Source organism: Marmota flaviventris, chromosome 10, assembly GCF_047511675.1.
Source record: "Marmota flaviventris isolate mMarFla1 chromosome 10, mMarFla1.hap1, whole genome shotgun sequence".
Taxonomy (NCBI): Eukaryota; Metazoa; Chordata; class Mammalia; order Rodentia; family Sciuridae; genus Marmota; species Marmota flaviventris.
In genome coordinates this window covers 75,837,141-75,981,319 of record NC_092507.1, presented here as the reverse complement: position 1 = coordinate 75,981,319, position 144,179 = coordinate 75,837,141, and the positions used below count along the sequence as shown (strand labels likewise).

The 144,179-nt window shown below is 38.2% G+C and overlaps 1 protein-coding gene across 2 annotated transcripts; it reads right to left on the bottom strand.

Annotated features, from left to right (window-relative positions):
* Positions 1 to 26,582: 26,582 nt before the first annotated feature.
* On the bottom strand, positions 26,583 to 93,019 carry Lrrc8b (leucine rich repeat containing 8 VRAC subunit B). 2 transcript variants are annotated; one of them, XM_027935246.3, is made up of 5 exons: positions 92,867 to 93,019; positions 48,903 to 48,957; positions 39,118 to 39,220; positions 34,203 to 36,367; positions 26,583 to 28,267 (listed from the first exon to the last, which is right to left on the bottom strand). In XM_027935246.3, exons 4-5 carry the CDS (start codon positions 36,339 to 36,341, stop codon positions 27,995 to 27,997), a joined length of 2,412 nt encoding a protein of 803 aa, XP_027791047.1. In that variant the 5' UTR covers positions 36,342 to 36,367; positions 39,118 to 39,220; positions 48,903 to 48,957; positions 92,867 to 93,019; the 3' UTR covers positions 26,583 to 27,994. The 2 variants fall into 2 exon arrangements, with proteins under 2 accessions (XP_027791047.1, XP_071474130.1); XM_071618029.1 differs by lacking the exon at positions 48,903 to 48,957.
* Positions 93,020 to 144,179: the final 51,160 nt, after the last annotated feature.

Genomic DNA, 144,179 nt, shown 5'->3' with positions numbered 1-144,179 from the left:
ATAGATATGTGATTGGACAAAAAAGGGTATGACATAATAAGAATCAACCAGGGAAAGGAAAGTCCAGCAAGGCCTGTACTTCAGGTTCTTCTTGGTCTCACTATGGGGCAAGACACTTTCTAGAATGGGAAGGGGGTTCTGATGTATAATAAAGTTGGTCAGAGAATTTCTTTATGGCCAACTCTTACAGAAAAAGGCAGGAGAATTTTAGGGTAATAATTTTAGGTTTTTATGGCTAGATTTTGGGAAAAGAAGTAATAGTTTCTAAGACTCAACCTGGGAAAAAAGAATGCTAGTCTTTATGGCTTTTTTGGGGGAAACTGAGCCGTGAGAGGCAGGTGGGCAGGAGAAGGTCAGAGACGAACTTTGCTTCTGAGGCTGCTTCTGTTCCTTCACTTTGGTATACTGTTTTCTGAGAGCTAGCATTACCTATCAGACAGCTGAACTTATCAAATTTAATAAATCTAAAAGAATGACTGCTTTTGTCTTCAAGAAAAACAAGAGTAGCTATCTGATAAGAAGGTAAGCTGATTAAGTAAATAGCTTGTTTCTGTGCTTTCCTAGCATGGGCGCTATTATCTCTTTGCAGTTGGGTCTATAAGCTAGTGGGATTTCAAAGATTCACAAATTTAAAGCTAAGGAAAGGTCCTGGCACTGAGACATTCAATATAGAAGGCATATATCCACTTCCTACTTACCTATTCTTTTTTTTAAGGATAGTTACACACTAGAATTAGAAACAGAGTACTTATGCCCAAGGGTATAGAGAAGGCCATGGGATGAGAAGGCTTGTGCTCATATCAGTTTGGAGAATTTTTTTTTTTAAAAACCTTTGTTTTATTTGTTTATTTTTATGTGGTGCTGAGGATTGAACCCAGGGCCTCACACGTGCTAGGTGAACACTTTACAAGTTTGGAGAAATTTTTGAACCCCAAATGGAGAGTCTTTGAAGGCTGGTGGTGAGTCGCTGGCAGAAATTATACTACACTCTTGTAGGGATGCCAGGTCTGGCTGATAGCAGGCTTAATGAATTGTAGTTCGCTTTCTTTTTCTTATGAAGAACTCTGCATTATTAATCTTTATGTTCTTAGTAGATATATAGTAACTGTACTTATTTCTATACTTGAATTTAGTCACTTTATGCATTAATGTTTCTAGGGCATAAGGGACCTAAGGATCAGGTCAAGGAAACTGTAAACTTTATTCTAAAGCAGTACTGCCACCAGAACTTTAATATGTAGCGGTATATATTCTAAGTTTTCTAGTATCAACATTTTGAAAAGTAAAAAGAAATGAAATTAATTTTAGTAGTATTTATTCAACCTAATGTCAAAATATTACTTTCATGTAATTAATATAAAAATATTAACATATTTTTCCTTTGATTGTTTTTTTTTTAAAAAATCAGGTTTTTATGGCAATAGAACATCTCTACTCAATAAGCCACATTTCAAAGTCTTACTAGCCACATGTGACTAGTGGTGGTCATATTGGATAGAACAATACTAAGGATAATAGAGGGTATTTTCATTTCATTTGAAAATTTATTTATTTGTTTACTTTTGAGAAATGGTGTATTTTTAGCCAGTCAAGCTCAGATGTTAATTGTCCCTTTGCTTTAAGCAGCAGGAAGTTACACAGTTGCTCTTCTAGTACATGGAGGAAACAGAGGGAGGATCTTAAATTTTCACTAAGCTCCACCTCCTCTCCTCAGGTAGAAACACCCACCCAGTGAAGAATACAAGGGCAAGATCCCTAACACCAACAGTATAAGTGTAGTCCCTTATCTATGAGGAATATGTTCCAAGACCCCCAGTGGTGCCTGAAACCAGATACTACCTTACCCTATATATATAATTTTTATCTGTACATATATGTCACATATGATAAAGTTTAATTTATAAATCAGACCCAGCGAGAGATTAACAAAATCTAAAAATAAAATAGAACGAATATAGCAATATACTATAATAAAAGTTATTTAAAATTTATGAATTATTTGTTTCTAGAATTTTCCATTTAATATTTTTGGGCTACAGTTGACCACTGTTAAGTAAAACTCTGGAAAATGATAATGCAGATAAGGGGTACCATGGTGTTGTACCCACAAACTTTTCTTGCATGGATAGTTATGCTAATGGATACATTTAAAAATGTTACCCCTCTCTGATTTTTATGTTAAAAATCTCCCCATGATGAAAAGGCATAAGAAAGGTGAATGAGACATAAATAACTTGGAACTGGTAACAGGAGGTCTTCTAGGAAATAGCACACAAAGAAAACAAAATCAAAGGGAAAACTAGAAGAATGTAGAGCTTTTAGTCATAAAATAAATTGAATTTTAATTTCATTTCAGTTTATTAAATGACTTTGTGTGTTTTGGGAAATCAGTCATGTCTTCTACCTTATGAAATTCCTCCCTGACCACAATCAACATTGTTCTAAGCACTTTAAAAATATTATTTAATCCTTATAACAGTCCTATACCTTTTATAATAAGAAGTTTGAATCTTAGCTCTGTCACTTGCCATTTAGGAAATTCTCTGAATTGGTTATTTTAATATGTAAAATGTAGATAAAACATGACTCATCTAATAAGATTACTGTGAAAATTAACTTGAGGTCATGGTGGCACTGTGGCATACAATAAACTCTCAATATACATTGCTACTCTTATTGGTGACAAATAGCTACTTTGTAAACCTTGAGATAACAGGTTACAAACACTATGGTAAGGAGGTCACAGGGTTAGGACCTCTGCTTCTGGTTCACATAGTGGCTTTTTCTTTAAAGAATCCATTCTGCTGGGTACAGTGGAACAAACCAGTTCTTGAGAGACTGAGGAAGGAGGATGGCAAGTTCAAGACCAGCCTGGACAATTTAATGAGGGCCTGTTTAAAAGGAAAAAAAAAATGAAAGTGCTGGGATGGTAGAGGATTCTGGGTTCAATCTCTAGTACTGCAAGAAAAAAAAAAAAATCACAGTTTCTTGTCCATGTACTAGAAAGTTTTGGAGCCTGTATTAACCTTCAAAGCATTAGGGAACTCTTATGTAAGAGTGCCTAAATCAAGAATTCACCCCAACCTCACTAACATTTTTAAAGCAATTGATTAATGAATAGGAGTACAGGCACATTATACAAAATTCAAGAGAATATAAAATCAGAGAAACTGTATAGTTTTGCCAGTGTTTTTGTACACCCATTAGAGGTATTGTGTGGATATTCAAGTTCTGTCTGTCTCTGTCTCTCACACACACATACTCACACACCCCTTCAAATACAATCTACATTGCTTAACAACAGGGTTACATTCTGAGATGCACAGTTAAGAGATCTCATTGTCTGAACATCACAGAATGTTCTCGCACAAGTTAAGATGACTGTGATGTTACCAGGCAGTCTAATCCCACAGGGCTGCCAAAGTTTATAATTTATTTTTGACAGAAACATTGTTATGTGGCACCTACCTGTACTCATTTAACAAATATACACAATATTCTGTTGTTTTTACTGAGATACCCCCCAAGCTCTAAGCACTTATAAAGAGTTCTAGTTTAAGAATATTGATTTTCCTGAGGGGCATCTTCTTATGGGCTCATGCTGGCTATTGACTTTGTTGGTGGTAAGTATATCTAAGACTCCAGGGAAGTCAATAATCAGGTACAGGGTCTGAAATGTGGGAAAGAAAAAGGATCAAGGAAAGGGAGGTAAAGCTTATGAGTACCTATTTGTGTCAGGTGTGACTCCAAAAAAAGTTTAAGTGTGCTATCTTAATTTTCTCAGCTAATTTGGAAAAGCTTTATTATTTTTCCTCATTTTGCAGAGGAGAAAACTGAGGTATAGAAAGATTATGTGACTTGCCTGGGGTAACAGTTGGAAAGTTGAGGAGGCAGAATTCAGATGTAAATCAGACTGAAATAAAAAAAAATCCCAAGCCTAGTGACTTATACCTGGGGAATGGACAAGAATATCAGATCCCAGGAGGGCAGACAGTGGCTGAATTCCCAGTTGCTTTGAATCCTTTAGGCTGGGAAGGGAAATTAAATCAGAAAAACTAACATTTATGGTATCCAAAACTACACCAAATAGGCTAGTCGACAGCCTTCTCTGTCTCTGCATCTCTTCAAACATGTCAACTCTTGATTAGGACACATTTTAAGTGGTCATAGATGCCATTTCTGAGACCAGCACACAGTGATGATGGCATTTGTTGGAAGGCAGATGTTCTGCACTGGGAAAGACCTTAGTCTATCCAGAGACCTCATTTCTGTGACTCAGTAAAAATCTATGATAATCACTTGGGTACTCACTAAGATTCTTGTAAATGAAAATTCCTAAATTAAAAAAAAAAGTGGATGTATTCTTCACTAATGGTGTTATTACTAACGGTCTTCAACAGTCCAAGCCTGTTAGGGCTTAAACAATAGGCACTTGTTTCTCACAAGTTCCAGAGGTGGACAAGTCCAAAATCAAGGTACAGCAATTCATTTCCTGGCTTGCAGATGGCTGGCTTCTCACTGTATCTTTACCTCAAACAGAGCAGGGAGGCATAGGTAAGCAAGCTGTTAGTAACTTCTTTCCCCCCCCCCACCCCTTATGATTCATCTAAGCTTAAACACTCCAAGGTCCCCTCCTACTACTATCACATCAGGGCATAAAGTTTCACATATGAATTTCTGGAAGATATACGCATTCAGTTTGTAACACTAACAATAGTAAAAATAATGCATTCAGACAGAGCTTAGGTGTTAGCAAAGCAAATTCACATCAATTACCTCATTTGAACCTCAGGGTTGTTATCTGTGAGCTAGTTATTTTTATTTTCCCTGTTTTACAGATGAGGAAGCTGAATTGAGAAGCATTTGGTGATTCTCCCATGGTCACATGATAAAGTGGCACTGGTGGCATGCAAATTTAGGTCCTCTAATTCCAAATCCTGTGTTCTTGCAGCTGCATTAGGAACAGGCCATCTGCCCCTCATATTATTAGCAGAAGCAACAAAGAAAGAGCAACTACTGATATTTATTTAGTACTGTGTTATATGTCCTTCCCTTTGAAAATATTATCTTTTGTGGTAGATACTAGTATTTTCTTTTCTATCCCAGAGTAAATCTGAAATTATTAGGGTTGAATAACTTTCCAAGATCACATAGCTGGCACACGATAGAATAAGTATTTGACCCAGGTCTGGCTGAATGTATGGATTATGTTCTCATTAAACTGCTCTGCTACAGTGGCGTTTAAAATGAAATGCTCTTTGAAACATGGTATGTAAGATGAAAATATTGGGCGTATTTATCAAGATTTTAGTTAGAAATGGATTTCTTGCCCTTTCAAAGCATTAGTGTCCTACAAAGTACTCTATTGAAAGTCCTATTTTTCCGGCACCACAGATGGAGGACAGATGTTTCTTTATACTCTAAAAGGTCCACTCTCTGTGGCTGACTAGAATGAGATTGTATCTTGTTCTGAATGTTTCAGAAAATGGGCATCAGGCAGATCATTTCGAATGAAAGCCAAATCAAAGGAGTGCACATATTCATGAAAAAACAAAAACCCCAACCAACAGGATGTTATTCAGTGGTATGAGCGAGAACTTTTCATTTCAGAGTTCATTTTGAACCCAGACATTTTCAGATGCATCCCGCCCTGGGACTCAGCCTGAAGACAGAGAATCACATTGGTGTCTGATTGAGAATTACGTGATGGGCGAGACAGGGTGGGGGTGCTGCAGGTTTGTGTCATGCACCGTTGAACTTTATTTTGGTGAGACTCAGAATTCCTTGGAACATGGACAGAAACTTCGCTGTGATTTAATTTGATTATTCAGATGAAGAAAAATGTTCAGTGAGTTCAGAAATGTTATATTGAATGTCTAAGTATATATTTTAAATACTCTTTGGAAAAAAGTATTCTTACCTCTAAGATGATTTTTCAGGTTTTTTTGTTTGTTTGTTTGTTTGTTTTTTGTATATGAAGAATCATGATTGCAACACTTGGAAGTTTTTCTGGGCAAATAGGTGCACTCTTCCTGCACTTGTGTTTTGATCCAACTTAATTCTGGGTTAGGAAGTCTATTTGTAATCTGCAGAGAATTGTAGCATCGTAGAGCCTATAAGTGATCTTAGGGTGACCTAATGCAAGTCTCCTCACTCTATTGAAGATAAACCTGAGGCCCAGTGAGGGTTAGTGACCTGTTGGATTCAAACTAACACAGCTGAAAGAGCATTCCCTGAAGGCCTAAAGGACCCTTGTTCAAAATGGTGTTTGCAGGTTTGATTGAGGTTTGATTGAGGTTTTGCATAGTATTTAAGGACACAAATTCTGAAATCAGATGTGGATTCTATCTCAGATTTCTTTGCTTATTAGACACGTGCCATTTCCTTTAGCAAATCACTTAATTTTCCCAAACCTCAGTTTCCTCAGCTGGAGAATGGGTAAAAGATTTTCTTCCTTTAGCCTCATTGTACCTACTACAACATAAAAGAGTGGACTCCAGTTATTCCTTCCTCATGCCATTTCCTTTAATGACTTCTCATTGTTTCCACCTTCTGTTCATAAAAGAATCTACTAGCATAAATCTACTTGCCCTTAGGTGTTATGGCTAACTCAGTGGCCAGGACACACCTTGCTAATGACAGGCTGTCCGGCTTTCACTCATTCTATACCTACAATATGTAGTACTACACTTGTTGAAGTGATAAAGTATGAATAAGATTTGGTTTCTGTTATCAGTTTAGTGAGGAAAAATTAATTAATACCCTTACTACCTTGTTGTAAGGGTTAGGAATAAAAGCAACTAACTCCTATTTGGGGAAAGGAAGGTGGTCAGAGGTGTTATAGATGACATGATGTCTCATCTTAGTGTTGGAAAATGAATTGAAGTTTGACACATATTTGGATAGGTGCTGGGAGCCATTAGCCAAGTAGGTATGACAATTTCCTTGCCAGCGTACCCCATGTTGCTGACATGTTGCAGCGACATTGAATGTAGGTGACCTTGCTCAAGGACCAAGGCAGATTAGGGTGTTCCCGGTTTTAAGATAATCCTGTTTAGGGCGTTCCCAGTTTAGGTTCCAGGTTTAAGGTTTAAGATTATTCCTCCCGGGAATAGGGCGTATCCTGTTGCCTGAGTTCCCCTTGAGTTCTCACGGGATTCAGACAATATATTTTGGGAGACAGAAGTCCAGTGGAGGTGGATTTGGGCAGAGAATGTGGATTTGGGCAGAGAACGTGGACTTCCCCAGAACGTGATTGTAGACGGCTGGTGTGAGTTCGGGAATAAAGAGTTGCTGTTTGAATCTACAAGCTGTGTGGTGGCTCGTGATTGTGTGCCCAGCCAGACTGCGGCATTTGGTGGCCCGTACGGGGAACTTCTGAAGTTTAGAGGTAAGTGAAATTGCTCGCCCCTGAGGAAGAGCGAAAGAATGGGTGACCAATTCAAAAAACAATGTGTTATTGTTTTGATTTATCTTGTTTTTGTTTCAAGCTGCCTATCCCTAGAAATTTCTCAGGCAAACTGGAAAAAATGGTTGACTAAAGGTTTAAAGTTTGTCGGCCCTGAAGAAGAGAAAATTGATACAATGATTTTTTATTCCGTTTTTGTTTCATTCAGTTTCGGCTTTGTTTTGTGCTATCTTATTGGGTTGCGTTATCTTTATAGTAGATTAGAAATTAGTAAAAAACAAACCGAAAAGATGTTAAGTAAATTGTTAGAGGTTCAGACCATGGAGAAAGACATTTTAGATCAAACAAAAGAAAAGGTCTCTCGAGCTAGTCAGACAGAGAAAAAAAATTTAAAGGAAAAGGGGTTGTTAGAAAAAAGGCCACAACAGGAGGCTGTTACTAACTCTGTTTTATCACAAGAGGGCGTAATTCAACCAACAGCCCCACCGATGGAGACAGCTAAGTGGCCCTCAAACCCCGTAGTTGATAAATGGGATCCTGAGACAGGACCTCAAAGATTAGCATGCCCTGTACTTGAACAGGCTGGAGGGCAGCGAATTCACCGTGCATTAGATTTTAAAACAGTAAAGCAGTTAAAGGAGGCTGTAACAACCTATGGCCCCCAAGCTCCCTTCACGGTAAGCATGGTCGAGTCCATTACTAACTTGGACATGACGCCAGCAGATTGGGCTAGCATGTGTAAATCTGTACTAAATGGAGGACAATATTTGTTATGGAAGGTTGCCAATGAGAAATTTTGCACGGAGACAGCTAGGCGAAATGCAGCAGCCGGTTACCCTCAAAGAAATCTAGATATGTTGTTAGAAAAAGGACCTTATGAGGGTCAACGGCAACAAATTAAATATGATCCTGCTATATATACACAAATTGCTGCAGACACAGTTAGGGCATGAAAGACTTTACAAGGACATGGAGATTTACAAGGTCAGCTATCTAAGGTAATACAGAGAGCTAATGAACCTTACGCTGACTTTGTAGATAGGCTAATTCAAACGGCTGCCAAAATTTTTGGGGATACAGAACAAGCAATGCCATTAATAAAACAACTGGCTTATGACCAAACAAATCGTTGCTGCAGAGAGGTTATTAGACCATGGAGACATGAAGATTTAAACACATATATTAAATTATGTAGAGATATTAATGAACAAGGGCAAGTCTTGGCAGCTGCAGTACAACAGACTTTAGATGCCAGGCCAAAAACATGCTATGATTGTGAACAAACAGGACATTTTAAAAGGAATTGCCCCATAGGAGGAGGGTTTAACAAAAATAGGTATCAAAGGAATAAAATACCGGGTATTTGCCCACGATGCCGTAGAGGGAGACATTGGGCTAATGAATGCCGTTCTCAAACCACCATAGAAGGTACTCCCTTATCAAAAAACGGACAAAGACCAGGTATTTATCCAAGATATCGTGGAGAAAGGCATCAGGCTCCATTGCCAAAAAACGGACAGGGGGGCCCAATGCTCCGGGGCCCACAACCACAAATATACGGGACAGTGGAGGATCCCAACAACACCATCAGGGTAGTGCCCAAGACACATTGTCCATTAAATCCCTCATCAGAAAAACCCGAGGGAGCGCAGGATTGGACATCTGCGCCTCTGCCAGAACAGTATTAACTCCAGAGATGGAAGTTCAAATCATTCCCACAGGAGTAAAAGAACCTCTTCCCCAAGGAACAGTAGGCTTATTACTGGGACGTAGTTCATCTACATTAAAAGGACTTATGATAAGTCCTGGGGTAATTGATCCCGATTATGTAGGTGAAATAAAAATTATAGCTAGTTCTCCAAGGGGTATATCAGTAATTTCACCTGGAGATAGAATAACACAGTTGTTAATAATACCCAGCCTACATAATAAATTTCCTAGTCATAGTGTAAAAAAGGTTCCAGGGGATTAGGCTCCACAGGTGTAAATTGGGCTATGTTGTCTTTAAATTTAGATTCTCGCCCAATGCTAAAACTAAATATTCAAAGTCATGAGTTTAATGGGCTACTAGACACAGGAGCTAACCTTAACATTATCTCTCGTCAAGAATGGCCAAAACATTGGCCATTACAACAAGCCACTCAAACGCTTCGAGGCCTAGGAGTGACGACTAATCCCCATAAAAGTTCTATGATATTAGATTGGAAGGATCCTAAAGGATGTGAAGGAACTATACAGCCATATGTATTGGATCATCTTCCTATAAATTTATGGGGACGAGATGTCCTAGATCAATTAGGTTTGACATTAACAAATAACATCAATCCTAATTCGCCCACTACTAGGGCTAGACAAGGCTTTAAAAAAAAAAAAGATTAGAAAAACAAGGACAAGGTATAACAACACCAGTTCAAATAGATCAAGAAACAAACAGACATGGGTTGAATTTTCAGAAAGGGCCACTGAGACAATCAAAATTACTTGAAAATCAAAAAGACCAGTGTGGGTTCCTCAGTGGCCCCTGACTAAAAAAAAGACACAAGTAGCCCATGATCTGGTCAAACAACAATTAACAAAAGGACATATACAACCTTCCATATCTCCCCATAATACTCCCATTTTTGTCATCAAAAAAAAATCTGGTAAATGGAGATTATTACAAGATTTAAGAGCCATTAATAATGAGATGGTTATTATGGGACCTGCTCAATCAGGGATTCCTCAATTGTCTGCTTTGCCAAAAACCTGGCATGTTTTAGCTATAGATATTAAAGATTGTTTTTTTTCAATTCCAATTCATCCCAAGGATAGTCCACGTTTTACATTTACTATCCCTGCATTAAATCATAAAGGTCCTGATCAGAGATATAAATGGAAAGTACTCCCTCAAGGGATGGCTAACAGTCCAACTATGTGTCAAATATATGTTAACAAAACAATCCAGCCACTTAAAAATCAAAATCCTAAACTACAAATATTTCACTATATGGATGATGTATTATTGGCACATAAAGATAAAAACATATTGCTGAAATGTTATGCCACACTTACAAACTTATTAAAAAATTATAATCTAGAGATAACAATAAATAAAGTACAATTAAATTTTCCAATTAATTATTTAGGAGTTCTATTATCCTCAACCATGGTCCGTCCACCAAAAATTCAAATACGAGTAGATCAACTCAAATCACTTAACGACTTTCAAAAGTTATTGGGAGACATAAATTGGATAAGGCCTTATCTAGGTATACCAACAGGAGAATTGGGACCTTTATTTGATATTCTAAAAGGTCCATCAGATCCAAATTCACCCCGCATGTTAACTCCTAAAGCAAGAAAGGCATTAAAAATTATTGAAACATATATGGAAAATATGCATTTGGATAGAATTGATATAAGTTTGCCTTTATTATTTATTGTACTACCAACAAAAAATATTCCTACAGGAGTATTTTGGCAAGACGGTCCATTATTGTGGATACATTTATCTTATTCTCCTAACACTATTCTTACTAGGTATCCTGAGGCTGTAGGACAATTAATACTCAAAGGAATAAAAGCAGCGAAGGGAGTGTTTGGAATTTCTCCCAATAAAATTATTACTCCATATACTATGGATCAAATTGATGAGTTAGCTAATGAGTTAAATACTTGGGCAATAATCATGTGTAAATCTAATGTTACATTTGATAATCATTTACCATCTAATCCTTTGTTGTCTTTTTGGTCTAAGCATCCTGTAGTTTTTCCTAAAATGACAAAAAAAACACCTATCATGAATGCTCCAAATATATTCACTAATGGGTCTAATAATGGTACAACAACAGTAGTTACCCCAGATCAAACTTTTACATTTTTAGTACCCAAACAATCAGCTCAAAAGGTAGAGCTTAATGCAGTTTTACAAGCTTTTTTGATGTTTAAAGATTCTGTATTTAATTTATTTTCTGATAGTCAGTATGTAGTTAATGCTATAGCATCTCTTGAAGATGCTGGTAGGATTTCCCCTTCTTCTACTGTTTTCTCTTTGTTTTCCACTATACAAAGTCTAATCTGGGACAAAAAAGATCCATTCTTTATAAGACATATTAGGGCACATACAGGATTGCCTGGAGCCCTTAGTTTAGGCAATGATTTAACAGATAAAACTACACATAACATACATATTTTCTCTACATTTGAAGAAGCTACAAATTTTCATAAAAGGTTTCATGTTAATACTAATACTTTACAAAAACGTTTTAAAATAACTAAGAAACAAGCCAGACATATAATAAAACAATGTCAAAATTGTGTGACATTTTTACCACAAGTTAATCTTGGAGTCAATCCTAGAGAACTGATACCTAACCATATTTGACAGATGGACGTCACACACTTGCCAAAATTTGGAAAATTAAAATATTTACACGTTACAGTCGATACTTCTTCTGGATTTTTGATGGACTCCCTTCATGCCGGAAAAAAAACTAAAGATGTTATAGCTCATTGCTTACAAAATTTTGCCACTGTGGGCGTTCCTAAACAGTTAAAAACCGATAATGGTCCTGGCTATACCTCTACCTCTTTTAAACAATTTTGCTCATCATTTGGTATTACTCATATAACAGAAATCCCATACAATCCACAGGGACAAGACATAGTTAAAAAAACTCATCAAACTATTAAAACATACTTATTAAAGCAAAAAGAGGAAATTGGAAAGGGGTATATATCCCCCAAAGATAAACTTAAAATAACGCTTTTTACTCTAAACTTTTTAAATTTGGATTCATCAGGACTTAGTGCTGCGGAAAGGCATATGTATCCAAAAAATGTACATAAGCCTAAAGTACTTTGGAAAGATATTCTAACAGGACAATGGAAAGGTCCTGACCCAGTGATTGTCTGGAGTCGGGGGTCTGTTTGTGTTTTTCCACAGGGAGAACAGCAGCCCATTTGGATTCCAGAAAGATTAACTAAAACAGTCTCTACAGATTAAAAAAAAGATGATTTGACTCAAATCCATAACAGCTGATATCCAGAACTCCAGCTTGGCCATTCTTACATCTGTGACAGTGATTAACCAGGATGCTTTTTTCAATAGCTATTTTATTATTGCATTTTTCCACATCATAAGGTTCTATTTTTATTTTTTGAGCTCATACAAACCTAGGTTAATGTTTTTCTGATCAGTTTTATTTTTTGACTGTGGAGTTTTTAAACATTGCAATGGAGATTTCACCTAGGTAAAGCTACAAGGCCTTTACTATTTTCTTATGTGTTGTACGTTTATGTACACTCTTGTGTTTTGTGTTGTATGTCTGTATGTGCGTATGTCCATATTTCTTATATGAGGAGCGCTCATGAAAAAATGGATCCGAATTATTATTATTTTTTTTATTCACGTGATTTAAATGATTTAATTTAAATTAGGTAAACAGCTGTTAAGGATTGTTTTTAAAGGTGGTTAACAGATCTGTTTGTTTACTAGTTTAAATTAGGTAAAAGGCTGTTAAAGATTGTTTTTAAAGTAGGTTAACAGATCTGTTTGTTTACTTTCACCTTTCCTTTTCATTATATTTAATAATTCTTTTCAGGATAATGTCTCTTTAGCATCATTGCCAAAATTCCTATCTCCATCCCAGTGCCGGTAAAAAACTCAACAAGTAATGCTCAATCAAAGAGTCAACTTACTTTGGGAGGAAACTTACTTTGGGAGGAAATGGACATATTGATAGATTCCTCCGCTTTGAACTGCTTGCAAAACTTGCCTGGACTATGTAACTATCATTTGGTACAGCGAATTGTGGTAATGCTGGCATATCTTTGCTGATGGTGTCACTAGTGATGCAATTTTTATTTCCTTGCCAGCGCACCCCATGTTAATTGTGGTAGTGCTGACATATCTTTGCTGATGGTGTCACCAGTGATGCAATTTTTTCCCAAGGAGCCGTCAATTGGCTTGGTGTCGTGGCATTTCTGTATCCTCCTCCCTTCTGCTAGTGATGGTCTAAAATTTGGGGGCCAATGGCTTATGCTAGACCGGTAGTCAGTGACGGGTATGATCCAATTACAGTGGTATCAACCTAAGACAGGAGGCTGACGCCTAAAGGTCAGTTTTCCGATGACGGGTAAGAACCATATGTTAAATTGGACAACCTACCAGGCACGGTCCATAAGCCACATTAACCTCACTCCCCCACTGGCACCAAGGCCAAATTTGGGGGCCAACAGAGGTGAGACAAAAAACCTCACCCCCCCACTGGTACATAGACCTATCCACAAGTATGACTGTATGCTGGACCGGTAGTCAGTGACGGGTATGATTCAATTACAGTGGTATCAACCTAAGACAGGAGGCTGACGCCTAAAGGTCAGTTTTCCGATGACGGGTAAGAACCATATGTTGAATTGGACAACCTACCAGGCACGGTCCTTAAGCCACATTGCTTGTTGTTTAATTAATCAGAAGGGGGGAGATGCTGGGAGCCATTAGCCAAGTAGGTATGACAATTTCCTTGCCAGCGTACCCCATGTTGCTGACATGTTGCAGCGACATTGAATGTAGGTGACCTTGCTCAAGGACCAAGGCAGATTAGGGTGTTCCCGGTTTTAAGATAATCCTGTTTAGGGCGTTCCCAGTTTAGGTTCCAGGTTTAAGGTTTAAGATTATTCCTCCCGGGAATAGGGCGTATCCTGCTGCCTGAGTTCCCCTTGAGTTCTCACGGGATTCAGACAATATATTTTGGGAGACAGAAGCCCAGTGGAGGTGGATTTGGGCAGAGAATGTGGATTTGGGCAGAGAACGTGGACTTCCCCAGAACGTGATTGTAGACGGCTGGTGTGAGTTCGGGAATAAAGAGTTGCTGTTTGAATCTACAAGCTGTGTGGTGGCTCGTGATTGTGTGCCCAGCCAGACTGCGGCAGATAGGGAAGGAAGGGACTTCTGGTAGAGGTGGCAGCCTGGGCCATGTCATGGACTTAGAAAGGCCAGTGGCATGGAGGGATGCCCTATAGCTCATGGTGGGCCTGTGGGAATGCATGTGGGAAGTCCAGTGCTGCCTGGAGCATTTGGATTCTTACCAGAAGAAAACCACTGGGGTCAGGTCACATTGCTACTTTGTGAAATCCCACAGGGCACAAAAGGGCAAGAACATTCACATTTCCAGGGAGTCACATGTAAATGGCTATACATTAGCCAAGATTTTATCTTCAAGGCACTGAGTCTCAGAGCCTCTTTCATACCAGGTGTCAGAATGAAATGTCAGTGGGGTTACATTTCTACCACTGACATCATTTCAATCTTGTCAGCTTGAATTTCTCTTTCTTTTTTTCACCTTTTTTCCTTTCTCTCTTCCTCTCTTCCAAGCTTCTACTGTCTATAGTTACAAGAGACAGGACATCACTCTTGGATCATTCTGCTGGCTGTGGTGAGAAGAGGCAGGGGTGCTCATGGTACAGGGTACCAAGAGGGCTCTGGCTGCCTTCCTTGTTTTTGGCCCATGAGTGGGTGCTGGGAGAGTGCTTGTTAACAATGGGGCACCCAACACACCCCCCGTTTGTACCCTGATTTGGCTACCTGCTGCTTCCAGGGAGATGTGGGTACCTCCCAGGACATAGCCTGTTCTTTGTAGCTGTTTACTGGTCTTCCTGCCTCTTCACTGTAGGAAAAAAGAGGGAGGAAAAAGAGGGCCCTTGTGTTCCTGATGGATCAGATTCTTCTTTTCTAGCTCACTACAGGTTTTTTTTTTTTTTTTTTTTCATTTGGAAGTGAATATCTCCTTCAAATATCAGCAAGTTGGGTGGTTGGGTATTTATGAAGAATCTTAAAGCTGGGTGTGAGACTTCAGGTGGACATGGATACTGTCTTCAGCATCGTCTAGTCAGGGAAACAGACATTAGAGAAACAGTAGTTACCTAAGTGATTAATACCTCAAAGCATAGTGCCAGTTGCCATGGTAACCTACTATAGAGGACCTAAGTAATCATAGACCTGGTTGGGAAAGTGCTGCACTGAAGATGCGAGTATTTATACTGAGAACAGGGTGAAAAGGAGTTAGCTAGACAAAGAGTGAGGAAGAGCCTCTAGGCAGAGAGAAATGCATTGCTCAGATGAAGGTGGGAACGGCTGCCTTTTAATGAGCTCCTACCATCTTTGGAGGAAAACTCATTAGAGTTAGCCTGAGGTGAGCATCACCACCTGCCCCCCAAGCATACATTACCTCATGGAGTATTGCCAAGAGCTCATAAGTTTTGTTTGTTCCCATTGCCCCTAAATGCCTTCAATACCTAACACAGCATTTGCTTGGTAGTCACTCAGTATTTGTAGAATAAAGTTTATATTTACAGAAAAGGACTCTGAGGCTCAAGGATATAAGGTAGCTTTTGCTGATGAAAATAGGACTCTGATATAGCTAGGAGATGAATGTTTTCCAGGCAGCCAGTTGACAGCCTGGCTGTATCCAAGGAAACTGTCTTGCCTCCTCTTCATTCAGGTACAGCAGAGTCTAGGCCCAGGCCTGGAGTAGTCCTGGGCTGGGCAGCAGCGCACAGAGGCAGTGCTTAGCACACAGCTCCAAGGCAGTGCACTGCACAGCTAACGAGCCTGATGGTACATATCCTGCCCTGAGACCTGAACCCTGCAAGGGCCACACCCAGAGTCCAGGCAGAAGCTGACACTTCCCAGTTTACCCAAGCCTGGAGGTATGTTTGTCCAGCTAGGAGCCCATTAGCTGACCTGACACTTGGCCCCAGAGCCCCATAGAAGAGAAACCCGAGAATTTCAAACTGCAGGCATCTGTTTGTCCAGGTCAGAGCCTGGGCAGGATGCCAATGCTACAGGGTCAGCCTCAGCTTTCAAGTATCAGGTTAAAGCCCAAGTGGGCAGAGCTCCTCACAGGTCACCTGATTACCTGTACAACCTTGGGACATTTCTCTTTACTGTGAACTGTAACTTGAGCATTGTACAGGCCCTACTGGGAGGGTTCTATCTGTTCTGCCCTAAATATCTTCTCTTCACTGTGTATTTGTCTTTCCTGATGAGGAGGCCCTATGGAACTGTCTTTAGGATAATTCCATCTTTCTTCACTTGCTATTATGCTTCAGGTTCTTTAGTGAAGAGTTTTGTTCCTGTGTCACAAAAGTGAATCATTTCAAAAGCTGAAAAAAGAAACGTATGACACACTCAAGCTCTTAAGAAAATTACTCAGTATTAACCCTGATCAACACTTCCCACTCACTCAGCGGGAGTTGGAAGGCACCCTAGGGAACATCTGAACCCACCTGCTCACTGGGCTCAGGACTGGGATCCTGGCATGCTAACGAAAAGGCAGATCACACAGGAAATGGCAGGATCACAGGGGCTGGTGCTGAAGCCCAGCCCATTTTTTCTCCTTCTATGAGACTGTCTCTAGAGTCTTGCCATGGACACTGACAGATTCCCTGAGTCACAGCTCACCCTGCAAAGTGTTTGACTTTTCTCCAGGTCCTTCTAGTCATTGGCTCAGTTGGGGCCTTCTCAGATTATCGGACACAACACCATTTGGCTCATTTCCAGCCTTGTAAGAAAATCCTCTGTGGACACTCTCCTGTAAGCTTAGAGAATTTACATTCGCCACCAAGAAGAAAAAAGAAAAAAAAAATAGAAAAGAAAAACTAAGAAGGGCCAATTTCTTTCATCTTCTAGGGAAAAAAAAAAAAAAAAAAAAGATGTGATTATACAAAGTCCCAGCAAAGTCGCTTCCCTCTATCAGCAAAGCTCAGTAGAGGGGCAAGGAGACCCGCTCAGCGCTGCAGAACCCCTGCAGCAGTGAGTCTTAGAGGCAAATGAGCCAGGTGACTTAAGGTGGCCTGACATGCCATGTGCCTGGAAGAGCCAGCGTTGTGAAGAACTGGGGAAAATGCCACATGAGCCAGTGCTACGAGCAATGAGGTATGAGGACATGGACTAGGCGTCCTCCCTGCTCAGCTATGCGGTCAGCCAGGAGGCAAAGTAGGGCCACTGCGACATCGCCGGAGGAACACAGCTTCTTATCTGGAACATGGCACAGATTCAAGAAGGACAGCATAACTTGTCCTTCCTCCTCATGCCCCATCAGGAGCAGCAGAATGAATTTAGCCCTGAACTGTGATAGGAATTCATTTCGCAAGTCAAAAATGTCTGCCAGCATTTTCCTATAATAAATCAAGGAGCTCAGGGAGTTAAACAGTAACTTCCATTCTCTAATAAAACCCACACTGTGAGGCTCAACAGCAACCCAAAACAAAATGACACAAAGTTATTAACAGCTCTTTTTAATAAAAAGAGTCTTTATCCAACATCACCCTCAGGGTCAGAAATCCTGCACAAAACTCCTTTCTTCTAATGAGAGCAAATGTGCTTGTAGATTTAGGTTAAAACATTAAAATAAAAGCTATGCATGTTCAAAATTAACCACAAAGTTTAAAAACAGTCATTTGGATGACATTAATTTATAGTAAAGTATGTATAAAATTGTGTGTGCGCGTGTGTGCGCAGGCGTTGATGGGTGTATCAATCCTTTCCCAGAATATGCAGAGTCCACCCATCATAAGGGAGAGAAAATTGGATGAGATGACAATATTTTAGGCTGTGCTTACAACTCTACCACTTGTTCAACATATGGCCTTGGCAGTATAGAAAAAGTGGAGATTTGGTGCTAGTCTCTAAGTCAAAATGTGGCTCTGTCATGGACTTGCTATATGAAATAATAAATAATCTAATATGCTTCTTTACCTTTGTGAGCCTATTTGTCATAGTAAAATGGAGCTTGTGCCTACTTAATATGCTTTAAGCTTTACTGACATTATTAAAACCTGTGGCAAATGCTTTGGCATTTCTCAATATGGTAAGTATTGAGGGTGTCTCTTTTTTTAAAAAAAAAATTTCTTTTTAGTTGTTGATGGACCTTTATTTTATTCACTTATTTATATACGGTGCTGAGAATTAAACCTAGTGCCTCACACATGCAAGGCAAGTGCTCTACCACTGAGCCCCAGCCCCAGCCCCAAAGGTGTCTCTTACAGAGCCTAGTTTGCTTATAGGTGAAATTAGAACAAGAGCCTAAAGTGTTTTGGGCCCAATAATGCACAACACTGATCGGGAAGGCGTCATAACTAAAATGAATACAGTTCGTGAGAGAATGCACTGGACCTGGCATTCTATAGAAGACTGGGCACTAGGCTTGACTCTTCTTAGGATTTGGTTAAAAGCATAGTCTTTGCTTTTCAGAGCCTGCCCAGCACAGTGAAAAAACACCCACAGATCTGGGTACTGTGTCCACCTCCCTTGGTTGTGATTTCCAACAAGCCTCTTCAACTTTCTCAGGGAATTATTATGGTTCTTTCCCGTTGGAAAGTTCTATGGTTCTAGAACTACATTAGAGGATGAGGAGGAAAATAAAAGGTATGTGAAGTGACCCTTCAGCTCAGAAGACAGAAATTTGGGTAGATTTGGAGCAGGAGGATGCAGTAGGCATAAAGAGAGCAGAAGAGACCATGGAGCTCTGAAAACCAGAGTTTTTTATTTTTTATTTTTTTATCTGTCCTAATTAGTTATACATGACAGCAGAATGCATTTCGATTCATTGTACACACATGGAGCCCAATTTTTAATTTCTCTGGTTGTGCACGATGTAGCATTGCATCATATGTGCAGTCATACATGTACCTAGGGTAATGATATTTATCTCATTCCACCATCTTTCCTGCCCCCCTCCTCCACCCCCTCCCTACCTCCCCTTTGCCCAGTCAAATTTCCTCCATTCTCCCCATGCTCCCCCCCCCTTATGGGTCAGCATCCACTTATCAGAGAGAACATTCGGCTTTTGTTTTTTGGGGGGATTTTCTTACTTCACTTAGCATGATATTCTCCAACTCCATCCATTTACCTGCAAATGCCATAACTTTATTATATTTTAATGCTGAGTAATAAATAGTCCCTTGTGTACATGTACCACAGTTTCTTTATCCATTCATCTGTTGAAGGGCATCTAGGTTGAAAACCAGAGTTTTTAAAACACCAAGGTGGGTATGAAAGGAGAAAATTCTGATGCTAAATAATCAGCTAAATCTATGTAGAAAAAGGCATGCAGATATGTAGGTTGAATATGACTCCTGCCTCTAATGAACAGTTTTGAGACCTTGGGATGGTTATAATTTGACTGTTGGATGGATTGATACATGGAAAGCCCTAGAGTATCTGGCATTATAATAGATGCTAAGTGAAGTTTCTTTTATCCTCCATTGTATTACTTCCTTCTACAGTGATGGTCTCTAAGCTTGAGGAATATGAGTTAAATGGTCAGATTTTTTTTTAAAAAATCATTCTTTCTTTCTCAATTTGGAACCATGAATGAGGTCCATAATGTGCTTTGTTCTGCCTTGATATCACAAGCAAATTTTCCTTAGGCTTCTTAATGTGAACTGAATCAAGTTTTCTTCACTTGGCTACTTTTTTAGGTTCTCCCTTTTTGCAGAGCATCTGCCTGAGCAAGGGTCAATTTAATCTGAAAAGGTTAGCTTGATTGACTTGGAAAAGTGACTGGTTACTGCTCTTTTCCCCCTTTCAAGGGATATGAGCACTTTATGCATTATAATAGGCCTAACAAGGCAAGGATGGAAGACACCCCTTTTTTTTCCCTTTGGGGAAAAACAACCAGGAGATGCCCTTCACTCAGGTGGCACTTGGTCCCCCCTAGTGGTGCAATTCAGAAACTCCAGGAGAGAAACCTTTCCACCTACTTTTCTTTCCCCACTCCTCTCTCTCTCGAACTTGTTCCTGCTCTATCTCTTTTAATTAGAGCTTGATAGTTAAACATTGTAGTTGGGTTCATCCGAGCAAACTCATACATGCATGGAAATTGATTTCAGTTCATGATCCCCCCTTTTCCCTCTGCTTTTTCTTTCCCTCTTTTCCTTCCAATCTTCCATTCCCTCTCCCATTCTCCTTCCTTTACAACTGATAGAAGAAAATTAGGCTCAACACTCCATCATGCAGGTGCTGCCTCCAACTTCCTTAAAAAGACCCCCAAAGCACAAGAAATAAAACCAAGAATCAATTAATGGGATGTCATCAAACTACAAAGCTTCTGCACAGCAAAGGAACCTGAAGAGAGAGCCTACAGAATGGGAGAAAACCTTGGCCAGCTATTCATCCAAGGAGGGATTAATATCCAAAATAAACAAAGAACCCCAAAACCTTAACATCAAACAATCCCCCCAAAACAAATAACACAATCAAAAAGGGAGCAAAAGAACTAAGTGGAAACTTCTCAAAAGAAGAAACACAATGGCCAACAAATATGTGAAAACTATTCAGCAATTCTAGCAAATCAAAACCACATTAAGGTTTTGTCTCACTTCAGTCAGAATAGCAATGATCAAGAATGTGAACAATAATGCATGCTGGTAAGGTTGTGGAGAAAAACGTACACTCTTACATTGTTGGTGGAACTGCAGACTAGTACAATCAAGAGTGGAAATTCATTAAAAACAACCAACCACCACCAACAACAATCTAGGAATGGAACAATTGTATGACCCACTATCCTACTCCTTGGCCTTTTCCCCAGAGATCTAAAATCAGCATACTACAGTGACACAGCCACATCAATGTTTATAGCAGCACAATTCACAATAGCTAAATTATGGAGTCAACACAGATGCCCATCAATAGATGAATGGATTAAGAAACACACACACACACACACACACTCACACTGGGATGGGGATTGGAGGGAGTGAATCTGGAAAGGGAGAGCATAGGGCCAGGAAAGAAAGGAGAAAGGTGCTGGGAGGGGAGAGGGGAGCCCAACAGTTGTCAGACCTGCTCATGAGGACTGGGAGAAGAGATTGTCAGTTGAGGATATTTGACAGAAATGCTGTCAGATGTGAGAACCCCCCCTATACCCCTGATCCCACCTGTCCTTCTGATCAATCACATTTAAACTCTACTCTTGCTAGAATTTTGTTTCTGAAGAAGGGAATAAGAAAATAGTTCATATAAAGGTCCATGATTTTTACTAATAGAAGTCCTGTTTTCTCTTTACCAAATATTGAATATTCACGTTTTTAAATGCAGTGTCAGATTCTTAACCACTCAGGGAACTCACACCTGGGCTGACCCTACTGCTTGGGGCTTTGTGTTTCTAACACTTAATTTTAAGTGCTGGGAATTGAATCCAGGACCCCATGTGTGCCAGGCAAACACTCTATCACTGAACCACATCCCCAGCCCTATATGCATCTGAGATGTCCTCCCTGAGATTGAGGGATAACAAATTCTCAAAATCTTATAGGGTAAAGGGGTTGTATTATTTTGTATGACAAAACTAAATGTAAGAGCAAGAGATTGGGATATTGTGGTTTAGCACCATATCAGGAAAGCCAGGTAGGGCTTCAAAACAACTATTCTAGAGTCAGACGTGCTTCATAATTCCACAGGTATTTTACCTATAGAGTTGAGGTCCTTATTCCAGAGGTAAGAAGGTTGGCTAAGATAATTGTACACATTGATAAAAAGCCCTTCCCCTCTGCCTGTGAGGGTTGTGGGGAAATGTCACTGTACTTGCCAAATAAGTAATGGATAGTCTGTGTAAGAGAGATTACTAGGAGGAAAACAATGTGGGACCTGCAGAGAGCTGGATAGAATGGGTTAAGAAGTGAACAGTGAGGAAATGGGGCTAGGCAGGTTCTTTGGTGTTAAAAAAAAAAAAAAAGCAGGAAAGTAGGAAGACTCTGTTGCTCTGCTGGGTAAAGCAAGCATGAATGTTATTTTCCCAAAAGAAGGAACCTGGAGCTGTATTTACTTCCTAGTGGGTGCTGCTGGGTATGCTTCTGATTGGTTTATACTCCTTTCAGCAGCAGAGGGAAGTAGAGAGTAAAAAATGATATGGGCCGAGAACAATAGGCAAGTGTAAAAAAAAAAAAAAAGCATAAAAAATTCAAGGTATTCATGGAAATACTTTTGGAAATCTCTGTAGCAGGCAGGCCACACTATAAAATCATTGGTGATTAAGGGGAAGACAGACTTCAAACTCGAGACGAGAGAAAGATGAGAAAACATTGGATGAAGAGAGATTTGTATTTTCCATGAAAAAAAATGGCTTTTTTTTCCTGGATCCATCTTTGGCATGTGGCCTCTTACGTAAATGTGAAGCTCAAGTTCAAGGGCTGACTTTGTACCTTTTCAATAAGATGCTTTTCTCTAGACCTCGGAGATGAGGGGGACTGAGAATACCAGGCTGGAACAGAAGAGAACAGAAGCAGAAATCAGAACAAAATCTGCAGCTCCAGAGGAAACCCTGCCTTCCATGGTGCCCATGCAGCCTCTCTTCCTTAGTCAAGCCCTTCGTCACATTTCTGAGGATCCATTTTGAAAGAAGGACCTGAAGGCTGAGGTACACAAAGCCACAATGATTGCTGTCTGTGGGGGACATCGTGCATCCTCAGGCTGTTGGTCCAGCTACTATTCCCAGGAAGCCTGCTGATGCCTTAAGACAGGCATCTGCATTTCCTCCATGTGCTTCCATTCCCATGGCATCAGAGGTGGGGGAACACCTTGCTTTAACTATTGCACTTTCAGGGAAAAATTAGTTAAGTTCCCTCATAATCTGGTTTGGTATATATGTTTTTCAGCAGATAAAAATTCTGGGTATCAGCTTCCTAATGTGGACCTGAATCTGTGTGTGCTCAAGTGAGATTGTTTGATCTCAAACATCAAACCATTATGTGCATATTTTATTCAATAATTCCATTGTCTGAGTTTTACTCAATCTTCTCAGAATTGCTTCTCTTGCAGTTATTTTATTTTTTCTTTATCTGGTTCATTATTCAGTGTTGAACTAACACTAATGACGGAACGAACACCAATAAGGGAGGGAGAGGTAAGTTGACTTCTGAGTATTTGTCCCTGAAAAATTCCACAGAAGAGCACTTGGAAACACGGAACCTGCATGAAGGAGGCAGACCCCATCCCTCTCCAGACCCCCAGTTAATTCACCCCCTTTTCAGGTGCTTGCTATTTTGTTGAATATTTTGAAAACTCACAAGTAAATCCAAAAATCTATCTTTCTGTACATAGTAGCAGTACTGTGCAGGGTAGCCTTGGATGAGATAGGGAATTCCTTTTTGAACCTGGGCACTGACAAGTGAATGCAGGTAAAAATGAGTACAGTCAGCTTCTTCCAGCATTTATTTTCATTTGCCATTTATTTTTTATTTACTATAAAAATTGAATATTTATTACACAAAAAGTACTTTAGAAACAGTAAAATTTACCAAAACCTACTGAATCAAGGGATTCAGTAGGAATTTAAACCTGAGGGCCAAAAAAGTTGAACAGAATCTTATATTTTCTAATAACTCATTACCAGAAGCAAAAACCAATTATATACACATCCAAATATGTGACAAAGATAAAATAACAAATGCTAGATTTTACTGTGAGCTAACAAAAGAAAATGTCTCTACTCAAGATTGGCCCATTATTTCACTAAGAACAAAACATTTGAGGAATTTAAAAAAACTGTCTTGAACAACGTTAACATTTAGGCTGATACACAAATACATCCATTCTAATTCTATAACCCTTTGTATTTTTAAAACTGCACCATCTCTGTTAGAGATAATGTATACCATGCAAAAAGCATTCATACTTGTTTTTCTCAGCAATAGGAATAATTGTTAAATGCAAAATTTAAATATGAAGTTTAATTGTAAGCCATCTCAACTCAGAACTTTGGCTTATGTAGTCTGTGTTAATGTCTTAGTGTTGATGAAATTGTTTATGTAAAAAAATGTTGAAAGTAACTGTAGTCCATTACCAATGGTACTTAGTAGATAGCTCCTGCTATTACAGAAGTGATGGACAAGAGACAGAAAGAGACCAATTAAATAGGATTGCAGGTTTTTTTCATTGCTTCAGCACTTCATATCCAGCTAAAGATAAGAAATAATTACCATTGAGGGCATTTTGTAACCATTATTTCATATATATGTCTTCAGAATACAAATCAGGATACAAAACACCTTGTCCTCTCTTTTCACTAGTCTTTCTCTTGTTTCCAGAAAGAAATAAACACAGATACTGAAGCAATGTACAGTAAATGAAAACAAAGTGGACCTACAGTTTTATTTTCATGCTTTTGGCAGGGCTGAAGGATTACGAGATTAGCTCTAAATACTGAAGGGAAGCAAAAAGAACTATCCAGGTATTATTATAGGCATGGGCTTTGCCCCCTTCCAATAAATACATGTTCAGGTGCCACTGAAAATCCTTTAGAACTAATATATTCTGTTACTATACAAGTACTGATCGAATTTAACAAGATGGGTGAGTGAAGAGGGAAAATAAAATACCTTTTATGAACAGGGTGTTGCTAAGAGAATATAAAAAGATGAACAGATAATTTTATTGAAATAATGCCAAATCCACAGAATTGTTCGATTATTTTAATGAACCCATCAATATTATGCAGTATTTTAATTAAATGTAGTATTTGAATCATGAAACACTTAAAGAACAGAAACAAAAATTTCTCCATCAAACAATATTATGCAAATAAACCAATGCAGCACACCTATTGGGACTCTTTCACAGCACTGAGATCCTGAGGATCTCATTTACCCTGTTTTAACATAAATAATAAGTGACAGTAAAATATGATGACACTCAAGGGGGAAATGTCAAGACTGAGAGTAAAAAATAAAAATATAGTACCTATGTGACACACAGATATACCCTGATATAGGTTAGGGGAAAGAACACTAAATCTTTGCAGGAATGATCAAAAAACACTTAATGGTTTTCTTTTAAATGTCATAAACTAATAGAACACTTAAGTTATGAATTTTAAAAAAATTGCTATCCTTCAATTAATCTACAATCTCTTGCAATTTTGGAAAAAATATTAAATATATCCAAAACCAATAAATTACAATTTGCACTCACGGAATATGTGTGTCTCTGTGTCTGTGTGTGCATGCAAATAAAATGAACCAATGCTATTTTTAGTACAAGTCATAAACGTTTTAAACTTAATTCTCTATACTTAGATTTTGGAAAATACACTCTTGGAAATCAAACCCAACTAAAGCCTCGTAATTATAATCTAGCAAACTTCATTTAAAAATTCTCTTAAGTGAATATCTATGCTTGCAAAATAAAGATCTGCTCCAACAATGTAGTAAAGGTGGTATCAACACCGTATTATTTCATAGGTCAAGCAGTGGTGTCATTGTTTACTGTGTCAGTACTGTGTTGTTTCAAAAAGCTACTTAAACATTGATGTATAAGATTTAAATAAAAAGACATTTGAAAGTTATGGCATCAAGAGCAACAGTTTGCACCAGTAACTATACCCTAGTATGTGGAAAGTAGCTTATGTATTCATTATTGGTCCTGGGAGCAATTTGCTTGAATTTATGTAAATGAGGAGGAAGATTTAACCAATGGCTTTTGCACTTGAATGGAATCAATGACTAATCATGCAGGAGTTCTAGTTTGTCAAGTGAATGGTAGCAAATCTGAATTTTATTTTGAAAATACTTCCTGTAAAAGAGGATAAGATTTTTTAAAATACAAATTATGGCTAATTGTGTGGCCCAAATCAGTACATATGACAATTCTATTGGTAAGCACTAAAATAACCATCAACTCACATTTTAAGAAATAAAAATAACAAAACCTTGCATATAGTCAGAATCTGTGAAGTCCTAGAAGAAAGTTTGATCATTATGCCTGGTTCCCTGAGAACTTCAGTGTTCTGGTTAAAGGCAAGTTTTGGTAAGAAGTATATTTTTACACTGTTCCTTCCCATTCAGAATAAGCAATAATGTATGAGGCAGCTTTTGGTGCTCAGGATTCTTTACAGCTAAAATTTCATTTAATGTGAATAATTCTTTTCTCTGAACTTCATTCAGTCCAGGCATGTGCGGCAGATGAGAGAAACTGTATTTACTGTACTTTAATATTTTAAAGACTCATTTTCATCTTTCTGGAACAATGCAAGGAAAACATATACTGCACACAATTTCATGTTTACAGTACCCTTTACCCATCATGTCTTCCAGTTTTTTTCTAGATGCAGTTAACAGATTACTTCAGAGTTGTATCCAAAATGAGGTGGCATCATAATGCTTAGACCCATTGGAGAAAAACATATTAAAAATGTACATTTCCCAAAAGTGAGTCAGTTGATTTTATTCATTTAACATGATGCACAATAATATAAGGCCAAACACAAAGCTCTTTATAAAAAGGAGCAAAATGTATTCCAGAAGAGTTAAAGACATGAGATGAATTTCAGTTAAATGGATCTTTGTGAGCTCGGAGAGCTCATCTTAGACACTGAATAGATGCTGAATGTTTTATTTTATAATCATATCTCGAGATCATGCAGATGGAGGAAAAAAAAAACATTTTGCTTTAACATTTACTAAATCCCTAACAAAGTATTTTGAAATCAATTTTAAAATCCAAATCTGTCCCTCTCCCCTCTATCACAGTTTTTGTAAATAACTAAGAATTGTACCCGTACAATTACACAGAGACTAGGGAAGAGAGAGGTAGTTGATGTGGCCATCCTCTCACAAGGAAACCCCCCGAATATTTTAGGGCACAAAACACAAGGCTTTTGTTATCCAAGAGTAATTAGTTGCAGAGTACAAAAACATTTTGGAGCAGAGTGCACAAAAACTTGAGAATCATAAACAGCCCAAACCAAGTATCATTAGTTCTTAAAGAAATGCTATGTTCTCTGTACCTTACAAAAATTATTCTCACAGATATGGAACCCGAGACCATACAATAGAAAATATTTATATATTTTATATAAAAAATTTTAACAAATAAAAAAAGGCTTTGATGATAGATAAGAAGAAATTTTCAAGAATTCATTAATTTTCAGGATGCCCTGAGGGTAACATGTCCTATGTACCCTGGCTCCCTGTTCTAGGCAAAGGCCAAAGATGGGCGTTTTCTCAGGGATCCTCATGGTTGATGAAAGAAACCAGACTAAGGAAGACTTAAGCAAGCTGGGAAAGGAAGTAACAATTAAGCCAAAAAGGAATTCTGCCAAGCATAATATACCCTGCCTAAAAAAAAAAAAACAAAAACAGTAGGAACACAAATCAAAGACAGTGGTGCATTTACATCAGGGAAATTTATATTGATGAGTTTTTATAGTTGTGGTGATAAATATCAAAACAGGAAGTCAGTTAAAACAGGTGTGCAAATAAAGAAATGGAGATGGGAGGAGGAGGAGGAAAGAAACCTATACTATCCTAAAGGGAAAAATTGCAAAGTAAAGATTCAGTAATTTCACACTCCTCAACCCATCCTCAATGGGTACTTCTTACATCTTAATAAGTTAAAGATCAATTATTCACAAAGTTCCAGTTCAGTGTTTATACTTTTTACCTGTTTAACTTAGGGCAAGATATTGAGTGGCTTTAATAAGATATTTCGTTAGGATGCATCACAATTATCACCCATGTTTCATCTTTATAACTTAGGAAAGTTTATTTCTCTTTTAAAGCCCTGGGGCATACGTTTAAAAATGCCTTTGCAGCACAGGTCTCTGATCAACATTTATCTAAGCAAGTCTGCAAACGTTCTGTCACAGGGAGAGGAAGAGTATTGAGCAAACTATCCTCGACGATCAGACAGCTCCGTTTCAGGGCCTGACACCCTTCCAGCTCTGGAGGCAGCATTTCCAGGTAATTACCAATGAGCTCCAGATGAGTGAGGTTCGACAGCTCACCCACATGAGGGGACAAATCCGTCAGGCTATTTCTCCCCAAGAATAAACACTGTAGCTTCTTACACTGAAACAGTCCATCTGGCAGTGTCTCGATCTGCAAAAGAACAAAAACAGCTGGTGAGATTGGGTTGGATGGTGTAGGATAGTACATTGACTTGCTAATGCCCTAGCTACCTTTCCTGGAAACATGTCTGCAGGCTTCTAAGACACACATATTAATGGCAATAAATATGAGGTAGCTGAAGGAGAGAAAGGAAAATTAGGGTAGGGGTATCCCATGGAGCCAGGACCCAAATGTGTAAGCCCCGCTGTGCATGGGTGGGCAGCTCATTGGGCTCTGACCATCCTCACAAGAGTCAAAGAAAACATACTTCCATCCTCATTGTGCCCAGGATTAAAAGATCATTATTCTTGAGTTCCAAATCAGAAATAAATTATTCTCAAGAGTCCTTGTAAAGATGAGCAACATCCTTGAAAACATCCTAAGGGCAGACACAAGGCTATTTCTTATACTTTTCTTTTTTCCTATCCACAGCCCTTTTTGAGATAGGGTCTTGCTAAATTGCCGAGGCTGGCTTCAAATTTGTGATTCTTCTGCCTCAGCCTCTTGAGTTGCTGGGATTACAAGTGTGTGCCACCATACCCAGTTCTCTTATACTACTTTTCTCAGTATAGATTGCAATTTGATTCTGTTTTTAAAAGAAGTCTATAGAAGTAGAGACAAAAACATATAAGATAGACATGTACACTTCAGTTCCTTCTACATACATACACCTCTGAATGTTTATCTTTCTTCCTGTTCTCTGGCATGGTTTCAGTTGAATAATTCATGTAACAGAGAGGCAATTTTAAATATGAAAAATAACCTGCAAACTAGGTCAACTCCTAGAGCTGCTCCACTTGACTGCTCCCCTCTATGGTGCATGGGTTGTGTGTGAGTTTCTAAGGGCACCACAGTGCATATATGAAGTAGGGTTCATTTTGGAGAGACCTCCAAATGAAGTTGAGCTCACATAGTCCCTTCAACTCATCACTCCACTGAGGGTGGGTTTGGGTCAGACTGCTAGACTATATACTTCACCTATAATATTCCACATATTAGCTGGGGACAAATGGCATCTATAAAACAGGGTAGGTTCCTGGGTACAGGAAGTGACTTTGCTAGATATAGGGGCTTCCTGCATCCTCTGATGGGCTAATGCATACTGACTGGGCCAGTTCTGTTGGCAGGCAAGCTTCTGGAGCCATCCAGAACTCTCTTCTTAACAGGATAAATACTTTTCAAATGAACTTAAAAATTAGTTACAGTGCACTAAAAAAGTGTTCATTATATTATATAATAAGCTCCCTTTCCTATATAACTAACATATATTCAGTGATGAATATCCTTAAAAGTAAATCACCATTCTTAAGACCAACATTCAACACAGATCATCACTGTAAACACCAAATAGTAGGTATAAGCAAAGGAGAGATATCTATACATTTATTCATTTCTTCTCAAGAGCAGATGCATACACACACACACACACACACACACACACACACACACATTTTAACATGGAGAGAGAGGAAACAGAAATGACAGAGACAGAAGAAATGCAGTTCTTTTTTAAAGCAACCCCTTCTGCTCAGAGACACTTGCAGCTCAGAAGCAGGGTCAAGAATGTACATGTGGAGGAAGATATTCAGGCCTGTGCTGTGTGTTCAGGGGTGAGGGTCCCTGTTGGTACTTAAGTGAAAACAGGGAAGTCTTGGCTCATTTGTATTCAGTAAATATGTGCCGAGTATCTCATATAAGTAAGTGCCAGGCTCCTGGCAAGGTGCAGGGGATGAACTTTTGAGCAAGACTGATGGCCTTCCAGAATATTCATCTAAGGCAGGCTGCCATGAACATCTCAACCTTGGCTCTACTGACATTTTGGGTAGGATGATTCTTGCTGTGGGGCTGTCCTATGCATTGTTACGTGTTTAGCAGCATTCCTGCTCTCTACTCCCCAGGTCCAAGAACCAACAATATCTCCAGAAAAATGTCCCCTGAGGGAGAATAGTACCCCCACCCCCAATTGAGAAGCATTGGTTTAATGGGAGAGAAAAACATTAAATGATTGCACAATTATTCTGCAATGGGTGGGATAAAAAAGAGTGCCCTGACCTGAGTTGTATCGGGGAATCCCAGGCCTTCCATTAACTTCAGATTGCCAGCAATTGCTTAATGGGACTGATTTCCTACTGGGTGATTACCCTGAAGCCATGCCCTCACTCTCTCTGTCTGCCTACCTGCTCTAACACATTCCCACCTAACTTCTTTCAAATTGCCGAATCTGTGATTTTAGTGGTCTTTTCATTGCTCACTAAAGGAGAAGGGCTTCACAAGGTAGGGGAGTGAGCCTTTGGGGCTAGAGGCTAGAAGGTCCCTCAACAGTATTACTGTAAATGAGTTGGGGGCTGTGGCTGGGGCACCCCCTCCCACTCCATGTCAGTGCCCAACTGAGGAGAAGGGCCTTAACTCACCAACTTGAATTCAACTTTCCTCAAGGAAGCTGGGGAGCTTCTTAAGAAACTCTCCTTCAACTCAGGAATTTTATACTGAAAAAAACCTGCTTACAAACTTTAAAAAAGAGTTTGCCTTGAAGGTTATATATTTTTGCCTACCATCAATAAATTTTATAAAAATGTTTCATATCATTAATTTATACCTAGTTCATTTAGTATGTTCCTTTCCTAGACTTTGACACATGAGCCAGAGAGAAGGAAGTAAGTATCCTACTGGTTTCCTCTCCAAAAAATGAGAAAAATTTATAGACCATTAGGGCGATGATAAACTTTATAAACAAAATGGTGTTTGAAAGCAAACTATAATATATAATATAAACATATATAAAATAAACTGAAAAAACTAGAAAAACTAATGGCTACAGCTCTGGCAACCAAATGTCTTCAGCAAAATGGACTGGGGACTCTGGTACAGATTATTCTCTTTCTCTATCTCCATTTGCCATTGATTATTAAACATTCCACTGTGTCCCAAAGACTGAGTGGGACTTTCCTTCAGAATCCTTCTCAAGGTTAGATTTTCTTTCTTCCTTTTTTGCGGGGGAAGGGGGGGTCAATGCCATATACTACCTCAGGACATGTTCTTGTTTTCTTCTATTCTTCTGTGGTGCTGGGAATTAAACCCAGGGCCTTGCACATGCTAGGCAGGTGCTCTACTACTGAGCCTCACCTCCCAGCCCAGCACATAGTAACAAAACCGATAAATTCAATCATTTCAAGAAACAAGGCTCAACATTTCCAGTTTTAAGTAGTGATGTCAAAACAACAAGAAGCACTGTCACACTGTACTATAGAGAATTTCTATGTGATTCCCTTTCTGGTTAGAGTTTTGAGTTCATAAAAGGTGCATAAATGTGGAAGTTGAAAGACCTGGGTGTAAAATGCAATGGTTTCGAAGATTGAGCACATCTAGTTAAATCCCTCTCCCCACCTTGTGTTTCTCCATCACTATTGATGCCACAATAACCTGGTACCTCTGTCACTGGGAGAGGGATGGATCCTGCCTCTTCCTCTCTCACCTCACACTACCACACACACACTGCTGTTGCCCATAAGGCATCTTTGAGGTAGATATACTTGAGACATAAGCTCAGGGAAACAAGAACTGGAACACGTGGGCTCAACACCAGCTCCATCCTGGAAGCTTCAGACCTCAGGTCAATCAGTCTGAGCCTGTTTCCGTGTTGGCAAAATAAGGGCAGTGGCCTAGAGTAGGGGTTGGCAAAGGTTTTCTTTAAAGGACCAGAAGAATAAATATCCTAGGCTTTGTGGACCTAAGAGGAAAACCTAAAGACATTATGTAGGTACTTATGTAACAAGAGAGAAGAAAAAATTATATGCATTTTTAATAAAATTCAAAATATAACAATTACGCATATATTTTTTTGTAATATAGGCCCAATAATGAAAAGAATTGGATTTATTTCTGGGCACTAAAATTTGAATTTCACATAATTTTCATGTGTCATGAAACATTGTTCTTTTTTGACAATGTAAAAACAGGCTATGTGCAGATTTGACACTCAGGCCATAGGCTTCCAATCTCCAGACTAGATCAACAGTGTTCCTTTAATATATGAATCTTTGTCTCGTTTTAAAATCTACATTCCTACTTCTAAATCATAACTGGTTAGGCCTTTCCATGGGGTTTTGCTTCTTGGTTGCCCTCTCCCAGCCCTTTCAAGCACACAATCAAAGCCTCCTTTGAAGGAACCAGTTCAGACTAACTAGCACTTTCAAGTGTCACCCTAGTGACTGTCAGATGAATCAAACATGAACTAGGCGGGCAGACTCCCAGGTACTCCCCATTCTGACCCACTCTGCTATATGCTCTTATCTCTTATTACTTCTGGGCATCCTACTGCAATCCCCTGTGCATGACCTCTATCTTTCTACACATAGCCCCCATCCAGCTTTTCAGGGTGTGTTTCATAGAACATTCCTCCCACAAGTTACTAGGAGAAAGGTGTCTTGCTCAAACACATTTGGCAGATGTTACACACCATCTCTCCCTCTTGGAGAAGCGTAATGTATTTCACATGTTAAAGGTACTGAGGAACACTGCAGCAAAAATATGATTAAGAAAGGAAACATTTAATTTTTTTTGTAATTTTGTTTTGTTGTTGTTTATGGTAACAACTATTACATCCTGTGGAGGAAACCCTGGCTTGCCTTGTCAATGAATACCTATCACCAGGGCCACCTGGGGGACTGCCCAACACTGTTCTGTGTCTAAAGAACTCCCTGAGACTTGGCAGAAATCAGAGCTTACTTCCCACTGGAGAAACCAACACCACCAGATTCTCGTGTCCCCAGCTCTCTTATAGCTAGTATGGGTGTTCAGAAACCGTGCCAATCAGGTGTTCAGACTTGAATCCTGAATTGGCTTCAAAGCCTTGTAACCTAAAGATCTCTCATTTATCTTAATGGACTCTCCCCTTTTACTTATAAGTTTCTGGTTCTAAAAAATCGGCATGAATTTTCTTCTCATTTCCCCATTTTGCTAACAACTACAGTTTTCAAAACCAACGTCTGATGATTATGATGTTCACTAGCCAACTCCATGCTCATAGCTATGTTTAGCAAAAAGAAAATGTGAATTACAAAAAGACTAGAAGATAATACATTTTGGGGTGGGTTAGAAGAAAATAGCAGTGCCCATTTTTCAAGTAGAGGAAGATCGGTTTCATCTTTTGGCAGGCCTGATTTATGTTCCCCTTCTCCCCATATGGACATTACCCTCACTCCCTTGCCCTTTAGAGTAGCAGGGATTTTTTCCTTCCTCCTTCACATTTTAACCTAGGAAACTACTCATTTATTTTGTTTTTTCTTGTTTCAGTGAAGTTACATTTTCCTTAACTTGGCTGTACTCTTGCAAATTATGGTTCATTTTTATACATGGATGCTGGAAAAAGCTTCCAAGAAGCCCCAGTATTGCATTATAGAGCCAGGCCTTTCATTTTGAATTGTCTTTCTAGATATTCATACAGATCTTGAGTCTTTTTTAACTGCCTTTCCAGAAGGATTTATGAATAATTCATAATCTTAGCATTTTTAAACAAAAAGTTACTTGGATGGCAGATTTGGAAGGCTGAAAATTAAACTTTCTGTGTGTGCAAGACAAAAAGTAAGCTCTACCACAATTAGTAAGTTTAAAACACTGTAACTATGATGTTTCTATAGAAAATGGAGAAAGAGAATAAAGAGAATTAACATTTGTCAAGCAACTATCATGTGCTAGAAACTGGGCCAATGTGTATATTTTATCATATAATCTGCATGACAAATCAAAACTTAATATAAGAAACTGATGTTCAGTGTTTTTGTAAATTGTCTAAGATCACATGGGCTGGGGCTCAAGCTCACAGAATGTTTAATATGTCATAAAGTCCATTTTCTTCTTCTATGTTACAAATTGCAAGCACAGCAGAGAGCCTCAAAAGACTGGCTGAATAAAGGATGGATTTACTTACATTGTTGTTGGTCACAGCAAAGTACTGCAAATTACTCAGATACTGGATTTCTTCTGGAATGAAGGTCAGGTGGTTATAGCTTAGATCCAAATAATATAGTTTGGTGCATAGAAAAAGCTGCAAGGGCAGATTCTCAATATTATTATGATCCAAAGAGAGCTGCTCTAGGTTAGATAATGCTCCGATCTGGGCAGGAATATAAGCAATGTTATTGTGCCACAGTTTTAAGCAGGAAAGATTCTGAAGATGCTGAAAGCTAATGATCTCTTCCACAGTTTTAAGGTTATTTTCCTTTAGGTCCAACTCATGCAAATTGTTCAGGCTAAAAATGGAGTGTGGAATGCGTTCCAGGTCACAGCTGATCAGTTCTAGGCTTTTCAAATTGACCATCTTTTTCAAGTTGTTCAGCACAACCAGTTTGCTTCCTTCATTGTCAAGGGACAGCTTCTGCAGCGAAGGCAGGAGGTCTGTGACCACCTGGGGGATCCGAGACAGGCTACTCTTCAAGTAGAGGGTCCTCAGATTTTTTAGGTCCTGAAAGCCCTCCAGCTGCATGGTACTCAACTGCTCTGGGAGAACACAGCCTGACAGGTAAAGTTCCTTGAGATTCTTCAGGTGAAATACCCAGCGTGGGATTTTCCCCATTTCAGTAAATTTCAGGCGGAGGATTTTTAAATTCTCCTCTAAAAAGGCCAGTGCAGGATGGTCTACCACCAGAGATGAATGGTATATATGAAGCTCCTTGAGGTTGACCAACTGCGAGACTGCAGAGGGCAGTTTGACCTCAGGGATAAGCTCTAGGCTGAGCACTTCCATTTCTGTTAACTCGAACACGTTGTCTGGAAGACCACTGAGCATAAAGAGATGCAGCTCTATCTTGTCCTGGGAGTTTTTCACAAGTTTACTTTTCAGTTTCTCAACCGTCCATTCGTTGTTAAGGTTGATCTGCTTCAGTTTGTTCTCACTGACCTCTGACAGGAATATGGAGAAGCGTTTGGAATAAAGTGGATCATACTGGTCAGCCAGATGGAGGATGAAGGCAAAGTCATTCTTGACGTCCGGGATATCACTGTAGTTGCTTTTTTCTCTTAACGCCTCAAAGGAATATTGCTTCAGGGAACTCCTCAGCATCCACCATAAGCTATAGGAGGAGGTGAGACCGTATAGTATTACCAAAATAACATAAAATGAAGCCAGGACTTTAAATATTTCTGCCAAGGAGTAGACACACTGGTAGCGCTTATATCCTGTAAAAGCCTGCACGTCGATTGAACAGTCAATTTCAAGAGTAATGTAGGTTAAAAAATATGGAACATAAGTTATGATAAGGACAAACAAAATGACTTTGACTATTATCTGCTTCAGATACACCCGGTAAATGATGTCCTTCTGCTCCACGTGCAGACGGAACCTTTTCACTTTCTCAAAGATGGCTTTTGCCTGTTCACCTTCCTTCTTGTCCAGGACACTGGAAGTTGGGCTTTCTATGCTGGCTGACTCCAACCCTGACTGTGGGTAAGGCAGGGACTGCTTGCTGGAGTCAACCTCAGCTGAACACCCTGAGGATGAAAGCAAAGTCTTGGACTTGGAGACTTTCAGGGGCCTCACTGACTGTTCAGCCACTGTTTCTGACAGGGCGCGGGTGGTCCATGGAGAATCGAAGCACTTGTGAAGGATGGCCACAAAATGCTCCAGCCTGGAACTGGTGCTGGGGTAGTGAAGCCAAAAGTTGCTGCAGGCTGCAAAGATAAGTGTGTGCAAGAGCACCAGGTAGGGGAAAAACTTCGCAAACCAATGGAGCTGTTTCTCGTAACAGACTGCATCGATGTAGGAGTACTGTTGTCGGTGGAGATCATTCTGGATTCGGAGGGGGAGCGGAAGCAGTGTCCCAGAATTAGAGGATGTGTTCACGCTGGCTTTCAGGAGGTCCCAAGGCACAGCGCAGTGATTGTCAAATTCCACTTTGCATGGGAGACAGCACAGGACCCTGCTCTGAGTGAGCTGGAGAGCTCCGGCCAGCACAGCCACCAACAGCATGATGAGGGTGATGTAATACCAGAAGACGTCCCACCATGGCTTTAAGATGTGATAAGATGACTGGGCGTCTGCTAAACATTTTAGCTCTGTTAGTGTAATCATGACTCTCCTTTGCACGAGTACAGAAACTGGTGAGGAAAAGAAAAGAAACACTACTGAAACAAATACTCACATGTACATTTCATTCTAATGCCTGTATGTACATTCCCTACCCAAGTAGATTTTTAGTTCAAGGCTGATCATGGGGCACATGAACCTTCTGGTTTCATTTGAAAACACAGGCCATACCAACCCTGCACTGTAAAGTCCCTGACATGGGGGCTCATTTGGTGATAGGTAGAGTGGATCTGTAAAGAAATTTGGGGGTAGTTCTTGGGGCAATTATTTAATTACCTCCCTGGTTTAAACTCCAGGTTGGGTTACTAAAATCCAGGAGCCATTTTTTTCTTGTTTTCTTTTTTTAAGTGATATGGAACAAATTTTCTTGTGCTACCAATTTCTAATGGTAACATTCCATGTTCTCTAGAAGGTCTAAGTAAGCTCCTTTCTGCATGGCACCTCATGTCTGGAACATCATTTATAACCTAAGTGTTGTTCTAAACACAAAAAGGAACTTTTTTTGTGTGTGTGCAAGGTTGGCTTTATAAGGGTTTCCCTCTTTGGCTTACAGGAATCTACCCATTTCTTCCCAAACTGTCACCGAATGTATCATCTCCTTTCTCAGCTCTTGCTTTACAATTTAAGTATATGAGTATTTAAAAACACCATATTTGGGCTGGTGATTTGGCTAGTGGTAGTGCACTTGACCAGCATGTGTGAGGCCCTGGGTTTGATACTCAGCACTGCCCCCACCCCACCCCGTCTCCCCAAAAGAAAGAAAGAAAAACTGAGTATTTAAAGTTGGGAAATAAGAATAATGATTGAAAAAGGAACAGGGAAGAAAAACCCTGTTAGAATACTCAATCCTCGGGATTCAATACATTTTCTACTTTATAGTCAGAACAGATTCAACTTCCTCGGCTTGATAATGTGGCATGTTTAATGTCGTAATGGCGCAGTGCTAACAGATAAGTGATTAAGGCACACTCTATTATTATTTTTGCCTTTAGAAAAACAAGACACATTTTATATCTGTACCTTGAAAAGGATTCAGACAGTTCTCCTGAGAATTTCTGTTTAGCCACATTTGTATAAATTGTTTAAACAATTGCTAATTAGTAAAATCCAGACCACCTATAAGTTGGTGCAGAATAAGATAAAAGGAAACATTTGGAGCTTATGAAGTGTCTGATAAGAAAAAGAAAAAAAGAGACCACGGTAGCACTGTTGCTGTTTGCTGGAGAGTCCAGCTCTAATTGTGCTCAGGGGCTGCTCTTGGCTTTCTTTTTTTTTTAATATTTACTTTTCAATTTTTGGTGGACACAACGTCTTTATTTATTTTTATGTGGTGCTGAGGATCGAACCCAGCGCCCCATGCATGCCAGGTGAGCATGCTATCGCTTGAGCCACATCCCCAGCCCTGCTCTTGGCTTTCTTGAGTCTGATGTTTCTTTCCCGGGCCTGAGTTTCTTGTTAGATAACCTGTTACCTGTAGCACCCTCAAAAGAAACCTTTCTTGCTCTCATGGGAGACTAGTTCCTGCCTTTCAAGGAATCCCATCACAAAGGCATGCTGTTAATAAGCATCTTCTCTTTTGCAGGTCTGAACATATTCCTGACCATCTGACTCTGAGCCCTATTCCTTCATGCTCTCTACCTTTTGCTAGAAATCCCATGATCCCTGATTTTAATTTCTGAACTGCAGTGCCACTTTCTGCCTATATTCTCTCTGGGCATTTATTGAATATATGTATTCCACTTCCTCCTAAGCCCTGTGACTTGATTATATAACTTCTCCAGAGCTTCCCTCCCTTACTCTAGGTTAGTGGGTCTGACTCTCAATTCCTCCCATTCTGCATTGCCCCCACTGTGGTTAACCATAATTGCATGTCAAGACAAGACAAAAACCAAAAACAAGAGGATTACATGAGATAAATATGTAGTTGTGGACTTAGACCCCAAAATACCATAAGCATGATGGGTGGGGAGAATAGTAGAAATATTGCTGGATGAAAGAACATGTTAAGAATATCTATGAATTTTAACTGACATGTATGCATAATTTCAGCTACTTGTATAATAGCTATCATGCTAAAACAGTGATTTATAGCCTTTGGCCACATTAATTTGTGAACCCAGATAAAAGGGTGACAGGTCTTTTGTGCCTGTCTGGTGAAATCACACCTGGAACTTAATGCTCAGTTATGGGCTGAAGACAGAAAAGGCAACAAAATCATCAGGAGTTGCCATCTAAAACCATTCTCGGCAGAGGGATACAGGGAATCAATGACATTCAGCTGAGATAAAGGATGACTAGGAAAGATGAGAACTTATCTTTTACATTTTTGTGCAATTACCTCATGAATAAAAGAAATAATGGATTTGTTTCAGATGCAAACTGGGTGGGTAGAAGATTTAGAGAGTTGCTTCAATTTGTTGGTAGAACATCAAATCTTTGAAACAGTTTAGCTCCCTTGTTACTAGCTGGGGCTAAATGAATAAAATGACCATCCCTCGGGGATGCTGTAAAGGAATTTCTTGCAATATATAAAGAGAATGAACCAGATAATCTCTAAGGGCTTTTCCAGCTCTGAGTTTATGGTGACATATTTGTCCTCTAAGGACCCTGAGAATTAAATTATTTTATGCAACTGAAACTGTGGAAGAATGAAACAAACAGTTCAAATAATGATAAAGGTATGTGGCAGACAACAGAGATTTACTCAACAAGGAATACCAGCCAACACTGACCAAAATAATTATTAAGTATTTATACTTACTAAAATGGAAAAAAATGAATCAAATAAATCAGCTATGCTTCAATCAGGGGGTCTACACCTTTTGAAGTTTCTTAGACACACCATCTCTGAGTTTGTCTTCATTCTATGAGAAAGCATAAGTATCTTGAAAGACATATATTCATTCAAATGATCAAAAACATTGCAGAAACTGTCTTTCCAGACCCTCTCCATCAGGAGACATGATATGGCCAATAAATTATCATAGGTTAGTTTACTTTCAACTCAGAGGCACATCCTGGCAAAGCTGTATATACCAGTCCCCACCCATACCCATCAGACCATGTTCATACCCTGAACTCCCTTTTCAATTACAGAGTAGTTTCTACAGAAATTTAGGTCCAACATGTTTTAAAATTCTGTATATATAACACTTAGCTATTCCCAAATAGTTTGCATATGTTAATTTCTCTCATACACAGTTGGTCTTATTTGCATTTCTCAGATGGCTTGTCAAACCATGTAATTTCTGCACTCTAATTTAAAACCACATTTCTATCCAAATATATATGCTCCAAAAATTTAGTCTACCAGTTTCATTAGAAAAAGTCACAAGGCAAGAAGACTTTCTCATACACAACTCAGAAATATGGCTAAAAATTCCCTGAATTTGTCATTACATATATTAGTATGTACATAGTTTTTTTTTTTTAAATTCGGTAGGTTAACAAAAGCCATTCTCTGCATATACTACAATCACTTGTGACTGATGAACTGCAGGAAAACTCTGAAATGCTATATTAAAAAAAATTGAGTCTGAAAAAATGTATTTTTAGTGTCCATGGAAACTCAAAAAAGTTGCTGGGAAGGTTTTATTTTCCCTTAAGATAATATATATATATATATCTTAAAATATATATATATATATTTTTTTAAATAAAATATTATGTATTTGAATTCTAGCAAAGAGTATTTGTCCCAAATTGTATGGGGTTAGAAAGCTCTATTAGAATATCAGACAACCTATCTGTGCACTAACTCAGCACTACCGGAAAATAAATTTACAACATAACAGCATTTAGAAGCAGACAGCAGGATAAAGAGTTATGGAGCACTAGGGTGGAGTTCAGAGGTAGAATGTGTGCTCAGCATACACGAGCCTTGGGCTCAATAGCCAGCACACACATATGCACACTCTGATTGTGACACACTTTACATACTCTTCCACAGCACTACATCTATAATTTCCAGAATGCTACTCCCTCATCATGATGCTCCTTACACAAGTTTTCCTTTAATATTACAAATACATTTCCTACTTTATAGGCAGTATGTTTATGAAAGAGAGATATCAACCTCCAACTAACAGTAACAATTTTAAATTATCATAATAAGAAACTACTATCAATCTACCATTGAACCACTCCTGAACATGTTTGCTATATTCATTCCATCTGAAAATGAATTGGAAAGGACTTTCCTATTTGCCTTTTTAAAAATTATGTACTTTTCCTGTAATCACCTAATTCAGATTTCCTTTGATGAGTTCCTTGTCAATAAGAGCAAATAAGAATTTATTGTTAGTGGAAAATACCTTGCTCAAAGCAACAAAACCATCAAGAAACAACTTCAATTGGAACTTAGGAACTCCAACCCTGAGCCTTGTCAATGCCATATCACAAGGTAATATCTCAGTAAATCCAATGAGCTGTGCTGAGGTCTGTTTCTCAAAAGCTGGAGAAAAAGTTATAGAGCTCTTCCCCCAACATCCACATTGTAACTGAGTTCTATTATAATCTTGAAAAACAAGGATGCAAATGTAGTTTACTGCAACATCTCAGTTTTATGGATACATACCATGTAACCTATTCTCTTAGCATAAATATTTTTCTACTAAATATTTTTACTGAATTATCTAAGACTTAATATTTAAATACATAGCAACTTGATTAAAGGATACATGAAAACTTTCAAGCATTCTTACCTATCAAATGCTGCTAATTTTTCTAATTGAAGTACTTAATTGGAATTAGAGCCATTATACCTTTTAATACAGTTTGCATGTGCCCTAAACATTTTCCAAACCATATTTTGGCAAAGAATGAGGATTCAATCCAAATGAAATCCCTATTTCTAATACACAAATGCACTAAATTAGTTCAAAGAAATTATGTTAAGAGTACCAGATTTTATGGTCTTAATCCCATTCCTTTAGCTTTTAAATCTCATTAAAAAATCATAAAAGCTTTTCAAAACACATGAATTCATCTGACAATCTCATCCCAAAGTCTCTAAGACTGGAACAACACCACTCAACTTAGGCATCTTTATTTCCCAGTAGACCTTATTTTACTTTGAAAGCATTTCCAAAATAACCAGTGAAAAAATAAACAAATGACGATCAGATGGTATTTAGAGTCATTGTATGCTGAGAACAACATGCTTTTTCAAAGATCTGTCCTTTGATCCCAGAAATCCGGGGTTCCCTACACTACTCTCACTGAAACTTGATTTAAAAAATACCTTACATTCTGTCAAAATGTTTATCAGTACTAACCTATATTTAACTATAATTTAAATTTGCCTCTTTTTATCTCCTTAGAAAATAATGTATCTGTACCTCTGAATTATTTGCCCCTCTTCTTTATACTAAAATAACCCATTTAACTACACTTCAGAAATCTGAAGCCCAGCATTTAGCATTTTGCCTGTATTTATGTGATCACTAGTAGCAAGGATACTTGATATATCTGTTCCCTTATGTCCCTTACCAGTTCCTTCAAATCTTGTCAGTACATAGACTTTCAGATAACAAACATCCTTTCCAAACTTGGTCATAGTTTAGAGACCTAGAAAGAAACTAAGAGATAGATTTATCTGGTAGAATGTTTCTTTAATATTAATGTCCATAAAAATTGCCGAGAGCTTATTAAAACAAAAAGTGAGCTTGCCATGGTGCCAAGGATCTCAGCTACTCAGGAGGCTGAGGCTGGAGGATAGGAAGTCCAAGGCCAGCCTTGGCAACTTAGCAAGACCCTATCTGGCAAACAAAACACATAAAGTGATAGGATCCTACCTTCAGAGTTTCTGGTTCATAAGGTAGTTCTAACAAATTCTAAATTGGATGCTACTGGTCCAGGGATCACCTTTTGAGAATCACAGTTTTGAGAGAGCAGTTTTCAACTTTGGCTTCACATTGGAACTGTCTGGGGGCACTTTTAAAAGAAACCTAATCACAAGCCCTATCCCCACAGAACAATCCAAGTGGTCTAGGTGAGGCAAAAATTTTCCTCAGGAGGAGAAAACTTGTAAAATAAATTGGCAATAAATTATCTGGGGAAAAAAAATGCATATCTTTTAAATCTTCTTGGCAATTACACTAGATGTCTACAATGCTCCATTCTCTCCCAACTATAGTTAGAGCTTCAGAGACTCGGGTATGTGAGGAGTAGAACAATGAGTCACTGGCAGGACAGACTGAAGGAGGAGGGACTAAAAAGTCTGAAAATCTGTTTCAATATGGGGTAAAGAAATAATATGTGTAAATTTTATAATATGCTTGAAAAGAAAGCAAAGAATGAAATAGTCACTGCTATATTTTGGATCTTAAAAATCTTCCAAAGGCCCTGTGTCAGAAGTTAAATCCCCCACCTTGGGAGGTGGTAGAACCTTTAAAAAGTGGCTCCTAGGGCTCAATGGTAGAGTGATTGCTGAGCATGTGTGAGGTACTGGGTTTGATCCTCAGCACCATATTAAAAAAATAAACAAGTCTCCACCTATAACTATGGGGGAAAAAAAAGTACACCTAGAGAAAGTAAGTCAGGTGAGTGGGTGCGGGGGAATGACCTTCAAGGGGATAATGGGATCCTGGACCCTTTGCTGTTTCTTGTGGAGAACCATCCATGGGCTGTGCATGAACTACATCAGTATCATAGCCTAGTGAATAGGAGAATCTGGTGTCTGGGAACTTCCAGTGGAAATTTCTTTTGGCCAGGACCACCCAAACACATGTGACCCTATTCAAGCTCTGCCCCAGGTCCCACACAGCACAGGACATAGGGTGTCCTGCTGCAGCCACACAGCCTCTCAGAGATGGGTGTGACCTGCCAAGATGCCAATCAACCTGTTGCTGCAAGACATCAAGAAGCAAGACTCCACCCATGAAGCCTTATCCCTGCCTTTGTTGTACCCCCTTTAAATAAATCAGGGGACCATTTTCTAATTGTCCAGCTTCAGCTCCTGTGTGGGCTGGGCCTATCAGATGCTCTCCTTTAAAACTATTTTTCTGACTCTGTCTTTCGTTCTCCACTAATTATTTGTGACTTATTTTCTCCCATGGTCCTTTTTCCATCCTACACAGGAAAAGACACCCTGGTGAGGCGCTGGCAGCCTCCCCATAGTTTCTCTCTTTCACTTCCTGGCCATGATACCATGAGCAGTTTCCTCTGCCACATGCTCTAGCCATGATGTACTTCCTTGCAATAAGGCCAACTGATCAAGGACTGAAACCTCCAAAACCGCAAACCAAAATACTCTTTTCTTCTTTTTTAATTGATTATCTCAGATGCTCTGTCACAGTAACAGGAAGCTCACTAAAATACTTATTATAAATTAAAATTCAATACCATGTAACAACACTGGACATCTGATGGAGGTCCAGAGTGGGAGTCAAATGAATTCCAATTTTGTTCCTATGCTAATATAATACCTTACAGTTTTGTAGCATGTGGTGCATAGTAAATACTTATACAATAAATATAATGTACAAAAATGCAAATTATATGAAAAATTTCAGATATTTATACATATTCTAAGATGATAAAGACTTTGAGCTGGCCCAAGTGGTGAAGGAGTGGCTAGAACTCAGTAGTATATAGATGGAAGGACTTTTGATTAACTGTTCAGCATATTCTGCAATTTAATGGCTTTAAAAAACATTAAGGTTTTATTTCTTGAGATTTTGTTGGGGATTCTTGTATTTCATGGTGTTGGCCAGCACAAAGATGGCTGGAAGGTCCAAAATGACCTCATTTGTTCATTATACTGCTGGCTCATAACTTCTTCATATGAGAGTCAGTGTGGTGCTTTGAGTGTCCTCAATGAACATGGTGGCTGGATTCTAAGACAGTGTGTTATAAGCACAAAAATTAAAGCTGTGGACTTTTTAGGGCATAGCATTTGAAGTTACACAGTGCTGTGTCCATGAAAATCTATTAGTCAAGGGAGATACAAGGCCAGCTCAGATTCAAAGGGATGGGATGCAGAGAACACCTCTCAGTAGTGAAATGACGAAGAATTTGCAGCTATGTTTAATACACTACTATCCATAAATAATTCCATAAATCTTCCATAAATAACTTACATCTCTTCTCCACAGAAAGCACAGTAGCCCTCTCCCCCAACATTCATATACCATCACATCAAATTCAGGCTTAAAGGCCAGGCTTGTGTCTTATAAATCAGGGCAGCATCCTTAAGATTTTTAGAAGCCGCTCCATGCAGCAGAGATATCTAGGAGGTTACCATATAGGGTTTTATAGCTGTGTCCTTGCTTTAATTTTCACCTTGAGACCAAGTTTTGCTGGTAATAGTACTCTGGATCTGATCTTTGGACCTGAGACCATTTCCTTCTTTGAGTATCTTTTGTTGAGTAGAGAAGGTTGCTAGGAATAAGAAACAGTTTTATTTCCATTTCTAGAAAATTCTGGATTGGAAATATTTCCTCTAAAGTCTGCTTACAATCTGGACAGTTTGTTCTTTAATGCATCTCTTTCTTGCAAAACTTTGATCATAGGTGGTTAAAAAATGAAGTTATTAGTTGGTGCTTTCAATATTCTGCTGACAAATCTCCTACCCTAGATCCACAAGGTTGTTAGGTTCATTTTCTATGTGATTTGTAGGTGATGGTTCAGCCTATTTTTCTGCCAATAAAACATAAGAGTGCTATTTTATATCCTCCAATAGCAATTTCCTCACTGACCTTTATACACCATTAATACTAGTTTTACTACCCTTCAGACCTTCACTGCTTCCTTTTCCCAAAGCCAATGCCAGATGTTTTGTTATGGTAGTACCTCACTTCTAGGTACCAATTTTTGGTTTTACTTATTTATTTTGTGTAACAAGCCATACCAAAACTTAGTGATTAAAATAATGATTCGCTGTATCTGATAATTCTGTAGGATGATGAGGCAGTCTCATTTCGCTTGGTATTCATTGGGATGCTGGGGTGGCTAGAAGGTCCAACATGCCTCTATGCCACACTGGTACCTGGGCTGCCTGCTTGTTGCGGGGCTCAACTTGTGCTATTGACTGGGCCCTTGGCAGTCTCCACATTGATTCTTTAGGCTTCCTCACAGCAAAGGGGAGGTTTTGAGAGGGAATGTTCTATGCATACAAATTCAGAATTTGCAAGTCTCTTAAGGCCCAGTCTTAGAAATTACTACACCCCCACTTCTGCCACATCCTGTTGATCCAAAAATATAACAGAGCCAGTAGAGAGTCAAAGGCAGGGAAACAGATGGGAGGAGTTGCTAAGTATTTGCAGTCACTTTTAATTCATCATAGGATGCCATAAACATTTAAGTAGCCAATGGTTCCTCAGTAAAGTAGTCTTTGAGGAAAATAATTTAATGAGTGAAAACCAAATCTCTGTCCATATGAGGAAGGATCATCAGATGAAGAAGAGTAAAAAAGGACAGAGAAGCAGAATTAGTGAGGTAAAGAAAAAGCAAATATTTCTGGGGCACATAAATCTAATTTCATGGAAAGAAACTGACATAGTCAAATTATAGAGGGAAGGCAAAAAATAGAAATGTGTCACTACTATTTAGCAATTTCCTACCCCAAACTGTAAAGTAGAATTGGGTCTGTGAAACAATCATACACAATATTCTAAAGAGTATGAAACTCTCTGAAGCCCCAGGAGAAAGTTATTGATAATAAACTGCAGAAAAAAATAAATAAAATAAATAAGTAAGTTACAGAATGAATTAAGACCATAGGAACAACTCTAGAAATCCTAGTGGAATCTGAGTTCTTCTGAACTTTAAGGAACACCATTTCACTTTTCTTGGTTTCTGGTGATAACAGAATACATCATATATCTAATTTAGGTGAAAATTTTCTTTTTAGGAAAAGACCTCAATATGTAACAGTTACATATTGAAATATTTATACCAGAACATAGCTTCCAGTAGCTGGATAATTCTTAGAAGGTATTGAGGCTGGGGTTGTGGCTCAGTGGTAGAGTGCTTGCCTAGCATGTGTGAGGCACAGGGTTCGAGATTCTCAGCACCACACATAAATAAGTAAAATAAAGGTCCATTGACAACTAAAATAAGTGAATATTCTTAGAATGTATAAAACAGAAGCCAACATCAAATCCTCCAACTTTCATGGTTTTTAAAAATACTTTCCGACACCCCACTCAAGTAAGCAGGCCATAATAAAGTAGGGCCAAACCTCTCTGCAGTCTCTGGGAAACCACACCATAGCATTCCATTTCTTCTCTTCAGACTTCCACAGGTGACCTACCTGTCCCAAGAGCAGAATTATATGTCCTATTTAATCCAGGAAGACCCCATTGAAAACAGGGTTCATTTTCTATAAATAAAGAAACAATTTCAGACGCATTTTAGTGGCTTCACTATAATCATGGGCTTAGAACTAAGGGTCCTAATTTGAAAAGATCTGGGAGCTTAGTGGCATACATTTTGGATACCTAATTAGTAATAGGTCTTCCCATAAAACAAATGTAAAATTGTAAATAGTTGGAGAAATTTTCATTAAACTATAAATTTAAATGAAAGACATATTTTAGCTTTTGTCAGATCTAATAATACTTAAAAACATAATGTTTATTAATTGCAGAGGCTAGATACCACGAAGGCATACGAAAAGAATATTGTCTCGAGTCATCTGTGGGCAGTGTGTGCACTGTGCTGCACATTGTAGCCTAACAGATAGGATAATCTGGTGTCTAGGAACTTCCAGTAGACATTTCCTTTGGTTGACTGCCCAGAGTCAGGGTGAATTTCTATTCCACTCTGCCATGTCCCACACAGCCTCTCTAAGATGGGTGTGACCTGCCAAGATGTCAATTAACCTGTTGACTGCAAGACATCAGGAAGCAAGACTCCACCCCTGAAACCTTACCCCTGTCTTTGATGTACTCCCTTAAATAAACTACAGGAGCCATTTTCTAGTTGTCTAGCTCCCATTCCTGTGTGGACTAGACTATCAGGGCTGTCTTTAAAACTATCCTTTCTGACTTTGTCTTTTGATCTTTTCTAATTATTCTAGACTTTAATTTCTTAGGAGGCTTATCCCTCTGAGCAGTCAAGAATACCCTGGTGAGGTGCTGGACACCCTGCGATAGAATATGAGGGCTTCTTTCTCCTTTCCCAGGATCATGATCCCACTGTAGAGAAGAAATGCATAGTTGAATGTTGTATACCACCTAATACTGTCATTTCAGTGCCCAAATGAGTGGGATGATGGGGTAAATCTAATAAATATTACATTTGGTTCTACTCAAATGCCCAGAGAATAGCTGGAACATCACTGAACGGCATCGTCAACCAAAAACAGAGGGAGATTTTAGTCTGTTCATGCAATAAATACTTAGAAAGCCTGTTATGTACCAGGAGTTCTAAGAGTTAGAAAAATAAAGCTGTGCAAGACAGAACAACTCTCTGCTCTTTTGGATTTCACTGTTGTGAGGGAAGAGACAATAACTAACACACAGCACAATACAGATCAGAAATGCCATAAAGACTAGAAAGCTGCTGTAGACCGGGGGTCTGGGAAGCCTCTTTAGAGGAACTACTGTAGATGGAGAATGAAACAAAGCCAATCACAGGACAAGTAGAAGAGGCTCATAGATGAGTAAAGATTAGAACAGAAGCCACTCTGGCTGGGATGTCAGGAGCCTGGGGAAAGGAAGAGAGTGATAGGTTTCAGCCTAGGGAAAGAGTCTGTATAACAAATCCAGGAGTGATGGAAGAGCCACAGAGGGTCGGTCAAATAGAGGGTCAAATAGAGGGATGGCAAGAGATGTTATCAGCTTTAAAAATTTTACAGTGAATTTGAAGAATCAGCATGGAAATATGGACATACCCAAAAATTCAAAGGATTTTTACCTTCATCTATAAAAAGAAGAGTGTTCAAAATGTAGTAGGTAACAGACCCACTATCCTCACCGCTGTTCACCTGGGCTATATGTCCAGAACTGGGGGGTGCTTTAAGACACATGCTGTAATCACAACACTGGAAAGCTGTGCTATTTAACACCATGCACACTCATCATTCATCTTGTCAAGGTCAAGAGCCCTGCCACAGAGCTAACTTAAGGTTAATCTTGCACAATTAGAAGAAGAGTTTCTGCAGGAAGCACATAAGATAGGGCTTGTTTATTTCTGATTTTGCCTACCCAAGGAAAGCACGGCCACTCTTTATTCACAGAAAAATGATGTGTTGATTCTACGCATTAAAAATGCTACCTCAGACAAAACTCAGGAGACAGGGACTTAATTCCTCAGACCTTTAATGTCAAGAAAGTGACAAATACACCCTCCCCCCTCCACACACACACACACACGTATACTTTCCTGCTTGCAAAACCCACAAAGGACAGGAAAATGACATTTTTATTAAAATACATTCTAATTTCAATTTTAGCTTCACTGGTTTAAAAACACTAAAATGATTTTACTCAAAACATCTGTAAGAATATCAATCTCTTTCTGTACTTAACTTGCCCCAAGCTACCAACCTAATTGTAATTATTTTTACCATGTGTTCACAATTCAGGATGTTAATCTTACCCTATGAATGCTGGTCAACCAGAAACTCTGCAATTAGTTTCAATTTGAGGAATTCCTAAAGAGAAATCATAAACATATTGTCATATTTTATGTATCAGAGGACTACAAGATAATTTATCCACTTATATGGTTCTAAAATTTCTAACATATATTATAATTTTATGAAACAAAGATGAAAAAGACAACTTCTTTAAAAAGTGAGGGGTGTTAAAGACATCACCTTCGGGTCCTCTCACAAAAGCTGTCAACTGATACCCAGGGAGAGAAATCACATCCCAAGTTACACATTTAATCTCAGCACAACAGTAATTCACAAAGCATCCAATTTTTAGTGGAGAATGAAATGAGTATTATTGCTGAGGCACCAGTCACTTTACTATAGAAAACTTCACTGAAAACATGTGTACTTCTTAGGATAGACAGGGGACATGGCAGAAAAAGACTGGGTGTCTACGACAGTTTTCTCCATCCAGCTTTGACGTTGATTTTGTTGTTTGCTTACCCACTATTTTTGCAGTTACACCATTGTTCAATCCAGTGGCACAACACTTAGGTCTGTGTTTGTCTCCTATTATATATTATGGGCTTTCCTGTTGTTTAAGTTTCTCTTAAACATCATTTTTGATAGAAGCGTGATAGTTTGTACATGGATATGTCATAGTTTACAAACTCTCTTCCCTACTGATCATAGATTCTCTTTCTAAAATTACTAACAATGCTGTCAACATCTCCATACTCTGTTCATGTGATTTCTTTTACACAGAATTCCAAAACAAGAGCACTGAGTCAAAGAGCATGAACCTTTTAAGCCTCAAATTACAACAACTTGTTTTCCCAAGAAAGTTATACCGATTATCTTTTTTGCAAACAATATATCACAGCATTCTCGATAGATTTGAGTTATCACTTAATACTCCTCACCAAAATACACACACACACACACACACACACACAAAAGAAAACAAACAAACAAACAAAAAACCTTTGCCAATTCCACACATGAAAAAAACGACCTTACTGTTGTTTTATTTTGCATTTCTTTGAGGTAGGCTGATCATTTTCCATCATGTTAATAAATGAGTGTCAGTCCTCTTTTCTGTTTAGATTTAAGCCCGAGGAATATTTTGCTGAGAAGATATAAATGTAGAACTTAAAGAAAGTGCTCATAATGATTACTTGTCATCTCAGGGGGAAGCCATGGCTGTCAAGCAAGAGGAACAACACAATGTGGCTCTGTTTCTTTATACAGGCAAAAAATGAAATCATTCAAACTAATTTTAGAAACTGTAGCAAAAGTTATCCTCTTTCTTCCTCCTCAGAAGAACACAAAAGTACCAAGCTGGAAGAATGAAATGTAAAAATACTAAATGGCAAAGCTTCTCAGAATAGAATAAATCATTCATATTAGGCAGGATAAAAGAGGACAAAGACTGTCACAGCAATTCTGACAGACCCAGCTGCTGAGACAGGCGGCTGCTTCAGTGGCTCTCCAGCATGCTATGCTAATGAGTGTTACCAAACTAGCTTACTCTACCCCCTCACAGAGGCATTTTCTCCCCAGGGGCAGGACACATGACATGTGCATTTTAACTTAAAAAGTCAATTCTAAGGTAACCTAAAAATGTGTTCTGGAAGATTTGCACATAAGAAGCATAACATTAAAAATTTCCTTCTTTTTTTAAAGAGCTCCTTTCCTGAATTCCCAATAAGGAAATCTCCTAAGTGACTAAGGATTAAGGATAGCAGGTGACAATCTGCTTTCTGATAGAAAAACAAAAGGGCCCAAGGTTTTCACTGTGAAAGCAAATGAGTTTAGATGTTCGTACTTCCTTCTGGTAAATAGAGATAGAGGAGGTGGACCAAACTTACACTGAGATAGAGCAAACAATTACTGGAATCTGAGACGGGTTTTCCATTTGTGTGTTTGTCTTACTGTGAGGTTACATAAAATCTTAGGAAAGATCTAGCAAGATGTCAAGAATCTTTTTCTTGTTGTTGTTCGTTTTGAGGTGCTGGGCATGGAAACCCAGGGCCTCCCACATGCTAGATAAGGGCTCTACCACTGAGCTACTACCAGACTGAAGTCAAATGACCAGTAATGGGTAAATGTGAGGTCCTACAACGTCACTTTGCAAGTCTGTTCTGCCTGGAGTCATAGCAATATCGTACTCATTCACTCTGCCTTGTGCTATCTATGTTTTAGGCTTTAAGTTACATAAAATTAAAGTCTCCCCTATCATCAATTTGAAAAATTTAAAACCAAGAACTTAAAAGAGGGACTTTCCACTTCATCATCTGTTCTATTCTGGAATTGCCTCTACAAGCCACTCTGACCATCACAGACTGAATTCATGGCTCCCCTTTCTCTGTTCCAGGGACACATTTACGAATATTTCTCCCACACTACTTTATGGTATTTGTTAAGCTATTGCCTCAAATCCTTGAGAGCTGGGGCAGTGTCTTTCTTATCTATATTCCAAGGATCTATCCCAGTGTGTCCAGTATCCAGTATCCCAGGGCTGGATTAAAAAGTACTAAAAGTGATTGGGGGGCAAGATAAGGAATCTGGCTATTTTCTTAGGGTCAGTTGAGATCCTGGGAACTGGTGTAAGGGGGAACTAGAGGGGGTTCTTTGGCTAGCCTCTTTCCATACAATGTGTGGCTTTTTCTCTTTTTAAAATATTGTGAATAGCTGGGCGTTGTGGTACACACCAGTAATCCGAGTGGCTTGGGAAGGTGAGGCAGGAGGGTGGTAAATTCAAGGTCAGCCTCAACAAATTAGTGAAGCCCTAACACAAAATAAAAAATAAAAAAAAGGGTTGGAGATGTAGCTCAGTGTTTAAGCACCCCTGGGTTTCATCTCCAGTAATAAATAAAAGTTGGAAACAAATATGTAAAGTATAATGGTCTAAAGTGACATTGAATCTTTAGCTGGCCCAGAGTAACAAAAGATTAGCTTACCTAGGGAGCTCCCATATCTGATTTTGCTCATGTCAGCACCATGTATATTCAGTAAGTCGTGTTGAGTGAATACATGACCCAGACCAGGTTTCATTACCCAGTTAGAAACCAGGTGAATGGAAGAGGACTAGCTTTCAGATCTGTGAACAGAATTGGTGCCTACAGACTGTGGGACTGGAAGGGTGACAAAAAATGTGGTAGGGACAGAGCCTCAGGTGTTTTCATGACCCATGGCAGGTGCAGAGATCAGCAGCAGAGGTTAAGCCTTCATACTTTAGGAAGAAGAAAAATTCATACTTGCCAATTTATATACCAAACATGACATCTCACATATCTGAATGTAGGACTGCTGTCAAATTCAGCATGACTGGCTGCTTTATAATGACTGCCAGTCATTTTGAATTAGTAATGGACCACTGGATAAATGCCACAGCATTTCTAAGTGACCTTAATATCTTAGTAATTTATGATTTCAAAACTACTTTTTGCAACAGCTAGTCTTATAATGCAACAGGAATAAGGCTAAGATAGAATTAGCAAGTTATCACCCAAATGAGAATGTAATACATTGTACTGTTCTATGCTTGCTTTTTGTCCTGTTTGCTCCTCCTGAGATCATAAGCTCTGGGAGGGCAAGGATATTTCTTATCTTCTAAGGCCTGCCACATATTAGATGCCCCATAAATATTATAATTCCACCATGCCATGAGCTATGATCAAGCTGACAATACTGCAACATATTCTCAATAATTACCTGTGCATGACAAGGGGTGGTGGGAAACAGAGAGGGGAAGGCTAATATTTACTGGGTACTAGGTAAGGTGAGGTGGGTATTATGATCTCAGCTATGAAGGAGAGAAAGCTGATGAGGATCAGAGGAACTAAGAAACTTGCTCAAGCTCATAAGCAAACTCAGAATTCACACCAGTTCTGACTAAGAGCCATCTGCTACATGGCCTCTCCAAAAGCTATATAAAACTGAGTTTTTATATAGATTGTGACATCTCTCTTTTTTTAAATTTCTACAATCCATCTTTTAGAGAAAAACAGGAGACAATTTAAAAATGAGATTTACGCTGTTTTCTTCGTCATTGCTCAGTATAGTGAAACAGAATAAACAAGAGCTTCTTCACCCTGCCTGCCTATTAAATAATTAAGATTGATGAGATATTTAGCCGGGGCAAGGATGCATCCTGCTACACAATTTCACAGAGAAACATTTACCCACCAATTTAATAACAAGATGAATAACTTGAATTTAATCTATATTTAAATGATGTTTTACATGGCTTTTCTTCCTGGTTTCCACCAGGAAGTTAAAATAAATTAACACAATATCACCTAAACATGACTGTATCTTTGAATAGCTTAATGAAGGAGCATACCTTCTGTATGTTAGTTACTTTGTTAGCCTTAGATTTTATTCTGAATAGCATTTGAGAGACCCAGAAGAGAGGTCAGTTGAATGGATAAAGGCAGAATTCTGTTTCTGTCATTTACCACCTGTGTTTGATCCTAGCTATGATAAGTATCAACTTCCTCATCTGTAAAATAGTAATAATGATGGCTTCTACCAAGTGGAACTGTTTTAAGAATAAGGGGATTATAAATCAAATGATTAGCACAGGAGCAGTTTCTAAATAAGCACTTGAAAACAGTAACTTATTAACAGAATAGTGTCATTATCTAAAGTTGGTCCTTTAAAGGTTAGCTTTCAAGTGTTATCATGTGAACAGAAATCAGAAACTTGATATTAAGGAGTTTGGTTGTCCACGTAACTTAGTGATTTCCAACCTTGGTTTGCAATATATTTGAGTCCAGTTACCAGAAAGTGCTGTGAAATATGTCAGTTTTCTCGATTGTTTACTCTATGGACCTTAGGGAAGATAAAGTGTTGTGAAACTAAAACAATACGCCAATCCAACATTTAAAGAGAGTTAACCTGTACAACGCATCACTTTCTGATACAATATCTGCCAGCCCAGTCAAGACTTCTATCACAGACAAGTCAGACTTGACTAGTACCGACCCAAAACAGGGCTGTTTCAAAAATTTATAATCTCAGTTGCATAACAATATGAATGTGCTTAATGCCACTGAATTGTACACTTACGAATGGTTAAAACAGTAAAATTCGTGTTATATCTATTTTATCACAAAAATCTATAATCACAGAAAATTAGGAAAATTTTATCGCTTTTAAATAAACAAACTGAATTATACAAATCAAATAGTCAGTGGGTCTCAGTGTCCTAGAAGAGAGGCTAACACATTAAAAGACTATTTTAGTGTGTCAAATTTGCTGTGTGCATGAATCATAGGTTACTAAATAATAAATATTTAATTATCAATTTTATTTGCAACCTTCAATTAGAAGGATTTGATGAGAAGAGATTAGATGATTCTCCAAATTTGTCCAGAAAAGGTGTAGATCTTCTTTATTGGATAAATAGCCATATATGAAGCTAAGACATTAAGAAATCTTCTAATGACTATTCAGATCAGCACACATGCAAGGTATTTTTTTCCTTCACCACTGAAGGACCCATGTTTACCAAATTTAATAACTTTAGAGGGATTTGAAAAGTAGATGATGCTCTGGTTTAATCTTTTTCTTCTTAAGAGGTCAGTCTTCTGGAAGGCATCATGGACAGTGTGTGACGGGTAGAGGAGCAGCAGCTGGTGATGATGCAGACTGTGTGTGTGTGTGTGTGTGTGTGTGCGCGTGTGCGTGTGCGTGTGTGTTAGGAAATGGTGAAGAAAGCAACCATACTCCTTGGCTTTGGCCTTAGTCACAGCACACCTACTTATCCGGTGCTTACATGAAATGAATAGATCAGGCAGTCAATTCCCAAGACTTTCATAATAGAACACTAATTTTTGTAGGATTGCCTGGTTATTTCCTTGCTCTCTGGATATGTGGGGTCAAAACGCCCACCCAACACAGAAGTAGATAAAGGTAGTGAGAAATATCAGATGAAATGGCTGCTTCATCTCCCTGTGGAACTGTTGGAGAGTTATGGGAATGTAGCAATGTGGTTAGAAGTTCACATGAAGTAACCATCCCTGAGGCACAAGACCATGCCTCTCTAAGACCTCGCCTCCAGATTTGTTGTTAGGAGACATGACAACATCAAGTGATGGGAAAGGTGCTCCTAGCCTCTCCTGGTCTCTGCTTCATTGGGTTTTGGCACCTCTTTCCCAGGAATGCTAGCATTTTGACCCTGGAAGGCCAGACAGGGTGGATTATGTATTTTGTGACCACAGTGATCACTGAATAGGAAAACAGGATGCTTCACCTGGTGGCCTGCTGTGGGCTCTCACTCAACCTCACAGTTAGGCTGCGGCCACCTCCCGCCTCATCATGCTACCTGAGCCACAGATTTTGATAGAGTTTGAACTACTGCTGCGAGGGGAAGAATCCAGGTGTTTAAAGCTTCTGGTTCTCTTTCCATTTCATGTCACTGGAGTCTGTGCTTGGGGCATCTTTACAGAAGTTTTCTTTACTTCTTGGTCTAAAGCAGTCATTGCTAATCACAAGTTATTTCTGGGTGTATGTAGAGATTGCTCTACTTGCTGATCTGTTGCTCTATAAATGTTTTGGAGCTGCTTTAGGTAAATGCAAACTGCTCAATTTTTATTTACTTATTTTCATATATTTTGTTCCTATGCCTCAGAAGCAAAGTGCTGACTGAATTCAGTCTTTGCTTCTCCAGGTCTCCCCCCACCCCCACCCGCCGCCCTTCTAGTGACTGGCTTTCTATGGTAGCAGTAAAAATGTACACTGGAGTGAATCCCAGGTCTGCCTCCACCACCATTTGCATGGGCTTAAGTCCAGGATTCTAAATTTTCAGAAACACAATCATACTGGCCTACCAGTTGATATTAATGGTAGAACAAATATTGTGGAAACACTTTGAAATCATTACAGTAGCAAATGTAAAGGGGAGCTTTTGTAAAGAAAGCTAATTCTTTTGCTGGTAAAGTGATTTTATTGGACATTGTTTAGATTGAAGCAAAGTAACCCAGGAAATGAGCTTTATTTATATCACTTTGGTTCCAAGGAAACAAAGCAAAGTGTTACAAGGTCACTGACATTCATAGCATTTAAGACCTACAAAGAAGTCAAAAGGAACTCCACCCCACCCTCCAGGCCTTCCTTGTGTTACACCTAGTGCTCTATCACTGAGCTACACCCCCAGCCCTTTTTATTATTTTGAGACAGGGTCTCACTGAGCTGCCCAGGCTGGCTTGAACTTGTGGTCGCCTTACCTCACCTCCCTCCTTACTGGAAATACAGGTGTGCCCCACCATGTCCTCCTGCCTAAAGGAACTTTTAAAAAAGGCTCAGGGGTCCAGGTAGAAGAAATACATGGCCCCAAATCAGAGAATGAGTCATCTCTTTCACTGTGATAAAACACCCTGAGAACATTCTTCTCTGGAACTGTCTACCTTACAATAATGAACTACTTACAATCCTACAAATAGGGCCTGAAAAAGAAAAGATCAACACCCACAATCTCTGGCTCAAAGGGCCAGTGACGTGGCCGTGCCTACCTACCCAACCTAGAGAAGGCCTTTTAAAACATTCCAGTGAGCCAATACTGCTTATCTCTTCCAGCTCCTATTTTCCTTAGAAGCAAGTGTGGGAAGTGAAGCATTAGGTAAGAGCATTAAGAGAGAAACAGGTCAGTTTTGAAAGAGTAAGGGATTATGCCACTTGTGTTTCTGGTAAAATGTCCACTTTCATGTTGGTGTTATACCATTGCCTCATATTTTCACCTTGATTAAAAGCTGCAGGTGATCAAAATCATGGGCTGCCATTTGCTCCTTAGCTGGAACCGAAAAAAACGTTGGCTTTTATTTAGGGTAAACAGCATGCGATCTTCTCTTTCTTTCTGATACCATTCTCTTTGACATCGACTAGATTTCTTACAATTCAATCATATTCTATACTAACTACTCGGAGTAAGCACCAGACTCCACAAGTTTAAGGGCTCAGTTCCACAAGGCTGTTCATGCTTCTGGTGCCAGTCACAAGTCTTGGGTGTCCAAGCTTTCTGCAATTCTGTCTGACTGCTCTACAAATATGGAATTGCCATAATCCTCTCTTCAAGTCTGATAATTCACTAGAATGATACAGAATTCGGGAAAGCACTTTTGTTACCATCACCAGTTTGTTATAAAGGATGTAACTCAGGAAGAGCCCAATGGAAGAAATGCAAAGGCAAGATGCAGGTGCTGGGAGGAGTAGTTTTTCTACCAGCTCCAAGTGTGCTAACCTCTGGGCACTTTCATGTGGACCCAAACCTGGAAGCTACTTGAATCCTGTTGGTTAGGGATTTTTATGGAGATTCCATTACACACAGGCATCACTGATTAAGTCAGTGGCCACTGGTGATTGGAACTCTCCAGTTCCTCTCCTCTTCCCAGAGATCAGGATGAGACTAAAAAGTTCCAATCTTGGAATCTCATAAAGAACTCTGTCTAGGGGTTCAGCACAAACTCAGGTATGGTTGAAAGGGACTCACTATGAATAAGGAAAAAAGCTCTTATCAGGAAACTCCAAGGAAGGAGCTCTGTGCAATGGAACTGGGAATAAAAACCAGAAGTGTATTTCTGGTTTCACTACATCACAGCAGGATCTGCATAAGAAGAGTCCATAGGAGGGCTTACAACTCAAAATGGTGAAAGAGGTTCCAGGAGGTTCACTTTGAAGGTCAAACTCACACTCAAGGTCATTGATGCCTGAGTCAATGACTTACAAAGTACTTCTTATGGGATGCTTCCTTGATCTCTGTCCAGGGCTCTTCACAATATACCTTTGAAGCTTCTTCTCCTTCCTTCTGTAGCACTTATCAACCACATATAAGCAATTGCTCAATTAGAAGTTTCTTTCTCTCCCATTGAGCAATAAACTGTCTAAGGTCTGGTTTGTGTGTATTATACTCATCATTGTATCCCAGGGCTTTTCATGCAAAAGCTGCTATTGCACAATAAATGAACATACAAGGGTTAAAATTAAATCCCCCTTTCTTGGAGCAAAACACAGTAACTTCTTATGATCTTTACATCATCTTGCAAGGCCCATCTACCAAACAAGGTGACAGGTTGGCTTTCTGTTGCTTCAGAGTTCAACAGGACTCTGTAGCTTCACTTGGTCCTAGTGAGAAAAGAACTTATGTCCTCTCTGAGAATTTAAAGAGTTTTGATGGCTTTCCAAAAGGCAGAAGCCACAGTTTCCATCTGATAGTTTTAACACATGACTTCTAAATCAGGGTGGGGCTTTGTCATGGCTCAGTGACAAATTCAGCTACACAACATGCATAGTCTCCTGTGAGTGACCTAAGTTTCTTTTTTATATGCAGCAGTTGAATTTAAGACTATTTCTTAGCAACCAAATCCGAAAGGCAGAAAGACTGTGCCAAGAAAGCTAATGGTATGTTTTTTCCTGTCTTCTTTTTCCCCACCCCTCACCAACACACAAGAAATATTTTCCTATTTATATTTGACAACACCATTTGTTTTTATTGTGGAGAGTTTTATCCACTCAGGAATGGCAACAACTCAGCCCACTTTAGTTGAAAGGAGGTAGAAATGAAGAGGGCCCCAGGTATCACCAAGGTGAGGCAGAGATGCTGCATGTTGCATCTGTTGTGACATTGGCTGTACTCAAGAGCCATGGTCAGGATTCTTCTGGGAGCAAGGCAAAATTCCAGGTGATGAAGGGAATCGCAAAGTGTTAGACTGAGACCTGAGCCCCCAAAGTAACCTATCCTTTGGGGAAAACAATTATAGATAATATCATCATATCTTAAGGAAAGGAATGACAATCCCTGTATAGGAGTCATGAATTGAACCAAGAGAGGTATATAGGATTTGTAAAGGTGGTGGTGGTGGTGGTGGTGTGTATGCATGTGTAAAGAGATAAAGAATAGATCACTTGGTTAATAACGCAGCATACAATATTTTATGTGAAAGAATGAAACAACTAATACAGTAAGAGAAACCAAAGCAAATTGAAAGGAGTTAACATACATACATATGGGGGAGTAGAATTTTTGAGACAGAAATGACGAAGATAAGAATGTAAAGTAGATTAGGGTAGCATACTAAAGTCTCAAATGTCAATTTAAGAATTTTTCAGGATATAATCCAGGCCCGGAACATAATAGGCACCTGAAAAAATTATTGTGTGGGGGGTAAAAATGTCACTTTTAGTACTAACCAAGTTTTTTATGAGCATAAAAGAATTCAGACTTGATCATATATAAGGTGAAAAATCACTGAAGGTACGTGAACAAGGGAATAATGGAAAAATACATTTAGGGACATATTATTAAGAAAAACATCAAGAAGAATTTATTGGAAGTAGTTTTAAGATTGAAAGCAGTAAGCCTAGTATATCTGAATACCTTGAGAAATAAAAAATAAATGAACTTCAAAATAAAAATCTCAAGTAGAAATACAGTCATGCTATGACAACAACAAGAACAAAATAAAAATAAAAACTCCAGATTGGCCACTAAAAATGCAACTGGACAAAGCAATTAGATTTTGAGGAAGCAGGCTTTTCCTGAGTCTGAACCAACTTTTTCAAAAGAAAAATGGATTTGATTTGTGCTTTCGAGACTAGAATATAACTGAGCACTTGGGTGGAATTAAATGTTTTTATGGTAAAAATATCCACTTTAGGGTCAATAGCCATATGTTTCATGCAGTGTTATAACAAACAAGAATAGTCATGAAAAAATATGCACAAAATGGCACCAGAGCTATTACTGACCATGTTAAACACACTGTAACTAAACCATCAACTTAAGAGTACACTGGGCCCTTAATCATTGGAAAAATAATTAGGCATTATGTCACTCACCATGCAATCAAGCCTCTGTTTAAAATCAAATTACAATTCTTCTAATTATGGACTAACATTTCATTTTATTTCACAACTGTGCCTAATCAAACAGTTCTGTAGAAGAGATGATTGCACCACAAGGTAACTTAATTAATTTCAGTGCCAAAGAAATCTTTATTTTTCTAAGAGTGCAAGCACTAGTTTAGATGTTAGAAGTTCTGTTTCTATTACATGAACATGAGTTACTACATGAACTAAATCTAAATCAAACCAAAATGCTCTCATCATTATGAAACAATCTTTTTCTCTCACAAACATGCTATTTAAATATTTCCCAGCAACAGGCTTGTGTGGACAAACCAGGAAGTGAAACCAAATATGATCACATTGTGAAAACCAAGTGAAATGAAAGAATACATTTGGAATTGGCTGGGGCACTATTAAAATTTCATTTAAAAGTCCATTCCCTTGGAAACATCAATTTAATCAAAGCAGTAATAAGAGGAATTTCAAAAGCATAAATCTTCATTTTGTTGTTTGGCAATTTCCCCCATCTTTTATGCAAATATCCTTTCCTGTAGCCTGGCTGGCTCATCTGAAATATGAGCACTCACCCAATGCATCTGGCAACTAGAGAACAGGGTGAAGCTATCACATGCATGCTAGTAAATCTGCTCTGATACAAAAACAATCGTTATCTTTAATGGCTTGGTTTGAAGGAAATGAATCTTTTGCTTCTCAGGTAATAGGCCAATACCATTCCTCCTGAATGTTTTGCTGGAGTAAGTGCCACATCCTTTATTTTACTGTAAAGTATAAACTCCTTAAAAACGGCTCCAATATTTTACTGTTGGGTTACTTTTAAAATTAAGACCCTATGAACCAGACACAGTAAGTTAAAATAAATACCTATGATTTTAAATGTCTAGGAATATGTTAAACAGGAGCTGGGGTTGTGGCTCAGCAGTAGAGCAATCACCTAGCACGTGCAAGGCACTGGGATCAATCCTCAGCACCACATAAAAATAAATAAATATAAATAAAGGTATTGTGTCCAACTATAATTTAAAAATTATATATATATATATATATATATATATATATATATATATATATATATAAATAATATGGTTAAACAGAACTGGCTATTGTTTAATTTTTCTTCTAAGATGAATACTAAACAGAATCATCAGTTCCTGGGCTCCACTACCATACCATTTATTCCTAGGAGGTTAGGTGCAATATACTCATGTAAATATAAAATGAATTCTATAACTGTTTAATATTATTCTTAGTTTTAAGATTAAGTGGAATTTGAAAAAATTTAATATTACATACAGTGCAATATCTGTATATACATTTCTTAATCTTAAAGAAGGTAGTTCCTGAACTATTCGTGACTTCAGCAGGTGATCAGTAGCCCATATCAGAGACTGCACAAACACCACGCAAATGTGAGCACCACTCTGCAGACTAAGGACACACCCGGTTGCTACATATCAAAATGAAGTTTAGGAGAACAAAATGCTGGATAAATATAAGCAGGGACTTCTACTGGCCTGTGTTTGTATGTGTATAGACATACCCATAAAATATGCAAATCATGTGCCTAGTAAATTCAATAAATATTTAAGAACTTACTCTCTGCCAAGGACAGTGCAATTGCTGAGAAAGTGAGCCAATTCTATTGCTTGTGCTGAGGTAGAAGGAGTCAGTACTGACACAGGCTGGCACCTTTTCTCTGGGTACCTTCTTTTCTTCCTGTCACTCTCCAGCTTTCTTTATCAAATACTATACAGAGTAAAAACATGTATTTATTCAATTCTTTTAACAGGGAGAATTTATTGAGCATTTGCTAGGGTATGGGCTAAATATGACAAGAAGTTATATTTCATCTTATATCTACCCTTAAACTAGGAAGAGGGGGTTTATGTGCCAAATGAACAGGGAACAGGAAGATAGATATCTGAGGAGTAAATGATACAGCTGAGTAACTCTGAACACTGGTATGATGTTTGAAGTACATGAAGCATCTTTCCATAAATAGTTATTTAAATTATGCCACTGACTTTAAGATAAGGATACCAGGTCAGAGAGAAGACATAAAGTTGCCAAAGACACATGGCTAGTGAGCAAGAGCTCCAGCCCAGAACTCTGACACCAGGTAGTTTCCCAACCATTCAAAGCTACTGACCCCAAGGCTAACAGTTATAGGTCAGGAGTGGAAAAGCAGCAGAGATGACGTGCCTCTGAGTCTTTAGGGATATACAGGAGCTGGAGTGCAGAGAGTCTAGATGAGGAAGGGCAAGAGTAGAGAGTTTCTGAGACAGGAAGAGCAATCAGGCAGCAGGCCCCACTGAGGATCTTCATGGCTGGAAGATGACTTCAAATAATCGAGGTCTTGAGGACATTCGGAGCTCGTGACTCCAGAATGAAGGGTATACTTGACTTGACTCACAAAAGAGAACATTGTAGGAGGATCAGCCTGGCAGGGCATGGGAGATACACCAGGCAGAGGCAGAGACAATGGAAGCAAGGGAGCCCAGAAAAACCCTGCTGCAGTAATTCAATCATAAAGTCTTGAGGAGTGGAACAGGGGAGTGTCCATGAGAATAAGCAGAAATGACAGAATTTAGGAAGAGCTATGGAAAGTCAGTATTGGCTGTTGGGAGAGATGAGAAAAGGAAAGAGGAGTGAGGTGGGTTGGTGTAAGGCTCCATCTTAAAGTGGTAGTTACTACTCCAATGTTCAGTGGGAGACCCACGAGCAGGTTGGTGAATTTCTTCTTTCACTTTGAATCAAGGCTAATTATTAACATGGTTTTATACCTTTATTAGGGGCTTGGCATAGTTAAGTTTTGACTGAGTATTGCTCTAGAGAGTGAACCTCGTAGGAAAACTGAAGATGAAATGAAAAGGTGCAGTGGTGCATGCCTGTAATCCCAGCAGCTCGGGAGGATGAGGCAGGAGGGTAGCAAGTTCGAAGCCAGCCTTAGCAAGTCAGTGAGGCCCTAAGCAATTTAGCAAAACCCTGCCTCAAAAAATAAAAACAAACAAACAAATAAATAGGGGTGGGATGTGGCTTAGTGGTTAAGTGCCCCTTGGTTCAATCCCTGGTACAAAAAAAAAAAAAAAAAAAAAAAGACTTGGAGTTGGCAATCTGGAAAAAAACTACATTATTTAAAATGAAAAATTACTCAGCTTTAAAGAAGAGTAAAATTAGGGCATTTGTCAGTAAATGGAGTTGGAAAATATCATGCTAAATGAAATAAACCAATTCCACAAAACCAAAGGCCGAATGTTTTCTCTAATATGCGGATACTAATTCACAATAAGGTGGGGGGCATTAGGGAAGTGTATGTAGCATTACCTTAGATTAGGTAGAGGGAAGTGATGGGAGGGGAGGGGATGGGATGTGGGGACAGGAAAGATGGTAGAATGAAACAGACATTATTACTATATGTATATATGTGACTGCATAACCAATATGATTCTGTAACAGTCTGCACACTCATATCCCATCTATGATTTATCAAAGTGCATAAATGCATTCTACTGTCATGTATAACTAATTAAAACCAAAATAAATAAATAAAAATGAAATAAATACAGCCTTAGTCCATCTCTTACATAAAGGAATTCATTTAATAATTTCCATTCTAAATATTTCCTTTTAAAGGTAGACAATTCAACTTTTTTTTAATGAAGAAATCTGAGTATACTAAAATATAAAGTCTGTATGTTATAAACTATAAATGTACATGTACACATGTATGCACACAAGTGTAAACACTTCTTGGAATAGCTTCTGCTTGGCTGCCCAACTGGAAGTGAACAGTACTGGAAGTACTGTTAAATAACTTCCAATTTCCCAATTGCAGGTGCTCATTGCCTTTCTGATCATGAACTGCCCATGTCTTTACAAAACCTATAAGAGCATATTTTTCATTTTACTTCAGTATTAAAAAACTACTTTCTCTCCCCAAGCTACTTTGACTTTAATTTGTGCACTAAACTACTGGTTGTAGAAATTGTGAACATATTTACTGTATTGTCGGGGTTAATAGAACCATGAAGAAATTTCAGAAGTGGCGTGTTTTATATTTTTTTAAAAATACCAATGTCTTTTCTTTGCTAGTTTTAATAGAGTTGGAAAATGTATCTTTGGGGAATGTAATTCTGACGACTTCTTCCTGTTTTGTTTTTCTCCACAGAATTTATCTGTTTAATGTACTTTAGTTATTTATTCTGTCTATTGTCTGTCTCACCTGCAAGGCAGTAAGCTCCAAGAGAACAAATCTCTCATCTACAGGGTTCACTAAGGTCTCCCTACCACCAAGGTCAGATAGCAGGGGCCTGGTAAATATTTGAGTCAATTATGATCCTGTGATCATTCTAATTTGAGAGCTTAACATGTGCATTTCCTTAGTAATTATGTTTCAATCTTCATGGTTCAATTTAATTTTGAACCATAATTTCTATTTGTATTACCCAAAAAAACTCTTTTAGGACCCATAATATAGTGCATGCTACAAGGCACTTAAGGTGGTTGGTTAACAAGGAATTAAATGGGGGAGAAACTGCAGCCAGGTGTGATTCAAGAGTTCAGGTTCTCTGGTGATTTCTCTAAGTATCTTAGGAGGAGTTGTAATGGTTCCTCCCACCCTATGCTGATCTCTGGTTTCTCTGATCTCAATTTCTATTTGCTGCATCTGTTTCAGTCCAGGTTTCCTTTTAATATTTTGATCCCAGGTGGTGACCTGAGTTTGACATCTGTTGTTTTCATTGCTTAAATTTTTGACTTTTTTTTTTTCAGTGTGGTTAGAGAATGTATTCTAAGCCTGTATTTCTACACAAACCGGAGACTCACATAATTAAATGATAAGGTAGATATTCTAGATTACTTTCCCTTCAAGGTTCTTGATGTCCTTCTCTGTCCCCATTATGACCTAATCATTTCCTTATCGCACAATTCCATGGGATAATCGCAGTGACCACTGTTGCATTCATTACTGAATACAGTTTTTTTTTTTCTTGTCAACTGGGTTTAGTTTGTATGAATTATTATGTAGTCAAATACGAGGTGGTACTACTATCATATTCCAAATGCATATTAAGGATGAAACTAAAATGTCAAACTTAGGAAAAAAGGGATACAGATTAAGTAATTTATGCTACAACTTTTCCATTTGATGTCTAAATATGTTAGAAAAAGTTGTGCTTTTGCTCTTTGTGAAATGAACTTGATATATAATGCAGGCTATAATTTTTTAAGTCATTAAATTGTGACTAACTTAATTCACAGGTCAGTAGTTCCAAATATACCAACTGTAACAGCAAGATAATATTCAGAAAGGTTCTTGCCATCTGTACAAAAGACAATTCACTTGACAGCACTCCTTTCTTGGGCTATGACTCAAATCAGCTAGACTGGAAATAAATCTAAAGGGTACACAGCTGTCATGTAGCCATGAGTAGCCTACTGAGCAATAACTTGATTCAATTTTCCCTATTTGTATGACTGCCTTTGCAAAGAGGATTGCAATCCAACAAATGCATTTTCTCTCCTCTGTAAAGAGAGAGCTTTTTAGTGTCCCAGGGAGGGCTCTATCGGGTACCTTTGACCTTATGGGTTTTATAAACTGCACATAGTGATTTATGAATTATACAAAATGAGAAACTGATCTTTAAACTCAATGATCTGTGTGAACTAGTTACAAAATAAGGGTTTCAAATTTTGAGAATAAGATTTTATCAAAGGAGAACTGGCATCAAAATCTGAGGAACAGACAAACACCAGATGGAATTCTACTAGGTGTAGGCAACTTATTTCTTTTCACTGTAATTTGTCTTAATTACTATTTTAAATTTTTTTTTAAGAAAACCTCCAACATACAAGAGTAAGCCAGGAATGGTGACATGGGCCTGTAACAGCAAACTACTTGGGAGGTTGAGGCAGGAACATCCCAAGTTTGAGGTCAGCCTGGGTAACTCAGTGAAACCTTGTTTCAAAATGAGATAAAAGAAACTCCCTGGCAGAGTGAAGGAGTCAGAGTCTGATATCCATGGGTAATTGCAGCAGCAATCAAGAACCCATTTAAGAAGAAAGGAGCTTGCATCTGCTGCAGCTTCCTTGTTCCTCCAATTTATCCATCCAAGTCACCATCCTATTGGATGCTTGCCCATGCTCAGGGAGGGTCTCCACTCCAGTTTGCTATCCCACATGCCAATCATTCTAGACACACCGTCATTGACACACCCAGAAGCCTCTTAATCTTCTGCACATCTTAATCCAATCAAGTTGACAATTCAAATTAGCCATTGCAAGTTCACTGCTGGTCAAGTTGATATTCAAATATGATCTTTACAGCATACTTAGTCTCCAAATAAACACAGTAGCAAAGTCATAATTCTGCCTAACATATAACAATCCTCTGTAAAACTGAAAATGTACTAGTTCTTTTCACAGAATATAGAAGGAAAAACAAAAACATTAAGTACTGCTGTTAAGTCAATCCATATTACAGGATGAACAACAGGACAGTAACAAACATGGCCTCTTAATGCATGTGTAAACGTGCACAAACATATTCTTAATGGAATCTGGAAGAAATATCAATGGCAATTACATTTCTGTAATTGGTCACTGTGGCCACAGTTGGTATTTATGACTACCTTCTTCTACTATCCATCTGTATTCCCTCTACTTTCAGCAAGCACCTCAGCAGGTCTTGGCTCTTTACCTAGAGGTGTGACCCACACCTTTATTCCTGGAGGCTCTGAAATGCCTGGATTGGGTTGTTATAGTTTCTCAATGACCTTAATAAAAGGACAGGGTAATACAAGAGAATTTAGGAGGAGCTATGAAAAGTCAGTATTGGTTGTTGGAAGAGATGAGAAAAGGAGTATGCTTCCTTACCTCCATTGTGGAGTAACAGTCCAATGTCCCCTTGGTAATCTGGATCAATCACCCCTACCAGTACCATAACTCCTTTCTTAGCCTGTTGACTCAGAGGCATGAGGAGATCAAAGTGGCCAGAGGGAAGTCTTAACTTCTAGTTTAATGAAATCATTGTTGTACCTCTTAGCAGAAGCATTCCTCCTTCTGGAAGTAAGACTTATAGGCCAGAAGAACATAGGTTTCAGGGACAAGCAGCAAAAACTTTGCTAGTGAGTTACTTGGAGTAGAAACCAAGGGCATTTGGGCCAGTTCTTCATGCAATCTCCTTGTTCCTTTGGATCCTGCCTGTGCCTGACTAAGTAGGTACCACTTTCACTTGATGATAGAGTGCTGCTATGCACGTCCAACTTTATGGCTTGGTGGGTCAGACAGGCAGTTCAGATCACAGAGTAACCTGGTAGCCAATGGTCAAGTGTTCAGTTTCCACTAAGGCCCAACAGCAGGCCAAGAAATGTTTCTCAGAGGGAGAGTAGTTGTCTGAAGCTGATGGCAGGGCCTAGCTCCAAAATTCCAATGGCTTCCTCTGTGATTACCTATGGTGGCCTGCCTAAGGCTCCAGACAGCGTCCCTATCTGCCTCTGACACTTCAAGTACTATTGGGTCTGCCAGGTCATATGGCCCAAGTGGCAGAGCAGCCTGCACAGCAGCCTGGACCTGTTGCAGAGCTTTCTCCTGTTCTGGACCCCACTCAAATCAAGCTTTTCTAGTCACTTGGTAGATGGGCTGAAGTAACACACCCAGGTGAAGAATGTGCTGCTTCCAAAATCCAAATAGGCCCATCAGGTGTTGAGCTTCTCTCTTACTTGAAGGAGGGGCCAGATGCAACAACTTAGCTTTTATTTTGGAAGGGATATCTCAGCAGGCCCCATACCACTGAACTTCTAGAAACTTTACTGAAGTTGAAGTTCCTTGAATTTTAGTGAGATTTATTTCCCATCCTCTGATATGCAAATGCTCCACACCCAGCAAGTTGAGCTTGGTAGCTGCCTCTTTCTCAGCTGGTCCAATCAACATAATGCCATCAATATAATGGACCGGTGTAATACCTTGTGGAGGAAGAAAGTGATCAGATCTCTGAGAACTAAGCTATCATGCAGTGCTGGAGAGTTGACATACCCCTGAGGAAGGACAGTGAAGGTATATTGCTGGCCTTGACAGCTGAAAGCAAATTGCTTATGGTGGTCCTTATGCACAGGGATGGAGAAAAAAAAAAGCACTTGCCAAATCAATAGCTGCATACTAGGCACCAGGAGATGTATCAATCCACCCAAGCAAAGAAACCACATCTGGTACAGCAGCTGCAATTGGAATCACCACCTGATTTAGCTTATGATAATCAACCCTCATTCTCCAAGACCTGCTTCTGCACAGGCCAAATAGGAGAGTTAAATTGGGATGTTGTGGGAATCACCACCCCTGTATCCTTCAAGTCCTTGATGGCACACTAATCTCTAATCCTTTCAGGGATGCGGTATTGCTTTCGATTCACTATTTTCCCAGGTATAGGCAACTCCAGAGGCTTCCATTTAGCCTTTCCCACCATAATGTCCCTCACTCCACAGGTTAGAAAGCCATTGTGGGAGTTTTGCCAAGTGCTAAATATTTCTATACTGATTATACATTCTAGGACTGGAGAAATAACCACAGGATGAGTTTGAGGGCCCACTGAACCCACTGTTAGTTGGATCTTGACCAAAACCCCATTGATTGCCTGATTTCCACAAGCCCCTTTTAACGGAGAGCCACAATGACATTTTGGGTCTCTCAGAATCAATGTGAATTCAGAGCCTGTGTCTAGTATTCCCTGAAAGTTCTGATCATTGCCTTTTCCCCAGTGCATAGTTACCCTGATAAAACAAGGTCCCTTTGGGGAAGGATGGGAGAAAGATTAACAGTAAAGATTTTGAATATTGTACCAAGGTCCTTCTCCTCAAGGGGGCCTGGCCTCCCCTTCATTTAAAGGGTTCCAGATCTGTAAACTGACTCAAATCTGGGAAGTAGTTGAGGGCCCATGATTCTCTGCTGTTATGATCTAGCGCAGACTTTTGTACATTTGTCCTGGAATTTTTCTGCTTATATAAATAAGAATTTGGGGGTTTCCCACCTATGTGGCTTCTGGAAACACTAAGATTAATTAGCCAACACCACAGATCTACAGGAATCAGGACATTTTGTCCATTTCTTTCCGTTTGCTGTCCATTATGATAACTATGACCACCCTGTCTTTGGCAACTGAGGGTTGCCATTTGGCTCCTTCTTCCCCAAGGTCAAATTACTCCCATCATAGTTAAATCTCCCAACTGATTGCCTATAGTTCCCACAGTAAGGTCTGGCATATAAAGAAGAGCAATGACAGAGCTCTTCAAGGATGCTGGTGCTCCCCTTGCAATTTGTTTCTTATAGTTTTGGTGAAGAGCACATCTTCTGGACCTTCCCAATATGGAGGAGAAAATTGTACATGACGGATCCACTCTACCATTTCAGTCTCTCTGAGCTTCTGAATTCCTTCATCAACAGTAAAACAAGGGGTGTCAGGCATTTCCAACTTGTCACAGTGGGCCATCCTTGGATTCGTACTTCAGCTAACCATCCAAACTATTAATACCTTTTTTTTTTTTTTTAAATACAGTGAGCTATTACATTAAATCTAGAATCTATGCTTAATAGGGCAACATTAATAAATTCATCCTGACCTAAGTTTATGTTTCTTCTACCAATCTCCCACACCCTTTAAATCCATTCCCACACATGTTCCCCAGACCTCTGCGTGCATGAATTAGAAAACTCAAGAAGTTCCTTCAGAGTGTAGCTTAAAACCTCATGGGTCACACTCTGTTCCTCACCTCTAGGGTTCTGCTTAGATGTGGATCCAGTTATAGGCCTGGAGGCAAAAGTGGGTAGTGAGGGTGGGTCCCAAGGACAATCAACATTTTCATGCTGAGCAAATGAATCGGGCACAAAGCAGGATTAGTTCCCTCCAGAGAGGATAGAAAAGCCAATTACACAGAGGGTGGGGTAGGGATGCCTCAGTCAAGACTAAGGGTGGGGACTCAACAACTTTTGGCAAAATAAACTCATCAGAGAATGGGAGTTCAATGATCCCAGCCCCTTCAGGCTCCTCCCAGAAAGCATCATCCCATTTGCAGGATCTCATTCTTTTTTTAATATTATTTTAGTTGTAGATGGATAATCTCTTTATTTATTTATTTAAAATAAAGATATTTATTTATCTTTATTTAAATAAATAAAGATTATTTATTTATTTATTACGTGGTGCTGCAGATCAAACCCAGTGCCTCACACATGAGAGGGAAGTGTTCAACCACCGAGCTACCACCCCAGCCCAGGATCCCATTCTTTTCCAAGTAGCACCTCACTTTAATGGCAGACACCTTTTGAGGCTGAGAGTTAAACTTGCATCTTAACTCAGGCAATTGCAGGATAAGGGTTTGTGTTTGGTTTTCAACAATCTCAGCCCCATGACTGTGAGAGAGAGGTTTCTCCTTCAGAACACACCAAGCAGCTTTCAGATCAGTTATGCGCATCTGCAGCTGAAACTAAATTTCTGAGCTCATCAATCTTCTTTGTTACTTAGTCCAGTGAAGCCAGAATCAATCAACATCCATCATCATATTTCTTAGTTTTCCAGAAATGTTCAAAGATATCACATAGAGTCACTAAACTCCTTGCTTTTTACAAGTGGCGAACTGCGAGTATCAAATGCATTTTCTTTACATACTTCTTCAAACAGTTCACACAATGGATTATCATTGCTCTCCATAGTACCAGTAGGAGAGACTCTGGCAACCTGAGGCCTAACCAATTTAGATAGTCAAATCCAGAAACCACAAAACCAACTAAGGAAACTCTTCCTTACAATTCTGTTTCTCTAGAACCACTCCTGGTATCAACTTCTGTATTAGTCAGGGTTTTCTAGAAGAACAGAATCAACAGGAAGTATGCTTATAAAAAGGGGATTTCTTAGATTGGCTTGCATGACCTGAAGTTGGATAGTTCACCTGGCTGTTTGCAAGCTAGAGAACTGGAGGAACCAGTAGCTGTGCAGTCCAAGAGGCTAAAGCCTCAGAACAAGAGGGATCAGTGGTACTTACCCCAGTCCAAGACTGAATGCTTCTGGAAACTCCCTGGAGAATCACTGGCAGAGTCCGCTTCGCAAGAGTGAAGGAGGAAGAGTCTGATATCACCAGGCAATCACAGCAGCAACCAAGAACCCATTTGTATTACTTCCTAATTATTTTACTATAGTTTTCTTGCATCTATACTTTTGGTGTTAATTGTATCCAATGCATCTGTGGAATGGAGGAGCTTGCATTTGCTGCAGCTTCCTTATTCCTCCAACTTTTATTCCATCCAAACGGTGCTGCCCGTGCTTAGGGAGGGTCTCCACTTCAGTTTGCTCTCCCACATGCCAATCATTCTAGACACACCCTCACTGATACACCCAGAAGCCACTTAATCTTTGGCACCTCTTAATCCAATAATTCAAATTGACCATTACCTCTACCAAGGCCAATTTCAAACTACTAAGCTGATATCACTGAACATGGTGTTAAAAAGAGAGGCACAACAACCATTATATAATAGCGCTTTTATTCCACAGATGCATTAGACACAATTAACACCAAAAGTTTAGATGCCAGCAAATTATAGTAAAATTATTAGGAAGTAATACATTTGAGTATTTTAATACTGTAATTTTAAGTTTTTTATAATTTATTAATGATTGCGTTTAACACCTGGCTTGCAAATTTTCTAAAAATATAGCCGTTTTCATATGTCTATGTGTATTAGCTTTAGCATATTAATGATTAATTAACAGTTTCTTACTGTTATTAACCATCCAAATTTCTCTGGCATGTCTCTCTCCCTCCTTTTTTTCCTGCTAAGCAGGAGAGAAACATTTAAGCAGGAAGGGAGAGGGAACTTCATGTCAGAAAGCTGCTCCAAAATGTTAGGATTTCCAAATGGTTCAGTGCTGTTTTCTGTGTATAACTCAGTCTGCTGTGAAGGTCTGTTTCCAGGTTAACTTAGACGCCCTCATACATATGTACCTTCATGGCATCAGGGAATCATAGTAATGCTTTTATTGCCCATTCTGAGGCTCCCAAGAGGGAAAAGTTTAGAAAAAATAAAAACCAGGAGAGGGATGTGGAAGAAGGAAAAGTCATGCCTGTTCTAGGTGGAAAACCATAAGCTGATGGATTCTAAGAGAATGAAGATGGCTGTACCTGATATACTGGTAGTACCCACCAATGAAGCACAGTTTGCAAAATGTCCTCTTTAAATATGCTTCCAGAACTGAACACAGTACACCAGATGTGGGAGGGCCTGAGTAGATGGTACAATGGGTGTGACCATCTTTGACGAGGCCATGCTGGACTGCAGCTCCACCTTGAGCTCATGGTCAAGCAAAACTCTCAGGTTGGACCAATGAATTTATGCCTCCCAGGACTTGCCCAGACTCCTGGGTATACATTCGTGAACTGCCTCCTGTCAAATCTGGTTCTGGACTCTTTTCAACATCATTTCCCACCTATGCCTTTGAGCACCATCTACCCACTATCCACAAAATATACAATATGTCGTTTTTATTTTTAAAAATTGTATTGGGAAAAATTCCTAACACATAAATAACAGCATGAGAATCCCCCACATGACCTTCATCCAGCTCCATCAATAATCAACTCATGCCACACCTGTACTCCGTTTGTTTTGAAGTGAATCTTGAATGGATCATTTCATCCACGATTATTTCAGTACTGCATACATCCTTTCCTGCTTTAAATATTTCCCTTCTACTACTTTCTTTACCTTTCAAATCCTATCTCATCCTGCAAGAGCCAGCTCCTTCATTTTCTACTTCATTGCTATTCTTGTGTTCTTAAGACACTCACAATGTGATTGGCCTGGAAAGCAGGGACCTCTCTGCTCACTCACTGTACATACAGTGCAATAATTCATGCTTAGCAAGAAAGGCAACTAATGGATGACAACTTGATTTTATAAAGTTTGTTAAAATGTGGCACAAAATTTTAAGCATAATGATCAAATTCCTTATGTGGAAATGTTTTAGGAAATGACACAAGACAGGGTATGCAACAGTGTGATGGGGTAGAAAGAACACTGAACAAAGAGCTCAAAGGCCTGGGCTCTTGTCCTACCCTTTTCTTTAGATGCTGTTTGGGGTATATCACGTGGCTTCTCTGGGCCTACTTGTAAAATAGTAATGAACTGCAGCCATGCTCTCTCAGTAAATTATCAGAATCAAATGTGATTATTTATGTAAAGATGGTTTTGTAATTGATGTACCCCATTACTTGAAGAAATAATTGGCTGTATCACTAGACAACAAGGAATCCCATGGCTCTGGATGCTAAATGTATGAAGAAAATAAATTAAACTTCACAAATGAAAAAAAGGGACTATGACAGATAATACAGAGATCACATGGGATTCATGACAAAGTAAATCCACAGAAGCATACCCAGTGTCTTTCTCAGACTCAAAACAACTAAGTTATAATAACAGACAACTGAGGGATCCTTAACAAGAGAATACAAAGGAAATGATGCATATTTTTCAGCTATGTAAGACAAAATCTTGTTATATTAAATAAATTGAAAGGCAAGGCAAAATTCAACTTGTGATTTCTTCCCCAAGTAAAATGGCAGAATCATCCAATAAAATGGTTAGAGTTCTGAGTTTATGCTCTCCCAGGACATTCTCAAAGGCTTTCATTTCTCAACTTTGCATTCTGCTGTGCTACACACAATCATTAACATTAAACTGCAAATGCCTAGTGCAATACACCAACACCACTTAAATTACAAAGGAATTGAGGTCTCTTCTTCCTCCAGCAGAAAAGAGAATGGATGAATTTACAGAGTGTCTATTTGCAAACAGCACTGCTGGCTTCAGAACCACTCTGTGAGAGATCTGCACAGGCTTAGCCTATCTAAAACACCTTCCTGGGATTTTATCAACATTATTCTAGGTTTTCTTATAAGTAAATTAAAAACTACAAACATTGGAGAAAGGCTTAAATTTTATAAAACTCTGAATAATCTAGGCCAACATAGGAGAAAGGGTTTTTCAATTTTGGACCTTAATACGACTTAGCAATAGTCGATTAAAAAAAACAACAGCTGCTGAGCCTGGTAAATCCAAATGAGATTATTAGGTCAGAATCAGAAATACACAGAGAACATTTCAAAATTCCCAGCACACTGACAATAAAATACCAAAACAAAATCTCATTAGGGAAGGAAACATTTTGTTTAGAACTTTTTTTTTTTTTTTTTCCCCCAAATAAGGCTTCATGGTGGGTAACATTGCTGAGAAGTTTCTGGAAAGGAAAAACACAAAAGAATCAAACACACTATGTAACAGTTTTCTTTCTCTGATCTCCTTCATACAAGGTAACTGTGTATCCTTACGTCATAAATTTAGACATTTAAAACACCATGGCTTGTTTTTCAAAAACTAGATCATATTGGCATCATCTGCAGGGATGTGGACGTGTCACTCAGGCCCTTTGATCTCAGAGCCTTCATCTGTGAATGGCAGAGAAATATTCATATTTACTTTTCTCTGCTCAGGACCTAAAAATTACCCTCTGCACACTCATAAAACCATTGATTCTGATAGCTTGCTGAGGATCAAACACTCTCAGGGCATTTTAAAATACAAAGGTAACACAAATGACAATGACACATTATCCTTCTCAGGGGCTGCATGCTGCTGCCCTGGAGGTCTGTGATGAGAATTATTAGTGGAAGATTTCTGATTAAAGTGGCGCAAGGGGCAGCTGGAATCGGCAACAGTCGACTGGGCAGTCAGCTTCTCTGGTAGGGATAATAGTATCCTAGAGGTAAAGAAAAGAATGGCTGTACCAGAGGCTGGGAGGGGGAGGACTTGGGGAGATGCAGGTTTGGGATACAAAGTACAGACAGATAGGAGGAAGTCAAGGGGTCTATTGTTCAGCATGCTGACTCTTGTTAATGTTGATACATTGTATTCTGGGGGGAAAAGAAAGAAAGAAAAGAAAAACCTGACTGACAGTGGATGCTAAAAGTTCTCACCACAAAAGTGGCAACTATGTGAGATGCTGCATATTTGAATTAGCTAGTTTCACCCATCCCACAGTCCATATAAGTGGGACAACTCTAATGTAAACTGTGCAGATGCACAGTGACATGTCTGTCATCCAAATGTCCTACATAAGAGGAGTTTACTACACGAAAATTCCTGGGCACTCTACCTGTTCTTTCCTTGCTTCGCTCCAGAGGTCCTGGAGACCTCTGATCTGACTGCCCCTATGCTTTCTTTCTAGAGTCATGTAGTCAGTGTCATTCATTATGTAGATACTCCAGGATGGGATTCTTTCACTGAGTAAATGTGCAGTTGCAATTCCACCACGTCTTTTTGCAGCTTCATAGCTGATTTCTTTTTGGTGCTATATAATACTCCATGTGTGGATGTACCACAGTTGTTTACCAGTTTTAATGTTTAAAATTCTTTTCCTTCTCTTTCAATGTCAAGTTTTCTCAATATTGCTTTCCCTTTTCTGATTGCCATGAGAATGTCATTCAGACTTCCTGTGACAGAGAGGTTTTAAAAAATATAGTTAAAATGTGCAATTTTACAAAAAAAAAAAAAAATCTGTATTTTCCTAGTAGCAATGAGTGTTGTATTTTTAATCAGTTTGGTTAAAGTTAATTATTGGCAATCATAAAGAAATTCAAGAAGAAAAAAATTAGATCATATTATTATAATAAACTTTCTCTTCTATAGATTGCTTTAAGGAAATTGCCAGTGTTATTGATTTTGTTATCATCATGTACAAGTTTTAAAACCTCTAACAAATAAAGAGTTGTACCTTCTTTGAGAACTTTGAGTACTATTATCCCATGGGTAATCAATTAGTATAAAAGACTTCCAGGTTATTGTCTACATATCTCAAAGTGTGCATGGAAATTATAAAGGACCGTAAGGGTTTTTCCCCTACTCCTTATCTCATTGCTGAACAAGGTTAAATTTCAGAAACTTTACTGCTCTAGTCCTGGGACAGCTACCTTTCTTCCAATTTGCCTGCAGTGTTCCTATTTGATCAACAACTATACAAATCTATTTTTTCTATATTAAATAATTTCACTCTACTTTAACAAAGAAAAGGTTAATTTAAGCATAGTTAGCTGAACTGGGAAATTATAAAATGTCAAAAGATAAAACAGGTAGAAATTTTCCTACTATTTCCTTTCCCTAATAGTTCTCTAGCTTCCTGGAAGATAATGAGCAGTCCTGCACAGAGGAATTCCCAAGTTTTAGCAGACTTTACCTGTGCAAAACCAGACTTGATTTTTCCATAGAGCAAGCATAATTTCTCCCAAATCTCTTTTTTCATTTCCAGCTAAAAATATTTACAAGTCCAGAGTAAGGACCCAAAAGAAGTTCTCCATTTTACTGATAAAGCAAATGAGACTGAATTATATGACTTACTTATCAGAGTTGACACAACTAGTAAACTTGAAATAATAAAACTGGCATCAATGTGAATAATCCTCAGATAAAACTGAGGGGGTAAAAAAAAGGCAGCCTGGCTGGATGGAATGAACAACAAACTAAACATGCATGCATTTATTCAATGATTCACTCTGTCATTAATTAGTGGCCATTACATGGTGAATGGCACTGGAGAATCAACAGTGGCAAACGAAATGAATAACTTCACCATAGAGCTGCTATCCCTTCTCCTCACAGAATTTACAGACTGGTGATAGAAACAAAGATTAATCAAATAGCTAGTCAATTATTTTATTGCAATCATATGTGTTACAGATGAAGGAGGGCAGGTAGAGGGACCATCTTGCAACCCTGAAGTTCAGAGAAGCTACAAAGAAGGCAGAGGCTGGGCCACTGTGAAAGCCATACCACAGAATTCAAAATCTTAGTCCTAACAGATCAATCTCCTTTACTAGGTCCTCATCTAAAGCGGGGGGGTGGGGGGGGTGGGTGAAAGTTCAGCAAATAAAACATAACTAGAAAGTCACAAAAGCAAGATACATTTAGGGCCAGCAGGTCTCTGTCTCAGTCCTTCTTCCTGGTACATGAGAATGGCCTTGGGTTAAGTTCAAGTTCAAATGTTACCAGAATTTTAATCCCTTTAAAAGTAAAATCCAGGGGCTGGGGTTATGGCTCAGAGGTAGAGCGCTGGTCTAGCACGCATGAGGCACTGGATTTGATCCTCAGCACCACATAAAATAAAATAAAGATATTGTGTCCACTTATAACTAAAAAATAAATATTAAAAAAGTAAAATCCATGTATCACATTAAAAAAAAAAACTAAACCACAAACAAATTATGTGATGGTCAGTATCAAGAGAGCAGCTGTTAAAATGGTCAGTAAAAGCTTATTCTTGGTATTGTCAGTCCTTTCTGCTCTCATGAGTGTACAAAGTTGGCTACTTCAGTCACATGATGTAGTAGATACCTACACAAAGAGACTGAGTCTGCTGAGTCTGCTGGTCATCCTTTGCCTCCACTTCAGTCAAGTTACACAATCTCCCAGAATGCTAGCTTCTGAATTGGTAAAAAACTCATTCTACCTGGCCTATTTTCTACCTTCACATTGATGATAACATCAAAAGCAATGGAAACTACCTCCGCCCAGAAGGTGTTCAGAGAATAGTAGTTCACAGAAGAGGAAACTCCTCACAAACACAACCTCTGTTCTCCCAGCCTGAAACCTATCCAGTACATCCACAGTTTTCTAGCCTCCTGGAAGATAATGAGCTGCACAGAGGGACTACCTGGTTTCAGTACACCTTGCCTGTGCAAAAGGAGCCTTCACTCTTCTCAAAGATCAACCACTATTTCTCCAAATCCTGTTTCATTTCCTGTCAGAAAACATTCACATTTAGGAGTGATGTGGTATTTAAGGTTGTGGTTAATGCCATGTATTCTCACTCTGGTAAACTAATACACAAGTGAGGATTTCATGGAGAACAAAATCCATTCCTTCCCTGAAAAAGGATTTGAAGATAAGAAGTTATAATAAAATTAGTAAAATCTCAGTAAACATAGTTGACTTAATTATCATAGGATAAAAGGAAATATTTAATCCTATGACATTTTCTCCCTCAAATATTTTTTATATTACTCTCCTCTATTCCATCTCATGGCCCCCAACATGATCTCACTCACCTCCATCACATCCTTCATACAGCTGCCATTTTTATTGTCCCTAAACAACTTTGTCACCACCCTCTACTTCAAAAACTTCCTGGACCATTCCCAGTCAAGCCCTATGCTGTTTACTGGTCTAAAACTGCACCTCCAAGCCCACCCCAGGCAGAGGCTGAGCCAAAGTCAATACGTGTGTCCCAAATCCCACTCCTCTGCTCTCCTTCATTCATGCCACCAAGAGGAAAAACTGACCTGGGCAGGGAGAAATACTCCATGTGGGTATTTTTTTTAAAAAAATTCTAAGTGTGGCATTCATTCCAAGTATAATTCAAATCAGTGATAGAGCCACCACAGCAAATAACAAAGTTGACAAATATGGGTTCATCAGGTAAAAAGAAGCCAAATAGATAAAGTTAGAAGAATTTAGACCTGGAAGGAAGTTTAGGACCTCATAACATAATACAATAGGCCAATGAATCAATCAGCCTGTTTAGGTCTAAAAATTTGAATTGTGGACAATGACTTTATATTCTAAAATATACTTGTTATTTTAGATTGTATATTCAATCTAAACAGAAAAATATAAGCAATACAAAACTTAAAAATAATGATAAGTTTCAAAATAATTATACAGAAAGTAGAACTGAGTAACTGAGATGCTTTATTTAATCTTTGGGAAGTTCACTAGGGATATCTAGGAATATAATAAAGAGGTAATATATGAAAGAATGAATATGCATGTAGAAGGTTAAACACTAGGTAATTCCTGTATCTTATGGATGTCATTAATTTTCACAATATTTTAATGTAATTCTAAAGCAAATACAAAATAAGCATGCATTAATTGACTACTTATTTTTTTAAAATTAAAAGAAAATCTACCACAAGTTAAATGCCTTGAAAAGGGGGAACTTCTAAGGTGGCAAATCTTCTCTAGTGAAAGATTAAGTTGAATGGTGCAAATTCGAGCAATAGAATTAATGACTGGTAGCCAGGCAAGATGGCACATGCATGTAATCCCAGTGAATTATGAGGCTGAGGCAGTGGACCATAAGTTCAAAGCTAACCTCAGCACTTAGGTGAGGCCAAGTTTCAAAAGAAAAAGAACTGAAGATGTAGCTCGGTGGTAGAGTGCCCCTGGAGATCAATCCCCAGTACCAAAAATAAAAATAGGAGAGGGGAGGGAGAGAGGGAAAGAGGGGGGAAGGGGAGAGGGAGGGAGGGAGGGAGGGGGAGAGGGAGAGGGAGGGAGAGAGAGAGAGGGAGAGAGGGGGAGAGAGAGAGAGAGAGAGAGAGAGAGAGAGAGAGAGAGAGAGAGAGAGGGAGGGAGGGAGGGAGGGAGGGAGGGAGGGGGAGGGAGGATTGATAAGCTTTAAAAATGTCCAATATACCCTTTTATGTAATATGCTTCAGCAGAAACATAGGTTCTTTGCAGTGTATTGACTATTATTATGGTGCTAATTTTTCTACCACATCCTCTTCATATGCTCCTATTGATCTTTCTTCACCTTCATGATTCCTGGGTCTCAGAGAAAGGAGTGGTGAAGTGTAGGAAAATGGGAATAGCACGATCCAAATCAGCCCATAGTTCCAGTACCCCTCCCAGTTGGGCTGGTCTGGTTCTGCCACCAATAAAGAATGCCTGAAAGAGCTAGATCCCTTTTCAGCATTATAAACCATGCAGGAGATGCTTACTACATCTGCTTTGTTCTCTATTTCTGTGCTGCCTATTACCATAGTAACAAGGCACACAGATGAAAAAGTAGGCTAGAAATTCCAAAAAATGGGGGTGGGGAGAGAAATATAGGGGAAAGGGCCTTTCACTGATTGAGAGAAAAGGTAAGAATTTCTTCGATTAGAGTCATCAGTGAATTAAGGGGGGGGGGGGAGAAGAAAAAAGAAAAAAAAATATGAGGTTTTCTTTGCATTTATAAGAATAACAACAAAAAAAAATAAGTCTAAAAGCTCAATAAATATCAATGTTTAGAGGAAGTAGACTTGCTAGAATTCTGAGATTTTAAAATTAGAAGTATTTTACTAGAAAATCTTGAAGATGCAAATTAAAATCTTTGAATAGCAGCTACTTTGGGAAATCATGATTTAATTCCACAGTGTGGATGATTACTACTTAACAATTTGAGTTATTTTGTAATAGGAAGAGTTGAGACATCTTTAGGAAGTCTGGTTGGAAAGATAAGTTGCTACAATGAATATTTTCCTGACAGTGACTAAGTTTATCTCCAAGTTGTATCAAATGTCTCCAGAGGAAACTGCTGGGTAGGGAGGATTTTTGATTCACTCTAAGACAATCACTGCCTCTGTAGAAAGAGGGACAACACTTTTCCCATCTCTTGTCATTCTGCTATCTGTACAAAGACCTTGAAAGTCATAGCATTCCCTACCCATTCCTTAAAACCATGGAGTGCCAAGTTTCAGCCATGAGGAAAGAGAAGTATTCCCACTTCTAGTTCTCCATTTCTTGGCATTTTTCTTTCTTGCCATTAGCCTGATATTTTGTTTATATTTTAGTAAATGGGAAAAGAGCCACCCAAACCATCCCCCACTTGGGGGAGTTTTACTCTACATAAAATGATGCACATCCCAGGTCATTCAGGCTGCTACAGAAAAATGTCATAAATGGGGTAGTCTGTAAACAACAAATGTTCATTTCTCACAGTCCTAGGACCTGGGAAGTCCCTATCAAAGCCCTGGCAGATTTGGTGTCTGGTGAGGACTCACTCCTTACAGTGATTCCTCTCTGTTTCTTCACATGGAGGAAGGGGCAAACAAGCTCCTTTGGATCTTGCTATGATTTGGAAATGATCTGGGTGCTCCCCTAAGGCCCCCATGGTAAAGGCTTGGTCCACAGGGTGGCAGTATTGGGAAGTGGTGGAACCTTGAAGAGGTATGGCCTGGTGGAGACCATTAGGTCACTGGGGGTGTGAAGTAGATCTTATGCCACCCTTTGGTAGTTCAGTAGAAAGCCTGGCTCCTTCTGCTCCTTCTGCCTCCAGGCTAGAGTTGTGATCCTTTCTTTGTACATGTTCAAACATCCAAAATGGAGCCAAAGCCTGGGCTATGTTGTGTGGACTTTCAGCCATCAAAACAATGTGCTAAACAAACCTCTTTTCTTTAGGAAAATTCCTGTTTCAGGCATTTTGTTGTAGTGATAGAAAACTGGCTAATGCAAGCCTTTGTTTTATATGGCACCAGTATCATTCATGAGGACTCCACCCTCAAGAGCCAGTCACTTCCCAAGGCCTCACCTCTCAACACTATCGCCTTAGGGGTTAGGTTCCTACCCATAAATCTTGAGAAGGACACCAACATTCAGGCTATAACAGAACATAAGAAATAGGAGCTGCTTTAGAGACTATAATTGTTTTAATTTCTGTCAACAAAGGTCAAATTCACTGACCCCCAATCTTTACAGAATGTAATGCTTTAGCTACTTACACATTTTAATGAACAAAGCAGTGGAAAACTCTCTGGAAATCTTAGGTCCTTGATTTAACCACTAAATAGTCATGACATTGTAGACATTTTTTACTTTGCCTTTCTCAACCTTAATGTCTTATCAGTAAAAAGAAATGACAGAACTAGAACAGAGGCATGAATGTGGAGAGGGTTTCTAAGGATGATTTCAAGGCATGTTAAAACTGTATGCATGTGATTACATGTACATTCTGGAAAAGATCCTCAAGGATACCTAATAGGAATACTACTCAAAAATCCATCTACTCTGTCGGATCTCTTCCACATAACTCCAGCATACCATGACTTGAATCAACTTACCCGACCCAAAGTCTTAGAATCAGAATCAGGTGAGCATCACATGAAGGACTTCTCACAAATGTCCCCCAGGAATGCTGTCCCTGGCCACCCAGCTAATTCCTACCACTAATCACTCTCCAGTCCTTCATGCTGCTTTATTTTTCTTCATACCATCTATTATATGACATTATCCCTTGCATTTGCTTATTGCCTAGCTTCCCTCCCCTAGGATGTTCAGTGCATAAACAAAGGATTTTTTCTGTTCTTCATCATTGGATTTATTAGTCCCAGTACCTGATGATGCCTGGCATATATTAAGTGTTCAAAAACAAAAACTATTGAATAATTAATACACACACACACACACACACACACACACACACACATTAAATGAAACACATCAGAACAAAGACTCAAATATGATTATTTTTCTTTTTAAAAAATCTGGGTTCTGCTATGAGCCACACTTTCTACTAGGCATTTTACAAATATATCTGTTTCACTTCATTTTCATATTATTTCTTTCAGTCAAGTTTCCCAATTGTGAGAGCCTTTTATAAAATAATACATCTGTGAAAAGGAGTCAGGCACTATATTGTAGAAAAAGCTGCTTTATCTAGATTTGAATACCAGATCTGCCACTAAGTGTGAGGTTTGCTAAGCAAAGCTACATGTCCCCATTTGTATCATAGGGGTATAATACTTGCTCCATGTATTACAAGTTATCATGAGCATAAATGTGAGAAACAAAAAACTTGAGTGTGTTAGAAGTGACACGATGTAATAGATGATGTCGTGTAGGTTCCTATAAAGTGTTTCAGGAAAGACTTGCTATAAGCTGTTGAGAGAAAGCAAAAGAGCAGGGACAGTTGCACCATATCCTCTCATGGAGGGCCAGAGCCTCCAGAAAAACTTGGAGTAACTGGGAGGTTTCCAAAGAAAGGCTTTCCACTCAACAGGACAACAACCAGGTCAACTGCAAACTATGCTCAACTCCTCTCAGATTGCATTTTTCCACCAAGAAAAATAAATGTCTCGTCTAACCTGGAGCCAAATATTTTTACATGTTACAATTTATAGACTCCTTTTGGGAAGAAATTAGCATTCTTAATAAAATCTTAAGCATTTTTTCCAATAGGATTAATAATTGTTCTTAAAAAACAGTTATCTGTTAACCCAGCTATCAGTTAAGAGTTTGGTGATTTTTTTGGGGGGGAGGGGGTACCGGGGATTGAACTCAGGGTATTCATACTCTAAGCCACATCCCCACCTCTATTTTATATTTTATTTAGAGACAGAGTCTCACTGAAGTTGCTTAGTGCCTCAAAGTTGCTGAGGCTGGCTTTGAACTTGTGATTGTCCTGTCTCAGCCTCCCAAGCCACTGGGATTATAGGTGTGCAACCACAACACCTGGCATGTTTGATGATCTTTAACTGAAGTTCTTTTTCTGTAACAGTGAGTATCAAAAATATGTACAGAATAATTTCTGTCTGTTCTAGGAGAGTTTGTACATGTGTTCTTAAAATGGATGATGGTGATAAAACACTTTGTTATCCATTGTGTATAATGAAAAGAGTAACGTAATCTAACCATGCTTTTTCCCTACTGAATGCCCCTGCCTACCAAAAGGAAATACTTAAATTGATATATATGTGGGGACATTTTACCCTTTAGAGTTGATAGCTAGGTTGAGAAGTGTTATTTTTGTCTGTTTTAGCATTCAAATGTGCAATCTTTAAGTGAGAGTAAGAGATTTGGAGGTATGTTGTAGTAGGAAAATGTACTACAATGGAACATACTTTCAAATCATAAACTAACACTTGCCTAACAGCATGTCCTTCAAAATACCTGATGCATGGTCTTCCTTTTTCCCCTTTCAAATTCCTTCTTTTCCCACATTACAAAAGGGCAAACCCTCATTTCTCAGTAGTTGGTTTATAGTGCACTGTCTTGTGGGGAGTGCAAATTTCAGGCCACGGAGCAAAGGGTCATTTTGAAAGACCCATAGGGTTATAGATGTTGAGAAAGTGAAAGACTTCCATGACAGAGAAGCAAATTCTTTCGGGAGTGAGAAGAAAAGTTTCCATTTCTTTCCTTAGAGCAATAATGAAGGAGGACCTAATCAAGTCAGTAGAACACTGAAAACCATTTTTCTGATCAGTCTGTGGTTTAAATGTGAAGTTTCCCCCAAAAGCTCATGTGCTGAAGTCTTAGTTCTCAATGCAGCAATGTTCGGAGGTGGAGATTTGGGGAAGTGATCATGAGAGATCTGACCTCATGGATGGATTCATCTATTGAGGGATTCATGGCTGAATGGACTATTGGAGGATGGTGGAAACTGCAGAGGTGGGGTCTAGTTGGAAGGAGTCAGGTTCTCGGGGGTGTGCCGTTAGGAATTATATCTTGTCCCTGGCTTTCCCCCACCATGCCCTTCTGCAGTGATGTTCTGCCATACCTCATGCTCAAATCTCCTTTAAGTTGTTTTTCTCAGGTATTCTGTCATAGCAATAAAGCTGACTAATAGCATATGATCAAGAGTTTAAACTATAGAGTTGAATTTCACTGTTTTATTCCCTAAACTTATTTATGAGGCAAGATTTCTTAAGCACTCCAGTTTTTTTAAGCATTTGTTTATGAAGTCTATCTTATTCTCACAACCAATATTTACCTATGCATAAATAAACTATGTTCAACTCCCTATAACTCTCATTCAAGAGATGTTTTTCCAGTAAAATTTCACCTATGAGTAATAAGCATAAACATTTTTAACATACTTGTTGTTATGGTCAGCTGTATACTAGTAAATCATAGTGCAATCCAAAAGAAATTTTATTTACTATTTAGGGCTTTATTGTCACAAGCACTTAAAAAAATTAACTCTGTGCATATGTGTATGTGTGTGACTAGAGTATAAAAGATACTCAATAGAAAACTTTCAAACAAAAGAATGATATATTGGATTAAGTTTTGAAGACGAAGAGGAATAAATTAGTTCTATGAACAAAAAGAACTATATAAATCTGCTGAGTTTTGTAGAAAAGCTTGTTGTGTTTTTTACATAGATGATGATAAGTAGCAAATCATTTTGACATTTAATTTAGTTTCCACTGGGTTCATTTAAGAGTTTTTTTTTTAAATCAATATTTATATTGTCAGAAATGTCACCATTTACAAATATTTAAACTAATGATGAAAAACTTTAGCTATTAACTTAGAAAATTAGTATAGCACACAGCTTTTCACAATTCTTTAGAGGGTACTCAAAGGAAAATGGAGGTACTGTTTTAAACTCCCTGTAAGCCAAGAAATGACCATCTAAAATTCTGACTTCTAATGGAAAGACAAAGACACAAATTATTTCAGAAAAGTGCAAAAGTTGCCCTCAGCATCCCTTCCAAGTTGCTAAATCTGGAACTCTGAGCCCAGTAAATGTTCAAGAAACACTATCTCACTGATGAAGTATTTTGGCCATTCATCTGATACCTATTAACAGCAGGTATAATATATCTTATTAATTCTAACCTTCCAGGGGATATTCTTTCAAGTCTTGGTCAAATAGGAGTCAAAAGTATGTTATTGAAATAAAGCCCTGGAGTGGGTAATATATATGCTGAATTTCATTCCTAATTCTCTCTAGATATCCACTTATTGCATGTCCACAGTACATTAGGTCTGAAGCTCAGTCCAGGAAGCCCAGCAGATGAACAAAATATATTCTTTATCTTGAAGGAACACTCAGGAGGAAATGGAGGTGTTCTCTGGCATAGGCTCAAGGATTGGGAAACATGGCTCAAGGCAGCACAGAGGCAAGAGTGAGGGGCTCTCGGGAAGAACAGGCAGAAGGCAGAGTCAGAAATGGACTTTCAGAAGAAGGACGTTTGAACTCAGTCTTGTAAGATGGGCACAGGTTTGACAAGAGGATCCCTGATAAAGGAAGGAATACAACAACCAGGGAGTGAAGCCATTTGGCTACCTAGAACCTTTTCCCTTGTACTGCAAATAGTTCAGGATGGCTCAGTATGGGGCTATAACTGTATCCATGGTATATGCACTGGGGATGAAGAAATGACAGAGTAGCAAAAGGTGAAAGCGAGGAGTTACTGAAGCCATATGGAGAGACTTTATTATATGATATACTGCTGCACTCGGGCTTGCTCCTTGTAGCAAAGGGCACCATCCCAAAGCATGACTTTAGGATGAGATTTGCCTTTTAGAGATTACTGCAGTGTAGACAACAATTTTATGGTTGGAGGAAGGAAGATAGGCAAGACTACAAACTACACTATCAGCCAAAAGACAATTATTCATGCTCCTAGAAAAGCCTCAGGCAGCAAAAAAGAGGCTGGGTGGTGAAGGGAGGACCTGAGGGATGTGTCTCTAGACTCATTAGTTACCAATAATATAAAGCAGGGGTATAGAAGAGAAGAGGCAAGGAGAAGCCCAGGGTGAGCTAGTTCTGGGTTAGATAATTGAGTAAATAGAATTGCTATTTGCAAAAATACAGCACCTCCAGGAGAACAGCCAATTACCAGCAAAGAATGATACAGCTCTCTTTCTCAGATGTTTCTACTTGGTGTATCAAAAAAGTATCTGTATTTAAAGTTTGCCAGTATAGCACAAATACATTGTAAGAGAATTCAATTATTCCTGAATTATGTAGCTCTTTCCACAGTATGATACTGCAAAGTTATATATTAGATACACTCATTTTAAAGGTGGCTCCAAACATTATGAAATGCTTCCTTTGGAACAGTGGGTCCCTGACTGGGGGCAGGCTCATCTCATGTCTTAGTGCATTTTAAACCACATTCCTCATTTATTTGGTGAAGTAGATGGCACAGGTATTAACATCCTTTATGACCTGTGAGGTAAAATTACTTGCACCCTATTACATGTAGTAGTTTGTAAGCCCACTGCAGAGCAGGTCAACAAAAGGGACCAAGTCTTTGTTTTCTTGGAATTTATCTGCTGGTGGAGGTGAAAGGAAAGGTGTGGTTACATTACCTAAGGTAGCTAGGAAAGGGACAGCTAAGATCACATTTGAGTAGGCACTTCATCAAGGAGAAGGAAGTAGTAGGCACATACATAAGAGAAGAGCTTTCCAGGCAAAGGGAACTGCATCTGAGAAGTTCCCAGGTAGGAGCAAAGCTTGATGTACCCATTGGGGAGGAATTCTAAATGCTGGGACAAATGCAGAGCAAGAAGTCCAAGTTACAAGGGCATTCCTGGGAGGGTGAAGGTGAAAGACTTCTGGCATCTTAGGGCTGCACTGGCACAGCCTGAGTTCCCTTGGGGTAACCTGCAAAACCGACCACTGTGCACAACATGGTGCCTTTGAGAAACTGCATGATGACTCACATTTGGAAGACAAGTCACAGCTCAGTTAAGGACTGCCTATTTCGGTATTGAAATGGGGCCAGGAACAAACTCATTTAGTTTTGCCTAGAGAGATAAACTTTAAAAATCTTTAGATGAACAGAATTCATCTTATTGCATCCACTCTGATCAAGAACTAACCTGCAGTCTGAGGGCTGATGGCTCTGTCCCAAAGGTTCAGTCACGCCATACCACCATTGGTGGGAGACATGGAAGAAGTGCTTCTTCCAAGGCTGTTATAGGGATTTAGAGATGCCACATTTCCCCACAGCCTACCCCCCATTAGCTCAGCTGGATAGGGCAAGGGGAAATGACACCCCCCTGCCAATGGTACACCCCTGCCAAGCTGAGTTCCTATTTACACAAACCTAAAAGTTATAGAGGGATGGGGTGTTAGGCTCCTCATTGGCTTTGAGAAAGGCCATCCTAGGCATAGTAGTCCAGCTGACCCTTTGAAAACATTGCCCATACCTCCCACCCTGGGGTCATTTTCCATTGCTGCTTTATGAGCTACCTATTCTTCTGCAAACTGTCTCTTAACAGTTTTTCCCCATTTGGCTACATGGCTTCAAAATAAATTTGTGAAAGGTGATGCAGATCAACTACTTGATTCTCTCAGTGTGGCACAAACAACACTGTAACAGAACTAAATCATTCCTGAGTTATATAGCCCTTTTCACAGTTTCACATTGCAAAATTATATATTATATGTACTTATTTTAAAGGTGACTCCAAACATTATGATTGCCTCCTTTGGAATAGTGCTGTAAACCTGCAGGCCCCTGCCTGGGGGCAGCTCATCTCATGTCTAAGTTCCTTTTAAACCACAAAACTCCTCATTTAGTTATTGCAGTCACTGGCCAATATTTTGTTCCTTAAGTCACCATTTCCATATGCTTTAACAGCACTTGTATGTCTCCTTCCTAACAACTTTCACAGTGGCAACTTTCATGTGTATGCAGTGATAAATTCTCCTGTCTCTCTCAATATCTTGCAGCCTCCATTAGGGTAGCAATCACATATTCTTGCCTACTGTTGCATCTCTAGAATTTAGCATAATGTCTGACACACAGTCAGTGCTTAATAAATAACTGCTAAAAATACTATGAAACATACTCAATAGTGGTAATGGTTAGTGTCTGGGTATACTAGGCAAAAATCATTCAAATCAAAGATGAGGAAGGAGAAAGCTTGGCTATTCTTGTTTTTGACAAAAGGTATAGAACAATTTTGCTACTATTGGGGTCATAAACTGATTTTGGAGACAATTCTAAAAAGTTTGACTAGAAAGTCAAATACATTCATTTGACTGTGCACAAAGATGACCAATTTTAAAATGTAATTAAAAATAGAGTAAGAGTTGATTTTTTAAAAGTTTCACACAGGTTAGGCCAAATTAAAAAGGAAAAGCAATCATTTCTTTTATCAGGCATGATATTAAGTACTCCATTCCCCCCCCCCCCCACTTAATCCCATCCCAGTTCACAGATAAGGAGATTGAGAATGCACAGTGAGTAAGTGACAGAGCCAGGATTTGCATCTAGGTCTGTTTTATTTCACAAGACATGCTTTTAATCGGAGCCATGTTTTTAAGCTAAGAAATAAATGCTAACAGGGAGTGATAATATGTTATTATCTGTCTCTCAAACACCCCCTCCTCTGCCTCCCATGACAAGGTACAACCCTATAGTCTGGAATCATCACCATTTGGGGCAAATGCCCAAATATTTAAAAAGGATTTGAATGTCAATGATGTTTCATCAGGAAAACAGGATAATTTATAAAAAAATCAATGGGAGGAATATGAACTAGCATTTTGTGTTTGTTAGTTTTTTGTTGCTGAGACCAAAATACCTGACATGAACAACTCAGAGAAGAAAACATTTATTTGGAGCTCACAGTTTCAGAGGTTCAGTCCGTGGTTAGCAGATTCCTTGCTCTGGGCCTGAGGTGGAGCAGAACATCATGGCAGAAGGATAAAGGAGCCAAGGACAAGATATAGTGGAAGGGCATTCCCCACTCACATGACCCACTTCCTCCAGCCATGCCCCATCTGCATGCAGTTGCCTCCCAGTAGTTCATTCAAACTACTTATCTATCAAATGGAATAATCCAGTGATGAGGCTATATCTCCCATAACCTAAATCAATCCACTCTGAACATTATTGTATTGTCTAACTCATGAATCTTTTGGGTACCTCAAGTCAAGAAAAGAGAGATTTAGAATAACTGTGGTGTTTGAATACCCCCAAATTCATTTTATCCTAAGCTTGTGACATCCAGACCATGTTTTTAGTTAGGAATAAGACTGTATGAGTAAAGGACAATATTTCCCAGACTCTGATTCAGGAAGTGAGAAGAGGCACTAGGTACTACACAATGAGATACTATAAGAATATGATGATTTCTAGGAAATTTCCTTAAGAGACCATAGGTTCTTGCCTTTCCCCTCTTCACCACTTTCTTATTTCCTTCTTCTACTATTGAGAACTTGGATGTGATGGCTAAAACTTCACCTTGGATCATGAGGTAGGGGCTCATCTTATGAAAGATCCAATAAAAGAGAATACAGAACTAGGACCCATGTCTAGATCATCTGTTTATAACTTTTACTTTTAATGTGAAAGAGAAACACACATCACTTGGATTAAGCCATTGTTCTTTGTGGTCTTGGTAACTGGTAGTTAAAGCTAACTAATCCAGCAACTAACCCAAAGTGAGGACAGTTCTAGTGCAAACCCATCAGTTTGCAAAGTTCAAACCCTAGGTAAAAGCCTGAAGAACTCCTGGTTCTAAATAAGAATAGTTTTATTTATTTATTTTTTAAAGTATTTTGAAATGCTGAAAATAATTTGACAGAAGAAAATAAAAAAAGTCTGAATATGCTCTCAATTTTGCATATGTGAAAAAGAATCCAAAGGAACATGCTACTTGGCCTTAAAGAATTTGGTCTCCATCAGAGATGCTTAGAGGAAGCTCTCAGTCCCCTGCATGGAGCTGGAAACAGAAGAAAAAGAGAAGCTGTGCACTGGCAGTTTCCATTAAAGTCCTACTGCAGAAGAGTGGGCATTGCAGAAGGAAGCTGTGCAAACGAACACAAGATGAGACAGACAAGAAGAATTACAAAGGACTCTGAAATTGAAGAAGCAGGAGATGAAGTTCAAATATACACAGCCTGGAAAGGGACAAGCAGAATCATGTGACCCATATCAAAGACAGCATAAAGGCCAAAAAGGCAAAAAGGAAAGGTCAAGGTTGAAGCCCTGACAACTCATTTTTTATTCATTTCCTTTACTCTGTTCACAATAGCATTGAAGGAGTAAATTTAAATTGTGTTGCAATTGAGTAGAATCCTAAATGAAAGGAAGTCATAGAACAGGGAGTTTATTATTACCCTTTCTTTGATCGTTCTCAGTGAATGGCAGTGATAAGAATTTAGGAGAAAGATTCAGTGATTGGAGTTAGGCCTAGTTTTATTAAAACTCAATCTTAATGATCCAAAAAAGAAGAATAGACTATCATGTCTACCAAAGGCATTATTTTACACCCCAGCTAAAACTAAGTCACTATCAAGCCATGTAGGAAGTTTAGAGAATAGAGATGAGAAATAAAAATGAAAGAAGGCAATAGCAATAAAGGAAGTCAGCAACATGAAAACAGACATGACACAAATTAGAAGGCATTTTATAAGTGGCTAAATTAATTCTCCACTGTGCTTTGGTTTCCAAAAATTCCTTTTTTCCTTTTGGGTAGGCACAAGTCGAAGTTGTTTGCTGGTACCTCCAGTGCTCTGGAAGTGGGTACAAGCAGTGAGAGATGTTATACTGAAGGCAATGCAAACCATTCCACCAACTGGGGAGTAATATGACATAATCGGAATGTATTAATTTCTAATAACATCACTGGATACTAGAAAGAAGCTGGGGTGGAGAAATAACAATAAAATTTGAAAATTCAACTTGAAAGAGACTAAATGAAAATCAGGCACTGGATTAAATAGGCTATTTTTTTTTTTTTGTATGGTTTGTAGAGAAAAGAGGAACATACATATTTGAAATTTTAAAAAACTTGCTTATATGTAAAACTGGTTAAAGTCAGCATCTTATAAATTTTAAAATATTTCCCCCTTCAACTTCAGAAAGCAAAACACAAAATGACAAATCTCAGGCCCCTACCAGAAAATACCAAAATAGATCAGTCTAAAAAACTCTGGACAACCTAGTATTCTTTTAAAGTTGTATTCATCAGGGCCTTTTATTTTAATTGATGTTGCTGTTTTCATTCTATAGATTACAGTAAACTTAATTCTAACACACCTTTTTTTTTTTCTTTGAAAAGTGGGTATTAAGAAAAGTGCTACAACTCAACTGTGCACCCAATGACAGATTAATCCACTCCACTCCCTGAATGAAGGGCCCTCTTTTAAGCTTAGAGCAGTATCAGACATGTTAGAGCTTATAATCTTAAATCATACAGACCTAATTACCTGGGGGATTAACTGTCATTTACATTCTCTTCAAGAGTGGAGCTGCTGACTAGGAAAGCCAGGGGCCAAGGAAAGTCACCTTGACATCCACAACTCAGACCATTTGGGGTTCTCAGGAGGAGTAACCTGTGCACAGATGGGTACTAGACTCGTTAATTAATTATACTGTTCTTTTCTGTATTTTAGCTGTACACCTAGACTTGGGAGACAGCAGTCTGGTAAAGACACATGCCACTTAATTATTAGTAGTAGAAGCCATAGACAGTTGAAGCGCTGGGACTGGACCCAGGGCCTTGCCCACACTAAGCGTGGTGCTCTACCACTGAGTTACACTCTCAGCTTCTAATTCTTTTCAATACACGCTAAACAAATAACCTATTTTAAATTGATTACATTTTTACAATTTAAAATTTTTTTATGCAAATATGTTTACAGTAGAGGTTTTATGTGTATGTGAGTGTGTGTGTGTGCACACACACTGTTTTAGGCAGGGTGGATTATTCAAGAAAAAACAAAAACAATGGTTTTTGATTTTAAATTTAGTTTTGTCCTTTGGGGGGGGGTGGGGGACAGGCGGTGGAGTATTGAGAGAGAGCCTTTCTGACACAGAGAAAAGTCTTTCACAAATGACATCTGATTAAGGGCAACCTATGGACTTTGGGAAGTCAGTTGAGGACGCAGATTAATGAGCCAACTCTCAGCCTCCTCCCTTCTGCCCTCTCAGCACCTGCTCAACTACAGCTCAGGAGAAAGAAACTCTGAACCTCTCTCTTAATGGGCATCAGTTGCCCCCTACTCCTTCAAACGGAAGAACCACGAATATCACCAAATTACAGACGAATACCAAGTATCCAAAAGCATAAAATGTTTGCCAACAAGCAGCGCCAAGGCAGGGGCAAGTGAAAACAACCAAATGTAGACCCTTTGAGGGAGTTTAACTCATCTGGGGAGAGACCCCAGCCTGAGAAAGCAGAACCTTTTCCCCGGGCGCCCCGACGACTCACACACAGGTGCAGAGCCCAAGTGCTGGGGCAGAGAGGGGATCGACTTGGCGCGGCTGCCCACTCCTCCTGCCCCAAGAGACCCCAGCATCCAGGAGAGGTCCTTTCAGGGGTAACGCTCCCCTCTCTCTCAAAGGCAAGGGAGCAGTGAAGCCCCCACTCGTCTCTCCGGCCGCGCCACCTGCCCACACCCTCGCTTGCAGGTGAGGCACGGACAGGTAACCGCACCTGCTCAGCCAACCCCACCTGCTGCGTCCCCTTACCCTGCCCTCCTCCGCCTTCACCACCTGGGTCGACTCGACTCCTCCTTAGCGAGCCCGGGTGTCACGCTCCGACCTACCTGCGCGACTCCAGCCCCGGGCGCCGGCGCTCTCCGCAGCGTGCGCCCCGCGCCTCTCCGGGCGCGCCGGCGGCGGCCCTGCGCCCGCACTTTCCCGGCTGCCCGGGGCTGCGGACTCAGCGGGAAGCCCCGGCGCTGCCCGGCTCGCCGCCTCCGACCGGCTCCATTGTGACGCGTCGCGTTCCGCCGGCCAATAGGCGAGCGGAGGAGCGAACCGCTGACTAAGTTCGCGGGCGGAGGAGGAGGGGACGGGGCGGAGGCTGGGAGGAGGCAGGGTGGAGGCGGCGGCCGCGGCGGTGGCAGTGGCAGTGGCAGCGGCGGCGGAGGAGAAAAAGGAGGAGGAAGAGGCTGCGGCCGCTTGGGTAGCCGCTCCTGCTGCAAATTTTTCAGCTGCCTGAGCCTGAGTGTTTGCCCGGCTTTGGGACTGCGGGGGCCGGTGACTCACCCTAGCTGCTGGAAACAAAGCGCAGCTGCCATCTCCTCAAGCGCGCCATGTGGCGGCCCCGGCCCCCTCACCCAGCCTCGGGTCCTCAGGCAGCTGGGAACAGCCACACGTTTGGCTGCAGAACTGGAAAGATCGGGGCTGTAGAGGCTTGGAGGGAGAGGGGCTTAGGGCTGTCCCCTAGGCGCGCCTAGCAACTCTGGTAGTACACCTTGTGTCGGGCCCCGCCTTCTCACGTGTAGGTCTAGGAGTAACTTGTTATTTACATAACGCTTGCTGGGCCCTGGGGGAAAGGTTGGGTGCAGCTAGTTGCAAGCCTTGGTCTTAACTCACAGAAGTCCCTTGATGGTTCTTGGTTCCCTGCAGGCTTGGAAAGATTGTAGGGCAGAGCGCTTGGTAGAGAAGGTTTCCACTTGTACCAAACTAAGAGGCTAAATTAAGTTAGATTCTGGGCCTCAGGTATCAGTTACCTCTTTCCAATGTCCTTTCCTAATGATGAGGAGGGGCAGAGCGACCATCCCTATACTCATAAACAGTATTTTACTGCTTATCAACTGCAGGTCCACCCTATCTGCGGCCCTACCTGCTTCCTTTACAGTTTGGTGGCCTTCAATTTGAAGAATAACCATGTACCTTTAAAATTTTGGATTTAATATTTTTATCTCAACCACTCCTTACTCTATTTTCCTTCTACTCCTTTTAACCCAGACTCTGCCCAGACTGATTTCCAGTATAATGATTCAATAAGACAAGATTTATATCTGTTAGTTGCTATGGTGATCACATTACTATTTAAAAAAGAAAATGTACAAGGATCTCCCAAAGAAAAAAATTGAAAAAAAAAAAAAAATACAGCATTGGGACCATCTGATCAGTTTGTCTAAATGAGATAAGAAGATGCTCTACTGAGTTATCTGAGACTGAATTGTGTCCCATAGAGATGAACTACAATTTGAATCATTTTGAAAGGTAATAAGAAAGCTGTCTTTGTATTGCTTCTCTGTTCCTTCCTGTCCACCCTATTCTAGGTTAGCAGCTTCTTTTTCCTGAATCTTGGAGGAAACCCTGAAAGAACATTCCTTCATTTGGTCACTCAAGTTTTTATGGAGTTGTGTGTATGAGAGACTGTATACACAGATCTTTCAGTCTAATTTAGATTTGGGTGTGATCCTCAAACTGTTTGCCACCTGGAGAAAGAAAAAAAAAATACGTACTTATAGTTATTAAACCAGGGAAAATTTGCCATAAGAGATACAGATTGTAAAACCATATCATTAAAACTTGAAAACATCAAATTCTGCATCTGTATCTTTGAATGGTAAGGGACCAAACATAAATGGATAATCCCCTTACAGATCCATAAACAGATAATCCATCCTTCTATCACAGCAATATAATTACTTATGTGAGTTAAATAGTTACTTAGCTTATTTGGAGTCAGTCCCCTCATCCATACAATAAGAGGTTATAAACTACATGATTTGTTCTAAAGATGATATGAATAAAAAGTGACTACTATGCTTGCTAATCCAAGTTATTATTAGCTGGAAGTTAAAGTGGCAGAGTTCATTCAAATTTTATTATCTCTGGGTAAACCTCAGATATGTAGCTTTTATTTTTTTTAAATTTTTTTAGTTGTAGATGAACACAATATCTTTATTTTTATGTGGTGCTGAGGATCGAACCCAGTGTCTCATGTGTGCTAGGCAAGCACTCTACCACTGAGCCACAACACCAGCCCCAGAAATGTAGCTTTTTAATGTGATTCCATTATTTTATTCTAGTTTTCATTAACAAAATTACTTTCCATAATGACACCATTTATTACTGACACTGCAGATAGGATTTATGAATTTGTGATGTTGCATTCAGGCATACCCTTCTGAAATTTGAGCATCAAATTGATGTTTCACTTGTTTTTGGTTTTTTTTTTTTTTCATTTTATGGTATGCTTTAAGCTTCTGCTTGTATTACAGTGAAAAGAATAACCTCAAACTTTTAAAAATACAATGTGTATAATATGAGCCCATAAAGAAAGCATATTTGGCAACCCAGGGTAGATTTTGTAATGAGAATGTAATTGTTTGACTGTTTGACTTCTTATGCCTGTGCCCAAGTTTCCCATTACATTGTAAGCTCTTTGAAAACAGGATCTGTGGAACCTTGGAATATGTTCAGTCCTTACAAGAGTATCTGAAATTCTCTGAGGGACTATGATCAATTTATTTTGGTAAACAAAAATCCCAAAAGACTTAGATGCTATTTCCACAGCCAAGTTTGTCCAAGTCTAAAATAGTGATTTAAATTAGTGATTAAAAATTGCACCATGGATAAGCCCTTATTATGTGCCTAGTGGGTGGTAGACAGCATGGGCAGTACCCAGGGAGCTAAAACTTGGTCCCTGACCTTGATATCCCACAACCTAGATGAGCACAGAAAACAAGTGCTTCTTGTGGTCAATGAGACAGAGCAGTGAGAAAGGGAGTAGCAAGAGAGAACCTCATGAAGGAAGGGAAACTAAGTTTTGGGGGAAGAGAAGGTTTGAGAAGTAACTCATCCTGTACTTTTGACTTATCTGCCCAAGACATTGTCTTAAAATGACAATGGACGTTTAGGGCTTTTTTTTTTTTTGGCATGCTGAGAATCTGAAGAAGAAATGTAAATAAAATTACTCTGCTTTCTTCAGTATCTCAAGAATAGTTGGTAGGGTTTTTACTTTCACGTGATAAATGAGAAGAGTAGAGACAGCTAATGCCCTCAGTTCCCCTGTACAATGACACCAGCAAAGTCACCAGTGATAGAAATGTAATGATTACTGCATTTGTAATTTTGTAGCTGAATTCTATGACCCACAAGAAGTGATCACATAACTCCTGGGATTGGCAAGTCTCTCCTGGGTGGATTCCCTAAAAAAAAAAAAAGAAAAAGTCTTTGAGTGATATCAGTATTAAGCTATGCTGCATGTGGCTGCCCTGATAAGAGTTTAGTTTTCTCTTAATCTTGAGAAATTTTTATAATTAATAGGAGATAGAATATTAAGAGTTCTTATCCATTTCAGTATTCTACAAATTCTTTATAATGAAAACTCCCATTTTTTTTTTTTTTTACATTAAACATTGAATGTCCACAAAGTACATAAGAAATCTGGAGATCTGATAGATGTGAAGGAGAATACCAAGATAAAGAGAATAATTTCTTTCTTTTTTTTTTTTTTTTTAAGCTATGATACTCTGATAGTGAAAGTGGTATATCCAGTGTGCATATAGCATCCTAAAGTGAAGGTGAGGTTGGGTTAAGGAAGGATTGTACTAATAATTGTACATATTACTTTTAAATCTGGTTTCAGCCTCAAGGTTCAAGGTTCTTATTTCTACTGTGTCAGGTCAGAAAAAGAGCAAAATTTAGACTCCTTTTGCATTCTCAGCAACTTTCACAGATTCCCCAGGTTCAGCTGTATATGACGGAGCACATTGTCATTGATGAAGCATTTTTATTTATTTATTTTTGGTGAAAGAGTTCACCATATTTTTCTGACTTTTTCCATCTCTTGGTTACAGTGGTTTAAAATGAGTTTCCCTTGGGCCTGGGGTGAATTCTGAGAATAATCTCTGGGAATGAGCTCAATGATGAGAATTTTGAAATAGGCAGGACAAACTGGATATTGCACATATGTTTGGAGTAAGGTAGCTAGACCTATAAGTCCAGACTGCAATTGTGCAAGGCAGGCTGTACACTTCTGAGTTGGTCCCCTATCATGGTCCTAGCCTGAAACAGTCACAGCTACTCTGTTCTCACCACCCACTGTGATGAGTTACCCCATCTGCCCCTTCCTTATCAGATCAGTGCGTGAAAGTGACCCTCCTTTGAATCCTTTTCCTTAAAAGAAAACATCAGACCAACCTACATGTCCTTCAGTAGATGAATAGATAGGGAAACTTTGGTATGTACACACACACACACACACACACACAATGGAACATTACTCAGCATTAAAAGAATAAAATCATGGCATTTGCAGGTAAATGGATGAAGTTGGAGAATATAATGCTAAGGGAAGCAAGCCGAATGCTTTCTTTGATATGAGGAAGCTTACTCATAATGGTGGTGGGGGGGAGCCGGTTGGAGGAACTTTAGATAGAGCAAAGGGGAAGGAGAGAAAAGAAGGGTCAAGAGGGTAGGAAAGATGGTGCAATGAGTTAGACATCATTACCCCTAAGTACATGTATGAAGACACGAATGGTGTGAAAATACTCTGTGTACAATCAGTGACTTGAACAATTGTGCTCTATATGTGTAATATGAAATGAATTGCATTTTGCCATCATGTATAACAAATTAGAATAAATAAATTATTTAATTAAAAAAAGAAAACATCAGTTCCTGCAGTATGATGCCTGGCATCCTCAGTTGATCTGTCTTCTGGGAATTTGTCCAAATATTTCTTTGAAAGTTTCCCATGCATCCCATTTAAAGAAAACCGGCTATCATCTGGGTCACATATTGGAATCCACCACAGAGCAGCCAAGCAGTGGTTGATTCTGTCCTTCTCTTATCCATAAAAAGGAGGTGACTTCTAAGAAAATATGTGCAAATGAAGCCAGGCAGAAAGCCCAGAATTAAAGAAGTCACTGATGTTCCTGTGCTCTGTGGCTGCAAATAGCCCCAAGGAGTCCTGCAAGTGACTGCAATAGGACTTGCTGGTATCCCTGCAAGGCATCACTGTGTTCCCCAAATCTTGAAATCTGTGCAAGAGGTTTCTTGGTGCCATGAAAGTGACTGTCCCCTGAAGTTCCTCATAGTGAACCTTTCTGTCTCTCAGATTTTAAGTAGCCCCATTTTTTATTTCCCCTTTTTTCTCCTCAGCAGCTGTGCTTTGTTTTTGTGGCCTAATATAAGAACATCTGTCAACTAGAAACCACATTAAATACCGGGCTTCATGCTCAACTAAGTTGATTCCCAAAGAATAGGAACTGGTACATCTCTGGTAATTTATTAAGGATTTAAAAAATAGTTGGAAAAATAAAAAGTTCCAGAATATTTCTAAAGCTGGAGAAGAAAAAGATGTGTGCTAGAAAGAAAATTGGAACTTGGGGTTTCCTGGTAGCTCTTCTGGTCATGGGATTTAGGATAGGTCATTAGCAGTCTAAGCAGAACTTTGTTTTCCAGAGTCATTTTGTACACCCATGCGGGCTGTGTAAGAAGACAGCTTGACTGTGGCTTGCTCATGTCCTCTGGAGAATGCTGTGAAACTGTGTTTCAGGAGGGCGATATCACAGGGATAAGTGGGTCTTTAGAAACTGGTCTGGTGTTTTACACCTAGTAGATATTTGTTCCATACTGAATGAATGAAATTAAATGAGGTCTGGGACTTCTGGAGCACATCTTTCCCATCATGTGTATTCTGAAGTCATCTCAGGATTTAACTCCCAGCTCTGTCCCCATTAATTATCATGGATATAGACTTGTTCTTACTAAATTGAAGTAAAAGACCAAGGCTTTGGAGTTGGGAGGGAGGACAGGACACAATGAGAGATGACAAGAGAGTGATATATAAGTACCAACATTTGCCAAAAGTAATGTTTAAAATGTACTTGTTATAAAATTACAATATTTGCCATGACATTGGACATATTCATCTTTTTCTAGTAAATTCATAACCACATTGGCATTGGACTCCCTTTTCATCTTGGATGTCTTGTGACTTTGAAGCACTGCAGTATTTTAATATCTCATTGATAATTATATTTTGCTTTTCAGCATATTATTTTAAGTATTATTGACTAGTGGATTGGGTTTGGAATCCCAATATGGAAACTAAGATGACTAGTTTATATAATTTAGATTAGTTTAGCTAATCTAAGATAATAAGCAAGTCTAAGGAAGGTCTAAAAATCACAACTACCTTTAGCAATAGCACCTATATATAGTATGGATTCTAAAGTGAGGTTATCTGATTTCAACCCTTGGTATTCCCTTAGTGAGCTGTTTGGTATTTGTCAAATTACTTAATTCCTCTGTGCCTTAGTTCCTTCTTGAAGAATCTAGGTAGGGTGTTCCCAGGCACTTAGTAAGTCAGTTGTGTGTGATATCAACTGTGAATACCATCTTGGGTAAATCACTTGGGTTTACAATTTCCATCTATAAAATGAAAGTCTTTCACTAGATTATCTCTAAGGCCCTTCTGAGCCACAGTTTTCAAACAAGACAGCCATGTATTTTTCTAAATGTATGTATGTGGTTAGAGATAAAGAAGTGGACAATTAGTTAATAAAATCCTTCCTTGATTGATGGCAGAAGGGGGCAATTGGTAGATTGAGGCAGGCTCCTTCACCAGATTCTAAATTCTTTAAGAAAGTCTTTTCCCTATATATCCCAAGGTCTAACACAGTATGTGGGGACTGTGGGTAGTCAATAAATGGTTAGTTAAAGAGGAACAATGTTCCAAGATATGTGGGGATGTGAAGGGTGGTAATTGCTTTCTAGGTCTTTTCTAGCTTCAAAGTAACTAACATAAAATATTTAAAAAACATTAGTGCTCTCTGCTGGAGATCTTGATACTGCAGAAATTCTTAATTGATCTCCCCCTTCCTTCCTTCCTTCCTTTCCCTCTTTCTTTTTGGTACTGGGGCTTGAACCCAGAGGAATTTTACCACTGAGCCACATCCCCAGCCTTTTTTTAAAATTTTGAGACAGGGTCTCACTAAGTGGCTTAGGGCTTTGCTAAGTTGTTGAAGCTGGCCTCACACCTGCAATTCTCCTGCCTCAACCTAATTTGCTAGGGTTACAGTTGTGCGCTACCATGCCCAGCTAGTTGATTAATTTCTTTATGGAAGATTCTGATTTGTGTTTAGAATTTCTGAATTTTAGAAATAACTTATGGCAGATAGATTTATTATGCTGTGTTGCAGGTACGGATTTGGTGTTTTATCATTAAGAATGACATGATTCACATGCCCAGTCTCATTTCTTTATCTCATATTTCTGTCCTTCCTTCAGAACTAGTGTTTGTCCATTTCTGCAAGTGTGGTATTATTTCTTCTCATGTAAACAAATTGAGAGAGACAATGTTATAATAAAATATCAATGTTAAGAAAAGGAAAGGACATGCCTCAGAATGGTAGAAAACATTTTCAATCATGTATCTGATGATGTAATTGTACCCAGAATGTATAATAACAATAAAAAGATGAATATGGCAATTAAAAATGGGAAAGGGAGAGGATTCTTGGAAGACAGTGAAATGGGAAGCATCAGGTATCCTTTTCCCTCTGTCTCCAATTGCATGGAATTCTGGAATCTTCTGAAGGTTTTCAGCTGCCTTGAATAAAAATTTGGGGTCATTTCTACTCTTAGTACAGTGTCAGCTACACCATTTCCATTGCCACCCCTCCTCCCTCATGGCAGGCAGCTGTGCCTGTGTTCCTAGAAAGCTTACCCACAGCCTGTGGATGCACTGTTCTCTAATTATTAGGGATCTGTGCTGTGATTCCTAATTGATGCTTCTGATGACAGAAGTACAAAGAGTTGGGTGGCCATTGATGTTATACCTCCCCACATTGCTGCTAGACCCTAGACCTTTGGTGGAGGATAGCTGCAGGAGACTCAAAGGACCAGTGCCCCGTCATTTTTTTCCCTTTGCCTCTTTTGTGAAGTAATCACTAAAGAAAGTGCTGCAACCTGCATGGTTGAACCCTAGGAACTAGTGAGGGGCAGTGGGGGATTAATAAAGACAACAAAACAGTTAGAGAAAGCTGGGACCAAGTGGGATACTGATCTCTGATGGAGGCACAGTGACCCAGAGCTAGCTCAGAACATTCATTATATAAGGCCTCACAATCCAAAGTTAAAACTATAAGGATATTGTTCTTTGTGTACTAAAAAAGTTACAAAACTATTCACATTTTTGTACCTAGTCTTCTGTTGCAGTGTTAGGAGCATCCTGTTATTATCCTGTTGCACCCAGGAAGCCCATTGTCCAGAGTTTGCAAAGCAGGCAAGCTTGAAGATTGCAGCACTTGCAAGATATTGTGGTTATCTTGTTATGCTCAGAATTCTCTATCGCCAATACCTAATGTCTGAACGCAAGGTCAAGATTGTTATTGTTCCTTACCTTTGCAAAGAACTTGCTAAGGTAGGGCTTGACCATAGCTCCTGAGCAATCTTGTCCTGCACCTTTGCACACAAAGTTCCCACAGCAAAATGCAGCCACAGCTCTGAGGCAAAGACCATGATTCAAGTTACCACTCTTCACAGAACAGGTCATTCAAAAGCAACTTCATTTATAGAGAAAATTAGAAAGCGATCACATATGATCGGGGGAAATCACAGAAAAGACCTGAGAAGACATTGAGGCTGATTCTAGACACAATAACAACCAAAAGGTTGAACAAAAACAAAACTAGCGAAGCCTGAGGAAGGGTGAAAATCTGATTTTCAGAGTGTTCATATTGTTAGAATCAAATGCCTAGTTTTAATAACAACGAAAAATTCACATGATACAAAGAAATAGAAAAGTATGGCCCATTCAAGGGAAAAAATACACCAACAAAAACTGTTCCTGAAAAAGCCCTGATGGCAGATCTCCTAAACAAATTCTTCAAAAAACTATAGGAAGATGTGGAAGAAGAAAAAAATGTACAAACAAAATGGAACCATTAATAATGAGATAGAAAATCTAAAACAACAACAACAACAACAAAAACCAAGAGGGGCTGGGGTTGTGGTTCAAGTGGTAGAGCGCTTGCCTAGCACATGTGAAGCACTGAGTTTGATCCTCAGTACCACATAAAAATAAAATAAAGATACTGTGTCCACTTAAAACTAAAAAATAAATATTAAAATTTAAAAAAATCAAGAAATTTTAGACCTGAAAATATAATAACTGAAATGAAAAATTCACTAGAGGGATTTAAAAACATATTTGAGCAGGCAAAAGTAATCTTGAAGTCACAACAATGGGAATAACTAAGCCTGTAGAACAGAAAGAAGAATGATTGAAGAAGTGAACAGAGCCTCAGAGATCTGTGAGATAGCATTACATGGATCAATGCATACTTTGTGGGACGCCAGAGAGAGCAAGAGAAGGGTAGAGAGAATATATGAAGATTACCAAAAGGATAAAATACTTAGGAATTAATGTGGTGAACAACTTGCACACTAAAAAGCACATGATATTGCTAAAAGAAATTAAAGATGACATAAATAAATGGAAACACATACTATGTTCAAGGATTAAAAGATGCAATGTAGTTTAGATGTCAAGACTATCAAAGTGATAGGTATGGACAGATATAATGCAATTTCTGTTTAAATCCCAATGATGTTTTTGCAGATGTAGAAAAACATATTTTAAAATTCATATGAAATATCAAGGGGATTTTTTTTTTTTTTTTGCTGTTGCTGGGGATCAAACCCAGGGCCTTGTGCATGTGAGGCAAACACTCTCTCAAATGAGCTATATCCCTAGCTCTTGAGAATGTTTTTTTTTTTTTTAAGACAGACTCTTACCATACCTGTCTTTTATCAAGGGAATCTGAAGAGTATAAACAGTGTTGCAAAGGAGCAAAGGAAGAGCAAAGCTGGAGAGTTCACCCTTTCTGGTTTCATATCTTACTACAAAGTTAGAATAATCAAAGTATGCTGCTGATGTAAAGATAGTCATTCATGCCAACGGAATACAATAAAGAAACCCAAAACAAACACTTTCTTATAAAGTCTGTTTTAGTCAGCTATTTTTCTACTATGACTAAAAGACACAACCAGAACAACTGTAGAGGAGACAAGTTTATTTGAGAGCTCCCGCTTTCAGAGGTCTTAGTCCATAAAAGGCTGGTTCCATTCCTTGGGGCTCAAAGTGAGGCAGAATATCATGGCAGAAGAGTGTGGTGGAGGGAAGCCATTCACATGAGATCAGAAGGCAGAGAAAGAGGCTCCACTTACCAGACACAAGTATATAACCCACAACCACGTCCCAATCCCACCTCCTCCAGCCACACCCTACCACTCAGAATAACTGACTACTCAGTTATTCCCCATTAGGGGATCAATTCACTGATTGGGTTAAGACTCTCACAATGCAATCATTTCTCCTCTGAACCTTCTTGCATTGTCTTTTGGGGGAATATCTCACATCCAAACCATAACATGGTCAAATAATTTAAGACAAAGATGTTAAGTCCATTTGATGGGGAAGGACAGTCTTTTCAACAAATTATGCTAGAAAAATCAGATATCTACATGCAAAAGAACAAAGTTGAATCCTTACCTAACACCATATGCAAAAATTCAAAATGGATGAAAGATGTTAAGGCCAAAAATCATCTCTCTTAGAAGAAAGCATGGAGTAAAGGCTTCATTACATTATATTTGGGAGTGATTTTCTGGAAGTAACACCAATGACACTGGCAACAAAAGAAAAAATAGACAAGTGGGACTTTATGAAAATTAAATAATTTTGTGCATCAAAAAGATACTATCAATAGAGTAAAAGCATAACTCACAGAAAGGGAGAAAATATTTGTAAACCATGTATCTGATAAGAGATTAATATTCAGAATAGGAAAGATTTCTAAATTTCAAAAACAAAAGTTAACCTAATTCAAAAATTGGCAATGGAATTAAAAAAAAGATACACAAGTACCAAAAAGTACCAGAAAAGATGCTCAAAATCACTAATCACTGGGAAAATCAAATCAAAACTACAATGAGATACTACCTCACAAGTCTTGAAATGTCTACTATCAGAAAACAATAATAAATGTTAAAGTAAGAAATTGGAACCCATGTGCACTCTTGGTGGGAATGTAAAATGGGAGGGCCACAGAGGAAAACAGTATAATAGTTCCTTAAAATATTAAAAATGGCATTACCATAAGGTCCAGCTCTTCTACTTCTGAGGATATAACCAAAAGAATTGAAAGCTGGGTCTCAAAATGATATTTGCATACCCATTTTTCTAGAAGCATGATTCACAGTAGCTAAAATGTGGGAGCAACCCAAGTATCCATTGATGGGTGAATGGATAAACAACAATGTAATACATGCCAAGAGTGGAGTATTATTCAGCCTAAAGAGAAAGGAAATTCTGAGGAATGTTATGACATGCAGGTATCTTGAGCACATTACACTGTGTGGAATAAGCTAGTCACACAAAGACCAACAATGTAGGATTCCTCTTAGAGGAGGTACTTGGCACAGTGAAAATGATGGGGACACAAAGCAGCATTCAGGATGCCATGGTCTGCAGAGATAGGGGGTGGGGCATATTGTTCAATGAATACAGCTTTCAGTTTCACAGGATTAGAATCGTGAAGACAGAAGGTAGTGATGGCTGCACAACATTGTGAGTATATTTAATACTACTGAAGTACATCTCAAAGTGATTAAGATGGTAAATTTTATGTCATATGTAGTTTAGCACAATAAAATATTGGGGAAGGATAGGGAACATATTTGAATATTCCCCTATAAAGATCTGCAAAAGGACAGTAAACACATGAATATATGTTCAACATCGTTAGTCATTAGGGAAATGCAAATGAAAACCCTAACAAGATACTACTTCAAACTCACGAGGATGATTAAAATAAAAAGATAATGATAAGTCTCAATGAGGATGTGGAGAAATCAAAACCCTTATCCATTGTTGAGGGATTATAAATGATGCATACGCTTTGGAAAACAGGTTAGCAGCTTCACAACATATTGAATATAGAGTTTCCATATGACCCCAAAATTCTAATCCTAAGTATGTTAGCCAGTATGTTACATTGACTACGTATGGCCACACAAAAACCTGCGCATGAATGCTCATAGCAGAGTAGAAAAAGCCCAAATGTCTATTAACTGATGAACAAATGACAAATTTGACTTATTCATATAATGGAATATTGTTTAGTCCTAAAAAGCAACTAAATATTGTTATGTGTTACAATATATACAAACTTTGAAAATATTATGCTAAATGAAATAAACTGGTCACAAAAAGCCACATAATACATAATTCAGTTTCTAAGAAGTGTCCAAAGCTGAGCATGGTAGTGTGTTCCTATAATTCCAGCTATTTGGGAGCTTGAATGTAGGAATTGGTAGATTAACTGGGCAACATAGAAGGACTCTATCTTAAAAACAAAAACAGAAAATCAAACAAAAAAATGAAATGTTCAAAATAGGCCAATCCACAAGAGAAATAAAATAGACTTGTGGTTATAAAGGATTATGGGTAGAGGGATAGAGAGGAACTTCTAGTGGGTAAAAGGTTTCTTTTGGAGGTGTTAAAATGTTCTCATACTGGATAGTGATTGCATAACTCTTGAATATGCTAAAATAAAAACACAAAACACTGAAATGAACTCTTTTTTTAAAAAAGTTGAACTTGAGATAAAGCAAGTGCTTAGTATTTTGAGGTCCTGGGGGTTCAATACCTGACACACACACACACACACACACACACACACAAATAAAAAGCGAAGAGCTTAATTTGAGGTATGTGAATTAAATTGCACTATTATCTAAAAACAATTTCAACAATCCTAAGAATCAGGTTTCAGGCCTTAATGGATATTGTAAACCTGAAATTTCACAAATAAAAAGAGCCCTTAGAGAGTTAAGGATTTTTTTTTCCACTTAAGTAACAGCCTGAGCTATATTTGTATAATGCCATAATAACTGACAAAGAAGTAAAATTAAAAAAAATCAATGTAACTTGTTATTTGGTTTTTGTTTATTTCCATTGTGTGAATTGAACCCAGGGTCACTCTACCACTGGGCTATATCCTCAGCCTTTTTTTGTTGTGTTTTAATTTTTATATTTTGAGGCAGGATCTTGCTAAGTTACTAAGGCAGGTCTATAACTAGTGATTCTCCTGCCTCAGCCTTTAGGATTAAAGGTGTGCACCACAGAACCTGGCTTATTTGATTTTATTGAATTTTAAAATTTTGCCTTTTACTCAAGATAAATCATTAGGTATATTAATTTTTTTCAATTAATAGTATAAAATAATGAATTCTATTTCAAATATCCTCCATTTGTATACTTAAAATAGGCATTGGCCAGAGTTTAATGATGATAAGGAGTAAGGCCTTTAAACCCAGAATTCTGTAGGTACCACCCCTCTGATCGTTATCAGCTCCAGCCCTAAACAACACTAATCTACTTTTTGTGTCTATAGATTTGCATTTTCTGTATATTTCACATAAATGGAATTATACAGCTTATTTTGTGTCTGGCTTCTTTTATTTTTAGCCCAATTTTCCAAGATTCATTCCTATTGTTGCATATATCAGTACTTAATTCCTACTTTAAATTGAATAATATTCCATTATACCGGTATACCACCTTTGTTTATCCATTCACCAGCTGATGAACATTGGGTTCTTTCTACCTCTTAGTTATTATAAAAAAAAATGCTGCTATAAACATTCATGTATTGGGCTGGGTTTGTGGCTCAGTGGTAGAGCGCTCGCCTAGCATGCATGAGGCACTTGGTTTGATCCTCACTACCACATAAATATAAAATAAAGGTATTGTGTCCACTTAAAAACTAAAAAATAAATATAAAAAAGTTCATGTATAACTTTTGTGTTGATATCTATTTTCCTTTCTGTGGGGTGTATAACTGTGAGTGAAATTGCTGGTCAAATGGTAATACTCTTTTTAACCATTTGAGAAACTGCCCAAGTATTTTCCAAAACAGTTGCAACATTTTACATTCCTCTTATAAGAGTATGAGTATTCCAATTTCTCAACATTTTTGCTAACACTTGTTAATTCCTCCCTCTACTGTACCCGGTCTTTTTTTTATTTTAGCAGTCCTGGTGGGTGTGAGGTGGTATCTTGTTGTGGTTTTGATTTGCATTCCCTGAAGACTAATAATGTTGAGCAGCTTTTGATGTGCTTATTGTTAATTTCTGTGTTTTCTTTGGAGAAATATATGAATCTTCTGTCATAATTATTTGCCTTTTAATAATGGAGTTGTGTTCCTTATATATCTAGATACAAGTCCCTTATAGATATTTTCTTCTATTTTGAGGTTGTCTTTTCACAGACTTATAGTATCCTTTGAAATATAGAATTTCTAAATTTTGATGAAGTTGAATTTGTCTATTTCTTCCTTTGCTCATGCTTTGGCATCCTCTAAGACTTCATTGCCAAAATATAAAGTCACATACATAAACAGTTAAGTTTTTTTAAAAAAAGATTTTAATAGTTTTAGGCCTCAAAAGTAGGTTGTACTTTCTGTTTGAGTTAATTTTTGTATATGGTGTGAGATACAGTCAAGCTTCATTTTTTTTTTTTTTTTGGCATGTGACTACCCATTTGTTTCAGCATCATGTATTGTAAACACTGTTTTCCCTCATCAGAAGACTTGACATTCTTTTAGAATATCAGTTGACCAGAGACAATATGGATTTAATTTTTACTCTCAATTCTATTTCGTTGATCCATATGTCTGTACATATGCTAGTGACTTCATTACTGTTGCTTTATAGTAAGTCTTGCAGTTGGAAAATGTGAGCCTTCCCACTTTGTTCTTTTTCAAGATTCTATTCTGGGTTCCTTAGAATTCCATATAAATGATAGAATTATCTTGCCAATTTCTAAGAAGAAAATAGATGGGATTCTGATAAGAATATGTAGTTCACTTTAGGAAGCATTACCTCCTGAACAGTTTTACAATCTATAAATATACAATGTTTTCTGTTTCATTTGATCCTCTTTAAGTTCATTAAGTAATTTTATAGTTTTCAGAGAATAACTTTTGAACTTCTCTTGCTAAATTTATTCCTAAATATTATATTCTTTTTGATTAGATTGTGGGATTGCCTTCTTAATTTCCTTTAAGATTGCTCACCACAGTTGGGTGGAAATACATTCACTCTTTCTTGATCTGGTGTAGTGACTGGTCAAATTATTTTTGTGATGTTTATCTACATCCCCTCCCCATAGCATACACACAGCTCCCTGAACTCCAGGGTACACTGCATGGAGTCTCTTAGATTGTTTCTCAGGGTCAAGTTGGGTATATCTGCAGGCATGTTGGGAGAACATTGGTTTTATCAGGCCTCTTTGTGTCTGGTTACCTAATCATATCCATTTGTGAAGCTCTACCAATTGCTGACTAGTTGCTTTTAATACTATAGGGCTAATATTGCTACACAAGAATTCAATTAAATTCAGGATCTTTTGAAGGGATATTTCCTGTGACCAGTGTTTGAGGTGCAAATAGTCTAGAAGGGCTCTTCCAGCTGTTTCTTTCCTCACATTTCTCTAATAATTAGTGGGCTTAGAGTTAAGCCAATACCTTCAACAATTTTCAATAGTCTTTCACCAAAATGTCTGTTATTTTTGAGAGCACCCTAGGTCTGAACTTTATATACACTTGCCAAGCCAATTTTTCTAGGGAGGGATTTTGAGCTCTCTATTTTATGACTGCTTTTCCTTGCTGGCCAAATATTGACCCACAGCTCTGGCTGTTGGTGAGAAAATCATGTACTTCTCTCTAAAGGAAAATCAGTTTTAGGAACCGAGTACTCTGTGGAGGCGAGTGTCCTTGGCTTGTCTCTCAGCAGAGAACCCTATCTCATTAGTTGGATCAAGGGCAGTTGGGAACCTACTGATGTAAGTAGCACTACCTGGTACCCCAGGTATAGCCTTCATCACATGAGCAGGAGTTGGGGATGGGGTGAAGGGGGCAGAACCTTGTGTATTGGCTCTACCTGTTTGAGGTGGGGTTTCCATCATGAGGAGCCAGAGTTTGGAGGGTGGGTTTAAATAACACAGACTCTGATTTATAGAGTTTTAGCAGATATATGGAGTTTAGCAGATATTTCCTTATTTGCTGCATAGAGCTATTTCTAGAGATTTTAAATGGTAGTTTAAAAATTAATTTTCATCTGCTTTCCTGAGGAATAAGTCCAGCGTGCCAGAAATGGAAATGGAAGAGGAAATTTTGACCAATTGTATATTGGCACTGTCTTCAGCTGAGTGTTTGAAGTATCTTTGGTTCCTAGTGGAAGGCTAAGATGTATTTGTAATGATAATAATAATAGCATTAGAGGATTGGTGACATTGGGGACATGAGTTGCCAAACATCTCTTGAGGGAGGTAGCACATGTCTATAGGATACAACATCTGTGGCAGTTAACGATGGACACTCTAGCCTGGTAATAGGCTCAGAGTGAAATGCAACAGCAGTTGCTATGAGAATCTAAATTTACCTCACAATAAAAATCAAACTAACAATAACCAAAATAATGAGTTACTTTTGTTAGCCAATTTGTAGAAATGGCTTAAGAACTTTTTGCACTTATTGTGTCTAATGCTCATGACCATATTGTATATTATAAGTGAGATATTATCCCTTTGATTATGTAATGAGATGAAGATGTTACCTTACTTGGTCCAGGTCACCCAGTTTGGTGCTAAAGTTTGGTCTCTGGTGCAGCCTGTCTGACTCTAAGGCTTTCCTCTACAGAATGTACACCTATGCAAAAATTTCAGGAAGAAGTAAAAGAGAGAAAAATGAAGAGAGAATCCAGGAAAGGAAACAGAAAAGAGAAGTAGTGGGCAACAAGCAGGGGCAGCATGAGAATGCCAGGGCAGGTCCAACAACTGTCCTTGGGCCATTAAGTTGCATAAATGCCCTTGGCCTGAACTTTCTGAGGTCAGCCTTGTCCTGACATCTCTTGTTGAATATCATTCAAAGAGTGGGAATTTTGGGAGCATTGCAGATGATTCAATTGTCCACTGTATATGCTTAAATTGCTTGATATAGAAAGGAGTAGGGGTTGTTTTCTCAAAGCAGGAACCCTGCCCAGTAAATATTCCCTTTCAAGTCAAGTGGCAGTGGAGAGACTTCAAGTGGTGCTCCATACCCTTGAGCCCCACTGTGGTTCAAGAGCTAAACATTTAGGTGTTATACAAACATCCATTCACACTGAAGGCTGCAGTGATTCCTTCAGAAGAAGCTGTATTTTGTGAGTAAAGCATGAAGCTCCTCTCTCTTTAATAAGTGACACTGTGATATAATTATTAAGAAGAGAGTGGAGGAGAACTTACAGACCCAGCTAGACTGGTTGTAAAGTGTGATAAGCATTAACGTCTGTCACTGAAAATATTTGGTGAAGTAGATGGAGCCTAAAGACCATTTCAAAATCTTTGCTTGTTTAGATTAGGTTAAAGGGAAATTGCTATTCAGTAAAACACAAGGCTCCACTCAGATGAGAAGTTAGGCCCAAGCTGAGTTGGTAATTTGTCAGTGAGCATGCAATTTGAGTTAGAAATCACTTTCTCACTTTATCTTGTGTATTCAAAATACATTACCAAATAAGTAACTCTCAAAATAACCTTCAAGAAAGAGCACTGCAACTCCAAATGGTATACCATTTGAACATCAGAAACATTTGAAAGTGTTGATTTTCATCGTGAAACAGTAACTCATCTCTTCTAAAGCAGAAGCTATGATATTAGACCCAGAAAAACTACTGCAATCTGTCAAGTTAATAACTCCACCACAAAATCATAAAGACCCCCTTGGCATATGAATATTGTGGAAGCTACAAAAATTAAGCTCTATCGTATTCAAAAGGAATGCTTTCTAAACCTTCCTCTAACATCTGCTTTCTCAATGCCAGCCAAAGAGTGTAATAGGATTAAACCACATTTTTAATCTCTTGGGTTTCACATTGTTTAAATTTGTTATGCCAGAATATTTTTTTTAGCAGATGGTATTTCAATCTTTGTTTAATATTTCTTAGAACAGTTTCTAGGAGATCTTAGAACTAAATTTTCCCTAGGAAGTAATTCTGTATGTGTATCAGTGGAAAAAGATTCAGAAATTATAGCTGGCTTCACTACACTTGGGAAGCACTGGTGCTAATGATTGCTATGTGCTGCTAGATGATTGCTTATTACATTTAATTTCTTATGAAACCACATTAGTATGTAGCTTACTGTTATTATTTTGATTTCGTACTATAACTAGAACAATCTAATCTCTACTTTGTATATAATTTTAATATTAAAGTATTAAACATTTAAAGTATTATGATATTTATTAAATATTGAAATATTTCAATATTTTTGAAGTTTTTCTAATAGTTCTATGTATTTGCTTTCTGGTGTATTACATTTGCAGTGAACTTTCTTGTCAGTGACTCCCCTCCTTCCTCCCTCTCAATCTCCTTCTTCTACTCTACTAGTCTTCCTTTACTGTCCCAACCACTTGACACAAAGTCAACTCTCAGTGAAAGGTATTTGCTCTCTCCATGCTTTCAACCTTATTTCTCCTTTTACTGACACTTAGTTAATTCAAGAAGTGTCAGTGGCTGATGATAGTTTGATATTTTCTAAAATCAACAAACAGCCATAAAAAGTCATTAAACAACTATAGAATATGTGCTTGTATCCTATGTTATGGCACATATGTATGCATGTGTGCAAATATACACATATGTACACTCTCACACCCCTAAATGCTTAGGCCTGTCCATGGAAGATTGAAATCTAACAATGGTCTTATAATTCTGAATAAGTCAAATTTTATTTTCTTCCTGACAGTAGTTTGTTTTTTGATATGAAATATAATAAACATTAAAGAATACTTCCTTCTAAAGTGTACTGGCATGAATAGATAAATATATAATTATTACCTGGCAAAGAAATAAGTGCGGTTATATTCTACTTTAGGGAAATTATTCATATAGAAGAGAGAAACCTACAGTTATAAAACAGACTATGAGTGGTTATTTAATCCATGCAAGGATAAGTCATAGGAGTCAGTTAGATTGTGTAATTATTAACAATTAGATTTTTAAATTTTAATTTGTGTTAGTGTTAAGTGTATATCTGTGACCATTACAACTGTATACATTTAGCTCAGATCTATCTGAGCTACTTTGTGGAAAATACATCCATTTTGATAGAGTGCTAAATTTAGGTCAAAATCCTTTTAAAAAAATTTTATTTTACTTATTTATTTTTGCTATTATTAATACATTTATAGTTGTATATAATAGTTGTGCTCACTTTGACATAATCATACATGTGTGGAATTTAATTTACTCCATTTCACCTCCCGATTCCCCCACTTTCCCTCTCTTACTCCTTCCCTCTATTCCCCTCCCTCTATTCCACTATTCTACCTTCCACTAATTTATTTATTTATTTTTAATTTGTGCTTTATAGATACACTGAAATTCACTGTGGCATATGTGTGTGAGTGTGTGCACATATATATATAATTATGTTACATGCATAATTTTACATATATATATATAATTATGCATGTAACATAATTTTGTCAAATTTATTCCCCATTTCCTCCCCTTTCCTGTTCTTCCTTCTTCCCTCTCAATCTCCTTCTTCTACTCTACTAGTCTTCCTTCTCTCCTTATTAGATCTGATCTTACCCTCTTCCCCCCCCTCCCCCCACCTTATTTTGCTCTAGCATCTATGTATGAGAGGAAACATTTTAATCTTGATTTTCTGAGTCTGGCTTATTTCACTTTGCATGATGTTCTGCAGTTCTGTTCATTTACTGGCAAATACCATAATCTCATTTTTCTTTGTTGCTCAGTAAAATTCCATTGTGTTCACATACCATGTGTTCTTGATCCATTCCTTTATTGACAGGTACCTGGACTGGTTCCATACCTTGACTATTGAGAGTTGTGCTGCTTTGTGAATATTGATGTGGCTATATCACTACAGTATGATGATTTTAGTTCTTTTGGATAAATACCAAGGAATGGGATAACTGGAATATTTATATTGCTTTCCAGAGTCATTGTACTAATCTTCAGCCCCACCAAAAATGTGATGTGTACCTTATCCTCCACATCTTTGCCTGTTTTTTTTTTTTTTTTTTTGGTGCTGGGAATTGAATCCAGGACCTTGCCAATGTTAAAGATGCCCTCTACCACTGAGCTACATTCTCAGCATGTCAAATTCATTTTTAAAAATTTTAAAAACATTGCATTTTATTCACTTGGGACAGTGAGGGCAGAGAAGAAACAAGTACAGGTAACTAATATTTATTTAATATTAATTTTTCCAAATTTTTGTCAAGTGCTTTTCTTAGCATCCTGTTTAGCCTCAAAACAATTTTTTATGTGTTTCTACCCTTACTTTGTAGATCAGAAAGAGTGGTTCATGGTAACTCATAGCTAGTAAGTACTAAAAACAAGTATAAAATCTTCATCCATATAACTTCCAAAGTTTATTCTTTAAAAAATATATAGTCATTTATCAACCATAAAATGCAAATAAAAAAAACTTTGATTTTGCAAGTAAACATGAGCTAAATATTTTTGAAGTCCAAAGGGCCAGAACATTATACTTCTGCTGCATGTGAAGTAGTTTTTCTGGTTAGCTAGCTTTAAGGGAAAATAATTTATATTTTTCTAAATTGTGGATTTACTCTTTTGATTCAGCACTGAAAATTTACCATGCATGAAGAAAATGATTCATTGTATCAATTATAGCCTACTTGCATATTAAATGCTCAGTTTTTATGAGGAAAGCAGGCCAAATATAGGGTTATTATAGCTATTGAAGTCTGTCTTTACACTGCTCTCATCGGTGCTATTCCCAACAATACAGATGGGCTATTTGTTGCCTGGTGCCAGTCTGCAGAAAGATCTCGGAGTGCCACAGATTTGTTTGATGTTTGATCTGGATCTGTACCAACTACCATATGATGGATACAGTCATGCACTTTATCATCAGTTGTCTTCATTAGCACTTATTTCCTCTCTGAGGATTCAGTCCCCACACAGTAGCCCCTGAGAACATCTGGTTTCCTATCGCTGGATGTGGATCTTTTATTAATTGTAGTGTAAGTCGGTATCATTCTCTGGTTCCAAATACCGTCAATATAAATATCTCTTTGTCCCTTATTTATGAAAGGATCACAGGGTTTAAAATCATAGGTGCATTATGCTGCTGTATTTTATTTAATTTTTGATATGGAATGAATGAAGCCACTCTCTCAGAGTGTGGTGAAAAAATTTTGCCAGATTTTTTCTTGTATGATTTCATTCTATACTAAATTTTCCCTAACCCACCCTGCCTATTCCTGAACTTCTTTTTCTTTTCTACATCTTTTTCAAGACAACCACCTTAGTGTCTAGCACTGCAAAATAATAGATGTCACATTGTGCCACTTCAGAACACATGTGTTCTGTATTCCTGTCATACTCTATACCACTCTTACCACTGCTGAATACAGACCAAAGATTAGTCAAGCAAAGGGCTCTAGACCTTGGAATGACCTGTTTATTGTTTTCTTGACCCACTCCACCTCCACTTTCCCAGTAAAAAACTCATCAGACACATAAAAGTTCTAAGTAGCATATGGTGACACTGGTACTTTGAAATAGTCTTGTATGCTGAAGGCAAACATAAGAGCATCTTATAGCATTCCAGTGTGGCAATAGCCCTGGATTCTGCCTTATAACCTGCAAACCTTTAGAAGGCCTGTGAGACACAGAAAATGAACTTCGTTGAACTTAACTGTAACCCCCAGATATACTGCTGCCCTCTCTTGTACAAGCAACTATATAATGGACCTTGAGAAGGAGTCACTAAGATTCCTTCCTTCCTTCCTTCCTTCATACAACTAATATTTGTTGACTCCCTGTTATATGTCAGGATCTGCTAGGAGCTGGAAAAGTTTTAAAAATTTGGACTGGGATGTAGCTCAGTTGTTGAGCACTTGCCTAGCATATGTGAGATCCTGTGTTTGATTCCCAACACTGAAAAAAATAAAAATAAGTAAATGAATGAATAAATAAAATTAGACTACCAGCTGGACATGGTGCTTCATGCTTATAATCCCAGCTATTCTGGAGACTAAAGCAGGAGGTTTGCAAGTTCCAGGCCAGCCAGGGCAACTTAGTGAGACCCTACTCAAAATTTAAAAAAATATTAATAAAAATAAAAGGCTAGGGATGTAGCTCACAGGTAGAGTGCTTGCATAGCATGTGTGAGGCCTTGGGTTCAATCTCCAGTACTGGGGAGGGTGATGGGGAGTGGATAAAAATGTAAACAACCTATGAAGGGCTCACATTCCTTTTCTAGGCAATGCAATGGTGTTTTCTTCTTCTTCCTCTTACCACTAAATTATATTACCAGTATGTGCTTTAATTTCCTCATTTTAAAAGGTAATAATACCTACCTCTTAGGGTTGTTGTAGGAACCCCTACCCCAAACTCTAATACTTCACACAGTAACTGGAACGTAATAAAATATTAATAAGTGTTAACTCATTATTCCTGGGATTTGGTAGAATGCCTTTGCTACTTCCCTCAGTACAGGCTTCTAGGAGGGGCAATGAGCTTGCCAACAAACTTGCACGGGGCAGCTGGAGCTGGAGATATGTGTTGGGTAGAGGATCTGGCTGGCAGGGAAGCAGAATATACGAGGGTTACAGTCAAGTTCAACCAGGGAAAGAACTGTTACAGAATTGTGAATGAAGTAGCAGGAGTTGTGGCAAAATACAACAACGAAGACTTGAAGGAGATTTGTGGAAGAATCTGAAGGCTTAGTTTCATGGGTTAATACACAGAATAGGACTCCATCTCTTCAGAGGTGACCTATATAGTATCCTGGGAAGGAAGTGGGATATAGGTAGAGATCAAGATTTTAGTGATGGGCAGAAGCCAACTGTGAGTCACAGAGGCAGATGCCACAGTTTGGTAATACAGTGAACGCTCAGATAACAGAAGGGAGGCCTCAAGGCAGAGTTCGATGGAGAACAAAGGGAACATAGTGGAATCCTGGGATATGTCCCAGTCCAGGCCTAGGAACCAAGCCAGCTGATGAGCATTTGGCTCTGTACCCAACATTGTAGATAGGGAATAATATGGAAATCAGGAATTGGGCTAAGCTGGATCCAAGGCAAAGCCCTTTATAATTTTAATATTTTATTAATAAAATTAATATTTATTAATATAATTAATATTTATTAATATAATATTTATATTAGATTTATAAATGATGAGATTTTAGCTGGCAATGTGTATTGCAGGTTTATCAATATGTGCTTAATTAAATATTGTATTCTGTTAATACTGTGAAGTGTACAGGTAACAAAAAACAGATGTGAAGGTGATTTTCCAGTTTTTAAAAGGGACTTTTGAAATGTAAGGCATTGTGGCTGTTATGTATAGTCATATTTTCTCATGATAGCAATGAAATGTTCCATTTAGCTTCTTGTTTTTATCACATGCTAACCTGAATAATATTTCCATTAATGTAAATATGACTGGTATATTGAATGTACATGGTTTGAGAAATGTAATAAGAAAAAAGCAATTTTATTCTTGCCTCTCACTGTCATCTTAAAATATATTCAGTAGGATAAATGTTTTCCCTGCTGCTGGATAAAACCTCAAGGGAACCAACCTCATGACAGGAAGTCCCATGGTTGTTGTAAGTTGCAAAACAGATCTTGATTCGGAAATTAGAACGTCTTGTCTAAATTTTAAACCTCATTTAGAGGTAAAATTCCTTCCCCTTCCCTGCCCGCTCCTATCCTTCACTGCTCTTAGCCTGCCTGGGCAAAGGGCTCCCTTCTCCTACCTAAGCAGCCTCATGTCTCTGCTAGTACAGAGCTCAGGGAGGAATATAGGAAGAGGAACCTGAAAGCTTTTATTCGACTGGCATTTTTGAATCTGTATTTTTATGCTCTGTGCCTCGTTTTCCTCTCTGGAGCCATCCTGGCTCTGGGACAGCTCACCTGCTGGGCCCCTCTGACCACTCTTCTTGCAGTGTGAGCTTCAGGCTACACTCTGCTGACAGCTGCCACTGCCCCTTAGTGTCTGTATTTCCAGCCTCTGTTGGGATATTTTTGCCGTCTCGCCAAAGCCCTGGGTGGGAAGGCAGGATCACTCTCAAAATCATTCCAGGTAGAGATTCTCCCAGCTCTCATTCCCTGTGAAGGATCAGTAGCAGTCACTTTTTGATGGTTCTGGCCTGATCCCTTAGCCCAACAGCCACCATCTTCCATGCGATCCTCAGACCTGTCCCACAGAAGACCACAGCACTAAGTGCAGGGAGCACCTATCCAGGCCTGCAAGTTTCTCCTAAGAGACTTTGTCACTCAATTGAAGGACAAAGCTCTCTTCAGTAGAAAAAAATTTGTTATAATGCCACCCTATAATTTCACTCAACCTTTTAGTTCATCAAAGTGGGTGAGAGGTTTTAAAGTTACCGAAACTGGTTCTTATGATACTATTTGAAAATTTACATATGGTCTGATATTTCACTTTGAGATTAGGTATAATTACATCTTGATGCCTGAGACAAAAATCCCATTTGATATCCTATCCTATAGCAAAATGCATCAATGAAACAGGTTCTCAAAAACATGTGATGATTAGGGTACAAGTGGAGTTCGCTGTATACAAAAATCAATAGGAAAAAATATGGATGCTTATCATTAGAAATTCAAGTTCGGGTATCAGCATCTGGTCATAAGAGAATAAGAAAACTATATTTTCTCTTTGCTTGTAGTATATTTGTTATATTGCTATCATCATATCTCTTCTTTCTTTTCTTTGGTGTTGAACTCAGGGGTACTGAACACTGACTACATTCCCAGGCCTTTCTGTTTTGTATTTTGAGACAGGGTCTTGCTAAGTTCCCGAGGTTGTTCTCATACATGATATCCTCCAACCTCAGCCTACTGAGTAGCTGGGATCATGGCATGTGCCACTATGCCTGACTTTCCTTTTAATTGTACTAGATTTTAAGGTCCTGGAGAATAAGAATATTTTTCTTTTCATTCATATGTGTCTATCATAGTTTCTGCAATACTGTTAAGCTCAATACATAATTTAAACTAAATTAAAAAGATATGGGGTTCTACTTGGAGTGGTTTAAGAATATAGTATTCTTCTTCTGAGGCATGCAATCAGTGAAATATAAAAACACCATTGTACTAGTTAATAAAGACAAAAAAAAAAAACCTAGTAAAAATGATTTAAAATCCACCCTTAAAATAAAGTGGCTTATAAATGCTAATCATTAATTCTATTATGCCTTGTGTCTGGCAGTACCATCTCCCCAGATGTGCCATCAAAATGACCTAGAATCATACATTTGTCCATCCTATTGCTCAGGGGAGTGAAATCTGTGCTCCTGTGTAAGATTTATTGGTCTCAGTCCTCAACAAGTCTTAATTTGTTATACATATAAAAGGTAACATATTGAGCTAAGCGAGTATTTGAATCGAATTATACTTTTTGTTTCATTAGCCATGAAAGGTCATAGAGTAATAGTAGCCACAGTAGGAAAAGCGTGGAGTCTGTTTTTGTAACATCCTTTTCTTAAGCATCTAAAAAATAAAGAGGGGCCTAGTCTGTTGTCCACTCATGTGTCTATGAATTCCCTCTGTCCCATTCAGCCTGTGTTGATGAATTCCTCCTCTATTGCTTTGTGAACAATTACCTCAAAAACTTATCAGCGAAAACAGTGAACATTTATGGTCTTGCAGTTTCTGTGGGCCCAGAATCTGGGAGAGGATGGGGAGGGTGGTGGTGCTGTGGTTTAAGGTTTCTCATGTGTCTTCAGTAAAGGTATCTGTCAGGCGTGGTGTCACCTGAGCCTTGCCTGACCTGGAGAACCTGTCAGCTGACAGCTGTGGCTGTTGGCAGGAGACCCAACTTACTCCTCACAAGATCCCTCACAAGGCTGCTTCTGATATGGCTTCCCTCAGAGAAAGGGACCGAAGACACAGAAAGTAAGCACTTACCCAAAAGCTGCAGGCAAAAGCTGCAGGTTTCTACTACCCTAATCTCAGAAATGAATTCTGCTGTTTCTAGTATATTCATATCACCATCGATTAGTTATCAAAACCAACCCACACTCACTGGGAGGAAATCCTGCTTTTCCTACTGAAGGGAGCAGAGTCAAAGAATTTGAGGACATTCTTTCAAAACTGCCAGAGGTAACATGCTAACCAAAGAAGATGGTTTGTTTTTCAGTTGTCTGACTTCAAGATATTTAAGAATTATTACAGACAAGGTATAGACATGATATCTTAAAGAAATTTCACCCCCACCTCCCCACCAGAAAAAAAAAAAAAAGTGAAGACTTAAGTGATCTCAACCACAGTAAGGAAGTGGTCATTAAGTTTACAAAATGACTCAGGAAAATAGAAAAAGAAAAAGATCTTGCATCAGTGGCTATGTTAGAAAGCATCGACAGCAATGAGCATGTTTCTGCACAGGCAGTGAAAATAGACAAGTCCTTCTGATGGCTTTCTCTGTGACTTCTTTGGATTTGCAGTTGAATAGTATGTGGTCAAAAAATTCTTACCACCTACTCGACATTATAAATACTCCTGATCTGTTGATTTCTAGCTGACTTTGAACAGTTAATACATTTCAAGCTAAATGACTCTTTTATAGATAAAATTTATGAATTTTTTAAAAAGGAAATGTCTAATGACATAAACCCCACAATTAAATACGAAGAACATGAAATAGACACGTACAGTGATGCCTTTTTGAATGGTATATGATTGTTACAAACCTTTGACAATCATATATTTCACTTAAATTTTTATTTTTTTCTACACAGAAAAAAAAAAATTCTGGTGTTGGTTCAATAAGTGTATAGGTAACACCCAAGGATTGTAAAAGGCCAGAGTGATTCCAGAATAGTTCTGTTGTTATATTTCATTCTGGTAGGAACTGGAGTTCATAGAAGAATTGAGAATAGGAGAAAGGATCTTTTTTCAGTTTTCTCTACTATATCCAGATGGACTGTTTGTATTGAATTGAGTATTCAACATTAAGGATTCTATTTAGTATTTCTAGTACACAATACTAAACAGAATCAATAAATAAGTACTGTCACTGGTTATTGTTTAGTCCTAACTTACCCTCCTTGGTGCCAAGTAGAAAATAATACAGGATTTGGAATAGATGCAGTCTAGTGATGATGCTGCTGATGTTAGCAATTTCCTTGTGGTCTTAGGCAACCACAGATCCTGAAACCTTGGAATAAGCCTGCTCTTAACCTTCTATAGCCTTCTTGTGGCCAGAGTGCAATCTTACAGAATTTAGTTCTGTAAGGATTATTTCTCATTGCTTACTTGTTTCTACAACCAATTCATTGGAAATGGGAGTTTAATATTATGAATTCATATACTTTATGTGTTCAACAATAGTAGAAATCAAGACATCCTTGTAAACACTAATAGGTTGACGGATGTTACTGTTGTTCTTCTGTATCTGAGTTCATGAAAGAATTCAAGGCATGTTCTCTTTCTTTTATTCTCCAATGCATGAAAATTACAAGCAGAAATTTAAGAAATTCCTATATATGTATTATATGTATGAACATTATAACCTTGAGTCAGGAGAAGTGGCACATGCCTGTAATCCCAGCAATTTAGGAGGTTGAGACAGAGGATTGCAAGTTCGAGGCCAGTCTCAGCAATTTAGAAAGGCCCTAAGGAATTTAGTGAGAACCTGTTTCTAAAAAAAAAAAAAGACTGAGGATATAACTCAGTGGCAAAAAAAAAAAATACCCCTGGGTTCAATCCTTAGTACAACAAAAAATTGTATGTGTATAAAATCTCAATGATTTCCACTAGCTGTGCAATTATCAGGATATTGGGTTCTAACAACTTACAGATGTCAGAAGTTGGTAATGTCCCTAGATAAGTAAAGATGTCTGATGGTGATATGCAATGATATTGAAAGAGGGACTTACTCGGCATCAAACTTAAAAGTTTGTGACTTGCTCATTTGCTAAGAGGTTTCTAAAATTATCACAGCAGATGCAACAAATCATCATAAAATTTTTGTGACTAAAAATAATTTGTATAACTCATAGAGTTCCTGTAGAACTCTAACAAACAAAAGGAAAGAAATAGTTTTTCTATATTTCTATGTTTAATTAAAAGTTAGGATTAAGCACAATTCAGAAAAATGGACAAATTATATAAATGCTGAATTCAATCCACTCTTACCTGTGAGGTCACTGGGTAGAATATCACCTCCATTCCTACCTCAGTCAGTGCATCCTTTCTTTTTTCTTCAAAAGTGTACATTATACTACTTCTTAGCTCATTTTGGCTAGTTTAAATTTTTGTATGAAAGGAACCACACAGTTTGTTTTCTTTAGTATTTGGCTTCTTTTGTTCAACATTATGTTTAAGAGATTTATCTGTCAGTGGTAAGCAACAGTTCTTTAATTTTCTTTTGCTACATGGTCTTCTATTTTATGAATATAACTTATGCATTTAATGTTTGTGACATTTGAATTGTTTCCAGCTTAGGGCTATTAGACATAGTGATGTTATGAAGAATTTTGAATATGTGTTCAGTTGCCCATATGCATAGATTGCTGATAGCTATACTTCTAGGCATGGGTCTGCTGGACAAGACTGGCTTCACTGATAGGCAACCAGAGCAGGTACCCGGAGCTTTATGCTCAGAAGTGCCCTGAACTAGGGTTCATGCTCTGCTATTGCAATCTTAAAATTCTTTATCGTGAAACCTGCATTTTGTAGCTGGAGTCTGGTGGAATTACGAGCATATGCATAAGCATAAGCGTAGGAGCAACCACAAGATGCCTGTTCACAGCTCCTGGTGGCTTTGTTTGCATATAAAAATACTCCACTAGGAACAGAATTCCAATGGACCCACCCTTCGTAGGAGTTCAGCAAGACTCTAAGCCAGTTGAAGAGAAATGTTACATTTACAGACTGAGAAAGCAGGGTGCTGACAGCCTTGAGAGGCCACAATTTCATGAGAATCAGATCCTTCACCACATGCAGAGCACAGTCAGTGCCTTCTAAGAAGTACAAATTCCTTTCCTGGCCCATCAATTAACACAAAATGATGACACAGAAGAAAGGGAAGATGGGGCAAACCTTGCTTTCTTTCCTCTAGTCCTCTTTAGTGACCAGGAAGTGAAAGGTAGAGAATATGGCTGCATTGTGAGCCATGAAATAACAACAGGAAAGCTTGTTTCGTGCAGTGTTTCCACTCTTGGTAAAATACGTGCACACACATGTGATTTAAAATCCAACCTGTGCAATTTAGGTCATTCTGCAAATGCTTATACTAGTAACTGGCATTTCACAATTCAGGGATCAATGGTTAAAATTCATGCTAATAATTAAAAATATTTTTTACTCAGTATGGCATTAAATAGCAAATTAGTAGCACCATGACAGGTTGCCAAAGAGAGTGGAAGAAAGGAAAAATCTTTATGTTTAGTGCCTTAAGCAGCGCTATTTTCTTGCTTGCTTTTTGAACAGGCTCTGTATTTTTATTTTGTATTAGACTTGCAAATTATGTAGCCAGCTCTGCTGCATAGGTCACTGGTAGGCATGACTATTTTAGTAAGTAGTCTTTTAAAGTGGATGCTCTGATAGCACTCCTCCACAGGGCATGGACGTTCCTGGTGTGTCATATCCTTGTGGACACACTTACTGTTGTTGTCAGTCTTTTCAGTCTTATGCATTCTGGTGAGTCCTTTATGTTTCCTGATGACCAAGGAGATTCAGGACTTTGTCTATGTTTATCGCCATTTTATTATTTTCTTTTGAATTAGTTGTCTTTTTTGGCATCCATTTGCAGGGTTCTTCACATATTTGGGGTGTGCACTCTTTGTGGTTTTCTGGATTGAAAATATCTTCTCCCACTTTTTATTTTCTTAATAGAGTCTTCATGAACTTAAACTTATAATTCCAATCTCATCCAATATAGTAATCTTGTCCTTTATAGTTTTGCTTTTTTGTTCCTGTTTGCTTTTTCTTTCTTTACTCTGAAACTCTTGATTTATTTTTGCATGATACCTCTAGAAGCTTTGTTTTACTTTTCAAAATATATCTACGATCCTCCTGGAATCAATATTTGTTTACAGAGTAAGGCAGAGGTGAATGATAATAGGTATAGTAAATTTCAATTTTGCTTTCTAGAGGAATATATTGGTTTCATCTAATACATTTTATATCTTTCCACATCTACATTGAATTAATCTAGCACCAGCTTTTTCCAGGTGCTCACAGTGACGCCTTTTAGAACAGATGTCCACGTGCATCTGGGTCTGTTTTGTGTGCCCTTGGACTTGGTCCATTGATAGACTGGTTTATCCTGGTTCCAGTATCACCTAACCATTGTACCTTTAGCTTCATAATGAAAAATTTTACTGTAGATTTATAATCTTCCCAAGTGTCCTGTTTGTTCTTGGCCCTTTCTAGTCTCATTGAACTTTTAGTATCCACTTGAAAATTAACATATATACACAAATCCACCGTGATTTTTACTGGGATCACAATAACTTTATAGGTCACTTGGAAGTTTCTGTCTTTGTAGTTTGGAAGATTTCAGTCCCTCAATATAGTAAGTATGGTTTTCTTAAATATATCTACATACAGTTTTATAGTTTTCCATCTAGCTATCTTGTACATCTTTAAAATTTCTAATTAATTTAAACTAAATTTAGTCTTAGGCATTTGATGTTTATAAATTTATTTTTTTCTGTGTCTTCTTGGATATATTCACAAATAACATGTTGTAAATAGAAATAAATTGTGTTTTATGGTATTGAGCTTAAGTATGTTGCTTAGCTACAAAATCACTATATATATATATATATATATATATATATATATATATATATATACTGTATAGTTTTTGTTTTATGTTTTGAGTATTTTTACATTATTTACAAATAATGATGCTTCTGTATATCATTTTTTTTCCTTTTTCCTTGTTTTATTTTGCTGGCTAGGATCTCTAAATATGTAGATTAGGTATGCTTATCACATTTCTATTCTTGGATCCACTATTGGCATTTAATCATTAGGTAAATGATTAAATGATTTCTGTAGTGATTTTATAGGTACCCTTTGAAATTATGGAAGATACTCTCTCCTTATAGTTTGCTGTATTAAATTATAAATAACCATTGAAATTTCTGCATTTATTGAGATGATAGCTTTCTTTTATTTTGTCAATGTGAAAACTTTATGAGTTGACTTTAAAATCTTAATCAAGCTTCATTCTTTTTTTTTTTTTTTGAGAGAGAGAGAGAGAGAGAGAGAGAGAGAGAGAGAGAGAGAGAGAGAAATGCCTTTATTTATTTTTTATGTGGTGTTGAGAATCGAACCCGGGTCCTGCCTGTGCTAAGGGAGCGATCTACTGCTGAGTCACAATCCCAGCCCAAGCTTCATTCTTAATTAAACTTCATTCTTAATCTCAACTTGGCTCTGATATATTATCTTTTATAGTTTATCTGATTTTTTATTCTTATTTTGTTTGGGATATTTGCTTTAAAGGTCATCGATAAAAATGATCTGCATTTTTCCTTTTCTATAACATATTGAGTAGAATTTGCTTTCTATAACTTTTGGGCCTGCAGGTCTCTTTGCAGAAAGTATTTAAGTTATAGACACAATTTCCTTAATTATTATGGGACTATTGAGGTTTTTTTATTTGCTCTTATATTGGTTTGAGAAAATTTTGCTTTCTAGAGGAATATATTGATTTCATCTAAAGTTTCAAATTTATTTGAATAATACTTACCATAATATTCCCTTATATTTGAAAGTCTTTATGATCCATAATGATGTCACCTCTTAAATTTACAACATAAATTTTTAGACTTTTTGCCCTTCCTGACTGTATGCATATTTCTCATTTTGTTTTTTCTTCTTCCTTTTTTTTTAAAAAATAATTTCTTTGGGTTTAATTTGCTCTTCTTTTTCTAACTTTTTAAATTAAGCATAATTCATAGTTTGATTTTTAGTTTTCCTAATGTGCATCTTAACTTTACAAGAGCTTGATTGGTATATTCTGAAAGTTTTGAAATTTACTATACCTCTTATTATTCACATTAAAACATTTTATAATTGCAATGTCCTTCTTGGTTCATGAGATATTTATTTTAATTTTAATTTATTTACGTATTCTAATCAGTTACACTTGACAGCAGAATACTCTTTGAATCATTATACCCAAATGGAGCACAATTTTTTATTTCTGTGGTTGAACCCAAATTAGGGTCACACCATTTGTGCAATCATACATGTACCTAGGGTAGTGATGCTTGTCCATTTCACCATCTTTCCTACCTCACGTTCCCTCCCCCTCTCCCCTTTACCCCATCCAAAGTTACTCCCCTCATCTTATGCCCCCCACCCCCATTATGGATTAGCACCACTTCTCAGAGAAAACATTCAGCCCCTGTTTTGGTTTAGGGGGATTATTTTGCTTAGCATGATGTTCTCCAACTCCATCCATTTACCTGCAAATGCCATATTATTCTCTTTTATTGCTGAGTAATACTCCATTGTGTATATATACCACAGTTTATTTATCCATTCATCTATTGAAGAGCATCTAGGTTGGCTCCACAGTTTGGCTGTGAATTGTGCTGCTATGAACATTGATGTGGCTGTGTCCCTGTAGTATGCTGTTTTTAAGTCTTTTGGGTATAGACCAAGGAGTGAGATAGCTGGGTCAAATGGTGGTTCCATTCCAAGTTTTCTAAGGAAACTCCATACTGCTTTCCAGATTGGACTGTACCAATTTGTAGTACCACCAGCAATATTTGAGTGTACCTTTTCCCCCACATCCTTGTCAACACTTATTGTTGTTTGTGTTCTTAATAACTGCCATTCTGACTGGAGTGAGATGAAATCTTACCAGTAGTTTGAATTTGCATTTCTATAATTACTGGAGATGTTGAACACTTTTTCATATATTTGTTGATAGATTGTATATCTTCTTTTGGGAAGTGTCTGTTCAGCTCCTTAGCCCATTTATTAATTTTTTTTTCAGGTGTTAAGGTTTTTGAGTTCTTTATATATCCTGAAGATTAGTTCTCTATCTGACGTGTGTGTGTGGCAAACATTTACTTCCAAAATGTAGGCTCTCTGTTCACCTCATTGATTGTTTCTTTTGCTGAGAAGAAGCTTTTCAGTTTGAATCCATTCCACTTATCGATTCTTGATTTTATTTCTGGCGCTTTAGGAGTCTTGTTAAGGAAGTTGGGGCCTAATCCGACATGATGAAGATTTGGGCCTACTTTTTCTTCTATTAGGCGTCAGGTCTCTGATCTAATTCCTAGGTCCTTTATCCACTTTGAGTTGATTTTTGTTTATTATGAGAGATAGGGGTTTAGTTTCATTTCACTGCATATGGATTTCCAGTTTTCCAAGCACCATTTGTTGAATAGGCTAGTTTTTCCCCAATGTGTGTTTTTGGAGCCTTTATCTAGTCATGAGATATTTATAATGAGTATTTCTTAACTTACAAATAGTGAGGATTTCACTCTATCTTTGTACTACTGATTTCTAGTTTAATTCTACTACAGTGAGAAAATATGCCCTGTATGATTGCAACTTTTGGAATTTGTGACTTGACTTATGGTTTGATAAGGGTTCAAAAAAATAAGCACAGTAGTAGGGTGCATTATTTAGTTTGTCAAACAAGTCGTTATTATGTGTTTCTGTCACTGTAACAAGTACCTGAGGTTATCAACTTACAAAAAGAAAAGGTGTATTTGGCTTCCAGTCTAAGAGGTGTCAGCCCATGACCAATTGTCTCCAGTGCTTTGGGCCTGTGGTGGCATATCATGATAAGGGCATGTAGTAGAGCTAAATGGCTCACCTCATGGCTGGCAAGTAAAATAGGGAGTGGGAGGGGCTGGCATCCTACTGTGCCCTTCAATGGGCACACCCACAGTGACCTGAAGACCTCCCCCCCTAGGCCTTACCTCTTGAAGCTTTTACCACTTCCTAATAGTAGCACCCTGGGCACCAAGACTTTGCCATATGGACTTTTAGGGGACCCTTAAGATCCAAAGAATGGCATTATGTGGTTCAAAACTTTTCTAAATTTACTAATACTTTTGCATGATTTTTCTAGATAATAAGAGATGCATGCTAACATTTACCACTGAGCTCGTGGATTTATGCATTTTTCCTTGAAATATAGTCAATTCTTGCTGTATTTCTTTTAAGCCTGTATTATTGTTATTTTATAAATATATATATTTAGAATTGTTGAAATTTCTTTATATATATGCATATATATGTAGATATGTGATTTTTTAGTTGTAGATGGACATGTTATTTTTTATTTATTTTTATGTGGTGCTGAGGATTGAACCCAATGCCTCACACGTACTAGACAAGCACTTTACCACTGAGCCACAGCCTCAGCCTTAGAATTGTTGAAATTTCTTGCTGAATAAATTTTTTTTTATCACAAAATGACCATTTTTAATAGAAATGTGTTCTGTCTTAAAGCTTACTTTCTGATATAAATATAGCTATATTAGTTTTATTTTGGTTGGAGTTTTAATGATATACCATTTTTCTATCATTTAAATTTTAATCATTCTTTTATTTTGAATAATTCTCTTATAAACAGAATATATTTGTGTTTTTTATTTGATTATTAAGTCTAACACTCTGGCTTTTATTTGCATTTACTATTTTATTTTGTTGAGATCTTAAGTTTCTATATAATAGAAGATTAAGCACATTATTTTTAACTTTTAGGTTTTTAATTCTGAAAGAATACACATAACAAAATTTACAATCATAACTATTTTAAGTGTGTAGTTCAGTATTATTAAGTGGGAGTTTTTTTGTTTTTGTTTTTGTTTTGTACTAGCTCTTTCAGGGACTGATGTTCAGCTTTAACTATATCAATCTGAAAACTAATTGGTATTACCTTATTGCAGAGATTCTACCAAAAAACCACATGGACTCTCAGGATCCTCAATCCTTGGCAGGTCCTGAACCCTAGTTTTGCTTTCTTAATGATGAAATCTGTTTACATCCATATCAGTTTCTCAACCTCTCACTTGTCTTTACAGAAATTGACAGATACCCCTGTGAGAAAAGTAGCCTCATGTGCTTGGTTTAACTCCATGCTTTTTCTTCTCTCAGAATTAAGCCACCTGACTTTTCTCTATCTTTTTAGTGCTCTGAGTCCTTGAGACATATGTTTACATTCCTCCCACCCACCACAACCTCTTTTAGTTCTCATTGGGAAGATTGGCTTGATTACTTTGTCACTGATAGAAGTGGATGACTGGTTAGCATGACTTATTCTTTTATTGAATGTTCAAAATAGGCTATGCTCTCTATAAAGTAATCCATTTTTATAACTAAATGTGATTCTCATTTTGAGTAAGAAAAGACTCTTGAATAAATTAACGAAGTTTGGAGACTTCAAATTTTATTCTTATGGAAAATTCTCTATTTACTTATATGAAGTCCTTTTCCATTGCTATAGTTTGGATCTTAAACTTTCCTCTGTGTTGGAAGGCTTGGTTGCCAGTCCTTAGCACTATCAGAAGGTAGTGGAATCTTCAAAATGTGAGGCCTAGTGGAAAGAAATAGATCACAGTGGGTGTGCCCTTGAAGGGGGTGTTAGGACTCCAAGTCTTCTTTTTACTCTCTCTGCTTTCTGGCTGCCATAAAGTGAGTAGTTTCTTACACCACAACATACTGTGCATTACAGGCCCAAAGTAACAGGGCCAAGCTACCATGGACTGAAAGCTCTGAAATCAGGAACCAAAATAAACCTTTCTTCCTTATAACCTATTGTTTCAGATATTTGTGATAGTCACAGAAATCTAACACAACTATGCTTATAACCTGCTGTATGTAAAAGTATTTTAATTGCACAGATACAGTTGTATTATTTCTATTCTATTTGTAATTTAAAGCTTTACATAAGTGTTACTTTTATCAAGATACCTTTTCTTATACCTCTAGGCAAAAAGGTTGTTTTTTCTTTAGGACCCATTTAATTTTAATTATAAATTCTTTGTAACCATCTATTTTATATCTCTAGGTATTTTATTTCCACTAACTATATGATTTAAACTTTTTAGAAAAAAGATTGTGCTTTGCCAAAATGTGTACATTTCAAAACATTTAACTTATTTTGTATATAATGAGAATTTAATATGTATGTGAAAAAAAAATAAATGAATAGATGAATGAATAACAAACAAGGATGCTGGAGTGTAAAGAATGTTGATTGGAATAAGAAGATGTAGGTCTATGTTTCAACACTGCATTTGGACAAGCGTTCCAAAGATTTTCTTGGTGTCTTCACTGGTAAAATTGAAATAAATTTCTACCTTAAGAAGTTTTGAGGCTTAAAAATAGAGTGTATCTTAACATGCATTGTAGAACTGCTATAGTTTGGATCTGGAATATTTTCCAAAGGCCACCCTGGTGCTGTTGGGAGATGGTGGAAACTAGTGGGAGGCCTGCTGGTCATTGGTGGAGGGTTCTTAAAGAGGATAGTAGGACCTTTCCCCTTCCTCTTTTTCACTTTCCCACCATGTAGTGAATGGGTTTCCTCTGCTCCACCCTGACACCATCATGTGGTCCCTTGCCACAGGCCCGAAAGCAATGGAGCCAACTGAACATGGACTAACACCTCAAAAATCATGAGACAAAATAAACCTTATCTCTTTTTTAAATTGATTATTATTGTTATTGTTATAGTTAAAGCTTCATCCCTGGGTTTCATAAACTGACTTCCAGACCACTCACGTATAATTGAATCAAGCCTTTATTGAAGCACACCGGTGGCGGCTGACCAGAACATAAAGCTGTTCCTCTGATCAGCCCTGAACAATTGCAAGAATGCTCCTTATAAGCCTGAAAGCTGCAAGAGGGACATTTGGGGGTCCAGCCAATGCAAGCAAGCCAAGTTACAGAAGCGGGAGAGTGCAGTCAGGCGGCAGGATACTTTGCCAATCACAATTAGCCCAGTCACCCCAGTTACAGAAACAGAGCCCTGTTACCCTAGTTACAGAAACAATGCCCCATTAGGTAGTTCCATGTTCTTAAAGGTTTCTATAGCAAAAGGAAAAGAACATTTTGCCCTGGACATGACCCTTCTACTTGGCTGTTTTACAAAATGGAGTTATCAAACAAAATGGAGTCACCTTTGCTTGACTATCACAGTGTAATTATTATTATTAGGTATCATTTTATAATATTGGAGATCTGACTAGTACTAGAAAAATTCATAAATATAAGATAGTCATTTCTATTTGAGAAACCTGTGGGAAAGGGAAAATAAAAAAATAGCTAGGAAGGCATAAAATATCATGCGACAAATACAGAAGAATCTTTTGGTGGGGAAGTAGGGTAGTGAGGACAGAAATTTGACTTTGTATATTATGCACATTTTAATTTTGAACCATACACACATATAAATTATTAAAAATAAAACAAATTATAATCTAAGAAATCATAGTGTATTGTTAATATTTCTTGTTATCAAAGAACTCAGCTCAGCTAAATAATTAAAATAGATTAAGATTCAGAACGTGACTTAAACGATTAACTTTATAAAGACTTAGTTTGTGAATTTATTGCTTTGCTTTTTATGTTTTAGAAATTTCTTTCATTTTAACATTTGTTCTTTAACTCAAAGCCTAGAGAACATATTGGTTATTTCTAAAGTTAATTGTATGATTTAGGTTTGTTATATTATTATCTAACTAGATTTGGATTGGTCAAAATGCTACAGGTTTAAGGAATATGAGCTTCCATGTCATTTAATAGAATTTGAAAATGTTTCCTGATTACTCTGCTTCAGATAGATTGATCTTTCTTAGAGCATCCAGCAGGGATGTGCAGCCACTCCTGCATCCTTGGTGAGGACTCTCTCCTCCTGGGCTCATCCTGCAGCACTGTCAGGGCACTATGATGTAGTGGGTGTGGATGGGAACACACTTAATCAACCAGCCACCCTAGTGACAAGTGGAGCAACACATGAGGCAGACAGATGGCTCTTTCCAGATTTTTCTGTCAGGTGTTCTAAGTCAATGGTTTGGGTATTTGCAATATTTCTTAATAACCAGGCACCTTTCCTAGCCTTCAATTTCATATGTATTCTGTCCATTTTTACTTCCATAAGGTGTCTATGGGAAGAAAGTTGGGCTATGAAATCCAACACTGGGGAACACTGTTCTCTTCACCATTTCTTCTAACTTTAGTGGAGGAGGGATGGAATCTAAAGCCTCCACTAAGGATGGAGCTCATCTCTGGAGCTCATTTATCTTTTTCCCAGGTTGACAGGAGTAAAAAAAATAATATTAATCCAACCTCACTTTTTCTCCAACTATTATGATTTCTGAGTTTTGTTTGGCTTTTTAAATTCTCCTTTTTAAGTTCTCCAGCAGTGAATTCAGTTTATGATGTTTTAAACAAAATAAGCTGAAAATGTTTGAGAGGAATAACTTTCTCTTCATAATTTGCTTAGGAATCCTTGCTTTTTAATCACATCTCTCAAAGATTCAGGTATTTTATCATAGTCTTTTAAAATTTAGTATGTACAATTGGGGATAAATGGGAAGTTTGTCCAGAATTTTGCAATTTTCAAATATGAACAGCATAAATAAATCACATGGCATTATAGCAAAAGATTTAGAGTTATCACTAAGTTGCATTTTAGCTTCATTTTGAACAACTGAGAGAGGTTATAATTTCATGAATTTTGATTCTGTTGCTCAGTGTAAAATACATTAAGAACTATTTTTTTTAGGTGTTTCAATTACCTATGGTTTATGGTCCGAGGTGGTTTATTATACAGCAATAAGCAACTGAAACAAGTGGCAACAATAACTATGTGACTACTCATTTGATCATGATTCTGCAGTCTGGGTAGAGCTCTGTAGGGATAGCTTCTTTGCTCCATACGGTGTTGGACTCTTGCTGGAAGGTCCATGAGCTTCAATTACATGTCTGGTGCCTCACCTGGCGGGTGGCTGCTTTAGTGGTGGATTGGCTGAGCTTCCCTCTTTTTCTTCCAAGTCTCTTATGTCAAGAGCTCCTCCCTTCATTCTTGGTATCTGTCAGTCAAGCCCATCATCTTTCCACTTGTGCTATTTGCAGATTCTTAAACGCTTACAAAACATTAAGACTTATAGTTGATTCGAATTCCCTAAAAGTTCCTGTGTTGAAAACATACCTCAAACTTAAATGATAATGGTATTTGGAGATGAGGCATTTGGGAAGTAATCGGGATTAGATGAGGTCATGAAGGTGGCCTACATGGTGGTATTAGTGGCTCTGTGAAAGAGGGAGAGAGACCTGAGCTGGCACACATACTCTGTCTTGCCATGGGCTGTCCTCTGCTGTGTTGTGGTGCCAGATGCCTACCAGATGCTTGTGTGGGCTCTTGGACTTTCAAACAAACTTCAATTCTTTATAAATTACCTAGTCTCAGATATATTCTTATAACACCAGAAAACGACTAAGAACATAGTTATCACTGAATTGGATAAAAATAAACCTTTGCAGTATCATCATTATGCCCATATGACAGAGAGTTTAAGTGTGTAGCTGGCCCATGACAGAGCTAGGATTCTAATACATATCTTCCAACTCTAGAATCTATGTACTTTGAAATGATTCTACATATTTAAAAAATTTGAATGAAATATTTTGGTAACATTCTTTCAAAATGTGACATTCTAAGATTCTTTAGCAGCTTTTCATAGTTGATTTATGGTTTATTTTAAATAAATGAGTCATTAATTCATAATCAAAGTTAGCTATAAAATTGATCAAAGAAATTCATCAACAAATACATCTATTATTAAAGAAAATATTTTTTAAAAATCTTTCTTTTGGCTAGTGAGTAGTAAGATTTTGAAATTAAGATTATTCCAGTTATAACAAGCTGACAATTATGTTGAGAAACTATTTTGACTACAATTTGTTTTTACCTATGAACTCTTGCAATAAATAACATGCAAAACAATCACATTTCAAAAATCCTCTTTCCTTTCTCAATTGAAACCATGATACAAACTTGGGATAAAGTGATTTATTTTTTCCCTATTTGTTATTTAAAAATATAAATCTATTTTTATTCAAGTATTTTGATACCAGTATAAAAATGAATTCTGTAGCTGGTCACTGTGGTGCACTCCTGTAATCCCAGAGGCTTTGGAAGTTGAGGCAGGAGGATCATGCATTCAAAGCCAGCCTCAGCAAAATAGAGGCTCTAAGCAGCTCAGTGAGATCCTGTCTCTAAATAAAATACAATAAGGATGGAGATGTGGCTGAGTGGTTGAGCGCCCCTGAGTGCGATCCTCGGTACCAAAAAAAAAAAAAAAAAAAAGTGAATTCTGTAAATAATGATATAGGTATGCTTTAGGGAAGAAAGCTTAAAATTTTCGGGTTCTGGTTTGTTTCTAGAACCCTGCATGGGGTCCACAAGGAGCTTGGGTTGCCATTTCCTGAGTTGTAAAATTTATATCTGAAGCAGATGGGCAAAGTGTGTTTCCTGCATATTACAGAATAAATCCCTGCTTCCTGATGTTTTTAAAAAAAGAATTAACTTGAGAGCAAATGGGGAAGTTATTAATATTAAGCAAGTGGAGATTCAATTCTGATTCTCAGAATGTGCTTCAACTCAGCAGTCACATCCGCTATGAAGGGACGATTCTGGGTTTTTTTTCAAGTGAGTGAAAATATGCCCTGCATTTTAGAGAGCAAACAATAAACCCAGAGACTGCCACTCAAATTAAGGAAGCATATACTCATTTATTATTGCAAAGAAGACTTCAAAATATTTCCGATTCTTATTCTGACTCCTTTTGGATCCATGAGTTATTTAAAATATTTGGACTTTTTTCTGGTTACTTTCCATTTTTCATTTTAATGTATTGTGGCCAAAGATATACTCTGTATGAATTAACTGTATGGAATGTATTGAGAATTGATTTTGAGGCTGTTATTATAGGTATTTCTAAAGCTTGAGAAATACTTTTCTTTTTCTCAAATTAAAACATCTGTCACCGTGAAACGAATGATCCTCTTTATTCCCCTCCTCTGGCTATGTCTTTTCCCCACTTCCCTTTTCTTTCTCTTTCCTCCTTCTCTCTTTTGCTTTCACACACTCCACATAATACTCTAAACAAAGTAAAAGAAGTTGCCCTTTCACTTATGTAGAAAAATTAATTCAACCATCCTGAATTAAAATGTAATGATTTACAAAAACTAGGTCAATCTTCTAGGAAAAAAAGGGCCAGCTTATCTTTCCTGAAACTCCATCTGATGGCCCCACTCAATTTGTAGAATTTGTTTTTAGAGCTGGCTTCTCCTGACACAGCTCTTCATGGTGGTTGGTGATAGGGCTGCCAACCACATCATATCTTTACTTGCCCATATGGCATGAGAAACCACTTGTGTGACTTGTCTTGATACAACACTTTTTGAGAAAAATTGGTTTGAATTTTTTCTTCTTGAAGCAGGTTTAATATCATATTGAGTTTATTTTTAGTAAATTGATTCTTCCCTAGCACTGGGATGCAGTGACGTGATCTATGGTTTCAACGCTAGCTGATGGATCGGTTTCTGCCCTAGATACTGTTATTGATGACCTGAACATCTGCTACATTGTCTTTCAGAAGTACTACTGATTAACAACTCCTCTCTAACTGACAATATAAAACATATGTTTATTGAGCCCTCAGCCTGTGCTGGGCTTTTATAGAAATATATTTATTTCATGGAGGTATTTAGTCACTGATTTGTTATGGGAGTTCTAGCCAAACCTTTAAGGAAGTAGTTAAATTGGATAACACAAATGGTGGGTGCTCAAGCGAAGCTGAAATATTTCTGCTATTTGTATATTCTTAAAAGCTTATAAAACACTGAGACTTGCCAAATCTTCAGGAAGACAGGTGGCAGGTTTTATAGTTGAGGTCTTTCAGTAGAGGGAATTGAAGTTTAGCAATGTTAAATGACTTGTTCACAGTTCTTTAGAGGTAGCAGAGTACTGGGGGTTAGTGGAAAAGAACAGTGCCAGAGAGACCTGAATTCAACTTTCACCATCTCTGCCATTTTGTAATTCTGTGATGTTAGGTTCTTTAAGTGTATCTGAGCCTGTTTCCTCTTCTGCCTTGGTTTGTTGTAGTGTTACTGATAGGACTGAGTGAATTAGTATGTGTGGAAGAGTCCTTAACCTAAAAAGGGTTGTGTGAGTGCTAGATGCTATTATTTAAACTTTGGGGATGAGAAAGCTCACTTTCCTAGACTACAAGGTTTTGAACCAGACATGGCTGGTTTAACTAGCATGTGCTATGAACCTTGAGTATGCCACTTGACATCTCTGAGTTTCTGTCTTTTTGATAGTAAAACATGTATCATAATAGGACTTTCCATGAATATTGACCAACATGACAGAAGTGAAGCATGGAGTCTTGAGCACCTGGCTTGCAAGAGTCACTCTATGAAAATGGAGGCTGTCTGGCCTCCGTCCGAGTGTCTGTGTTAGATAGCACTGTCTTGTTAAGAGAACACTTGAGTTTTTAGTCTAGTGTGTGGGAGCTGAAATGGATTGTGCAGTCCATTTCATGGATGAGGAATCTGAGAACCAGAGAGGAGAACCAACTTACCCAGGTCAAAAAGTTAAGGGCAGAGTTGGAAATTTATCCCAATTCTGATTTCAACCTCAATGCTCTTCTTTTTACTATATCACAGCAATATCCATAACATTCTATGTATCTTTCCTCACCTTGTGAAAATCTTTGTTAAGAACTTATTAGCATATGTAGATAGCATTGCTAAAGCAATTGAATCACACTGGAACTGTTCTATATCACAAATTTCCATGTATAAGACTTTAAGCATAGAGAGGTTCGCTTGTGTATCTTGCACTATTCTTGGTGAGAAAGCCAGCAGGGCTCTCTGCCTGGTGTTCACACTCCCTTGCACTCCCTTGGAAGCAAGTTACCCACTTTTAATATCTACGTTGTATTTGACATCAAACTCCCTGCTGCTACAACTCCCGGGGCTTACCTGTGCTACTGCAAGATGTAGTGGGAAGAGCTAGTACTGAGGCATCAAGAGAATGATCCCATTGGGATATTGAGCTTTAGTCCAATTTGAAGGGGTTTGCTGAACAGTGGTAAGTGTCTAACCTAAAACTGTTTCAAGAGTAACCTATCTTCTTCACATGTTTTGTCTTAGGACCGATTAGTTATAACATCTATGAGGCATTGTTTACCAGCAGCAGAGAACTGAAATATAACTAGAGATGGAACAGTTCAGCTCTAGATGCTCTGGTTTCATTATTCTCTGTTTCCAAGTCCCACTTTGCTATTCTTTTCAAAGTCTCTTCCAGAGCTCTCAGGGTGGGGATGATGGTCCTTGCTATTGTTTTCCTTTATTCTTTTTCTTTTTGTTTTTTGAGGTGCTGGGACTGAAACCAGAACTCTGCACATGCTATAGGCAGGTGCTCCACCATTGAGCTAAACTCCTAGCCTGAAGGTCTTGCAGTCCATTTTGTTCCATTGTCCCAGAGGTAGAATGTGTATGAAATGTGTATAATATAATTTGTATAATATAAAAAAAGATTCTAATTCCAAATGGCATTAATTAGTTGTTGGGCCTATTGGAAGCATACTGACCACCTCCATGATGGCTTTAAAGATCTTGAAGTGAGTTTAAAGTACTTCTAACTGAATTAGATTCCTGTTGCTGCTGCAGTCAATGATCACACATCTACCAGCTAAGACATCACAAGTATATTCTCAATTCCAGAGGTAAAGACTCTGAAAGGGATCTTATGAAACTGACATCCAGGTGCTGGTTTCTTCTGGAGGCTTCATAGGAGAATCTGTTTCTTGCCATTTTCATGTCTAGAAGGTCCTGCAGCTCTTGGCTGTGCCCCTTTCCTGACATTGCTCTCATCTCCTGCTTCCTCCCATCATCCTCTCTCCTACTCCTCTCCCTGACTTTTCCTACGTGGTTCTTGTAAGGACCCCTTTGATTGCTCTGGGCACACCTGGATTATCCAGGAGAATCTCTCCACCTCAAAATCCTCTACCAGGTCACACCTGTAAAGTTCCTTTCTCTATACAAGGAAGCACTCAGAGGTTTTGGAGATGAGGGCATTGTCATATGTGGGGGACCATTAACCAGCCTACTGTAGTAACCACAGAGGTCAGTAGGAGATGATCAGGGATCGGGTGGGACAGAATGAACTTGTTTTGTTAGCTTTACTTATTTCTTCAATCCCCCTACCTTTTTTTTTTTTCTTAAAAAAATAAAAAAAACAACTGAACCTTGAATACAGAGGGTTTTTTTTTTTTTTTATTCTTCAGTATTAGTATACAAATTTCCTGACTCTCTGATCTAGGCTTGATCATCAGTTTTGTTGGATTTTAATTAGTAAGATTAGTAATTCTCATCTCGTTTCCATCAAATTCTCATCATATCATTCTTCTACTGACTTCTCAACAAATTGTCTCCAATATACTTGCTATGTGTCTTTAGATATAGAAATATTACTTTAAAAAGTACTCATTAGTGTGTACATGTGTGTATTTTTAATTAAATAGGATGTGTTCTACTATAAAGAATGTCTTTTTTCTTACACTCCTTTGTTTTCAAGATTGTTCCATTTTAGCACATTAGCTATCCCCTCTCTAGTGATGACATCTAGGTTGCTCAATGACCCCTGCCACAAATGCACATCCTCTAACATATTCCCAGACATAGATATCATGGCAATTATAGATGTCATAACTATCTCTGCCTGATAATCTATATTTTAAGGGTTGAGGGATTCCACTGATTAAATGAAATTCAACCATATGCCCTATGGTGTGTGATTTTGAGTTTCTTTAGAAAATCTTTCCCACCCCAAGATAACAAAGATGTAGTCTATATTTTTCTATTAGCTTTATATTTATCCTTATACCTTTAGTTCTTGAATCCTAAGCTCACCTTTATATTTGATGTGAGGTAAAGATCAGACTCAATTAGTTCCCATGTAATAATCAAATTTCTTAATATCATTTCACAAACAAGACATCCTTTCTTCACTTATTTGTGGTATCATCCATGACATGATGTTTTAGTCAGCTTTTTATTTTTTTTTTGCTGCTGTGACTAAAAAATCTGTCCAGAACAATCATTGAAACATTGAAAAGTTTATTTGAGGGCTCACAGTTTTGGAGGTCTTAGTCCATAGAAGGCCAGCTCCATTCCTTAGGGCTCAAGGTGAGGCAGAACATCATGACGGAGTGTGTGGCAGAGGGAAGCAGCTCACATGATGATCAACAAGCAGAAGAAGAGATCTCCACTCACCAAATACAAAATATGTAACCCAAAGCTAAGCCCCTAATGCCCTACCCCCTCCTGCCACACCCCATCTATCCTCAGTTACCGGTCAGTTAATTTCATCAAGTGATTAATACACTGATTGGGTTAAGGCTCTGGTAACCCAATCATTTCTCCTCTGAACCTTCTTGTGCCTTAGTCTGGCTGGGCACAATGCATGAGCCACTTGTCAAGCAGAAACTAACTTTATATTTAGAACACCCGCCACATCACACGAGCTCTTCAGGAATTCCCTCAGAGCCCAACTGCCACCACAGGCTTCCCACAAGCCTCTCAACCTCCCCCACTCCTCCTGCTCTTGAGGCTGATTGGCTGGGTCCTGTGGGCGGAGCCAAAAAAAGTCCCCCAATGAGCAGCTGAAAGGGTGGGGAAACAGCCCAATGAGCATTACTGCAGAGGAGCCAATCAGCTGGCAGCTAGAAGTTTGCTGGGGCTGCTGTGAGCCAATCATCAGCTGGCAGCTGGAAGTTTGCTGGGGCCCCTTCGGCTGTGGCTCTCAACATTCTTGCATCACATGTGATGTTTTGGAGGACATCTCATATCCAAACCATAACACATGGTGAATTGCCATATGACAGAGATCTAGTATTTATGAATTCTATATTTAATTGCTTTGGCCTGTCTGTTCCTATGTCAGCACTATGTGTTTTTTGAAAATATGATGGACATGTGATATGTCTTAATTTCTCAATTTCTATATTTAAAAGATATTTTTAAGCTGGATGTGATGGCGCACACTATAATTCCAATGGCTCTGAACACTGAGGCAGAAAGATTGCAGGGTTGATGTATGGAGATTCCTTAGAAAACTTGGAATGGAACCACCATTTGATCCAGCTATCCCACCCCTTGTTCTATACCCAAAGGACTTAAAATCAGCATACTATAGTAATGTAGCTACATCCATGTTTATAGCAGCTCAATTCACAATAGCTAAACTGTGGAACCAACTTAGATGCCCTTCAATAGATGAATGAGTAAAGAAACTGTGGTATATATACACAATGGAATATTATTTAGTATTAAAAGAGAATAAAATTATGGCATTTGCAGTTAAATGGATGGAGTTGGAGAAAGTCATGCTAAGTGAAGTAAGCCAATTCCACCCCCCAAAAGGCCACATGTGCTCTCTGATAAATGGAAGCTGATCCATAATGGGGGAGGGCATGGGAAAAATGGAGAAACTTTGGGCGAAGGGGAGGGAGAGGAGGGAGGGAGCATGGGTGCAGGAGAGATGGTGGAATGAGACGGACATCATTACCTTAGGTACTAGAGAAATTAAAAAGTTGTGCTGCAATCGTGTACAATGAATCAAAATGCATTCTGCTGTCATATATACCTAATTAAAGCAAATAAATTAATTTAAAAAAAGATTGCAGCTTTGAAATCAGCCTCAGAAACTTAGTGAGGCTCTCAGCAACTTAGTAAGGATCTCAGCAACTTAGAGAGACCCTGTCTCAAAATTTAAAAAATGAGAAAAGAGCTGGAGATGGGGCTCAGTGTTTAAGAGCCCTTGGGTTCAACACATGGTACTAAAAAATTTTTTTTAGGTATTCATGAACTTTTATTTTCTTCATATCCAAAATTTTCTGAGGTCCTCTAAAGGTCCTATTATAATTTTGATTGAAATTCAATGAAAATGACATACATAATCTTTGATTCTTGGCATTGTATGAGATATGAAAAGAATTATGCATAAATATTAGCTATTTCCAGCATTTACTATACATTATGAAGGGATAAATATTATGTATATGTATAGGAACTGGGCAATATACGAAATAAACACTGAGGTTTTTGCATAACCTGCAATAAAGATGAATGGTTCAGTACTGTGAGAATATTTCTATTGCCATAAAATTAACATTTACTCAGTACTTCCTGTGTCTTTTATGTGCAGACACAATTGCAAATGCAAGCTCCCAGCTCCAGAGATTCTGTGGTCTTTGGCCTTTTCCACATCACATGAATCCAATGGGCTGTTAATTTTTTTTCTGGTGTGTTTCAAAGCTTTAATCCTGGAACAATAGACTAAATGTACCATTATTCAATTGTATGTCTATAGTTAAATTTTCATTTCACCATGCAGCTGCAGTAAATTAAATATTACCATGAGCACAGCTCTTTGCCTATCTCATATTGTCAGTTCTCTACTTCTAGGAACAGACATTCTGCAAAATGCAACTGTGGAAAGGGCCAGCCCAAAGGGTTATTATCCTTTTTTTCTGTATGTTTGGCCTGATAAAATTTCTTGGTAGTCCCACTGGCCTTTAGCATTCATCCTTTCATATAAGTCTGAGTCCAATTCCTACTTAGATGCTCATTCTCATGTTACTCTCAGGTCTTGGTTTTTCCTGCTTTGCCAGTTGGTTCTATAAAGGTAATCTGAAACTCATCAAGACAAAGATGAGTGAGGTTTTATGAATTAACCTTCTAGAGATATTTGCGTCCATTTCTAACTTATAAAGACATGGAACTGCAAGTTGGGCTATGATCCCTTCCTTTTGGGACCCCTGAACTTTAATTCATATTCCACTTGTGCACAATCTTACTTTTAGAACTAAGAAGTCCAGAAAAATAAAAAACTTTTTGAGTATGTTGTCATTTTTTAAAAAAGCATGTCACCACATTGTGTCTAATACCTACAAAATCCAGTGTGATCACTGTCCCAGTTCAGCACAATTGCTGAGGAGCTGAGCTGTCCAAGAGCAGAGCAGAGTCCTTGGAAGGCTGGGTAGCTCAGCAACACACATCAGCTCTGCTTGCCCAAAAGCCATCTGAGGCATGAGGGAAAGCCCTTGGATTTGTCCAAGGTAATAATAATCACCTATGAAATATGTTTGCAGGCTGGAAAGTGTCCAGCTTTCTTGATGAAAAATGTTTATTTAAACTTTTAAAAATGTAACCAGTCACAGAACAGGCTTACTCCAATTATATCACTAAATACTAAAGAAGCTTCACCTGACTCTGATGGAAGTTCAGCTGTAAGAAATATGATGATTGTTTTCCATTGAATTTTACTCAAAATAATTTCCACTGAAAGCTTGGGGAAAAAGCTTAGGTCAACAATTATTTGGTTCTTAGTTTCTACCAGGTGCACTGAACTTTCCAAAACCAAGCTGGAGTTGTAAAGAGTCAATGGGAAAATGAGGCAAGAGTCACACTAAGTTCAGTTCATGATTTGGAGTGTGCTTCCCAAAACTTCTGTCTCAGACTTCCCACAGGGTCATCAGGCAACATTATTAGCAAAACTGTATGATGTGTGGGTATTGGGGAAACCTCAGCCATTCCAAACATGTCCTGACTGTGACATGAATGCATTTCTCAACCGTGGCTCAGGAAGAAAGCAATCACACTTCACAGCAGATTTTGAAAATGCATTGATTGCTTCTTCAGAAAGTCTCAGAAAGCAACCTCAGGAACTGAGTAACTTCTACTCTGTCCCTTCTAAGTTAGTTGACAGAGGGAATGTCTCACTTTCTTGACAGGCAGCATAATGCCCAGCTCTGCCTGCTCCTTTTCCCCTCCTCCCAAGCCTTGGCAACCACTATCTTCACTTTTGCCTCCATAGTTTCGTTCTTTCCAGGATATTATATAACTGAAAATATCCAGTAGGTCACCCTCTCAGATCTGGCTTCCCTCACTTAGGGATATGCAGGTTTTGCTGGATTCAGATTTCTTTACCTATTCCTTCTACAACTTTTGTCCTATGACCCTTAAGTCCCTTCCTGTAGACTTGTGTCTTTATACAGTTTTTTTTTTCCTGAAAGCAAGAACTATTGCTTCTGAAAGCTCAGTGTACTGCTTGAAAATCCAGCTTGTCACACATAAATTCAGTATATAAATATTATTGTTTTTTTTGTTGTTGTTTTTACTCTTTTCTGAGTTCTATAAAGAGCACAACTCTTAAAGGAAACCCTCGTATGCCCTCTTGTGGATATCTACTAATAACTACTCACGCTCCTCAAAGCTAATGGAATTTGGCAGGCAAAATGGAAACAGGGAATTGATGGTATTATTGCCGGCTCCCACCAATGAGCAACTTGGAGGTTGTCTCCCTGGCTGGTCTCAGCTACATAATCTTTAAAGTTTTATTTGATAGACTTAGCTAGTTTGTTCTTGTAGTTAATGTATGAGTAGTTTTCACTGTTTTAAATTTTTGTTGTTGTTGTTTGTTTGTCTCAATCCCAAGGTTATGAGTTAAGGCAGAATGCAAGACATTTTCTTCACTAAATTGTATGAAACAGTTCCATGTGGAAAGTTGACTGCTCATTTTGGAAATGGGAGACCTGTCCATCTGTTGGATTGTTAACCAGTGAGATCAAAAGGATTCTTTTCTGGGGTCCAAACTGACTTTCATTTGGGTATAAAGGAGTGACTATAGGCTGCTTCTTCTCTACCCCTCTCCTCCCAGGACTGGTATAAATGTTTACTTGTACCTAGGAAGATCAAGTAGTGAAAGACAATGAAAGTTACTTGTGAATCTCAGCATACAGTTATACTGTTAATAGTTTGTACTTCAGTGTCACTCTGTGAGGACAGGAAGGTTTAAGAGGTCTCCTCTGGTTGACTCCCTGTTGTCATTCAAGTCTCACCTCAAATGCCAACACCTCGACATGGGCTTCCATAGTACCTCACTCTAAGAAGCCTCCCCTGCCACTTGTCATTTTCTTTATGCCTTTAGTCATTCCCTGTCTGAAATGATCTTATTATTTGTTTGCTTGTTTGGGGTTCTTCCCCAATAAAATGTAAACTCATAGAGCTGAGATATTTGCTGTCTTTATTGTTCTATCCTCAGGGCTTAGAATAGTATTTGATGCAGAGAATTTGCTCAGTCGATATTTGTTGGCTGGCTGGCTGCATTCATTGGATGGACCGATGCACCAAATGCATTCAAGCAGTTTGGTACTAAGAGCTTTCAATTGTACCCAGTTTTTCATGTTTTTAACATTACAAGAATGTCTTTGTGCAAGTGGACAGTTATTTTCTCCCTCCTAACATTTTAAATAGGAATATTTAAAAGACTCAAAAAATTAGAAAGAGGAACAAACACTCATATACCTTTACTTAAGAGAATTTTGTTAATATTTTTGTCATACTTCTTATCTCTCTTTGCATATTTTCTTAGATGGATCATTTAAAAGTAATTAGTAGATTTCATGATACCTCACCTCTAAATACTTCAGCTTGCATGTCCTAAGAAGTACGTTTTTATAAATAAACACAATGCTATTAGCACAGTTAGAGAAGTCCACAAAAATTAATGCTAATTCTCTAACATAATCTGGTAATCCGTCACTTTCTCATTTACCCAAATGCCTTTAAAATACCTTTATAGCTATGCCATTTATTTATTTATGCTTTTTGAGCCAGTATCAAACAAAATTTCATGGCTTGTGTGTTAGTCAGCTTTTTGTCACTGTGACCTAAATACCTGACAAGAACAATTTAGAGAAAAGTTTATTTTGGCTCACAGTTTCAGAGGCTCAGTCCATACTTGGCTGATTCCATTCCAAAGGCCTGAGGTGAGGTAGAACATTGTGGTGGAAGAGCATGGGAGAAGAAAGCATCCTACCTCATGTTGGCCAGGAAGCAGAGAGAGAAAAGGAACCCAGGGACCGATATAGCTCCCAAGGCCATGTCCCCATGTCCTACCTGACTACAGTTGCCACTTAGTAGTTCATTCAAATTATTAATTCATCAAATGGATTAA

Coding starts and splice junctions, on each gene's coding strand:
- Lrrc8b (XM_027935246.3), bottom strand. CDS start 36,341: ATGATTACACTAACAGAGCTAAAATGTTTAGCAGACGCCCAGTCATCT. Junction 28,268..34,202: donor TTGCTGTGACCAACAACAAT/GTAAGTAAATCC, acceptor GTTCTTTTGCAG/ATCGAGACACTGCCAGATGG.